At 38.3% G+C, this 117,183-nt stretch overlaps 3 protein-coding genes across 4 annotated transcripts; 2 read left to right on the forward strand and 1 right to left on the reverse strand.

Annotated features, from left to right (window-relative positions):
* The first annotated feature begins 1,602 nt into the window (after positions 1-1,602).
* LOC121960789 lies at positions 1,603-7,769 on the forward strand. Of its 2 annotated transcripts, none has more exons than XM_042510653.1 (5): positions 1,603-1,798; positions 3,091-3,477; positions 4,797-5,080; positions 6,736-6,863; positions 7,191-7,769. In XM_042510653.1, exons 1-5 carry the CDS (start codon positions 1,699-1,701, stop codon positions 7,390-7,392), a joined length of 1,101 nt encoding a protein of 366 aa, XP_042366587.1. In that variant the 5' UTR covers positions 1,603-1,698; the 3' UTR covers positions 7,393-7,769. The 2 variants fall into 2 exon arrangements, with proteins under 2 accessions (XP_042366587.1, XP_042366594.1); XM_042510660.1 differs by having other exon boundaries at positions 6,736-6,867; positions 7,191-7,343.
* A 5,982-nt stretch (positions 7,770-13,751) lies between these two features.
* Positions 13,752-28,308, reverse strand: dennd6aa (DENN/MADD domain containing 6Aa). Its single transcript, XM_042510925.1, has 19 exons — positions 27,939-28,308; positions 26,596-26,634; positions 26,325-26,367; positions 22,764-22,876; positions 22,507-22,587; positions 21,871-21,976; positions 21,142-21,221; positions 19,812-19,871; positions 19,631-19,686; positions 19,120-19,242; positions 18,716-18,811; positions 18,335-18,429; positions 18,100-18,165; positions 17,814-17,878; positions 17,012-17,101; positions 16,663-16,826; positions 16,095-16,197; positions 14,799-14,873; positions 13,752-14,651 (listed from the first exon to the last, which is right to left on the reverse strand). Exons 1-19 carry the CDS (start codon positions 28,167-28,169, stop codon positions 14,520-14,522), a joined length of 1,818 nt encoding a protein of 605 aa, XP_042366859.1. The 5' UTR covers positions 28,170-28,308; the 3' UTR covers positions 13,752-14,519.
* Positions 28,309-33,342: 5,034 nt separating this feature from the next.
* slmapa (sarcolemma associated protein a) lies at positions 33,343-111,922 on the forward strand. The gene is made up of 25 exons (XM_042494201.1): positions 33,343-35,071; positions 63,318-63,465; positions 65,787-65,859; positions 78,808-78,844; positions 82,191-82,253; positions 83,000-83,095; positions 84,371-84,442; positions 84,530-84,670; positions 85,757-85,894; positions 86,344-86,512; positions 86,738-86,788; positions 88,578-88,727; positions 91,541-91,606; positions 94,636-94,695; positions 94,964-95,038; positions 96,127-96,207; positions 97,614-97,673; positions 97,869-97,994; positions 99,116-99,190; positions 99,343-99,443; positions 100,007-100,211; positions 100,327-100,544; positions 103,495-103,614; positions 103,889-104,023; positions 110,683-111,922. Exons 1-25 carry the CDS (start codon positions 34,874-34,876, stop codon positions 110,776-110,778), a joined length of 2,754 nt encoding a protein of 917 aa, XP_042350135.1. The 5' UTR covers positions 33,343-34,873; the 3' UTR covers positions 110,779-111,922.
* The last annotated feature ends 5,261 nt before the right edge of the window (positions 111,923-117,183 follow it).

Genomic DNA, 117,183 nt, shown 5'->3' on the forward strand with positions numbered 1-117,183 from the left:
TAAATACGTTTTATTATATTTTGTATCTACTCTTAATAACTTTGTTGGAGTCTTTGTTATAGACCAACCAACTACAACTATCAATCTATCAATGTAAAAAGTCTACCCATAAGGAAGGAAAATAGTAAGTATTTCAAGTTCGCTAAAAATGCAGAAAAATAAATGTAAAAAAGGATAACACTATGAATAAAATGATCAGCAATATGATTATTTCTTTTCAGTTTTAATGATTATTTCTTTTCTGGTGAAATTAATCAAAACAATGTAACATCAGACTTTGACTAGACCTTTAAAATTGTTTAATCCCAAAATACTTACATGACCAGTTTTCACGAGTAATAAATGTCAATAAATTTTTCAATATACTTGTGTTCTCAGTCTGCACTTAAAGAAATGCATTTTGTTTGTGGTGCTACTTACAGAGAAAAGGTCCACACCTGAGTTGACATTCACACTCCACCATGTAAAGCATATACAAACACAATTAATAATACTTCTGAAAAAAGAAATCTCATCTGAATAATGTAATTCTTCTTCAAATATGATTTGTTATTATGTTTTTGTAACAGAATATAAAGACTCAGCTTTAGTGGATGGCTTAATATTTTTATGGCTTGGGAGTGTATTATTGCATAACTATGCCCATCTCTAAAATACACATATTATTTCTATGGTCTGAAACACTCTAAAAATATGAGTTTAACCCTCCTATATCCAAAAACTGGAGTGCTTTTGATGTCATGGGGTATGAAGTGTAGAGCTGCTCCAGTGATGATGAATGATGAAAGATGTGCTGGATGAGCCAGGGCAATGTTATGAGTATATGGGAACATTTTCTGTTACAGAACTGAGGACATTTTAATATATAAAGTTCATTTGGGAGTTAAAAAGACAACAAACTTTCTGTTGGTCCACAAAATCAGCTTCAGACTTTATACTTCATGACATCACAAGTTTGAGACCTCTTTCTGTGGTTTGTATGTTATTGTGTGGAGGATACAATTAAAACCTTCACTTTTCTCAATAATGCTTTGGTTAATGTGTGATTTAGGCACAATAAAACACGTTTTTATACACAATCAAATTTAGTGGCACAAAAGCTGTTATAAAAGCAGGGACGTTTCTGAAAAACACCCAGGTTTGGTCCCTCAAATGCAGCTGGGAAACACCACAAACAGTTACTAAAAAACAACCGTCAATCTAATCAAACATGAGTTTGCAGCTTGGCAGAGGTGTTATGATATTAAATGTGCAAATATAATGTATTTGTAGTTTGCAGAAATGTTAAATGCTAACATTTTCCTTTGGTGAATGGACCTAACGGATATTAAATAAATGTAATGGAGTAAAAGTTACACTATTGGCTTCAAAAATGTAGTGGAGTCGAAGTATAAAGTAGCAGAAAATGCTAAATACAAGCACCTAAAGTGCTTGAGTAAATGTGATTGAGCTTTGTGGTTTCAAATGTGGAACGACCGGTGAGAAAGAAGAGGAGGGGGAGACTGAATCAAGGGGAGGATGTTTTTACAGAAACAAAACTTACAGAGGCTGCTGACGTCTGAACCAGGAAATGAAAGTACAGGAGCTGCAGTCTGTTCAGAGGGAGACAGACGCACAGCGAGGACACACAGACGCTGCACAGCGAGGACACACAGACGCTGCACAGCAGAGACTCTGGTCAGCCAGGTGAAGACGAAGATGAAGAGTGAGCTGATTTATGTTTCCATGCTGACAGTGATGTCAGCATTGCTGGTCACAAATTCAGCTAAACCTGAAAAAGCATGGAGATGGACAACAGGTATGCACACACATGCACACACACACACACACACACACACATATCTCATGTAAGGTCCTGGTTAAATGCAGGTTATGTAAACAAAACCGAGATCATTCTCTGAATAAATTTTACTCAGAGGAACTCACACTGTGCAACAACATTAAAATAATAGAAAAATACTTCAACACTCAGATACAAGAAGTGGAAAGTGAGTACGTTTACTATGGAACTCCCAGCAGTATTATTAAAAACAACTTAAATGATTAATTAATTAATTGGTTAGTTACAATTAATCTGCTAAGTCATTTTTCTGCATTGGGTGCTTTACTTTAAGTCTCTATGATTATACTTAAATACATTTACTGAAGAAACATTTTCAATAAGAACTTTTCCTTGTAACAGAGTATTTTTACTGTGTGATACTACAGCTTTTAGTGAAAGCGGTGTTCACATGGAATCAGGTGAAACGAAACAGTTTCTGAATAGCACGGGAAAAAATAAACAAAAAAAGTCAGACGGAATAGCAGGACGCTAAAACGAAACATGCATTATGATATGTAGTGACGGTGATGCTCTCCTCTCCACAAAGAATAGAACTAAAACTGTCATTTTTTTTGCAATATTTTTCTAGTTATGTCCAGTAATTTTCCTGATTGCCCGTGTTTCAAACTCATGTACAGAAGCTATGTCACATTCAGATATAAATTCTGTCACAACAAACAGCAAAAAGTTTAAATATTTTCACTCTTAATGGCAATGATGTCTACAGTTACTGCCGACCACAGTTATTGTTACTGTCCGGCTCTTGACAACTAAAATGATATCTGGTTTGCCATCTAACGTCTCCTAGATTCCATGTGATGCAGCATTAGTTCATACTTCTTTGACCACTTTGAATGCATAGGCATGTGTGTGTGTGTGTGTGTGTGTGTGTGTGTGTGTGTGTGAGTGTGTAGTAGGAAAACACAGGAAACAAACAATGGCTTAGGTCAGGGGTCAAATTAACTGCATTCAGGTGTCAAAGTGCAAACTTCTTTTTTAGGCTATTATGTAATGTTAAAAAACAGTATTTGACATCGCGATTATTTGAGTCCAGGTACTAAGTAGAGCACCAAATGTGGATTAATCCGCCGCTGAATATAGTCCTCTCACAACTGCACTCTAATTAACACAGTATGCTGTTTGGGTTGGTATAAATGTGAGAATCATACCATTAATAAAAACCTGCAGAGGATGCATGAGTTAAAGGAAGATTTATTATTATGCTGAGAACTTGTTTGAGTGGTTTCTTTTCCTCTTTCTTTCTCCAGCATCACCCAGAACAAATTTACAGGGGAAGATGTTCACTTTGTCTGCGAACAGAGGAGGAATATCCTTCTATCCACCCTATTTTTCTCCTTCCCCTTCCTCTTGGCCTGCTACTTGGTCTTACCCATCACCCACCACCCGAGCCCTCTACCCCACCAGCAATACACCTTACTACCCCACCAAACCCACCACCACCCGAGCCTACTACCCCACCAGCAATACACCTTACTACCCCACCAAACCCACCACCACCCGAGCCTACTACCCCACCAGCAATACACCTTACTACCACACCAAACCCACCACCACCCGAGCCTACTACCCCACCAGGAAACCACCTTACTACACCACCACCAACTATCCCTGGACCACACCTCCTCCTACTAGAAGTGAGTACATTTACAAACTACATAACCAAACATAAACACAGTATATCCACATAGGGACAAGTTGATATAAATGGCTCAATAGAAGCTAATAAAAACACATCAAATCTTAATATTAGGGGATTATACACAAAGGAAACTCCCCTCTTATATTATATTGCATTTCTTCCAATATATCCCCCGAAATCCTACACACTGGACCTTTATATCTGTAACTTGAAGCCCATTTATTGTGCATTTTAGGCTGTTCTTTTTATCTATTTATTCATTTATTTTTGAGTATTGCATATCGTCATGACATTGACAGTTTTTTTTTTGGTTTGGACTACAAGGTTAAGTTATAGTAACACAGTCTTGATACGCCAGAAAAATCTGTTGTAAATGATCTTACATCAATATTCTTTTTGTTGTTGTTTTCTCCTTTTTAAACCAGAAAAAATATATCTAGAAAAGTAAATGACCTCAATTTATAAAGTAATAGTACATATAAAATCTCTCTCTAGATTTATATTTCCCAATTTCTCAGTTTTGAGATCAATAAAGTATATCTATCGATCTATCTATCTATCTATCTATCTATCTATCTATCTATCTATCTATCTATCTCTATTAATATAGGTATGTAAAATATATATATATATATATATATATATATATATATATATATATATATATATATATATATATATATATATAAATGATAAAAAATATTTAAAAAAAAAAAATTGAAACTTAAAAGTAGGATAACATAACCTGCTTTTATTGAACCATAGAACAGGGATGTATGGAACAATGGTATATGTAGAATGAGAGAAAATAAATCAAAATAATGATAATAAAAATGTATTACCTTAGGATAATGCAATTAAACCAACATCATATTCGGATCATATTTTTTTTTATCATACAGTAATAAGGGGGACAATCAGTCATATCTTGGGGTTTTTTGTTTTAGTGTGCTAGATATCTAAAACATGAGTGTCTTTTTCATAAAGGTGACCATTGTGACCATATCTTCTTGAATTTCTGAATGAGGGTGATTTTTTTTTCACTACGCATTTGTCAGTCATCGTGTCTACGCAGTCTTCTGCTGTGTGACAGACGGGGTGCAACTGATGTCTTGTGATGTTTTGGGGTTTTTTTAGCTGCAGTGACCATTATTCTAAATAAGTATTTATTAGTATTTCCCACAAAAAAGCCTGCTTTGCCCTTAAAAAATACCTTGAAATGTACCCTGCTCAACAACAACCAAACAAGTGTGAATGTGTTTGTTTTTTTCTGAACTTTGTCCATCAACACTCTCACCTGTGTGGCTCTTGCAGGTGTGTCTGTGTGTCTGCGTTACTTGGTCGACTACACTTACTCACTCTTCACGCTCAGTCCAGCCAGCAGAAACGCTCTGCAGGTGGGACTCAGTGGTGGTGGGTATCAGTTGAACACTAAATACAGTTACCAAAACCTGTACCTGCGACCTAACATAAAGATCTGGTCAAACATTGGACCGGACTTCTGGACCAGAGTCTGCTTCATCGTGGACTCCGTGAATAATGTGGCCCAGGTCTTCAACGGATCCAACATGAGCATCAGAAAGATGCTGCCTTTTCAGGTGAGGACAGAGTGGGACATACTATAGCAAATTGTACTTGTTTGACATTTTTTGGATTGACTGAATTTTATGTGAACAGGTGAATAAATGCAGATGTGAGAATTGGTTCTGCGGTCTGAACTAGTGACTGACAGACCTGCATATAAAAACGAAGCCCTGTCATTCATTTGAATGGCGCTGTCAAGACCTGATGCGATCTCTACGTGACACGAGGAGTATATAGCGAGAATAAAGATGACAACATGACAGCTCCCCCAAAGTATGACTATTAAGTCTGGATCGCCCCCTGGTGTCTGACTGCAGTATAGGTCATTAAGCCCACCCCTCCATGTTAGTGAATGGACATAGTCCAAACTAAAAACTCAAAGTAGACGCCAAATAAATTTTTCCCAAAGATGGTTTCTGTCACTGAAGGCTGTTCAAGTGTTTGTTTAAGGATAAGTTCAGTTTTAATGATAGATTATACAAAAAAAGAGGGCTTTTTCGCCATGATTGACAGCTGTGACAGCCAATCCCTGCGCTCCCATTCAATGGAGCTGCTCATGATTGGTCAGATGGGTGTTTTGGCAGAAACGCCCCCACTGAGGTTTTCGCCACTGCACAGAGTGGGCTCTCAATGACATCACCCTTGCAAAACAGCAACGCCCATATTTTGGATATTTTAACCTCCCTTCAGCATAGCGGGGGTAGGTAGGGGCGTGTCATCCATCTTCACATACTGTCTTTGGACACGAGGCAAAATACAAAGTGTACGTGAGATGCAAACTTCACAAAAAAATTGACTTGAACACTTTTAATTCTGAACCGAGTCCCATGAAATTTGGTTAGTTATAAATGTAGAAAATTGAATGTGATACTGTTGAATTAAATTCCATTACAGGCGGATCTAATCAGCTCTACGGAGACAGAGTTTAACTATAAACACAATTTTGCAACGAACACATGAGGGACTCAAGAACACAGACTCCACTCAGGAAATATCAGCAAAAAACAGGCCCTTAATGGGGCAGAGGGTCGGTACACATTAGATCTGTCCATTCAATCTGAATACAAAGTCCAAAAGATAAGGACTAGGTCAAAAATCCAAAACAGGTAAAAAAAAAAACAAAACTACAAAGACTTACTGGGAAACACTCGAGGAGAAGCTGGTGAAATGACATGAAGGAAAGACTTGCAGGAAAGGGAGGAGGACAAACAGACTAAATACTCAGGGGAAGGTGAGACAACGAGGCACGGCTGCGGCACATAAGGGCGAGGCAGGTAATTAAACACAAGAGGACAGGAAGTGAAGAGACCTGGAAGGACACAATATGAGTATCAAAATAAAACAGGAAACGCAAGACTTGAAACACACAAAAACAAAAAAATAACCACCAGGACAGGATTTGACAAATTTACCCAGTTTTATAATGACTATATTTACTTTAGGGTTATCTTTTCAGTACATAAATAAAAGTAATTGATTAAAAAGTGCAAAGAAAGATTGTAATCACGTCTGCAATGCAACGTTTAGTAGTCTATGTCTAAAAAGGGCTTTATTTTTACTTTTATTACAGAACTACAAACTCTTGAACAACTTATTGGATTTTATATAGTTAATTATCATCATGTCTAATATGATCTGTGTGTGTGTGTGTGTGTGTGTGTGTGTTCAGTATGCCTGGTCAGGTGAGCCTGTGATTGAGTTTTCAGGTTTTGATGGTCAGGTGACGGACATCCAGGTGTGGGATTATCCTCTCCGCTACAGAGAAGTGTTCAGCTATATGACCGGCGGTGTTTACACGTATGTGTGTTTGTGTTTATCCAGTTTTAAAATACGTTCGCTTCCTCTTGGACTGACGCTGTCTTTTTTATTTTTTATTTGGTTTAGGGAAGGGGCGTACAACTTTTAATGGGTGTATTTTATGTTTACTTTATTGCCAATTTATGTTTTCTTTGTAAATCAGCAAAATTACACCATTTATCATAGCCATAAACTGTAAAAACAGAAATTATCGTTGGACTTTCACATTTCCAGGGGTCCGTGCACGCATCATTTTAAATGAAATTATATTACTTAGAATCTTTTTGGACTTCTTTTAAATCCACTACTCAAAATTATGATTTTTAGGCCGTACCATGGCTCCGTCCTCACCTGGTCCTACCTCAGCTACACCTCCAGAGGAAAAGTACTGTTGGAGGACGCCTATGAGCAGCAGGCAAGACAGCCAATCAGCAGCAGCGAGGAGAGGAGAAGGTATCGACCCAAGGGAGAGAAGAAGAAGACGAAGAAGTACATGAGTATCTCTGAGAGTAAGACAGAGCAGCTTTAATGAAACACGCAGGGGCATGTGTATGAAAAGCTGCATCCTCTCCAGAATACTTCATACAGCAACTATTAATCAGAAATATAAAATTCAAACTACTGCTGCTTACTGGTTTGATGAAAATATATAACTACCATTTATGTGCAAGATTGTAATGCTAACAGAATAAAACGCAATAAGATCATTCTTTAAATTTTTACTGATATTTTTGACTTTATATTGTTTTATATGTGTTTTGCTTTCTGAATTTTGTATGTTTTAAAAAAAAATAAAGAGTTCTTATTTGTATCGTATCTGAGAGAAATGAGAAGATGGATATCTGTTTCATTAGAGGTTGATGACATCACACTTGACTTTCCGAGTAAAAAAACCTTTCAACTCAACTTGGATTCCTGACTTGTGACTTCACTTGGGCTTGAGCCTTTTGATTTTAAAATACTTGATAGCTTTCTTAGTACCTATTATGTAACTGAGCATCATTTGGAAAATATTATACAAAAGATCATTTTGTTCCCATCAAAAAAAAAAAAAAGGAGCAAAACATTCTTAGTCTTAACAACGTCCAACAAACTTATGCTGACAAAATACACACCAATTAAAAAAAACAACAATCTTGATTTTTGTATATTTAATATATTGCTCTGCTGTTTAGATGGCATTTCATTTGGCAAAGACAGCAAAAAAATCTTGAGTGACCAGATTTGGGACTTATCTTGTCTTATCTTGACTTGCAAAACAATAAGGCTGCACCACCTCTGCCAAGTTTTTTTATTCAGCTAGTAGCCTATTACACTAAACTAGTGCATTACAATTCTTAAAAAAGTGATTTGTATGCACCCTGATTTGACTCTGAATGCATTTTAAATACACGGTAATACATTTTAGAGTAGCTATTATGGACCAAAGCTGCTGTATAAATAATATATTAATTCTAAAATGTTCAAAATATCGACTTGAAAGTAGATGCGAAGTCAACGTTTTAAAACTTAAATTCCACTGCCTCCAAATGGTCCAAAACATCTGTTTTTGTAGGTTTAAAGCATACAGATTATAAATTAAATTAATATTATTTCTATAACACAAAATCACAATAACGTTTTCTCACGACATCATGATACTTTTAATGTAGGCTAAACTGTAGCAGGTCTATACTGTGTAATTATACTCGTATATATCGGTGAACAGGGGTTCAATTAAATAATCCCTCAGTGATCTTCATAAAAACAGGCAAGAGAACCACTCAAAACTGAAGCTGTATGTTTAATGACAAAAATATCCACCACTGTCAAAAATGTCTGCTGTAGCTATCAGTGCAGCACAACTGAAAATAAAAATTACAAAAATGCAATCGATGACAGACCCAGAACCTGAAGTGTGGCATTAAAAATCGTGTTACTCTGTTCTCACAGCAGCCTTTTTGAAAATTTGGTCAGAAATCTAGACTGGACGTACAAAACAGAAGAAAACAGTTATTTCAGCACACATGAAGCTACTGTAACAGATAGCACAAAAGCTAATTAGCTTACTACAGTACAAGAAATGAGCTAATGTTAGCTAATGCAAGCTAACACTTGGTTAACATTAGCTAGGCCTATGGGACTAAATTTCAAAATGTGAACTATAATCCTCTGAATTCTTTGAGTCAATTTGTTATGTTTTTCACTCTAAAATAAACATTTACTTTTAAACACAAGAAGCTTCTTTAACCATTAGCTGGGATGCTAACTAGCTAACTATACTTCAAGAACTTGCCTAATGTTGCTAATCTTGCTAAGCTAAGATAAGATAAGCTGATTTTAGCTACAGGCCAAAAGAAAGTATACATATGTACCCTAACCCCATGGATTTTTTATTGTTTGTAACATGTTTTCCACTTAAAACTGTTATTTTAACACATAAGAAGCTACTGTAACTGCTAGCTGTAATGCAAACTAGCTCATTACAGTACAGCAAATGTTAGCAAACTTTAGCTATGGGCCAAAATTAAGTACTTTGTAGGCTAACTATATCCCTCTGGATTTTTATTGTTTGTAACATGTTTCTCAATTGAAAAACTGTGACACAATTATGTGCGTTTTATCTTTGTTAGCATGAGTTGTGAGGTGCAGAGCGAGCTAGTCTTCTAGATACAACTTCCCAAATGTTCAAAACGGCTGCTGTTATGTTTTTTTTTTTTGTCAAATATAACACTGTATCAAGAAAAAGCAAACAAGAGATGTCGTGAAAGACACTCAGCAGTGAGTTTCAAGATTCAAGTTACAATAATGTTACAATAAAACTGATAAACATTTTTAAATTTGATTACAAAAATACAACTGTAGGCCATCGTGTGAAAACAAGACCAATTCGATGACGTAACGCTTATTATCAATACTTTAATGAAAACTGTAGTCCTTTAGGCCCTCAGAGTGGTTTAATGTAGTGGTTATATGGCTTTAATGAAAAACAAAAACAGTGACAGTGTAAATGGAGCGAAATTATGTGTAGCTAGACAACAAATCCTACTTGTATTACATTGACATTTTGAATTTATACTTTTTATTTTTGATGTAACGATAGGTCTAAATATTGTTACAGAAAAATGCCTTAAAAGTATTGCTAGCATTAAATGTTAAAGATAGTGAGTATCAAACTGGTATTCTACACTCTGCTTGATACTTGAATTTAAAGGTCCCATATTGTAAAAAGTCAAATTTCCAAGTAATTTCTATATAAAGCAGGTATAGGTGCTATAGTGTGACAATACTGAAATGCTCAATCCACACAGAAATGCATTCTAAAAACATGTGCCTTTAAATGAGCTGTCAGGATTTCCATGAATCTGTGATGTCACAAATTTACTATATAATCTGTTTTTAAACTTGAAACTGAAACATTTTAAATGGGTATTTATGTATTTCTTAAAGAGACAAACACTAAAATGGAGTGTTTCAGACAGAGTGTATGTTCAGGCACACAGTATGAGAAATAATGTTTTTTGAACATTAAAGCAACCTAAAAATGAGAATGATATGGGACCTTTAAGTTAAGTATCCAAGTACTTCTTCAACCACCTTCTTCAATCTGAAATCTGTCATTATATTAAGTTAATATCATAGCCATAGATTTCATAAATATAAATGTTTTTGACCTTACATATACATTTAGAAAACACTATTTAAAAGTAATCTGGGGTTTTGCTTAATCATTCATTATCTTAGGCAGTAATATTATGCTCACATTTTATGAGAATGCATTCATGGCCAAATACAAATACCAATAAATTTGTGAACCTCAGCAAACAGATTTTCATTAAAACCAGTGACTGACAAATGAAGACCTTAGGAAGATATATTCAGGATTACTCTCATGTGTCTCTTACCAAACAAACTACAAATTCAAAATGTCAAGTTTTCTCAAAGAAATAGTGTACGAAATTAGTCATTTGTCTACGAAAGGTAAATCAACATTATATGGATGAATTCTTATTTATATTTCTGTATTTAGTAAAACATCTGTTGTAATATCAAAATAATTATTGTACATCATCATATATGGGCCACCGTTTCACTTTACACCAATATGTACAAAACTCTATAGACTTAATTCTCTACAGAGTGGAATATTAGAATAGCCCTCCATACAAAAATTCAAAATTGTTAAAATATTTTTTTGTACAAATATAAAACTTACATGGTTGCCCAACAACCAGGTGTTACAGGTTTCTACAACCAGCAAATATTTTTGTTATATTTCTTTACAATTTTATGCTTGACAAAGCACATATACGTGTGTTACATGATGGCTTAAAAAAAACAAAAATACAATCCATACATTTGACAAGGTCCATTTAACAGTTTCAAACAAGTGATATTTTGAAATCCACACATCAAATAACTGTATGTGCAGTTATATGTAACCATAAACTACACTTTTAGAAATTGCTAGTAAGTCATTTACACTCTGAAAATACAATTTACCATGATACATTCTGTTATTGCTTTCATGGTTTTGTTAATTTTTCTTACATTGTTAAGTTTCCAGGCAATTCAGATAGATATGAATTTATTTAATTTTTCAATTTCAAGGGTCATACTGATGATTTTATATGTTTTGGTGCTTTAACTTTAAAATTTTAGGTGGTTGCAAGAACAGATTTTTTTTAAAAAAACAATTTTAACAAATGACCAAAGTCATTCTTTCTCATTGTCCCCATTTAATTTGTGTTTTGTTTTCTCTTTTAGGGGCTTTGATTTTGTAGCTGAAAATCGTCTGAGACACCAATGGCAGCTTGAAAAGGAGAAAACATAATCAAAAACATGTAAACCTCCCCAAAAGACAGATACAATCTGCAGTTGATTAATGTGAATCAAACACAATTGGTAGTGCAGCAAAATGATGCTTTGATAGACTCAGCAGTGCCCATTATCCCTTTATCAGAGCAGAGTTTGTTTGGATTCTTATTTTCTCTGACTTTGTCAATTTCTGTTTGTGTCGTCTTTCTGTTTTTTGTTTGAAGGCAACACAGAGGATGATGAACAGGATGTTCATCAGAGTTCAGTGTTTGTCAGACGTGGCCCTTCAGAGGAGTTAATTTAATTTAACAAATGTTGAGCTGCGGCTAAAGACGCACTGCTCTTATTATCTTCATTCATTCAGATTGAGACTAACTCATCCAATCTTTGGTTCTGCCATCAATCCTGCAAGGCACCAGCATCATTTCATCCCAAATCCAAATGTTCAGTTAAAACAAAGCTAGATGTAGTGTTTGTTTCTGTTTTCAGCTCCGACAGTTTGTACTTTGTTATTTATTCTAATTTTTATTTCTATTTTTTTTTTATCCCCCCCAGCAGAAATGTGGCTTCCATACTTCCTTTTTGTGTCTTTATTCGTCAGTGTTTAAAAGCTATCAGGAACGTTCTGTAAGTGTCTCATTACAAATTAAAAACAAGGAAAAGATCATTAAGTCTTCTGATGGACTTTAAGGCTTTTTTAAACTTGGTAAAAAAAAAAATAAAGTTGCGTCAGGCGTCAGAATTACATATTTTTCTTTTTTACATTCAAGCAAATATAAATAAATACCAACACGAGACACATTTTGTCAATCTATGTTTTGTCCCCAGGTTTTCTGTAGCGGATGCTCAAATTTTGTGTATTCAAAGTTCCAGCTGTTGACTTTGCATCGTTAACTTTTGTTTTACTGTCCCAAATTTACATATCAGCCGAGAGTGAAAGAGCAGCCTGTGACGTGTGAGTGCAGTTTCATCTGTGTTCATAAAGTTTAGACAGCAGGAGCCTCTCTGATACCCATCTTTCTCTATTTGAAACAAAACTTAAAAGTAACTTTTAAAGTTATATTAAATGACTCCAGACCTTATGATCTATGCATCTATGCACAGAGGATTTGCCTGATTTAGTCATTTTAAAGATGAACTTCCCCTCAAAGAGCATCTCTTGTGTCACTGATGAGGAAAGCAGAATTGCACTGACCTCAAGTTCAAAGTTTCAAATAGTTTATCAATAAAAGGAAATCTCAGCCAGAAAAAGAAGAAAAAAAGACCAAAGATGGAAATGACAAAATAAAAGCATTCATTTAAAGAGAAAATTATTAAACAAAAGTCAACACTATTAGATTTTAAGTTAAAATCTTGTCTTACTATCTCATATTTTGACTTGATTAAAATTACAAATTGATGTAATTTTGACTTTTTTAATGTCAACAGTTCTTTACTAAAACTTTTTAATTAAAAGGGTAAAATATTTGGAATTGCTATCTCATAGATCAAAATATCCAACTTAATTTAGAAGATTTTAAGTAAACTGACTTAGAGTCTCATAATGGAAGACAACATTTTGGGTTCATTTTGACTTTATATCTCATAATTGTGTTTCAGGGTAATTATTTTTCAACATTTCTAACTTTTAATTTTTCTTTTTTTCTTTTTTTTCATTTGGCGGACTCGGCTATCCGTAGTTCCAAAGTCCGACAAATCAAGACTGCATTTGACCGTCAGATGAGCTCAGAATCAGGTTTTGTTTTAGATTCAGTCTTCAACAAAACATAAATCTAATGACAACCCACACCGAGATTTCGGAACAATTTTGGATATTTTCCTCCAACTGTTATGACGGGCTACACACAGATCATGTGACATGGATACAGGGATGTGATTGGCTCCTGAGCACACGAGACTAGAGTCATTTTACTGCATTGACAGTTATTACAAGGTCGCTGGTGCTTAATGCTCTCTGTGTGTGTGTTTGTGTTTTAATGGATAAAACTGTAGAAGATTTAATTATAAAGCACTGCTTGGCTCTGCTCGGCTCAGTTTGTTTGCATAAAAGTAAGAGTGTGTGTGTGTGTGTGTGTGTGTGTGTGTGTGTGTGTGTGTGTGTGTGTGTGTGTGTGTGTGTGTGTGTGTGTGTGAGAGAGAGAGAGAGAGAAGGGCACACTGGTCCAGTTAGGGATGAAGTGCACTTCATTTAAAATCTTTTAAAAATGGATGAAAAACTCCAGTCAGTTCTGCTGGACTGCAGCAGTTCGTTGTCAAAGTTTTAAAAAAAAAAAAAAAAGGTAAAAAATTAAAAACAGTTAGAGGTAAAAATGCTGAGGGTCAAAGGTCAGCTCGGTTCTTCTTCCTGCTCTTACCGTCAAGGTGATGGCAAATCCTTCAGCACACAGGCCACCAAAGGCTCAAATGAAGCTCTGGTTCTGAGCCACACGCTGGGAGAGCAAAGCTGCGACGAATGAAGCGCTCCTTTCTTTATCTGATGGCGTCTCTGTGATGAAAAACCTCCTCAGAATTTTTAAAGGCTGTTTCACCTCCTGAAACCTCGTTGGAGGTGTTAACGTCAGGCAGCTGCCGCCTCCTCCGGCTTGTCGTTTGAACATCACATGATCACTGAGGCGTGAGCGACACGTTTGGTGATAATCCCACTGCAGCGATTTAGGAAAAATAAAAGAAGTAAATACAACTGGATGAATATTTTGGGAGACAAGAATGCGCTGTGTGCTTTCATCCTCAAACTGGGGCCCAGTCTGAGTAAACTGGGGGTCCCCCCACCTGGGAGTCGACTGGGAGGAGACCCCCCCCCCACAAACTTTGAAACAAGCTCCACCTGGGGTTACAGTAACAAGTCCGAGGGGTTAAAGGTCAAGGCGTGGAGGGCTTGTGGAGGATGCCCTGCAGGTCCTCCGGTAAGGACAGGATGACGGCCTCTATGTGGGCCCTCAGTTTGGACAGAGTCCCCGGACGCACCGGGAGCTGCTCCCTCTCCGCCTGACTCTGCAGCAGAGAGAAAATTCATCAATACATTTTATTAATTTATTAATCAATACATTTTATTAATTTATTAATCAATACACTTTATTAGTACATGAGCTGTTATTGATAGTGCTGATGTTTGTGAGCCTTAAATGAGTTTGTACTGACCAGTTTATCTTTCAGCTTCAGAACCAGATCAACTGTCTCCACCTCCGAGTGTTTCTGGACTCTCTGCTGCAGGTCCTACACACACACACACACACACACACACACACACGCACAGACACAGACACAGACACACAGACACACAGACAGACACACAGACACACACACACACACACACACACACACAGACACAGACACAGACACACAGACACACACACACAGACATAAAGAAAAGGCATGATTTCCCAGTCCATATGAAAAGCCAACCCCACTGAAGAAAGTCCTGAATATGGATCTTAGATTTTCACCTTCACAGCACTTGTCGGAGATTACTCTGACCTCCAGTTTAACTCGGTACATTCAGACAGTTTCCTGGGGCTGGTCACGACAGCCGCAAAAAAAATATTTTGTCCAAATGGATTACTGAGGATGCTCCGAGCTACTCACAGTGGATAACTGAACATAACTTCTGCGTGCCCTTAAAAAAGATTACATGTAACGTAAGAGGTACACCAAGAGATTTTTTAAAACACGGCAAGCTTGGATTGACTTTCTGGGAAAATAATTGGACAAACCTGTGCACCACCACCTTTTATTTTATTTTGTTTATTCATTCATTTATTTTTCAGTTTTATTTATCCTTTTATGTTATTTTATTTTTTTGTTTATTTTTTTACCTATTTTTTTAATGTATAGGTTTTTAATTAATCCCATTTTAATTCCTCGTTATTTTACTTGTGATTATTGTACTGTTTGTCAAACCTGCAAAGTTTAATAAAAATAATGACACATTTTCTAAAAAAAGCCAACCCCAGATTCACTTTTGTTTGGCATTTTGTCTCGCTATTTTTGCTTTTTTTCCTCCCAGCTCTGTTTGTCTTGAATGCTTGGTCGCTACCTTTTTATAGCGCATGACCTCACCTGAGCACTGTGGGGATACACGCCCATGAATGTCATAAACACAGAAAAAAAGAAAAAAACAGCAAAATGTAGGCAGAGGGCAGAGTCTCTGCAGAAAAATACACCGCCACACACCTCCAGTGGGTCGTAAATGACGACTGGGAGGCATTGCTTCTGTTTGAGTCCATGCATTGTTTTTTAGACAAATCCTGCATCGTATATCTGTAACTTCCAGTCTTTGTCCTACAGAACAGTTTAAGGCAAAATGTGTACAGCTGATTTGGTGACTCAACAACTTGTAGGAAGTGAAGTTGTGTGAAAGGCTGAAAAAGTCTTTAATAACAGTTGATATTTCAGGTTTACAGAATCAATCTCTCCCTCCCTGCTGCCCCTCCTCACCTCCTCACACAGCGCCTCCAGGTGCAGAGCCTCCAGTTTCTGAGTCATCTCTCTCCTCCTGTTACGGAACCAGCCGTCAAAGTTGGGAGACTTGAGGAAATGCCTTCAGACACAGAAATAAAAACAATACACACATTATGAGTCCACATGATGCTCAGGATTGTGTGAATTTCACCTCCACGTTGTTGTTCAGTGCTCAACACTCCCGCTGATGTTTCATATTCAAAAACTACCCGGAAAGGGAGGAAATTTACAGTTTTACGCCTGCTGATTTACTAAATCATACCAATATTTGATTATTAAATCAAATATTGGTAAAAAAAAAAAACAAAAAACAAAACAGGCCTGTCTCTAATACAAGCCTGTTTAAAATAAAGGCCTCGATCTCCGACCAACTTTTCAAAAGTTATGGCATCTCTTTATTGTGTACAAGAGTTTCGTAACACATCCAGAGACACAAATTTTCAACAGACCTGCAACATGAAGCTGGATTTGTTTGTGTGTGTGTGTGTGTGTGTGTGTGTGTGTGTGTGTGTGTGTGTGTGTGTGTGTGTGTGAGTGTGTGTACCTGTAGAGTCCTATCCAGTCTCCTTTCAGCCTGGATGTGAGCTGAGGTCCAGCTTTCTCCAGAGTCTTCATGAAGTCCTGCTGGATGAACGGCCGTAGTTGAGGAGGACTCTTCCAGGGACTGATGGACTTCTGGAGAGGCATCAAACTGGCCACGTACCGCTCCTGTAACACACACACAGACACAAACAAACACACACACACACACACACACACAGAAAATAAAACCGTGACTATAAAGGTGACATAAAGGTACACGAAAACCCCCAAAACTAAACAACACCAAGTTACTATAAGACAAAACCATTATGAGAAACATAAAGACAAAATAAAAAATGTCTCATCATTACCAGAGGAATGATGAAGCTCTGTGTCAGTTCTAGGAAATACCGTCGAAGAATTGCATTTTGGGCCGCTGAGGGTCGCTTCTGCTGAACACCCTAAAAAACAAACACAAAAAGAAACAAAAAAAAAATCAGATTTGTAGATCTCACATTTGTGGAAACATACTGTAGAAATCAACCAGCGATGTAACTGATGCAACTTATTTCGGTATATTTCTCACTAATACTCTGATAACACAGCTACTTTCAAAACAACTTATTCTATATGTACCACACACCCTAAAATCTGTTGAATAAAAATATAGTTGGTTTTTTTTAATAAAAAAATTAATGTGTCCTTTAACTCTTTAAGACATAGACTGAAATCAGTTTTCCTGTGCTGCATTCATTTACAAGCATTTAAACAACTGAAACCTGAGAAAATTGGTTTGTTGGTTTTGTTTTGAAACTTGGCAAGATATGTCACATAAATTGCAAAAAATGTCCAGAAAACAGCATTAATAACTCTTAGAATGATGTTATATATATTTAACACCTTTTAAAGGGCATTGCCTTGTTTGCTTTTGTTTTTTTACTTTTTTTTAGCTTGTCCTCAGTTCTTATTTTTAGGTAATTTTCTCGTACTTTTTGGCTAATTTCTTGCCAATTTTTGGGTAATTATTTCTTAAACTGCTTGTTGCCTTCTTCAAATGTTTTAAATAATATCAAGCCAGTTTACTGAGGTTTAAAAGGGTTAAAGTAATGTGGACTGGAGGGCTGAAGTGCAATAAAACAATGAAAAAATACAGATTTCGAGACCCTGTCTTACCTTCTGAAGCTGTTTGATGATTTCCTCATCTTTGTTGAGATACGGCTTATATGCTGTGTAAACACCTGCAACACACACACACACACACACACACACACACACACACACACACACACACACACACACACACACACACGCCAAGAAACTGACAATGTACACTTGGACTGATGGTGGAGAATCTGCTGCCTCATAACGTTTGTGTGTGAGTTTCGGGTCATTTTCTGTGAGGTGCTTCACATTACAAAAAAACAATTACAATGAAAAATAAATACGGAGAAGCATTTACCAGGTTTAGAGTCCAGAGTTTTGAGATTTTTCAGTTTCTTGACTTTCATCTGCTTGGCCATCTCTCCTGAGAGGAGCAGACAAATTGAAAGATCAGACAGGTGTTTAATGTGTTACCTGAAAGCTGCTCGAGCAGCTGCAGCAGCTGAAGCAGCAGCAGTGGCAGCAGCAGCAGCAGCAGCAGCAGCAGCGGCAGCAGCAGCAGCAGCAGCAGCGGCGGCAGAAGCAACATCTACCTGCTTGCTTCATGTCTCCGATGCGGATGATGTGCGGCCAGTGTTGGAGGGTTTTCGCAAAGAAGGGATTGGTCACTCCCAGAATGACTGACGGCCTGTTAAAAGAGAAAAAACAGATAACTTTATAATAATAAACCGAGTCAAAGACCAACCACTCTTCATGCACAACTACATAAACAAATAGTCAGATTCAAACAAACAACCACCTTCAACCTTTGAGGTGGTGGAGATCACTTATGAGCGATAGAGCAGATTTTTACAGAGTTTTAATTCTTAATTAAGTTTAATTTATGATTCTTCAGGCACTTTAACACTCCAACGCACAAGAAGGGTTCCTAGCTGAATAATAAGTACAAGCATTGCTGGTTCATCTTTACTCACGGCGCCTGCGTCCTGGTGGTGTACTCCTTAAACTCGCTGTCGTGGATGGTGAAGTACGGCCGGAAGTCACTGCAGTAACGCAGAGGAGAGATGCAGCTGCAGCGGGAGAGAGAGAGACAACAACAGAGAAACGTTACTGAATAACCTCAGTAATCACTGAAAGAAAAATCCAACAAGACAGTTCACCAAAAGACATTCAAAACTGAATTCAAAATGTGAAATTCTCCCTTTTACTGTCATAAAGACATGAAGACATATTCTGGTGCGATTTATGTCTTTCCAAAAGAGTTAAGGACACACATTCAGAATACAAATCTGATCAAAATTAACCTCAAATTAACTTTAAACTTCAAGCTATCAAACACAAGTTCACCAAATGATTCCATACTTCTGCCCCGACTCACCTGACTAACGCCAGCACGGTATCCGACGACTCTGCTGGCGATGGCGCCATGACAACCAATGCCTCCCCTAGCAACACCAGCTCCCACAGCATCTGGATGTGGAAGAAGACCGGGTAGAAACACCTGGAGAGAGAGATTTAGAGTGCATAATAAAGGTTTAGAAAATATTTTGTTTCCTTCTGTGTATTTACACATTGCCTTCTCTGCATGTTTTTGAAAGAAATCAAACAAATTTGCTCAGGTGTCAGAGGGTTAATCACCATGGCTACCATGCTGGTCACAGTGAGTCTGTGAGTGTGAAATAGGACATTAAGTGTAAAAGTGAATAAGCAAACACAATAGTAAGATCAGTCTTTATTTTGTATCATATAAACTAATTTCTGCAGGTAATTTTTAGGTGAGAAGGTGGTTTTGTTGGCAGGTGCATCAGTAAAGTTTGAGGAAAACAGCTGCAGTAAGACCAGCGAACAGCAGGCGGCGACAGAGTGTTACACAAGCATGTCACGCTCACCTGAAGAGGTCGACCTCGTGGATGGTCGGGAGCACGATGGACACCTGACTGTCGCTCTGAAACACAGACGCACTCTTTCAGCTGAAGTAATCACACGCTTCCTTTATGTTCACACACTTAATGATACTTTTGTGTGTGTGTGTGTGTGAGCGTGTGTGTGTGTGTGTGTGTGTGAGATCACCTGGGCGGACTGGACCAGCTGTGAGGTTCCAGGTTTGTCGTAACAGGTCGGGATTCGAACCTGCAGCCGCACACAGATTGAACACAGTCACAGTTTGAACACTCAATATTAAGTCGACACGTTTTCAGTCTAACGCTGCACGATGGTGAACACGTCATAATTGATTTTTGTCCACATGATTGTTTGTCATATCAATTTACTTTATCGACACTTTTAAATATTCGGGTTATTTCTATTGTCATGTGCGCACTTTACTGTGGAGCAGTCAATGTCAATACATCGATCTCGAGCTCCTGTTTGTTAAAGAAAAATCATGTGAGGAAAAATCATGTAAGTGGAACAAAATTTAAATAGAATCTAGTTCTGCAATAATGCAGCAGCAGCAAAAATATATAATAAATAAAATTAAATGAAAAATTTTAAAAAATGAAATAAATCAGGGTTCCTGCAGCTTAAGGAAAGGATTTAAGGTGTTTTAAATGCCACTAAAAATTATTGTATTAAGTGCATTAATGGTCAAAATAGCAAAATTGAAGATGGACTATTTTATTTATCCAAAATGGTTATTGTGACAAAATATAACTTTTGCGATATGACTTTGTCAGTGAAAAAGTTAGATTGACACATGGAAGACGACGAACATATTATATCATCGTAAAATTATCTATCTGGTTTAACAGCAGACGTGGGATATATTTGGCGATTTTGTGTTTCTCTATCTGCACGTGATATTCCACTAAAAAGATTCTCATCACGATGAGTTTAACGAAAAGGAATTCATTCAATTATTTAACAAAAATATAAATAGATGTTACAGATTGATTTGAGACTTTATGATGCAACGTCAGGAAAGAAATATTCATAAAATCCTTCTTTTCATGTTTGAGCACTCAGGCCTTATTTTTAGATTAATTAATTCAATGCCTTTTAAGACTTTTTAAGGATCCACGGGAACCCTGATGAAAGATGAAGTTAAAACAAAACTAAATAAGAAAAATGCAAAGTTGAGAAGAAGCTTAAGACAAGCTGTGGACACGGGACACTGTACTACGATGTTGGTGGCTTTGTTAGCCACGTTCTCGTAGTCTAATGGATAAAAACAAACTTTACACATAAAGAACTAAAGCTGGAGAAAGTCTGCAAAGTTTGTTATGAAAGAAGAAACACAATAAGCTTCTCTAATCAAACACAGATGTCACTTTTTTGCATTAATAATGTGTTTCCTGAGTCCTGCTGCACCACGAGCGCTTGACCTGCTGTGACAAGTCACACCGAGCGTCTCCACCCTCTGCGTTTGCGTTTGCGTTTGCGTTTGCGTGTGCGTGCGTACCTTGATGACCACACCCATGATGGGAAGTGTGAGGATTCGACCAGGATGGGGCGTCGGCCAGCGGTCGATGTCATTACAAGCTGTCAATCAAATACACAAACAACAGATTTGAATCAGAATCAACTTAAACAGATTAAAATGTAAAAGTTTCATTGAGAATCCGTACACACATTTTATCTGATGCATTATGATACAACTGACCTGCAATAAATTCTTTGTTATTATTGAGTTTATTTAAGTGGCACATTACAGATTCAGTTTCTGCTGTTTGTATTTAAGAGCTGTTTGAAAATAATTTCTCAAAACTGAAGTTACAAAGTCGTTTGATAGACGAGAGAGAAGAAAAGATGGTGTTTGATTAAAAAATAACTTTAACAGACAGACGGGTAGAGACAGACGGGTGAAGACAGACGGGTGAAGACAGACGGGTAGAGACAGACAGGTAGAGACAGACAGGTAGAGACGGGTAGAGACAGATGGGTAGAGACACACGGGTAGAGAAACACGGGTAGAGACACACGTGTAGAGACAGACGGGTAGAGACAGACAGATGGGTAGAGACAGACGGGTAGAGACACAGGTACAGACAGAGGGGTATAGACACACAGGTAGAGACACACATGTAGAGACAGACGGGCAGAGACATAAGGGGTAGAGACAGACAGGTAGGGACAGACAGGTAGGTAGGGACAGACAGACGGGTAGAGACAGACGGGTCATCAGACTGACCAGCCTCCAGACAGGGCTCCTGTTTCTCGAAGTATTCGGGAGCCATGATTTTCAGCAGGGAGTGGAAGAAGGTCACATACGGCAGCTTACTGATCAGGACCAGAGACTGATGATACAGAGACACACCCAAAATTAATATGAGTACATTATTATCTATATTATTATCTATGACTTTAATACTATCATTTCATATGATCACCTTAACTTTTTATGTTAATCCATTATCTATTATATAAGTTTGACTGACTTTCAGACACATTTTAATTTTATTTTGTTGGGAAGATTCTGCTGATTGGGCTGAAATTGATTATTATATTTCATAACTTATTCATGATTTGAGCAATTATCCATTGAGTTTATAAAATGTCAGAAAACAGCGACAAAATTAATCTACAAATCACAATCTTCAAATGTTTTTTTCGTCCGAAAATCAAAAACATTCATTTTACAGTCATATAAAAGAGAGAAAAGTAGAAAAACTGCACACTTGCAGTTTTACATGATGACTGACTTAAATGATTACATGATTATGATTATGACTTGACATAAACAAGTAAGTAAATAAATAAATAAATAAAATATTATAATGATTCTTCTTTTTGGTGCATTTAATCTGAACTTGGGTCTGACACTGACCTTCTGGAAGTATCCTCTCTTCAGGGATTTGTCTCGCACCTGACGGAAGTACACGTAACCATAGTAATGACCCTGTTCCCTCTAAAACACACATACACACACACGCACACACACACACACACAGAAAAAAAATCACAATTCAGTTTTACATCACTAAATTAAATAATCTTTATGTAAACATTACTTTATGTTTCTGTTGTTGTTTGTGTGTTTGTGTGTGTGTGTGTGTGTGTGTGTGCGCGCGGACGCGACCCGACCTTCAGACAGGGAGGTGCATCTCGGTCGGTGGTTTCCAGGAAGCAGCCGAGCGATGACTTCCTGTTGGAGCCCTGACGAAAGCGGAAGCAGAATTGCGTGTCGCCAAGGCAACCTGGGAACACAGCAGAGTGATGTGGTGTGGTTACCATGGGAACACACTTTCGGAATTTCTTGTCAGTTACATCATCTATGTATTTCGAATGCAATTTCTTATTCATATGTATTTGATTTCTTTTGCTTCGTGTTAAATTAGTTCTATTTTCTAGAGTTAAAATCATAATCTATATTTGTGTATTATTTTAGCTTCTTATATGTGACACTGAGACAATAAAAGCATTAAATCACACAACCACAAAAGGCAGAAACTTCATTCTGAGTGATTTTAAATAAGCACCGGTCAGCTCTTGTCAGTGTCTTCCTGGTTTCCTCCTGATTTTTGGACAAACAGGAAGAGGAAGCAGAAAAAAAAGAGGAATTAGGAAGTGCCCAATAAGTCACAGACCGGCCTTTAACCCCTGCATGACCTCGGCACATCCTCCAGCAGACACGTCAGAGTAGAGTGAGAGAAAATGTTTTTGAGTGTAAAATATTCCAAATACCACACACACACACACACACACACACACACACACACACACACAAACACACACACACACACACACACACACACACACACACACACACACACACACTTCCCAGCATTCTGCCAAGACTCCATGACGTTATGCAGTCGGGCTGCGTTTGAGACCACCCAGCATGAAGCACGCCATCTGCAGCTTAACCACAGCTCTGAAGATCGAACACTCTGCGTTTTATTTGTGCGTTTCTACTCACTCTTTACGTTTTCTTACTTAAAGGGGAACTGCGCCCATTTTCAAAATTCCTCCATGTCATTACTGGTCTAAGACTGGTGGTGTTCCTGTAGGTGCTGTGCCTCAGTACCTCAGTGGCAAATGTGTATTTGCAATTTAAGTGCAATTTTGTCAAAAGAGCCTGAAAGGCAATTTTATGTAATGTTTTGGGGTTTTTATTATGTTTTATTTATTTAGGATAATTTCATATCATTCATTTTTCTCTGAATATTCTTCAAAATTAAAAATTCATTTCTCTTTGAAGGACTGTATTATTATCATGCTATTATGTTATTATATCAGTGGAATGAAATAGTCCTGAAATGACAATGATATCGCTTATCAGAAATATGTCTGGGATGCTAAATTAGTGCATTTGAATTTGGCATTTTGCCGATTTTCTGTGTCGGCATTTTATTTTAATGATTGCTGATGAAATTGGATAAATTAAATAAATAAATAAATAAATTGGATAGATTTAAAATTAATTGACAGAAAGATTTTCAATTATGTTGTAAATGTGTATCGGTTCCAAAAATCTCATGAACTATAAAATAAATAAATTTACTGTTAAAAAAACAACTGAGAACCTCTAGCTTTCCATTTTAAGTCTGTCACTATTTTGTTTGTAATGAAACCTCTGACTCAGGTGTTCCAACACTCTCCATCTGATGCGGATGTAAACATGCTCAGTAACAAGAGTCAAAAGTGGACTGAAGACACATGATGCCAGCTCTGATCAAGATGTGAGACTGAATTTGCGGAGACACAGAGAGCTGCAGCGTGATGTCTCTCTCTCTGACAAACACCTCCAGTTTATATATAGCAGCCCTGGAAGCATTTGTCCTAATCCTGCCGTCATCCTGAGGCCAGGAGGCTCGTCAGCTCTGCCGCCTGCTGACTCACAGCAAAAGAGCACACACCTGCACGCACACGCATGCACGCACGCACACACACACACACACACATACACATACACATACACACACACACACACACACCTGCATGCACGCACGCACACACACGCACGCACGCACACACACGCAATACCACAGAGGTGTTTATGCACACACATGTGCGTGTCAACCAATCCCTAAGCCACTTTATCTCCACTCTACTGTTTCACTCATGACAATTTTCAAAATGCTCCCTGGCTGTAGCTGCATGGCCAAACAGGTATTATCTGGGGGACTTATTGTGCTTTTCTGTATTTTCTGTCCGAAAATATCACATTGAAGGATGTTCCTGTTAAATGAGGCCAACATGTTAAATATTGAGGTAAACAAATTACCTCAAAGTTAGATTATCTATATCATATGTGGGAATAATAAGTCTTTTATGAGTGGAGCACATGGAAGACAATAAAGATATTAAATTTGCATGAAGGTTTCTATTTAGTTTACCAACAGAAGTGGGATAAATAATATGTATAATATCTTGCATTTGTCTCTGTTTCATATCTGTTCTCAGTTCTGCACATTACTATGTTTGCACATCCATCTTCACTTTTTGCACACTTATTTGCACATTTTTTTTTTTATTTCTCTTTTTAATCTTTTTGGCTTTTTTCTTTGTTTTCTGTATAATGTACATATCTTTATAATTATTATTGCTATTTTCTTTCATTCTATTCTATTTTATTCTATGTTAAGTGCCTTCTTTTGTATTATTTATTTGCATTATTTTGCCTTTTTAACAAATATTTTATTCAGTTGCTGCTCTCTTATTTGCTGTAACAAAACAATTTTCCTCACGGGATTAATAAAGTATTTCTGTTCTATTCTACTGTATTTCTGGCCTGTTTTCTGGACGATTTTATGATTTTCAATCTGCATGTGAGATTCTGATGCTTGGATTCCGATTATAATGACTTTATTCAATTATTTACCAAAAAACAAACAAACAAAAAAAATACAAGATGTTACCAATTATTTCGACATGTTACTATGCAACATCAGAAAAAAATATTCATAAAACCCCACTTCCCATGTCTGTGCATTTTTAAGACTTTTGAAAGATTAATTTCAGTCAATTTAATATTAATTAAGGCATTACTTTTAGATAATGAATTCAATGCCTTTTAAGACTTTTTAGGGATCTGCGGGAACCCGGGGTTATGTTACACAAGCCATTCTCATTCAGAATCACATTTGTATTATTGTTAAAAATCCAGCTCTTAATCTTGGTCAACAGTGTGTTGTGTGGTTTGCTTTATCTGTCTGGACAGGTGCTGTCAAGGGTTAAAGATCACCAGCATGACATCTGAAACCACCTTAAAGTCGGTGAGAGGGTGATGGTGAATGAGGGGCTCCGTCTAACAACTTCTGTAACTTTCTGAAACCAACGACGCCACATTTACACCTGCTGAGAAAGTACGCACAGCTTAAACTTCTCTCTCAAGGTCTCTATTTTAATAAAACAACTATTTCGGTCACTTTTGACGTGGATATCTATTTGCAATCTAAGAATATCTAAGAAAACGTGCACCATTAACCACATATTTAAATAATTAACACATCTCCTTCATCTCTGTGACAGCTGGCGTTTCACTCCCCCTTCATCAGTGGCTCTTTTGAACAGCTGTCGCAGAACGTTCAGTTCTTTGAGCGTAAAGCCAAACCCTAATCTGACACATCACCATAAAGTTAAGTCAAAGTCTCCACAGTGGTCTGATCGATCTGCTGCGGCTAAAGAAAAACAGGAACTCACCTGAGTTGGAGTCAGGAAAGGACAGGTAACAGATGCTTGTTTTCTGAAAAAGAATATATGTAGTTTGTTTTCGCCCTCTTCATCAGGTTGATTCAGTCGTTCGAACACAAATCAAAAATGAGATGTAACACATAGCAAACAGCGGCACATTAACGAGCATGAAAATATTACAAATTATCTTTAGGATTTAGTGTACATTTATTTACGAAAAGCATGTTGAATATCTTAAAAATTAACCCATTTAAAACCACACCTGGTCAGTCTGACTCACCTCTTTCTCCGACAGTTTGGAATGATGAGGGTAAATAACCTGCAAGACAGAAGAGCAGCGTTACCTCGCAGCAGGAGCTCATCGCCACACGTCTAAACACAGCTTCTGTGACACAAAACAGCACCTTTTATCACAGTTTTTTTTTTGAAACGTGGACATCTTTACCAACATTTATTTATCTCTCTAATTCTTATTGCTATGCGGGTGCGCAACTGGACTTGCTTGAGTCTCTTGACGACGTTTCACGTCTCATCCAAGCGGCTTCTTCAGTTATCTCTCTAATGTTACCGAGTAAAATACTTTCTGTAACTGATATCTTCCATTTTGCTGTACTTGATTTTATAAGAGGTTATCATATTGCAGTTCACATTGAGCAGCAACAATTTTGATAACTGTGTCAAGAGAAAGTCTTTGGGTTTTTGACCCAAGACAAAGTTCCCATCGCCTCTGAGAACTTGTGATGGGCTTTCATTTCCTATTTTGCTGACATTTTTGAAGTCTTAAATAATAAAAGGTAATGGTTCATACATATACATAAACACTACACCACCACTTCACTGTCTCCTAAATTATGAGTATGTTTTTTTCATTTTTTTAAGTAACATATGCTGCATGTTTATTGATCTAGGTTTTTTTTGCACTGTATGTTGAGTCACGTCAACTGAGTTTCTGAATCTGAATAAACACAAAATGATCTGCCTGCAAATTATATGCAGGGAGTCACGTATTTACAACAGAACTACAAACAAATTTAATAATGATAAAAAACAAATAAATAAGCAAGCTTTGCTGTCTTTATGTTACTCAGTTTTTAGAGACAGTGAAACATAATAACTGAACCCACATCACTGTATATAACCTCAACAACAAGTGCAGTGTATTGCCATTATCTTCTGTTGGATTCAAACCCTCAATGCCGGAGATGCCTTGCTCAACTTCCCAAGTTTAATGCCTGAAAAAGTCAAATGCGTGTGTCTGATAGGGGGACATTTTCAACAAAACACCTCCATGTGAGATGGTAGCTGAGCTGGTGCTGTTGGGACAGACTATCTACAGGGAAAACAGCACACAGTCCACATTAGCTGCGATAAACTTTATCAGAGGGTAATAAGATCGGATTCCCACAGTGGAAATATTCTTCTACATTATCTACATTTGCGTGTACACGTGTCAGCACTGTTAACCCAAAGAATAACTACAAAAAGAGACAGCTCCATGGAGAGGTTTGTGTGCTCCCTTCCAGGAAATAGCCTGATCCCTCAATAACCGCTAACTTAGGCATTTTAGCCTCGCTGTGGAGGAGTTTCATGACCCGGCTGTCCCCGGCGGACCCCCTGCCTCACCTCCACCGCCTGCCCCAGCTCCAAGTCGAAGCCGACCACACAGATGCAGTGCAGCCAGGCGGAGAAGCGGTCCCAGGGCAGCAGGAGAGCCTCCTCCGGCTCGTCGTCGCCTCCGGGCCCGGGAGGCAGAGTTATTTCCTCGGCCGGGGAGATGCTACTAGCGTCCTGGTCGTCCAGATCCTCCGGCTCCTCGACCTGCTCCCCCAGCTCCTCCGGGCCTTGCAGAGCCATCGCGACGGCCCCGACACGGACTCTCAGACGATCCGGATAATGTTAACGGTTTTCTAAACTAGTTGACTGGTATTTCTAGTCCAGGTCCCCGCGGGTGACAACAGAAGGTAGAGCTGCAGAAAGTACACACTCAGCTAGCAGTTAGCATAGCAGCAGGAGCGTACGGTACGTATACGTCCTGGATGAAACGTGCAACGTCATCACGTACGGTCGTCCCTGGCACTGAGTTGTATTCAAGTAAAGTGTGTGAAGAACAGCTCCGCCAATATCCGCCACTACACGCAGACATTAAAAAAGACAAAATCAAACCGCTCCTTCCGTGAAAAACTATTCAGAAACAGTTTATAACTATTCAGCATTGTTCTCACACTATGAATGACCTGACCTTGAAGATTTGTAATTGATATCTTTAAAGACTTAACATAAACTTAGTAATGATGGTGGAATTTGTTTTATTCATAAGTTTCAGGTATAGCATTTTAAAAAAGGTGCGTTTGCGTTTGTTGTGTCTGGGAGGATGTTGATCAACACGTGAAACTCCTGCCTAATTAAAAAAAAAAAGATAACAACAACAACAACAACAACAACAACAACAACAATAATAATAATAATAATATGGGTCTATTTTATAATTTTTTTGTTTAGTGTAATATACCCGGCAGGTTCTTTTGTTATTGTATACTATCCCCTGTGTGCTAAATCTGAATTACATTCTTTTGTTTAATTAACAATTTTTGTTTTTTAAAGTATAGTGTGCTAGTTTCACCAGGAAATGAAAAGAGAGAGAAAAGTTAATAATGAGAAACCTAAAAATATTCAAGATCAATTAAAGTTATCAGATTGCAAAGCATTTGTTTTAATTTTACAGTAAATATTACAAGACAAAAAGTTAAACTTTTGATTTTCTAAATCAAATAAAATAACTTTATTGATCGATCTATAAATGGGGAAAGTCGGTTGCTGCAGCAGCACAATAAGTACAGATTAATACATTACGTCAAAGAATAATAAGAAGAGTTATACAAAACACTAAATAAAGATAGAATAAAAAGAGAAAATTGTTCATATGAAGACAAAAAAAATTGCAACATAAGTGAGACAGTAGTGTGATTAATGACAGCAGAGTCACCAGTCAGCAGGTTTAAGTTAACATTACTTAACATTAAACAGTGTTTATCTCTATTAATATAAACATGTATTATAGATAAGAAAAAAATATTATAGATGGCAAAATATTATATAATATTATTTGTAAATAAATTATGATACAGTATGGGGTATGATATGAGATGTAAGTTATGGTGAAAGGTAGTATAACACTATATATAGTATAGTGCGAAGGATAGAGCAGAATGGAATAGAATTTTTTTTTTAAAGTATGAAAACCATATAATATGGGTATAAAATAAATATAGTACAATATAATACAATATAATACATATAGTAATACAATAAAATTCAGCAAAAAAACAAAAAAGAAAAAAGACAAGTCAAACAATTATAAGACAGTAGGTTACATTATTGAGTTTTTAAGTCAACATTGTAGATTAAATTAAATTAGGATTTGTTTATCATATTCAGCGAGAAGCACTGGAAAATGCTAACAAGTGGAGTTTTTGTCCAACTACTAAGAAACAGAAACCAGAATTGATGAGAAATTGTAAAACCTTTACTGACATATGTGCTGCACTTTTTAAGTGATGTTATTTTGAAATTTATATTCATTGTAAAGTCCCTCATCTTTCCTCACTGACCTTTTGGGCCAAAATAATTAAATGAATTACTTCTTCAATTACAGGCAGACCCTCAAGTCAGTAAATCAGCTTTATCTAAATCCTTTAATAGCTCCATCACCGAGCAAACAGATGGATGAAACAGAGTGGGGGTGCTCACAGAGGGACGGGGTGCATCGCCTCTTCACCCAGGTTGAGACTTAAATCCACCTCATTATAGGTAATCAGATTATCTTACAGTACACTAATGGAAAAAAATATAGCACTTACTAATACTAAACAATTTCTGCTTTTATATATTGATGTTTTGTTGTTTTTTTATACCCTGGTTCTGGGTAAACTTTATTTTATTTATGGTTGAAAAAAAAATAAACTTGAGCATTCAGTGTCAAAACAAATAAAATAAATGCACATTTTAATGCATTTTACACAAATAAGTAAGAAAGATAATATGTAAATGATGAATTAACATAAAATTCAGCAATAAATATGTTGATAAAAGAGAAAACAATTCCACATCAAGGTCTATATAACATCTAATATAACAACATAACACAATGGTTCATTGCATTTTGGAAATGTAAAATGCAAATTAACTGAATTAATAATAGTAATAATACACTCAAAATCAATGTAACAAAATGCTTCACATGGAGCTGAAGTTGATGATTAAACAATAGGCACGCAAAATAAAGCAAACCACAGCATTTATTATTGCACATATTTGCTCTACTGTGAACTTTTGCACAATATTTTTGCACGTCCTGCACCAAAATGCACAGTTTTGTTATTGTGAAACAACTATATTGTACATATTTGTTATGTCATAGCACATCTTATGTTAGATATATCGCATATATAGTTTTTATATAGAACTTATATAGTACTTTTCCTTATTTTTTATTCCTCTTAATATATTTATTGTATAATGCAACAAAAATCCAGAGCACTCATTGTAAGTAAAAACACTTTGTGATACATCTTATTGTGATTCTGATCTAAAAATGTGTCTTGATAAAGTATTTAATGATATTTGTGGTGTAGTGATGTGTTGTTACCAGCACACAGCCTCTATAACTGGACACTGTGATGTATAAAGGGGCTAAGAAGATAAACAGTAAGATGCGGTTAAATCTTAAATAATAGTCAGACCGTTGGTGCAGTGACAGCTGGTCCCCTGCTCGCCCTGCAGGAGGGCTGGGCATCGCTGCAGGGACTATAGGACCAGAATCTATACCATGACCCTGACATGACCATCACCTGGACCAGGACCAGGAAAACTGCAAGACTTGTGATCCTGACACAAAGGGAGCCGACCAACACCCTGAGGCTGTCATGGTTGATGTTGGCAGTCTGTGTTAGTCTCTCAGTCCTTGTCCCGTCCTTCACTCTGGTATATTTGGAACAGACTGATAATCAGTCTGATCCCCTGCGTCGACCCTCAGGCCTCTCAGACTTGCACAGACCTACTGAAGGAGTACACTCATATGTACAACCTCAGATGTTAAATTTGGCGCATACATTGTGATTATATATCACACCAAAAATCTGCGACACATGGATGTTAATAATACAGAAGCGACATCACAAAAAAGAGGGAATATAGTAGATTTAAAAAAGATTTGAAAGAAAAAGAGAAACAAGAGAAACTGTGTTTTGCCCACTTCTTTAACCCTTTAAGACCTGGCTCAAAATCAGTTTTCTTGTGTTGCATTCAGATGCCTTTCACAAGTATTATAATTACAGAAAAAAAGAAGTTAGCACTCTTAGGATCTTTTTTTATTCTTTTTTTGGCTTTTTTTCTTGCTCACAAGGGGAACTCACATTTTGAACTTTGGTTCACATGTGCCATAAAAGCTTATTTAAATTAATTCTGATTTTCTTTTCTTGTTTTATCTCCTCTTAAGTAATGATTGAATTCAACAGTCATGAGCAGCAGTGATGTCTTCGGATGTTTTATCCTTCCTAAACTTCCCTACTGTCTCATCCAGCATTGATTTGGTCTCAGCTGTCAGTTCACCAGAACACAGCAGGACGTTTCTGGAGCCATAAGCAGAATTTGATCTCCTCACACGCCCCCTCTCCCACCCACCCTGCTGTCCCACACCGTAAATCAAGTCACCTGGACAAACTTTATGATGAAACAGTGAAATACTGTCATTTGGTGTACTTATTTATATACTGTATGTTGGAAGGTTACAGAGGTATGCAAATGAAAAAGTTCTGTCTGTAATACAAACATCATGTGTTTTAAATGTAAAACATGTTAAAGGTATATCTACATTTATGTATTTATTTAATTACATATTCATCCGCCCCAGTGACGGCATCGGAATAAGTACACCAAATGACAGTATTTCACTGTTTCATCATAAAGTTTGTCCAGGTGACTTGAAAAGTGCATTTTGCGTGCAGAGCAGTGTGAGTGTGAGTATTTGACATGTTGCTGCCAATCACTGACATATTCTAGGCTGTGATTTAAAAAAAAAATCTACTTAGCATGTAGTATACTGAAAGTAATGTAGAGCAAAATGAATGTGAGTTTTTGACACTGCCCAAAAAATAATGTATAAATATGAATGTTGCTGCTAATCATTGGCTGTGATAATAAAAATATATACTTAGCATGTTGTATATTGGAAGTAATTATTTTTTGTGTGTTTTTCCTCTAAAAACATAGTGACTTAATGAGAAAAAAATGTCATTTAAATGGTTATAAATAATGTTTATTTGATATATATAATTAGGACTGATATTGGTTAAAAAAATAACTAAATGAGTTTAGAAAACAATATAAATGTATAATATTTTTTAAAGCTGAAATCTGAAAAGTACATTTTGTGTGCAGAGCAGTGTGAGTGTGAGTATTTGACATGTTGCTGCCAATCACTGACATATTCTAGGCTGTGATTTAAAAAAAAATCTACTTAGCATGTAGTATACTGAAAGTAATGTAGAGCAAAATGAATGTGAGTTTTTGACACTGCCCAAAAAATAATGTATAAATATGAATGTTGCTGCTAATCATTGGCTGTGATAATAAAAATATATACTTAGCATGTTGTATATTGAAAGTAATTCTTTTTTATGTGTTTTTCCTCTAAAAAATAGTGACTTCATGAGAAAAAATGTAATTTAAATGGTTATAAATAATGTTTATTTGATATATATATATAATTAGGACTGATATTGGTTAAAAAAATAACTAAATTAATGTAGAAAACAATATAAATGTATAATATTTTTTAAAGCTTGAGTTTGAAAAATGCATTTTGTGCATATGTGTGTGCGTGATATTAAAGATACGGGTTAAATACATATATTTAAGGTGAGATTCAGACTCGGTTTATGGAGTTAACTGCTGTAATGAGCTGAGCGGTGAGTGGAGTTGAAGTGACTCGGGCCGTGAACGCACCCCGCCTGTCTGCTCTCTAGTTACAGTATGGCGGCTGGGACTTGCGGAGGAGGACAACTTCTTCTAGATTCCTTCCAGAAAACTGAAGGAAGGCGACGGCTTTAACTCAAACTCGCCTCGGCAAACGCCGCCGGGACTAAGACAGACGACGGCAGCGGAACTTGTGGCTTCACGGAGGTTTTTTCCGGGAAGATAATCGGGCTGGTGTGATGCGTGAGGACCCGCAGTCAGAAGAAACTCCCCTGATTTTTCCGCGTCTGACTGTCAGTTAGCCCGGCTAGCTGCTCGGTAGCTCTCCACCTCCATGCTAACGTTCGCTTGCGGGGCTCCGTAGTGCCCAAAAGGCGGGCTGGCTTGCTGCTTTTATTTTGCTCCAGGAGACAGGGATGGCATTTCGCCTCCACCCGGTAAGCGAACTGGTTGAGCGGGGTGGGGAGAAAACATTTGAGGACCTGGCTGATAAGTTTGTCATTAGCCTAGCCTAGCCTAGCTTTGCTGGTACAACGCCAGAAAACGTTGGCCGAGAGTTAGCGCTCTGCCTGGCCACTAGCGAGCTAGCCAATTAGCATTTTAGTTGCACAAGAAGACCTGCTAATCCCCCGTTCATCCCGGTTGAGTGTTATGAAGCCTGTGCACTAATTCAGACCAAGAGTGGAACCGCTTTAGTTGGCCTAATCGATTAATGTTAATAACTCAGGGGTGTTTTTTCAGTCTTGCTAGGTGTCGTTAGCTACCTTTATAGGTGTTGTGTGGAGGGAGTGGTAACGTTAGGTAGCTAGCTAAGGTTCCCTGTATCAGGGCAACAATCAGATTATGACTGTAAATCAAGAATAGATTACAGATAACGCATGTATTTAACGCCAAACGTGTGTAAACCGACTAGCGTGTTGCACATTGGGGTGTGTGCCCGTTGTTAGCTTTCTGCAAGTCAAGACTAAACACTGCAAGAAAGCGCGCAATAACATTGTTAACTGTTCGTGATATACATTAGATATTTACTTTTCTGGATTGTTAGCTCAATCAGTAATAGTCACAGGTGTGAGCTTGTTGCTATCTTGGGGGGGGGACTAACCATCCAGACTGGTGGCTGACTGGCTTCCCTCGCCTGCACCAGTGCCGGAATAGTTTGATGGACGTGGGAGGCTGTTTTCCAGGCTGTCAGTGCTATACTCAGTCATGTATGTCTTGACACATGGCACCCTGGTCTGTACATAGTGCCTGCTGTCAGATATAGGTATGTAGCTTTGGTGGACAGTCAGTGAGGGGAATGTCTTGTCTTTTTTATACCTGTTGGTTTGTTTTTTATTTTCGTTTGTTTCAAACACAGGAGAGTCTTGTTGATTCCAAGTGGGAAAGCGGTGCAGCTTGGGCTGTGCACAGTGGACAATGTTTATTAGCTAGTGCCTAGGAGCCTTAGAGGACTTACAGTTCTGCCTAAATTTAGGCCACAGATATTGTAGATTATTCATTGGGGATTGCAACAGAAGACTGCCACTCTGGATCAAGAAAACCTGTCCCTTGTCTCTGGTTGGAGTAACACTCTTAAGCCAAAATCAATGCCTTCAGCGCTGGCTGTGTTCGCCTGCCGACCCAACTCGCACCCATTCCAGGAGCGGCATGTGTACCTGGATGAGCCAGTCAAGATCGGCAGGTCAGTGGCTCGGTGTCGGCCGGCCCAGAACAACGCCACCTTCGACTGCAAGGTGCTGTCCAGGAATCATGCCCTGGTTTGGTTCGACCACAAGACCGGCAAGGTAAGAGAAGATGATGACATTTAATATAGCATTTTCCCCGCAGGACAGCCTTTTGTCTGACATTTCAGAAGAATCTGGTGTAAATCCTCACATACTATCCAAATATATTTTTTATTTTGATCAAAAGTCATACTTGAATAGTTGAGACACCACCATCTGTAATTTTCCAATAGTCTCACTGGCTACGGTTACATGCACACCAATATTCTCCCATTATTCCAAATATGACATTTTTTCTGATATATTATTAGATTATTCTGATTTTGATGTGGGTCATGTGAACAGTTGTTTTATAAATTTTGCGTTTTCCAATGAAGACATGTAGAGTGTGCTGGTATTATTCAGGTTTCAGGAGCATTATTTGGACATTTATCCAACCGATTCAGAATATGCGCCTGTTGTCCGTTTGTGGTCGGCTGTGTGCATTGTTATTGATATGTTGCAAACAGTCTGCAAGGCTGTGATACAGATGCATACAGTAAAGCACCTCATTTCTGGTTGCAAGAAGTAACACACCTACTTCGAAACTTAATGAAAATCTTGGATATCAGCAGGTTTTTTGATATGCACAAATATCGCAGCATTGACCTTTTCAAGAAAAAGCTCCTGTTCTTTTCCATATTTTGACGTAACAAATAACATGTTAGGGCATGTTAATTGGAGTATGCATGGCTGCATGTAAACGGGAGTGTTAGTGGAATATTCATTTTCATTTGACATGTGAAAAGCTTTGTAGAAATTCTGTATTTTTTAGAATAAGGGCAAAATCTGAAATATTTTGTGCCTGTAAACATACTCACTGACCGTATCTTCACAGATGACCACTTCAAAATGATTTCAGTCATATTTATATAGCCACAAGCACAAATGTGCTCATTTTTCTTTTTTTTACATAATACCCTGAGGCAAGATCCTCTCCCGACTGTGAACTCTGCTCAGGCCTGAACAGATTCAGTTTGTTTAAGGGTGCGTTCACATCACAGGGAAACCTCAAACTCTGGAGCGTTTCCTCCTGTTGACGTATTCAACCCCGTACTTGGAGGGTAACACATAATCCCAATTGAGCACAGGAAATGTTCCCAAAACTCAAGGGATTAGGGGTAGAAAGACACAGATGCTTTTCGTCATGCTAGGAAAGCTGGGGGGAAAAAAGCAGAGCAAAACAAAGTCTGGATCGATTCTAGATATGTATTCCAATCTCTGCAAACATATCTGTCATACTTGAAGATGGTCTACAGAAACACTGTCCACTTGACAAGCAAACTGATAGACTCCTGTGTGCAAACTCTGTGTGCGAATGCGCAGTATGAACCAGAATGACTGAAATACAACAAATACTCGACTCCTCTTAACTATGTCAAGGTAAACTGGAACTTTCCATACCTGGAGCCTTTCAGAACCTGTTTAGGTTATGATCCTGGCTGATGTTTTCTGTTGTCACTTGACTTCAGCAACCCTGAAAGTTAGTGTGCATGTCATAGTATATAGGAGCTAAAGTCAATGTGTAGTGTGGTAAGGCTCTTTTATTGCACATTACACAAAAAATATGGCACATTTTATGTTGGACAATTAGTTTCAATTAGTTTCAAATACAGGTTTGTTTAACCATTTTATTTTACAAATAACTTAAAAATAGAGTAGCCTTTTTTGGGAAATCAGGCAAAAAATGTTTCTCTAAAGCTGTTTCTTTTGGATTGAAGACAGCTGTAACATGAAAGGGAGAGAGAGAGGGAATGGAAAAATACAGCAAAGGGCCAAAGCCAGAATCGAACCAGAATCGAACCTACGGCTGTTGCAGCGAGGACGCAGCCTCTGTACATGGGGCACCCGCTCTACCAACTGAGCAACTGGGCGCCTCAACAGGCAAAATCTTAAGGTCACTCCTAACAAGCTCTTAAGAAGATAAAACAATAAAACCAAAATATATCAAAGAGAAAGTTGGTTATTTTTGGTTCATAAATTACTAAAACTATTCATTTACTTTGAAAATAGTTGATCAATTTTCTGTAAATCCAATAATTGTCTCTCTTTATCTCATTTCTATCATTAGGAAAAGTGAGTGAGTGTTGAAGATGAAACTGTTTTTTTCTTGTTGGTATTTCTTATGCATACGAATAAATAAAACAAAAAGTGTCAGTAAACAGCTGCAGAGTTTATTTTCCAGACAGGGCTAAACTTAGTCCTAGACTAAACAATATTTAACACAGATATCCATTGAGGAATGCGTTCAATAATCAATTTAGGACTAGACTTAATTCTTGTCTGTAATTTCTTTAAAATCCACAGATTTTAAATCTAAAGCAGATAGATCAGATCTGCATGTTGTAGCATCTGTCATTGTGTGGCCTCAGTGTGTGTGTAGTTTCTCTGTGGAACAGGTTGAACAGGCTGAGACAGCCACGGGATTATCCAACTATGTGGCATGCAGGGACTTTGAAATACCCTCTGTGTGTGTGTGTGTGTGTGTGTGTGTGTGTGTGTGTGTGTGTGTGAAGCTATTTATACTGACACCAGTAGCGTCATCCTTTCCTCTCTTCAGGGATAAATGCACACAAAGATTGACCAGCATACACTGATTTTATCGGCACTAAGGATTCTATTATCACCTGAGGCCATGCTGGTACTTTTGTGTACTTTGTATAATGAACCTGGTCACGGACTGATTCTGAATTACTTGCAGTGCTGAGGGCTGGTGATAAAAGAAAGACTTTGCAAGAGTTGAGCCATTACACAATAGGAACTTTATTACCCCAAATTCAGGAGGACCATCTTCTGTAACACCTGTTTTTGGATAAAGTTTTTTGTAAAAGGTAAAAGCCATATTTAACATCTTTTAAATTCATGGTCACATAAGGGTTTCCCACACATTCACTTATTCGTGATTTTGTATTTTTGGAACTGGACCGTTCACCTCTTTGCAGCAGCTGCTGCTCTCATCTATCATTTTAATCGGCTCTGATTGGATCGACAGATCAATCATCACCACCACAAACTCCTTAAACTGCTGCCGAAGAAACAAAACACTTAAGTTCCACTTGTGCTGTGTTCAAGTTCCCGAAAAAACTGCTGAATTTAGAGAATGAGAGGCTGGTACTGGTACACATACATTCTATTTCTGTGTGACACACTGCACATGTAAAGCAATGTTATGCAACTTGTAAGTGACCGGCGCTTTGGGTTGATGCTTTGGTCCGACCAAACCCGTCAGTATTTGACGACCTGGGCCTGAGACTCTATAATCTACCAAAAGTGGCATAATGTTGTTTTGAATGAGGATAAAGTAAATCTGAGATTCCTGTTACTGAGGGGTTAAAGACTTGGTGTGTAGGATTTAGGGGCATCTAGCAGTCAGATGCCAGATTGCGTGCAACTGAAACTTCTCTTGTGTGCCAAGCGTGTAGGAGAACTATGGAGACTGATGTGGTAACACAGTTGGCCCTGTCTAGAGCCAGTTTTTTGGTTTGTCCATTCTGGACATCTGTAGAAGCAACATGGCAGCATCAGATAGAACAGCCTATTTTGGGGTAATGAAAACACAACAGTTCTTCTGGTGATTTTACACCAATGAAAACATAGTCATAAATATTATATTCGATTTATGCCAATATATCAGCCTAAATTATACACACTGGATCTTTAAGTTGCCAGACAGGAAGTTTACGTGCATGTCATACCCACATTAATCTTTTGTTGTATTTAATCACACTTAATGATAGTTAAGTAAAGGTAGAATGAATCATTAAAAAAATGACAAAATGACAACAATCACATTTCAACTGGAGATGAAAAAATAAGAACATTACTATATGGAAACATGCAATTAAATCAGGTCTGTAACCTTTTAAATGTTTTCAATTTGCTTGGAAAGATTGTTAGTTGCTTAAATTTGAGCTGTGCTCCAATTACATACTAATCTAAATATGTCACTTATGTTGTCTTTTCTTTGCAGTAAGTCAGTGGGGAAGAAAAGTTGAACTTACTTCAATCATACTTATTTTTGGCAGCTTTTTGCTACATCATACATTAGACCAGAAATGTCAATCAAACTTTAGACTTTGGACATTTTTGATTTTTATCAGGTTTTTGATATATTACTTTCACAGATATGGATCGACTGTAAACTGGCAATGGCTCAGTATTCTCTTTCTTGCAAACTCTCACTCGCAGAGGAATTAAGCAGCACAGACACCTGGCTTGCCTAACCATAATCTCATAACCGTAGGTTCCTCTTGTAGCAAGAATGTTGTCACATGAGTCTGCAGTTTGTTCAAAATGCAGCCGACAGTTTCACTTTGCTCGGATCTCGTGTTAAACAGTGTTGCTCTCACCTGGTTTATTCTGTGTTGTGACTGAGAGCGTGGTGATCTGAATACCATGCAGGGACCAAAATAAAAGACAAACACTAATTGTCAATGAACACTATAGTAACGTATGTTTACTGCAGATATTGACACTTTCTGATGGTTTCTGTCCTCAGCCGTTTTCACCTCCGTCTTGTCTTTCTGTGATAAGTGTGCGCTGGAGAGAAACAGGTGTGATCGGTCGCATCCTGTGATTGATGAACCAATCAGTTGGCTCAGTGATGCAGCAGATTGCTTTATTATTGATGTTATCATTCTGTACATCAGTGCAGGGGCTACTCCCACTGTAAGACTGGAAGAAATCCCACAAAGATCCCTTATTCTTAGATCACTGAGACATGCTCACTTCTCAGACTCCTCGGGAGCTGCTGCAGATAATGTTTTTTATGTTTGGTCAGCTTTATTGTGTTGCAGCCGGAGTGAAATGTGATTAAAGATTGAGACCTGTAACACTGTGATTACATGTTATGCACTGTAGCCTGCTGATTTCACGGCCCCCCTCTGGGACTGTTGCCTTGACACCGACTACTGTGAAGGAAGGATGAACTAATTGACACGAGCGCAGCTGGTGGGATGAATATCTGAAGGGCTCTTAGAGGGGATAATGAAGTGTGTTCTTATTCAGGCAGCAGCTATCATGGGAAGGTCAGATCAGACCCAGCTGCTTCTCTTTTAACCCTGGAGGTCCTGGGACCTCCGTCTGGGAACTACTTCGCTTCTTAGTCAGACAGTTAGATGAGATGTCAGTGCTGTGTCATTTATGGTCTCTTACTTCTTCCTTCCCCCGTGACTTTGAAACTGTCACCAGATTAAGATGTGATAATCGATGGTATACATAATAGTTTTTGTTGATAAGACTCCAGGACCTCAGCAGTTCCTGCAGACAAGAGTCCATCACTCCATACTTTTCATTTATAGTTCTTCTGTTTTATCATTACAGCTACATAAACTATATGTCAAGCCAAGTTAAAATTTGTTTACATTCCATGGAAACAAGATAAAACATGTGACCATGCTAATGGCCCAAAATGTTATATTCACGTTGTTTTTCACTGTCCTACGTTTGCATTAAACGTCTCAGTGTTCAGAAAGACAAAGATCTTTAGTGTTGCTAAATTTGTATTAAAACACTGCTGGAAGAAGCTCTGAACAAATGTACTCCTCCCTCCTGTTTGAGTAATGAAAACTAGAGTGAAAACTAACAGCTGTTTTAAGATAATTACTGTACTTATTAAATATATGAAACCATTAATATAAAATGTTTTTGAGCTGTTTTTAAAGATTTACTTTTCAGTAGGAATTGATGGAATTTGAGCTTAGATCCAAAGACAGAGTAGGGAAGTCAGAAAACACTGAGAGACAGGCTGGTTTTGTGCATCTATTGACAATAAGAAAATGATGTAAATTTATTGATACATATTAAAAATTCAGGATATTTGAAATTGTTTCAGTACACCTTTCTACTTGGCCCAGCTCTGCTCTTTGCTCTCTCTTATTGTTAATATTTACTACGGATCTGCTGTTCTAAACTAACCAAGAAGCGAAAAGACGTTGTCATCTTGTAATCTTGTTATATTTATCTTTTAATTAAAGAAAAATACATTTTTATGCCCTCAATTTCCCCTTTTGATTCAAAAATGGTATTAAGTAGTTATATTTTTCAAGTTATTATTGCAGTTAGAAATTCCAGTATTGAGTCAACACAAGTATAGAAGGAAACCAGACACTAACTTTTTTACATTTTTAATTTTAAAGCTTTGGCTTCTTTCCTAAAGGAAAATAAAGGATTTAGGAAACATGCCTCTCAAAGGAAAGTGTTTCTATCAGTGCAGTAACTGCTGTAGTATTGAAATGTTTTATACAATACTTAACCCTAACAAGACATTTTTGATTTCGACGTATAATTGTGGGAAAACAACAGGGGGATTTAATAACACCAATAAAGCTGCAATCTATGCAGGTTTATGAGTTTCAAGGCTGTGAAGTTTTGCTTAACAATTCGCTGGCAGCACTCATAGGCACCTTTAATGGATCTGAGCCATCATTTATGTTTACATTGGTGCTTTTCCTGTAATAACCAGTTTGTTAACAAGGTAACGATTACTCTTATTGTCTCTCGCAGAAAAAAAACTGTATTTGATTGAGGGCATTTCTGCATAAAAAACACAAAAAATCTGATAGAATAGGAACTTTCATGCAAACAATTGTGAAATGCTCCCTAAGAGGCATCCTTCGTGCATCATGCATGAGATGGGGGAGTTGTGTAGCTGTCAGTAACTGTCATTGAACCAACCAGCCTGTCAGTAAGACCACTCCGAAACCCCTTAACAGCCTGTCAGTCACTCAGTCACTGTGTGTTTTGCTCAGGCAGATACGTAGCAGATTAAACCAGATTTATAACTCGCTGTGGAGATTTCTGTAATACAGCTCTATACTTACAGCTCTATACTTACAGTCATCCAGTCATTCATTCATCCATACAGTGAGTGCATACTCTGATTCCTAACATTTGTTTTGTCCTGGAGGACAATGCTCGTTGTAATGTCAGACCTATGAAGCCATGACACTGATCTGTTTCCACGCTGCAACCAGGGTTTAGCGAAAGTTACAAGAAAAAGTGAACAGAAAATATTCAAGATACTAGTCAAATTCTGGTTTGGTGAAGCATGAAACTGATGTGTTTGTTCACACTAGCAGGTTTACATATGATAGTTTAAAGGTAAAATGTATCGTTCTGCTTCCTGCTTCAGTAATACCTTGCAAGCGAGTGTACATTCTGCTGCATCAGTGTTGCAGCTCTGTGTGAAACGATGTTGGAGCTAAATTTGTCTTCTGTTGTCCTGCTTGTTTCCCTGCTGGCGTCCTACATGCCCAGTGCAATATTTTGCATCAGGGTCTGCGGCACTGTTCTGCCAGGCCAGCGTTACGTTTGGTCAGCCCTCGGTGGAGGATTTGGAGATGAGAAGTGAAAGGAATGCAGGGGAAATCCAGACTTTAATTATAGTATGAATGAATGGTCTGGGGAGCCTTATCAGCTTGAAGCTGCTTGGTTTGAACAGGTGTAAATACCAGGCAGCGAGTAGAAGCCTGTGCCGGGCTCCATGAAGGAAATATTCCTTCTGACAGGTGAAAAAAGAAACCATATCATTTTATATTTCTAGTATTTTTCAACCTTACTTAAGGGTCCCTGGTCAGTTTTGTTTTTTGCTTAGCTTTATTGCTGTTGCTCATTTCTGTTTTTAATCTGATCTTTATTAATTTGAATTAATTTGATAAATAGTTTGGCCATCAACAAGAACATCATCGGCTGTCTGCTTATACTGCGATGCAAGTGAAACTGTGGTTCAATCATACATTTATATTTTAGTTTAAGTTTTAAATTTCATCAAGGTAGCAAAACGTAAAAGCAGTGTAAAGGATGTTCACGTGATTCAAGCTAAATGGAGATGAAATCCTGGAAAGTTAATCTTTCAACTCTTGGTCAGTTTTGCTACATTTGTCAAGTTTTATTTGAATTTCCAACTATTATTTGATCTTTCAGGGGAAAAGAATAAATATTGGATCTATAGTGATTTTTATTTACTTAAAATTCATTGTTTAAGAGCAACAGGCCATGGCTTGTACTCTTGTAGGATGGGAGTGTTTGTGAAATGTCACTTTGATCTATTGCATGCCCTGTTTCCCTGAGCAAAGTAGGTAAAATATAACTGCTTTACTGTAGAGTTGTCACAGCAAGAAGTATGAAGTAACCTTTATTTGTAAAGCACTTGGAGAACAGGGTTGCCACGAATTAAAGTAAATTATTATATTGTACACTATAATATAGAATTAGTCTACATGGATTGCTTTTAAAATAATTTGTACAAATTATGTTTTGATTTTCAGACTCGATTTGTTGAAAGAATTACATTACTATAGCTGATAAGCAAACACGGCATCTTTTATAATCCTTAACCTTTCTTTAATTTCCCTCTCTCGTGTGTTTAACTGGTGTTGTAGGCTCTGGGGACAGGGATATATGGCTGTATCTGTTGTTCTGCAAAATGCTTACAAACATTTGAAACCCTTAGTGCTAAAAGTTATCATGTTAACATGCTAATGCTTGAATTTTGAAGGATTAATATTGTGATTTTGACATGTACTTCATTCAGGAAACACTTAAAAAGAATACCTTAATCAAGACATTTTCAATTTTTTTGTTCTTTGAACAATTTCTGTAATGTACTTTGCAGCCTTACTTATCTAGTAGCATGGCTTTATAATTGGGTGGTGTTGATTCAAGGTAGTAAAGTAAACAGATTTAAGGACGTGAATGGTGATTCATGCAGCTATTAGACCTGGGTGTTATAATATCCTCAACAGCAATTATTTTTCCAGGATGTTTCGTCATATAGATGCTCATCTGGTGTTTGCGGTGGGTGAAAGATTATGTTATTGCCAACGTAGTTGTTCAGTTATAATGAGAACACACACAGTCCCTACAGTAGATGAGTCATTAGTTTGCTGTAGCTCTCAGGTGCATTGCATAACTCTTCAAAGGTTGAGCAGATCATCAGATGTTTTGAATCCACAATTCCTCTGTGAAATCCAGGACCATCACCTCCCATAAATCCCTCATACGTGGCTGCTCCCATTTATGAGGGGCTTTCCTTTCCATTATTGCTTCAATTATATGCTACGTCACCTTCTATTGGAAATAATGGTGGCTAGTGCGGTGGCTGCAATAGAAATAAACCTGCTAATATTTTAACATCCATTACCATGCTTCTTTGAACGTTATTGTGAAAGGAGAAGTCGCATAACATCGCTCAGTGGAAATGCAGTCATCTTGCAATTGTGTTTTATTGACATATCACAAATATCGCCAAATTTTTTGTGCAAATCTGTAATGGGAATCCACCTAGTTAAAGGGGGTAGTTTGTTTAGGAAATGTAATTCCATCCTAAATTGCTGCAAAACATACATTCTCACTTTGCTAACACCACTGTGGGACACAGGCCACATTCAGGGAGTTCATCTGTTAGTCAGGGCAGAGTTTTAATACTGCATCATTCACCATTCACAGGATCCAAATTTAGCCACTACTTAAGCGTCTTGTTTTAAATTGACTTTGCACACCAGTGGTGGCACGCCACCTACAGCTGCCCATAACTGTGTCGCAATTCTTTGATTAACCATTGCTATTAATCGCTACTACTGTTGATGCTTACTTAATCTAGCTTGTTTACCAGTACTAGTACAGCAATCAACAGGGGAGAATTTCATGCTACCTGCAAAGAGAATCTGTAAGAGTGTGGCAGCACATAGTCGGAGTAAATCAGTGGCCCTTCACAGATAAGTAGCTGAGGAGAGAAATTGGCTTTTTTTATCACCTCAACGCCAGTACAACGAGCTAGTGTTTGCTGCAGGTACTGGACAAATGGAGCCTGCTTGTTCTTTTTAAAAGCATTGTATTTTTGCAGTTTTACAGCTTGTTGAAAAATTTCATACCCCGTCATTTTTTTTCAGTTCACCAACCATTGGCAGTTAACCAATATGATAATTTGGGACCCTGATCAATCAATGGCCCCTTGATCCTGTTTTTGCACGAGTGTAGCTGATTTGTGATAACCAGAGAGCTGATCAGTCAGTCAACCAGGCAGCCAGTGGAGAGCAGTGCTGACAGCAGAGCAGAGCTGTTGTCTGGTATCAGTATTCCACGGCATGGTAATGGCCACCATCTGAATACCAACACAGCACAGGAACGCTGCTACGCACAGACAGGACACAGCTCTGTAACTCTCTTTATATCCGTGTGAGTGTGAAGGAATAAGACACTGTTGGCAGGAGAAGGCACCCTGGCAAACTCGGCTCTGGCATTGTGCACGTGTGTGTTCAGTGATAGGAACGCTGCTTCCAGGACTGCAGCAGGACACGATGATGAAGCTTTGAAAGAATCTTTGGGAATCTAATGATTCGATTCTTCGTGTCAATTTTCAATATCAAAACTATTTATTTATTCAACAAATGTCAAGGATAGCACTATTTTATGCTCTTACTCTAGTACGCTGTGTGCCAAACCATTCACTTGTCCTTTGTCCACTGAAATGCAATATTAAACAAAACTGATAGGTCTACTGGCATTGATGAATCGCACTGTCTGACAAACAGAAAAAAATTGGATCAAAGTTAGTTAGAATACGCAGTTTTTTTTAACACATCACAATAAAAGCTATTTTTGGCATTGCAAGTCTTGTGTTGATGAATTCATGTGCTCCTTGGATGGTCCCATTTAGGGAATTGGGAAGTCATTCTTCTGATATTATGTGTTCATGAGCTTTAATATAGAATCAACATGGTTGCAATTAAGAAAATGTGTTGTATTTTATTGCTGTGAGCATTTAAACAACACATTAATAACAGTTTGAAACTTTTTATTACAAAGTGATTTTGTCCCAGACTTGTTGCTGCACCAGTGTAATCTCTTAAACTACTGAAATATTGCTTTACCAGACTCAAAGATAATTTCCGCAATTAATTTAGGTCCATGAGGACAGCAACTAATAGTTACAACCTAACATTATATTACAAATTACATGTGAGCAAAAACATTACATACAATATATGAAATAAAAAAACAACGATGTTCACCCTTAATGTTTCTGCATGTATGACTTCTTCCAAAATTTCTGCCTACTTTCCAAGTTGTTTCAATTTGAGGAGGCATTCACTATTTTTCACATTATTCTGACACCTTAGAAATGCAGGTTGAATCAATTTTTGTCTATTGCCCTCCCAGCCAAAACTAGATTTAAAAGTAGCACAGATGACCAATTTCTGTTTGTTTATTCTCTCAGCTAATTGTGCTCTTTCTTCTGTCACTTGCAGTGAAATCTCTATTACGCTTCAGTTCCTATAAGCAGCCATTGATAATGATGTCATGGGTCAGAGGTTACAGTGTGTGGATAATAGTTGAAGTTGGAGTATATCAATCATTTTATGTTATTGAGATTCAAAACCCAGCCCCATGGATGACGAAAGGGAAAGAATTAGAGCAGGTCTGATTTTTGAGGTTGATACAATATTAATATGTGTTTGAAATAATTTAGTTTACATGCCTGTCCTCCAGAGGGAACCTTTTACCTCAGGTCACCATAAATCCTCGCTCATGTGGTGTGAAAAATCCTGTCAAATTTTCTTCCTTTTCTGTTTTTTCCTTTCCACCACCTTTTCTTTACTTTGGAGTTGTGAGTAACATGTGACACTAACTTTTACTATCTTGAACTTGACACTTGAACGTGCTGAGCAACAGGCAGGTTTCATAACTTGTTCATACATGATGCAAGCCTTTAGAGGCAATGTTTTTTTTGGTGAGAGCGCAAGGATGTCAAAACATATTTACTATTTGCATGTCTGTTACATCAGTCTATTTTACACCAACCTTTATGTGGAGCTCTTTTTCTTAAAAATTTGTTGGCTGCTATATCAGTGAAAGTATCTTGTGAACCTTAGGAAAGATTAACATACCAGCCAGAGCTGAACATTATCCAGGCTGGTAGGAGGGCTGTCGTCAAAAAGCCAGAAGAACATTTTGGCCAGAATAAACTCCTGTAGAGCTGCAAGGATTAATGGATAAGCTGTCATCTATTGCATTAATCGCCAACTAATTTGATAACTGAATAATCAGATTGAGTCATTTTTTTTCCAGAAAAAAAGTCAAAATGCTCTGATTCTAGCTTCTTGAACTTGAATGTGTCCTGGGTTCGTTACTCCTCTATGACTGTAAACTGATTATCTTTTGACAAAACAAGACGTGAAGATGTCATCTTGGGCTTTGAGAAACACTGTGACATTTATACTGTTCTCTGACAGCTAATAGACCAAACAACTAATCGATGAATTCAGAAAATAATAGAAAGATGAATCCGCAGTGAAAATAATCGTCAGTTGCAGCCGTAGTCAGCAGGTGAACCCGTTTGTGTTGGTGAAGCAACTCATTCTGAGTCTTCAACTTGTCGACACTTCCTCAGACAGGAAGGAGGATGCTGTTGACACAATCTGCCACTGTTAGATTATCGTTAGAAGTCACCACCAGAACACATGATGCTAAATCCTGTTATGTGGCTATAAGTTTAGGTTCACTAGTTGAATTACATCAAAAGTTAGTTTTTCAGATACTGCAGCAGTTTATAAAAAGCTATTAAGAAATAAATCTTGGGTTGAATTAACTCCATTATAACAAAACTGCATCAAATGCATTTTTAACAAATAAAACTGATAGGAGATAATAGAGATAATTTATGATCAAATATTTAAGTCTCAAATAACACTGTTGTGTATGAAGTGATTGATCTGGTTGGCATCAAGACTGTTGCTATTAAATAGATCTAATGGTTTATAAAGCATCATTTAAAGAAGTACCTATGAGCCAGTGAGGACCACAGAGGCCATTAAGTGAATGCAATAACTTGTTTAAGAATAAGTCTATTAAAAATGAGCAGAACTCGAAATTACTGTAAGCTGGTGCTGCTACGGTAAATAAACTTCCCTCTGTCTCGTAATCTCAGGTTTGTGAGGACAAATATTTTATTTATAGAGTATACAAATTTTATTTAGTTTCAAAATTCAGATTATGTTAAAATTTATGCCAAGATTTGAGACATAGTAGCAGAGTAAAATGTCCTAGAAAAATAAATTTTGTCTTTTTTAAAAAAAATATTAATTTAAAGAGAAAGTAACATTATGCATGTGTTGAATGATTTATTGATTTAAGCATTTTAATCTAAATCTTAATGTGTAATGTCAAAAAATACTTAAAAATTGCTCATCAGAAGTTTAAAAAGCTTGACTGGATGTCCTCAGATGTCTTGTTATGTACAACTTACAAACATATTCACTTTGTATTGATATAAAAAACACAAAATCCTCACATTTCAGAAACTGGAACTAAATGTTTCACATCTTTGCGTAATCACTTCAATCGGTAGGCTAATCAATTATTAAAAGTATTCATTAAATTTCTATCTATTGACTGAGTTTATCAGTAATTTTTTATCTCTGATATTATATGACTCTAAAATTAATGATTTTGTAGACATGTTTGTTTTGCAAGCTGTTAGTTCAGATAATAAATAATAGACACTGGAAGGGGAGAGCTACTGTCTGTCGTGCACTCTCTGTCTTCCATATACACCACTACAGAGCCGGAGCTGAAAATAGGCAGCTGAAAATAGGCGGCTGAAATCTGTAGCCGAAACACACGCTCCTCACCAACACTCACCTTTCAAGGAAACGCTCACACTGTTCTGCAGGAATATGCTCACACGCTGACTGATAAAACCCTCTTTCTGTTTGCCAGTAGCAGCAAACCTCTTTTGGAAATGGTGGCAGGAGTCCAGGCTTTAGTCGGCTGGCTCTCTGCTTCGACACACACCGGGATCGACGCACGCTCCCTGCTCTCTCTCCATCTACTGACTCTTTCAGACATGCACTGTAACCTCGAAATGCCCTGCCAGATTTACTTGCCAAATCACCCCAAGTTAACTTTGAGTAAAAAAATCAAATACCCGCTCTCACTCCACTCCACCGATGATGATGAGATAACAAGACAGCTTAACCTCACCACGTGCATTATATATAACGTCCTGCTCTGGCTCAGCTCATGTGGAAGTTGCCACATATCTCGTGAGCACTGCAACACTGCAAAGTGGTTCCAGTATTATTCGAACTGGATATGTCCTGAGCCAGTCTGTATCGGTGCTGATTTAGGCATATTTTAATGAAGCGGTATCGACTAAAATAAGGCCTATCAAAGTATGATCCTGTTTTTATTCAACTGTCTTCTGTCCACCTCAGTCTGCTGTTGCTGTCATTTCAATGTCAGATACATGTGTCAGTATATTCAAAAGGTTGTAATCTGTTTAATTATATTAATAATGGCTATTTTAACAGAGATAAAAACCAGTACAGTTCAGACACCTAGTGTTCTGTCTATATTTGAAATAGTCTTGGCTCCAAAATAAGAAGAATTAAATGATTTAAACTTCTATTTATTGATGCCCCCACAGTGTTGCATGACAGAGAGGAACCCTCAATTTTGATTTTTTTTTTCTCATGTAGAAAAACGCAAGCAACCCTCAGCTATTATAGAGAACCCCAGGAATAAGTCCTAAAATCCAGAAATTAGTTAGCATTTCAGCACTCCTGGTTCCCTCGTAGTGAAGTCGAGATGTTTTTTGAATGGGTGTTTGATGAGAAGACTGAAATAAAGTCTGTGGTTAAGCTTAAGAGACTTTCACATTTTGTTCTGTGACATGAAATACATCCGTAAATACTCTGCTCGTGAACTTTGAAACTTTCATGTGTCTTTAGGCGGTTGCTTATTATTGGCTAAAGGAAACTATAACAAGTTCTGCGACTGTGATGTTGTTTCTTTATAGCCTAACATTAGGTTTTTACTTTCTGCGACTGCATTTAGGCTTCAAAAGTGATAGACGTGATGTTAATTTGTGAAGATTAAACATGTAAGCATCATAAAAATGTGTTTGCCACAGAGTTTATTTTTTTAAATAATCCAAATCAAATGGAAAAATCCCATAGGCTTTTTGTCCAGGAAACCAGGGCGACGCCAACTTATGCATCGTCCTACAGAAAAATGTCATCCCCGGGACGCTGTGTTGGACCACAATAGTGCAATTGTGCTCTAAAGATTTCTAGAAAGCTGTTTTTTTTGGCCCCTCCGTAGCCTGCTTAGTGGTGGATTGAACAGGTTTTAAGTGTAATTTGTCAGTCCATATTAAAGCTTGGTATTGTTTAAAAAACTATGATACCAGTACCAATACCAGTTCCTTTAGTGATTGTAATACCAGTCGAGTACTTCATTTGATTCCTTTTTTTCCTATTCAGTACACATCATATGAATGAAAGCATTCAGTTGTATAAAGGTCACCAGATGCCAAGGCGTATAGTATAGTCATACTTTTTAACGTTTTTATGGCGTCTTACTGAACTGCCAGCTTGATCTTAAGCAGCTTGCTTGACTTCATCACACTACGGACTGTCTGGTCATAGCTGCCATGGTGGTGGGCCAATTGCATGTCACATTAAATCGAAGAACACCTGCAGTGATAGGCTGTGAGCTAAAACGGAAAAATAGGCGTTTTTCTAGATCTGGGTACAAAAATGATTAAATGCAGGCATTGTTTGACTGGAGAAGTTTCAGTACCACTTGATGCTTTATAGATATGTTATTTTAGTTGATGCCCAGCCCTAGTCTGCAGTATGCTGAGCTTATATATATATATATAAAACTGTAAATAACTGATATAACCCTATTTCTATTGTGAAGTTTGAAGAATAGATTTGCTAAATCAACATGGTGCCTGTTAATAACAGCTTTCTATAGGTGTTATTGTGCACTTGACACTGAAACACGAACAAGTTCCTATTGAAATCTTCACACATTTTGATTTTAAGTTTCCAGTTTCCTTTCCCAATGCCTGATGATTTCTTATTGAACTTTTGCTCAGAGGGATCTTTGTCTCTTTCTGCCCTTTCAGTCGTCAGTCGGGTTGGACAGTTGCACAGCATTTTGTTCTCCATGTGCAAAACAAACCCTTCATACAAAATAGCATCCATTTGTAAAGAGGACTTTTTACACCCAAACGCATGAAAGACCATTTAAGAATATAAAGTAGTCCTATGAGACATTTGACTGAACCCAATCACGCTTTTGTGGCAGGCGTTCCAAACTTACAGTAATGGATTAAATCAACATTTATGTAAATGTAAGTATTAAACCGGATTTAATTTGGGCAGATTCCCAATGTTAAAGGAAGCGGATCGGGACATCCCTGGTTTAAACAATCAACATGGAAATTTTCCAGAACAGAGGCCTATGTGTGAATGCTAAAAATACATTGTTTAAACAGATGGAGGAACCCAGCAGAGTGACAGGGTCCATGTCTGAAAGGCGCTCACTGCTGGTTTTCTCTCTCTCTGTCCCTCCTTTCTCTGCTCAAAGACGGTTAATATAACAGGTTTATTGTACCAGTCATGACTCGCTTCCTTCAGTATGACAGATTCATTTATTTAATAAAACATGGAGAAAATCTCACGCCTCAGTTCCAGTCCTGTGATGTGACCAATCCTTTGACATACAGCTTTACAAAGGAGCCTCTTCATACTTTTACTGCCAGTAATTATTAACACAACTTTCATTGCCTCTTCTTTGTTTAACTGTTTGACCTTCAACTTGACTTCTGGGGCTTTGGCTTCTGATCTAATGCTCTTTGATCTGTACAGTAATACATCATAATGACATTACACTACGTTACTTCAAATACTCCCACATAATAATATCTGTGTTGCATCAGTACTTACCCTGCAGCCTGCACATAAGTGTTTACAGTATTCCCCAAATCCTGCTATCCTTTATTTTTTATTAGTTATTTTGCTGCTGTGGTTATATATGGCTTGCTTTTTGTAGTAATGTGACCATGTTAACCTGCATACATGTATTTTTGGCCAAAAGAATAATCTCATATTCAAATCAATCTAATAGGCCCTATCATATTTCCATATCACTGGTTTTTATTTTGAAAATTTCATAATTCCAAATGTTACAATCACATCTGTAAGGCACACAGTAAACACATGACAAAAAAAGAACTAAAAAAATACTTATCTGCTCTTCAGAAAAAGAAGACTTTTCCCCCACATTTGTGAAATTATCAATAGTTTTCTGAATCTCAGTTTCATCTGAGAATTGAATCAAAACAATGTTAATGGGACTCATAAACCAACTATTTACTATTACTATTTAGGAAATATGGATTGATATTGAGGTTGATATTTTTGGATTTAAGTTGTTAATAGACAGTTGCTTGTGCTTATATTCACCTACTTTAACTCTATATGAGTCTCTGTGGGTGGTTTTTTACAATTCTGCTTAGCGGCCTGGCCTCTGTTTTTTTTTTTTTTTATGTGGACAATGAGAGTTCAGGGAACATGTACATCAAGCTTCTCAGAGCAGGAAATCTGTCCTGACTGGCCCAAGATTCTCATTGTGAAAGATGTTTGGTCCAACTGTTGGTAAAAGTATTTTCGGATTTCGTATCTAAGGGGAAAGTCATCCTAATTTGTGTATGCAGGAGGGCTGCAGAGCTGTTCGGACCTGTTAGGATTTCGCAGAGAAAAAAATCTTTGTCTTAGATGATGAAGAAATACAGGATGTAGAATTTTCTTTTAAGATAATAATCATTTCTTCATAGATATAAAGTGAATTGATGCATCAGTCCGTATTAAAAAAAACAAAAAAAACATGACCAATGTTTAATTAAAACAGGTTTTGCTTTCTTTAATTATTCCACTTGTACATACTGGCATTAAAATATTCCTAACTAAAATGCCTCCAATGTAAGAAGTGAGTTTATCCGAGCTCATGATGCATGAGGAGTTGCCATTGAAATCAAGTGGGCATTTTTAAAAATTATATTTTTGTAGGAAATTCCCTCTCTGTGTTTCCCTGGATAGTTTTTACACGCTGAGCTGTGGTGGAGGGGTCGTAACATAAAAAGGGAAAGTTTTTCAGTTGTCAAACGGTTACAGCTTCACATGAAGTGTGTAAACTTTGTATTTTTTCCAGAACAAGGTGTGTGGACTTTGTCCCTTTTCACCTGCATTGGGAAAAATCAAGCACTGGAATACTTATATTGTCTCGTTTAGGTTATTGTAATGGCATTTTTACCTGTTTAAATCAAACTTCTTTGAACTGTCTACAAACTGACCAAAATGCCGCTGCTCTGCTTTTAACAAGAAACAACAAGAAATCTCACATTACACCAATTTCATCCTCTCTTCACTGGCTTACCGTTAAATTCCATATACATTTTAAAATCTCGTGCTCACTTTTAGAGCCTTGATCACCTCGGTACATCACTGACCTCCGACTGTATTCGCCTTATCAGCCCAACAGTTACTGGCTGTCCCTCAGACCCGCTATATAACCTGAGGTGACGGCGCTTTTCAAGCTGCAAATTATAAAATGCTCCCCCCTTATTGCTGCAATCCCTCAATTCATGTCATAACTTTATGAAGCAGCTGAAAACATTTTTATTTAGACAGGCTTTTTGTTAGAATGCATCATCCATGTTATTATTATTATTATTATTAACTTTTATATGTTTTATTCCTTTGTTATCTATGTGTGTCTCTGCCCTCATCTGGCTTGTTGTTGCTGTGATTTTTCTCGTCAGCTCTGTGCTGGTTATCGCTGCTCTTTTATTATTTAATTTTGCTTTATTGTGTATGTTTTTAATGTAAAGCACTTTTTGATTTTTATCTGTGATAAGTGCTATGTAAATAAACTGTACTTACTTACTAAAGTCAGTTTTGAACATAGAGCTCAAAACGTCCCTGAAATTCAAACATATTATATTTTGACCAAAGTTTTGTTCATCATTTCGTCATAATTGAATTGTTCATAATCTGAAATCACTCAGCTTTTGCTTTTTAACAAATACTTTGACACATCAGCATCTCACAGTGCGCTCTCCCTCTCCTCCACAGCTTGATGATCTTCCTTTTGACATAGTAGTTTGTTTTTATTTCCCCTCATTCTTAAAACTCATAAAGCCAGTCACCGTATATTAACTGGACTTAACATAATTTATATCAATGAGCTGGCTTTTCACTGTGATTTCCACCGAAAAAACGAACGTGAAACTTAAGTCTCAGCTGGCATTGTGTCATTGTAACCCTTCACTGAAAACCGAGACGGTGATCACATCATTTATTTATGTTTAATAACAATTTGCATTTGACAATGAATTATTTGGTTTGAGTGAAGTTTGTAAAAATTAGACACATGGTGCATGAAAACTGATCTTCGTTTGAATCCTGTGAGTGATTCTGAGAGACTTAATGAATACAGGCCCAGAGTTTATCCGTCAGCTGACCCGTACTATCTGTTTATTTACCTCTGTGTGTGTGTGTGTGTGTGTGTGTGTGTGTGTGTGTGTGTGTATGTGTCTTTGTGTGTGTCTTTGTGTGCAGTGTCTAACCAAACTGGTGTCATGTGTCGACCTGCTGACTGGTTAAGTGGTTGTTGTACCTGTTGTTTGCCAGCTGATGGTTTGTGCTGTTTTTGGAGTCTGAGGTCAAATTAAAATCCAAACACAATTACGTGGCATTGGTTTAGCTGACACTAATGAGGGAGGAGAGATGGAGAGAAAGGGAAGAGGAGGACAGAGAGGGATAAAGGGATGCAGTGTTCCCCAAAGAAATGTTCTGTTGGTGGGTGGGAGTTGTGCAGGAATGTCAGTGGTGGTGAAAATCAGTCACAAGTGCAGATTAGTTTGAAAAGTGGTGCATTTGTGTGACATGGAGCCTCATGCAGCAGCAGTCTCTTAAATTGCTTATATTTTCTCTTAATTTTCTGGTTAGAGAAAATATGACAGAAGTCAACTCCACATGCACCAAACACTCTTAACCACCAAAATCTGCTCTGACCTAGGTGTGCTCAATGACGAATCCCACTTGATCATAAGTCACCTATTAGCGTAGGTAACACTCCCTAAACTCTATATAAGGGCAGGTTTTGTGCAAAGACTCTTGACACGTGGCCAAGACTGGAGACATGACGCCAAAAAAGGCTGGAAGAAGAAAAAGAACTTCTGCAATAGTAAAATTGACGTAGGCCTACAGTTAAAAAACTTCAACAAAGTATATGTGATTTTAGGAAGATGCATTTAAATATTAAAAGCAAAAGAACACATGCAAAAGGTTTAAATAAACTTCATAAATCAAAATAATTAGAAGAAAAAGCAGCAAGTCCTCATACATAGTATATGTGAGATCTGAAACGATTACATTTTTTTCTTTTGCATTAAAAATGACTTACACGAAAAAAGAATTGGTCGCCAATTAATTTCGATTAATTATTTCAGCTGCACTTGTATATTTTCCTATTTTTTGTTTGTGTTAAAAAAGTAGCTATCTAGTAACAGTAGTGAAGTAAAAAGTCCAATATTTCCATCTGAAGTGTAGTGGAGTAGAAGAAGAGAGTGGCATTAGATAATTAAGTAATGTAAAAGTAACCTCAGATTTGTGTTTGAGTACAATATTTGATTAAATGTACTTAATTTGTAGAAAAACCATGAGAGCATTTTTAATACAAGACGCTTACAAAATATCCTCAACATTTCTTTTCAAGATGCTTTTCGTGTGTTGTCCTTGAGGGTAACAACAAACACTCCAGTCTTGTACTTCAGAGCTTTTCAGCAGCACTTGAACTCTCTCAACAGACTTTTTAAATTAATGCACATTGCCATGAAGACAGTGCAACGTGTACAACAGAATGTGTTTTGTACAATTCTGAATTTAATTGAAACAAATGTTCTGTGGGGCCGTTAGCAAAATTGTGCCTCTTGTTGCATAACAGTTAATGGGGATGGAGATTAATCACTAATGGATGTAGTAGAGGAAGAGTGGGATGAATGTGGAGGCAGAAACACTGATGGTTTGGAGAGAAGAACAGGAAAGCAAAACAGATGGACAGCAAACACGCAGACAGACTTGTAAATATGTGGAGCTGCAACGATCAGTCGAAAGAAAATTAACTGGCAACTCTTTTGATCATTGATTAATTGTTCAGCTGATTCATCAATCAGAAATGCTGCAGTTTGATGGCTCCAGCTTCTCACATGTGAGAATTTGAATTTGTGATGGCCATTTTTCGAAAAAAAAATTGAAAATATTCAGTAGATTAATTATAAGTTATAACAGTAAGTTGCATCCCTTAATATTGTATGTGCACAGCCACTTTAAGCATGAACTTTGTCCCATAGTGTTCTCTTACACGTTAAAGAGGCAGCTGTTTTGACCACATACATTTTCTGGTTGACATACAAAACAACCAGCCACAGACTGTTGCCGTGACATTTTACAGCGGCCAGTTTGAAATGAAGCAACTGAGCCTTCAAAGTAGTTGAATTTTTTCTGCTTAAAATAGTTGAAATTTTCCTGCTCATACCCGAGACATCATTTGGTGCAGTGGGGTTGGGTAGGCTCCTGTTATAATGCTACAGGTGTCAGATATGTGAGAATGTTTAATACCAATAGAGCCAAGCAGGAGAAAATGTGTTTTTGAGGTGAGAGGATGAGCGTGAACCGTGCAGGGAAAAAGTGCATGTAATGACGTGCTTCTCTGTATTTTGGTCTGGTCGCGTTGACCACATCTTGAACACGGTCTAATCACCCTTAGGTCTATTCTGATGGATGGCTGGACCCAAATATTCGGCTATTTGGGTAGGTATTCGGTTCTGGATCTGTGTCTGTGGGGATTGACTTGCTCTTGGAGCCAGCCTCCAATTAAGGCACTGCAGTTTTTGGCTTTATTTTTCAGCCTTGGAGGCTGCTGCTTGATTAAAAGCCTCTACTGTAACCTTAACCTGTGTAGGACCACAGTAACCCTCTAACACCATTATAAACCCATCTTTAAGGATAATTCCTGTTCATTTCAACTTGGGTCTTATTTTGTTGCTTTGGCTCTCATTCTAATTATGATATAATCATTAATAGGGATGCACGATAATATCAGCGCATCATTGATACCGGCAGATATTGGCTTTAAAATGAATCAGAATTAGCCAACATGCTGATTTCAGCCAATATCTTAAACCAGTATTTTTTTTTTAAATCGATAAAGTGAATATGTATAACACTTTTCCATATTTTGCACAATAAATGGATATTACATACAGTAAAAGCATTGTATTTAATGTCTCCATCTGCTGGTGGGCCATCACGATAAGAGTATGTATAATATGATGTTAATTCCACTACAGAAGAGACTTGATGGTCACTAAAATTAAGTGGGGAAAAAACTGGATATATTGGTATCGGTTAATCTGCTAAATTAGTTGTTATATATTGGCATATTATTTATCGGCAAAAAATTGACTCAGTAATATCACAAAAAAGGCAAAAAACTTGGTCAGACAGGTTGCAAACTAACTTCCAGCTTAGAAAAACTAATTTAGCAGTGAAAATGAAGGCCGACAGTAAAGTTATGACCCCAAACTGTCTGCTATCATCATCTGTCACAGTTTACAGAGCCACTTCCTGATTCAACTTTGACCTACTGTACTTACAGTAGTTTTGAGCACACAGTGTCCTTGTGCAGCAGAAATTAAGCTGTAATAAACCCGAATTGTTCTTCGTCTTTTCCCTTTACAATCCTCTCTTCAGAGACCGAAGCTAGCAGTGAGAAGATGGTATGTGGCAGTCGAGTTTACCAGCTGACTGAACAGGGAAAGATTTTTCCCTCTCACCCTCTGTCTGTCACTCTCACGCACACACAGGAAATCTCAGCCAACATTCGTGGTTAGTGTGTCAGTAAGTCAACCAATCAGTGAGGCAGTCTGTGATCTGCTTTGTTGTGCCTACTGTTCAGAGGGGGAGATCAGATAAACGGTCCCAGATCAACACACCTGAACTCAGCATTCAGTAAGCATTCATGTTGGTTCAGATACGAGTCAGCCGCTTTCCCTGTTAATCAATGAATCTGTAACACATGCTTTGAGTCAGTAATCAGCAGTCATTTTGGAGAGTGTAATGTCTTCAAAACACTTCAAACTGAAGTGTGTGTGTGTGTGTGTTTGTGCTGCTGCACTGCTGGTGTGTCCCTGCTTCATAGTCAGCTGCAGAGTGAGAAAATGACTGTCTGCTGATGAATGATGTTGCCTCAAAGCTCATATTTAGCTAGCCCCCTTACTCTGGGTTTATGCTGAATCACAGTTACTTAATTTCCCCATTTACCACAGTTTGTTTGGGGGAAATGAAAAGGACTTCCTGTATGATTCATACTGTGAGGTAGGGGTTTTTATTTTGGGAGATTAAATGCTGTCGGCAGATCAGATAACAATGTATAACCGACAGAAAGGTACTGGGAGATCCTCTGAAGACACAGTGGAAAGAACAGAAGCTTTTTATCTTTTTCTGAATTAAAGTATGGGACACGGAGAGATGTCGTAGCAACTAGGGGTCGACAGATTATTGGCCTGGCTGATTATTGGGGCAGATATTTGAGATTTTGCCAATTGTCTGTATTGGCGTTTTATTTTAATGATGACCGCTAAAATACATTTATTAAAGTGCAAAGAAAGTGTCAGCATGGAACGAACTATTACTTTATAAAACCTCAGCAAGCTATATAAATAAATATAAATTTTCACTTGACTTATAAAAAAGAAGTTGTTGGGAACTTTCTGTATATGTTGATTGTCTGAGTTTTGATTAAACATTTGATAAAGGCATTTTAACAAAGTTTTGTGTTGGAGTTTGTTGTATTCCCAATTCTAAATATTGACAAAAAAATTCAATTTTATTGTAAATGCATATTGGCTCAACCTATTGGTTATTAATAAGGCTGCACCTAACAATTTTTTTTAAATTTATTAATCTATTGATTCTTTTTTCAATTAATCTATCAATTTTTTTTTATTAGTCTAACTATTATTTTTTTATTACTCGATTAATATAACAACGAATTTAACAAAAATAACATTTTAAAACTTGTCATACACTGCAGGGCATTATTCCCCATTATTAATGCAATTAATTAATGCAAGAGCTTCTTCCATTCAAGTAAAAGGAATGTAGCGCAATCTACATTTAGCAAACAAACAGCAAAATAAAAAACCATGTAAAATATAAGTCACTTAACAAAACAGTTACTCTTTGTTACAGTAACAAACCTTAAATCTAGCAGTTCAACAAAACATCTTACAGTAAAATTAGTGCAATATGAATAACACTATAACTTTTCTCTAACGGAAATAATTATAACTAGTACAATCTTTCTGCATCAAAATAGTCCAGCCACTTTACCGACTGTTGCCTTTATTTGAAAGGACTGTGCCATTGTTAATTTTACATTTATACTGCCATTTTAATGTAATGCAATTGTTGGGATGGCCTGTGAGTGCAGCACCTTTGCCTGATGACATTGTGTTGCAAAAACAGATGACTGCATTTCCACTGAGTGATGTTATGCAACTTCTCCTCTCACAATAACATTACAACAAGCATGCTGATGGATGTTCAAAACATTAGCACATTTCTTTTTATTGCAGCCACCGTGCTAGCTGTCATTACTTACAATCGAAGGTGACGTGGGCGTGTTATGTGAGCAATAATGTAAGGACAAGCCCCTTTTATGTGGGAGCGGCCACGTATGAGGGATTTCTTGGAGGTGATAGTTCATGATTTCTCAGAGGAATTGTGGATTCAAAACTTTTGGATGAACCACTCAACTTTTGAAGAGTTGTGTGAAACAAAAACACCTCTTGCAGCGGCTGCTTTATCATGCCCGGGGGAGCCAGTTCCTTCTGACAAGCACATAGCCATAGCATCATGTGACCTATAGAAGCCGAAAAAGTGTTTCCATTACAGTTTTGCACAATATGGCTTTTTCGTATAGCCGGAAAGGCCACCTCATGCAACTGTAAAAACTTTTTGACGACAGATGGGAGTTTTTTTCAAATTGACATGTTTCCATTAGGAGTATTTTATATCCACAATTTCAGTTTGCGCAATCTGAGGCTAAAAAAACCCTCCTCCAGACACTTTGAAGAAAATAAAGCCATTTTTAATCACTGAAGCTTGTAAACATGTTTAAGTTATAATCCAAAATACAAGTCTGAACCTGAAAATGAGCATTAATAGGTCCTCTTTAAAAAATACAGACAGAGCTGAGACTAAACCTGCAGTCTGTTGCTCATAGGTCGATGATGTAATGTTTTGTGTGTGAGTGTGTATTTGAGACGTACTAGATTTTAGTGTGTGAGAGCCATATGTGAGGTATGTGACGCATACTGTGTGTGTGTGTTGTTGCTGGGTGAAAAGCTCTATAGTTAGGTCCCTCCTTCGCTGTCTCCAGGTTACCATGGGGACAGGAGGTAACTCTGTGTGTGTGTGTGTGTGTTCGTGTGCGTGTGCGTGCGTATAGCTATCATGATCTGTGAATTGGTAGCTTTTCGTAGCACACTGCAGTCGGATAAGCAGCGAAGTCGGCCAGTTTGTCTCAGCTCTCTCTCTCTCTGTCTCTCCTCCTCTTCCTCCCTCAGTCCCTCCTTCCTCTCCTCAGTGTTCAGTCGTTGTGTCTCTCTCTCTCTGGTAGATCGACAGTGGTTTTCAGTCGTGACGGAGAGCTGAGAGCTGATGAATGAAACTCCGGGAACGACAGACAGACAGATAGGCCGCAGGCATCCAGATCAGATCGCTTACTGTGTGTGTGTCTCTCTGTGTGTGTACTGTAATTCAAGCCTTGCTTTATCTGTGTGTGTTCTTGTTTTAGGTTTGTGTGTTACATTTTTTTGTTTCGATGTTGGCTCTTAATCCTTGTTTGTCTGTGCATTTGCAGCCTTTTGCCTTACTTATGTATGTTCAGTTTCCTGTCCGACATCTGTGTGTGTGCGTTTGTGTGTGTTTGTGTTCACTTCATTGCTTTGTCTTTGAATATATCATCGGTGTCAGCATGTTTGTTTTCTGAATGAAACAGTTGATTCTTGCTGTTTGTTTATGTTTCACTGCCATGGTGGTTGTTGTTCTCGTGGATTTGTGCTATATGACTGTCTCAGTGTTTTTAAATGACGTGAACTGTTGCTTTATTGTCAGTATCACTCTATATTTCTGGTCTGTGGAACGGCAGCATAGCCTCAAGATTTAAACAACTAGCCACACAGTCCTAAGTACTGACAGGAGGAGAGAAGTGATGAGTTCATTGTAAATCAAGTGCAGCACTGCACAAAAGAACATGTGCAGCCCAGAAAGCATTTTCTTTATAGACTGCAATTATTAAAGATTTGTTTTGAAAGGATGATGTTGACAGGGTAGACGTTCAAGGTCAATTATTGCTGCCTTTTTTAAAAATGATTTAATGTTTCAAAAACTTCTGCAGGGCCCAGAGGAGTTATTTCTTTCTTCTCAGTATTTAGTCTATGTAAAGCCCAGGGGTTTGGGGATATACACATTAATGAACATGTTTTGTGTGTGGATTATTAGGAAGGCAAACTAGGAAGAAAAAGGATATTTTGGCTTTTATGTGCTGTGTAGGCTCGCTGGTAGATGGTAATATCGGTGTTACACTATGTTATGTGGTGTTATGCGGTTTTATGTGGTGTTACATGGTATTCAGATATATATAGATCACATAACGTGCCCATCACTCCCAATATTGTTTTGATTTTATTTTTTTTCAGTACTTTTTGTCAATATGTAGTCGGACAGTGGACGCTACAATTAAAAACTGAAAGTGTCTGTTCTGTACAGCAACACAGAGTAACAGGAGTCAGGTTTCACGTATCAAGTGATTAGAGTAAGAAGGGTTTACCAGCACGACAATGGCAGAGAATTAGGTTCCAAAGCAAAAAGCATCTTTTGGCAATATTTTGGATTGAAACCTGATTGTGTTAAACAGTGGAAACGAAGTTGGTTGTGTTGCTAAGAAGTTGGAGGTGCGCACCTTGTCTCTTGCAGCTCTTTATGTAACTGTGGCCGCTCCTTCTTGTTTCATTGCTCCTTGCAATGTTTCAAACTGACAAACAAATTGCATTCCTGTGACTACTTCATAATACTGCTTTTAACATGAAACTGCAGCAGTAGTAAATTTTCAGTTTGCACTCAGTAACTTACTACATCACTCTGCAGGTATTAAGTGTCATCAATGAATATCTTTTCATGTAAAATGTTAGGTGTAGTCCGTAACACTGGTGTTGTTGTCATAAGTTTGTTAACCGATGGGAAAATTTACCTCACCATGGCATCCCTAGTGGTGTGTAATAAAACACCTTTTGTGCCAGATCTAAGGACCATCAATATGACATCAAAATGTAGAGGTGCTCTTTGTCTCCCAGACTGGCAATGTGGGTCCGTGCACCACTTTGTTCCAGACTGTACTTGTTCAACAACTACGTTACTGCCAGGCTACTTTGGTACAGACTCAGGTGATCCTTTTATTATCCATCGAGCACCAGTATCATGTCAAAATTTCAGCGAATTTAAACTTTGGTTAATGGTCAAATACCTGCAAACTAATGACATTCCCATCACCTAAGCAGCTTTAAATTTTATGAGAACTTGTGTGGTAAACTAAGATGGTGAACATAGTACATGTTATATGTGCTGAGCATCAGCACGTTACATTGTCACTGTGAGCATTTAGCTCAAGTACAGCCTCGCAGAGCTGCTTGCACGGCTGCAGACTCTTAAGCTGTGTTTGGAATTGTTTACTCATTCACTCACTTGTTATTCTATATCTAGTGTGTATTAAATAGTGAAAAATAAAAGAATAACCAAACAGGATTTCGGACACTACGCTGGAATTTTCTTCCTCTGGACATGCATGACTGCATTGCATTGTGGTGTATGGGAGTAAAATTTAGGGAATACCATATGTACACTCAAATCTGCTGCGCATTTTAGGTATTTTACAGTATACTGTACACAGTACACAACAGTTTACAGTACACAACTTACTATAAAAGGCACTATTTCCATGATAGGGAACGGTTTCGACACAGCTTTAGTCACGCTGAACCATGTTAGTTTTTTTTAGGTTCGACAACAAAACAGGACGAAGGTATTTACTTTGGGAGTTCAGCCTCTTAAAGTGACTGTTACCTGTTCATCTGTATATAATACAATGCATTACATTCATTATGAGCTTCAGCTGAATGTTAACTGCTACCCTGTATCTTTTTTTCTCTTCAGGCAGTGTCCTTAATGCCTTTAAACTGGACTCTACTTCATTGTAACGATCATTACAGTCCGTCCATGTCTGTTGTTTTTGGCACATTGTTCTTTCTTTACATGGTTCTCACCTGCTGTGTTTGTGTGTCTTTCAGTTCTACCTGCAAGACACTAAAAGCAGCAACGGGACGTTCATCAACAGCCAGAGGTTGAGTCGCGGCTCGGAGGAGAGTCCGCCCTGCGAGGTTCTCTCCGGCGACATCATTCAGTTTGGCGTCGATGTCACTGAGAACACACGCAAAGGTACATGCGCACACATAACATATTTATACAGGGTATTATATTCAAACTCAAGTCATTTTAGTCCACATTTACATGGTTTATATTGAATAAATTGTGTGATACGCCGAGAGTGATTCAAAATAAAGATGTTACAGTTAGGTACAACAGAGAAAGGTTTTTCCCTCCTCTACCAGCCTTATAGTTCATGATGCACACATGTACATCCCTGATATGATTACGCTTGACTGACCCTGAAGCGTACCTTGGGGCTCATTTTGCTAAGGTCGTAGACGACATACTGTTTGCATACAAAGAGCAGAGCAGATATTGAGGTCAAATTTTCAGCTCCACTAATACCATTCTGCAGACCTAATGCACATTCAGCCTGCATTTATATGAGTCTACTAATATTACATAGAATTATATGAGAAGAAATAAGCACTAAATAAGTGTAAGTTGCTCTTTTTCTAAAAGTCATCTATGAATTCATGCCATACAGCTTTTAAAAAATATATTTTAGTTGCATTTTTCCTACTGTTCTGGGCAGCCGTTGGTCTCTCTTTATTTTTAGTATGAAAATGTCTTGTCAGGCTCTTGAAATGGTTTATTTTTATGACTTTATGCACATGTTGTTTTTATTTCAAAGTTATGTTGTTTAGAGGTCATGCAGTGTAAACTTTTCATATCAATCATCTATTGGAGTTGCATTCCCACTAAAAGATAAGTTAGATAAATGTTAGATAAACATAGAAAAAGAGGTAATATTAACTATGATAGATTGTACAACTCATGCATGTTGCTAGAAATAGTTGATAGTAGGGTTGCAACAGTACACAGAAGCCACAATTCAGTAAAAGTTTGGTACAGCAGGGGCGAAAATGCCTTCTGATCGATTTCTTTTCATTTGTTTTGAACAATGTCCAAAATCCTCTTGCTCATGTAGTATTATGCCCACTGAAAAACAATCAGAGATAATTTAAAGATTCTTTATTGTACCTCCAGCAATGCAAATACATAAAAAATTAAATGTAGTTCTTTGGTCTGGGTAATCATTAAGTAATGAACATTATCATAAAACACAGAGTCAACAAATAAGTAATTAAATAAATAAATGGATAGATAAAGTGAGCAGTGCAGTTTTTAGTTAACAATAAAATAAAATAAATCTTAAAAACTGAGAAACATTTTTGCAGCATGTTCTTAGGAACATAAAATATAATTAAAATTGAAGCGTTTGTAGTTGTAGCAGCTATGAGACTTTCATGAGACGGAGGATGATAAAGTGGATGTAATTTGGGTGTTAGAGCGCGTCGGCCATTACTTTTAGGTGTAAAGGATCTAAATTGCTGATTCCTCGTTTACATGTAGAAGCATCCTTGAATGAGACTTTAAACCAGGATCCCAGTGTGTGTTTATATGTGGGAAAAAATGTATGTTTCTTTGAGCAAAAGTGTTTTTCAAATGCAGGTAACATGAAAAGGGCATCAAGAAGCAACAACATACTCAGACAGTGATTGTTCTGTTGAATACAGCAATGATCGGCATAGTCTTGCAATCAGAGCACCTTGTGTGGGATCAGTTGTGTATGTTTTACACCCCACATCAACATGACAGTAATCTGGGTCAGGGCAGTGATATCAGGACTGTACTCTGAGATTTTGAAAGTCACAGAGGTACAAAGAGCGTTATCATGGAAGCCGCAGTCAACAAACTTTTTTCAAAGGCTGTCCTGAAAACATTTTCTGAGCTCTGACTCCGACTGTTGTGACTCTTTCAAGTTAAAAAACACAAATTTGGAATTTGGGAATCTGTCTGAAATAGTGAGGGAGGGATGATTGTTCCTGTGACTGTATGTGTGACAGCGCAGCAGCAGTATTATGATAAACAGAGAGAAAGATAAGGGCTGAGTGGACTCAAACTCCTGAGGTGTTGGGTTCAGTGACCTTTCTATGCACTTTTTGTGAGATTACATCATTTTTATATTCATGGACAAATTATCATAGACCTACCTACAAACTACTCAAAGCCCTGTTAAACAGAAGCAGAGCGAACTAACTCCTACAAATCTGAGATTTCACATGGATTTATTTTTTTCTCACAAACATTAAAATGGCATTCTTCTTCTGCAAAAAAAAGAATATCAGAATCCTCAAATGAATAGCTGCTCAATTAAAGAATATTCAAATGGCCGATGTTGATGTTGTGGTGATAGTGTTGTACAGGACTTCTCTCCGAAATTCTATTTTTTCTGATGATGTGACGACAACATGAAGATGTTGAGAACTGGCAAGCTGCACTGAAGTGTCGTGCATTAACACGGTGTTTGTCTTTTTGTGTTCCAGTCACTCATGGCTGCATCGTGTCAACAATCAAACTCTTCCTACCTGATGGGATGGAGGCACGCCGGCGAAGCGAGTAAGCATTCTCATTGGCTATCACCGATCAATGAATCTGTCATATTTATCACTCACAAACTGTAACCAAAAAAAACCTTGTTCGTGGTCAGTTGTGGTCAGAACGAAAGATTTGTTTTTGCTCGGTAATGCAACATTATGACTGGGTCAGGATGAACCAGTTACGGATGGTTTTTATAGGTCTCTGGTTACTGTAAATGTTGTTACTGACTGTCTGGCTGCTTTTACATTGGCTTACACACACACACACACACACACACACACACACACACACACACACACACTAAGTTTCTGCTTGTATAGTGATGCGATTAGTGTCAGTCTAGTTGTTGATGAGGACAGCCATTTCCCTAACAAGCAGCAAAGGAAATGGTTCATGTTTTTGATATTAGTAATTCACTGTTTGAAAACAAATCATTTAGTGCTGGTCAAGCGGTCACTTAATGTTTATGTGAATTCATGCTGAGTGTTGAAGAACGAAAGATATTGTCTTCAGAAATTCTAGTACAACAAAAGTGTGTGTGGAGTTAAATGGGCCGTAGCAGACCAGCAGCTAAACCAGCATGGAGCTTCCTACTGTACTGGGAGTCCCCACCTGTGTGTGTGTCTGTGTGTGTGTTTGTGTGAGAGAGAGAGATGCGGGGGCACAGTGCCATGGTGGGCAGTGCCATCTGCTGCCCTGCTCGAGCTTTCAGTCTGGAAAACACAGACCAGCATCCTGACCTGCACGAGTACAGACTAAAATAAGGAGTTCAGGGTCTGCTCTGCTCCTGCTGTCTTTGTTGGCACATAAAGAATCAGACACTTAGCCCGAGTCCACACACACACACACACACACACACACACACACACACAGTGATATTGTTGAAACTATATTTTTTTAACCTTGCTCATTCTCAAAAAAGATCCACCACAGAAGTTATAACAAAAAAATAAAAAAGAAAAAGCAAAAACACAACTGAAGCTTCAAGCTAACAGTCGGTGAAATAACCCTATCACGCCAAAAAAGAAAGAAAATCATGTTGGCAAATCGGAGGGCTAAAAAAATACTATAAGCGGAAGGGTACTAAGTAGCAGCGATCTCCATAATGAGCTCTGACGCCTCATTTTCACAAAGTGTAAGAGCTACAGCTGAAATACATGGGGCACAGCAAAACGCTTCACGTGGTAGCTTCAGTGTGTCTACTGAGTTTAGCCAAGTGATAATGCAGTTGTTTATGGAGACTTCGAGAGCGTGTATTTAGGGCTGGGCGATAAAACCATAGCGATATCAATCGTGATATAACTTTTCCTCTATTGAAATATGAGACGTAGTCGATAGAGTGTCGATTGAACGCATTTCAGTCAGGTTTTGACAGACAACACGAACAGCTCAGTGTCTCATCCAGCTGCTTGCGCTGAGCTCTCTTATCATTACCAGGGGCAGATGTCATGTTTTGGGGGTGTCGGACCACAGGAACATGACCTTATTTTCACCCTTTCTCTGACTGGGAATGTTGGCAGCTATAGGAGAAGTAGGCCTACTCAGAAGTTTTTAATTCCCAAGTAAAATGATTAACAGCACAGAAGTTTGATGAAGTTGAAGTCAGAGTCCTGCAGTCAGGAGAGGTTGGCCTATTATCAGCACAATGTGCTTAAATTTACATGAAGTTTGTTTAAGATGGAGCTTTTAATTTTTTGTATAATACCACAATTATAGATCATCACACCAATTATTGATGATTAATTAACAGCTCTCACATTTAAACAGACTTTTCAAATAACTGCACAATTCAGGATAAAATAAAAAGATTGTGAACAGGGAAATAATGGCTTAAATGTAAAGTGAATTAAAATTATGATATTAACATATTTTCATTATGATATTACATGTCCGACAGCCTGCTTCGACTGGAGCAGTTTGCTCCTGCTAGGATTTCCAACAAAACTACCTGTCATTGAGTGCGACCAATACGCAAGAAGGTGGCTATTAATAGCGCCCATACCACTGATTCATCACATGTACCTGTAAGGTCTCACCAACTGGCAGACTGCGGTCCAGATCCAAGCCAAAACTATGTCCTATCCGGACCCGTGGCCAAGTTGTAATAAAATGTAAGAATGAGACTAATATTTCAGCGTGCACATGTCCGACAGCCGGTTCCAGCGCGGACATGTCCGACATCCTGCTCCAGTGCGGAAATGTGCGACAGCGCAGACATGTGCGACAGCCCGCAACAGCAGGGAAATGTCCGACAGCCCGCTCTAGCGTGGACATGTCCAACAGCCCGCTCCAAAAACACCCATAAGGTTGTTCTACTGTGTCACATTGCTTTTTGTTCATCTGATTAATTTTTAAACAGTTTCTCGCAAAGTTCTAAGTAGGTTTTACTTGTTGGAGAACCACAAAACTGTGCACAGAGGGGAAAAATAAAAAGTCCAGACTTCGTAAAAATAGAGAAGTGCGGCCTCCGTGATCAGTGTAGCAGCTTCAGTTTATTACAGTGCGCTGTTGCGGGCAGTCATATCGCACTACGTCCTTGTCCCTTATATTTTGGTTATTGCTTTTATGTGTAAACGTGTAAAAAGTTGTGTAAGCAAGGTTACAGCCAGTACTAATTTGGCCATGTTTGCCATTGCATGAAATGTCGTCTCATTTGTGATGCCTTTCAAAGGAGATAATGGTGCGCACTCTGACGTCATAAGCCAAACACTCAGCTTGCCAAGTTTACACGTCAACATTGAAATGGAGTTTATGATGATCCTAACTGGGGTGGCGGTTTACAGAATTTCCATTTTTAATGACCTTCAGCACCGCTTGTAGACAAAAGGCCAAAACGCATAACAAAAAAGCTATGTAAGAAAAAAACCCGTGAACGTGTGCACCAGGCCAGAAACCATGTTATTATGCCTCCACGCTGACAACTGCTGCGACTGAAGGCATTATGTTTTTTGGGTTGTCCATCAGTCTATACATCCACTTCTTGTGAATGCAATATCTCAGACAAATTTGGCACAAATCTCCGCTTGGGCTCAAGGATTTACTGATTAGAATTAGGGAGTCAGAGGTGCCTCTATAGACTGCAGAGAGAGTGGAAGTGATGTGGAGCTAAATCAGACAGACTTATTAATAGCTGAAGAATGTTTCCGCAGCTCTGTGTGTTAGCATTAGCCACCTGGAAGTCTGCCAACCACAGCATACACACATACATCAGACCAAATCTGTGTCCTTTTGAACATTTTGTGTTAACCTAAACACTCAAAAGTAAAGTTTGATTCATTCACTTTTGAGCTGTGTAGTTAAAACAATCAGAGAAACACAACAAGAATTTTTTTTTTCTGAGAAGTTTAAATTGTCCAAACATCTGAGCGCCCTGCTCGGCCAAAAACAAAAGAGAGGATACAGTGTCTATTAAATAGCTGCAGTTGGAGCTCCCTGTGGCCTCGCTCATTATATTTATGTTAAAGAAAAAGTTTGTGAACACACCCATATTATTGTGTTTTTGCTCTAATGCGAAACACCTGCTGTGACATCACTGACTGGGGTGTGACCAGAGAAAAACGTGCCGCAGCAGCTTTCTGCCTCAGTGTGATTCAGTGTGATTCAGTGTGGAGTCAGATTATTATTAATGTGCTGACACACAGAGAGGAAAACATGGAGAGCAGCACCAAAAGATCCAATTCACAAGTTAGCTGTAGATTAGAAAGCTCATGGAAATGGCAAGATCTGGGCCTGAAAAGGTTTTGGAAAACTAAATGTACCCTGAAAGCTTATTGAAATTATTGTATTTTGTTTCCAAAACCTGTGTAGTAACACATGATGCGTTCACATTGAAAATCCAACAATAATTTCTGTTTTTAATTTTTCTGTTTTTTACAGTTTCTGGCTATGGTAAATGGTGTAATTTGGGGTGATTTTTTAATAAAACAGTTTTCTTTAAAAAAGAAAAAAATCACTGAATGTTTTTAAGAAAAATAATCCCAAAATGTTTAAAGAAAAATATAAGGCTAATTAAAAAGAGGAAAACATGTCTTCTTTAGAAATGGGCAGTAAAATTAATACAACAATACAGAAATTTAAAGTTGGATGCCCACCCCTAAAGACACCCCCTTCCCCAGTGCTTAAAAATATATACGTCTCCCTCTCTTTGTACACCCCCCATAAATAATCAACAGCTCCTAAATTATATTTAAATTTTCATTTCTAATCCTGTTCTGAATTCTTTATTTTTTAGAATAATATACATATGAAAAAGCTATTATATAACATTGAAAAAAATTGATAAGGAATATCGATGGTTGTTTTAGAGAATGTATGGTCTTCAAATTTGCCTCAAGGTCATGGAAATTTATTCATATAAAATATGCATGAACTCTGCTCTATGCTTTCTGTAAAAATGTGTCTCAGCTCCGGTTTCTGCACAGGAAACGTGACTTCCATCTGGTGAAAAATATTTCTACCTGTTTAAAATAGGACTGAAATAATGAAGTCAAACCTGCAAAGTGTTTCAGGTTTAACCGCTGTTATGTTCATGACAATAGCTCTCTTTTGTTTTCATTATCAGCCTGTTATCACCTGCCATATTTCCTTAAAACGCCCACGCATTCACACACACACTCATGGTCAAGTGGCGAGAGAGGATGTTTAATTTTCGGCGCTCTCCCAGGTGAGCGGAGCTTTGAATGCCTGCTTATTAACCGATAAACTCCACCCCCCTGTGCAGTGCCAGGTTAGTCATCCAGCACACCTTTAGCCTCCTGCAGACCATAAAGTCAGTGAAGAACCACAGCTGCAGCAGAGAGGGGGGTTTGTTTCCCTGCAGTGAGTGCCAGAAGGGGGTGGAGCTACAGTAAGTTGCACAAGTTAAAGGAAGAAAATCAGCTGTATTGCCCAGAGGAGGAGGAGGAGGAGCAAGGAGTAGAAAGAAAGAAAGTTTGTGTTATGAGATGACTTCACTTGAGCTGTGGAAAAGTAGAGAGGAATCAGCTGCTCGGTCTGAAACTAGAAGAGAAAATGAAGTAAGAAGAATCCATTTTCTCACAGGAGTAGCTGAGTCAGACTGAGATAGAGGCCGAACGGTGAACTTTGTCCTGTGACAAATCATCACCTGACACAAACACAGGAAGAAGACCTAACAGGTAACGTCTCTGTCGTCCAGAATCTCAACCAGGATTTTTAGGCTCCAGCGGTCCTGATCAGGCTGCTGGTTGTGTTTTTTAGTGTGAGGTGTGAAGTGTTAATTATGTTTGTTAAAGGGGCACTGTGGGATCAACACACTGTCATAAAATGAAGCGGGAAGTCTGAAGTGGTTGACACTGAGAGAATATACAACACAGAACTTGTTTCTTGTGGTGTGTTGAGGTGACCGCTGGGTTTGTTATTCATTCTTTCTGCAGATGAAAACACGAAGCAGCAGCTGCATTGAAAGCATCTTTTACTATTTTGTACTTTCTTATAAACAGTAGTTATTGCTTTATAAACAGATTGGTTTTGTCTTCACGAGTCTGTGGTGAATAGGGAGGTCCCTCTGGATTTATCCTCTAGCAGAAGTGCTAGGCATCTTTTGAAATATTTGTTTTCATATTACTTGAGCCCATAGGCTAAAAAAATCCAGAAAATGGTGAAAAATTTGCATCACAATTTCCCAGATCGCAGGGTGATGTCTTCAGTTGGATTTAGCTGTTGGCTTGAAAAGAATATGCAAAAAAAATATTAAATAAAAAGAATAGACATTTTAGAATTATTAAGATGATTGAAAGTGTAAAAATTGTTTCTGTTTTTTTAAAAAGGGTTCCCTTACTGCAGGCATGTTCAAATTGTGGCCCAGGGGCCAATTGTGACCCGCAGACCATTTTTAAACAGCCCTCGTCTAGACTTTGTAAATATACTATATGTGATCTGCCATACAATACTGGTTTATCAAGAAAGATCACTTTTTTCCCTTCACCTCACAATGGCAGGATTATCATACAGTTTGTAGACATGCATCAGGTAGCAACTAATCTGATGCTAAATAAGCAAATGAATGGAACAGCAGACATTTCCTGCAAGGCAGCGGAAATGGCCACAGCAAAGAAGCATAAAGGCGACAGTGAGGATCGCTGCTTTCAGGAGCTGTGGAAAGTTCAATATTCTCAGAAAGATGAAACAGTTGAGTTTGCTTGCTTGTGCCCTTTTATTAAATAACCCATTTGATGAGGGAAGCAGGTTAGGCCTCCAGGTATCTTCAAATTATCTATTTGAAAAAATCGCCCCAATCAAAAAGGTTTTGAAACCTCTGCCTCTGCAGAGGAGCACTTTATATTTACACCTCACCTGCCACATTCATCACAGTATTTAATCCTTAATTCTCCACATAATAGAGAAAAGGACCCCCTTTTTTTTTGCCAAAGAGCAATTGTGGGCCTTTTGATAAAGTTAGTGTTTATGGACAGTTATTTAATCCCATTAATGAGCTTTGGTGTCCTGGTCTTCTTCCAAGAGATTTTCAAGATTTTCAATTTACCGTGAGAAAAACAGAGAAAAGCACCATATCCTCGTATTTTGAGAAGCTGAAAATAGGAATTGCATTTTTCTTTTTTAGTAATTTAGTAGTTATTAATCAAAAGTAAAAATAAGTTGATAGCTTTTCTGTTGATTGACTGATCAGCCGATGGTTTCAGCACGAGTGTTGGTACCAAAATGATACATTTTTTTATTTAAAACGTCAAAAAATAGTGTTTAACACAAGAAGCCAAAAACCTGGTCTCAACAAAATTGGTAAGATTTTTATATCATAAACTATTACATAAAAGAGTCAATGAAGAAAGAAGGAATCTGACAATAAGTAGATGCCAGCTTTTGTTAAAACTACCATTTCTTCACACTCGGTGCTACAGACATAATTCAATCGATGCCAGATACGTGGGGCAGGTCAAAATGTTCCTCCAGGGCAGCTTGGTGAGTCCTTTGCGACAGGTCTGAGCTGTGGTGTGATTGTAAAGGGTAGAAATGTCTGAGCAGGGCACAGATGGAAACTACTGCCAGTGTTTTCCATCATCAGTCTCCACTGGACCGCATGCAAAACACTCAGCTAGATCTGATGTGGATGACTGATTCCTGTGGAGCGGCTGCATTGTGTGTGTGCCTGCGTGTGTGTGCGTGTGTGTGTAGGCAGACTTGATGTTCTTGTGAGCCTTAGTTGAAGGGTTGTGAATTTAGGTCATGATATGCTGTGTTTTTAAAAAATGTATTATTTTGGAGCAGTGCTGTTCTGGTCTTTGCAGGGACAGAAAAGTGACTTGCATAATGCAGATAGAGTCTGTAAACACCTGCTGTGGAGCCGCAACTTGAGTTTTAACTCTGGGCCTCTGTGCAACAAAGGTCTAGAACAGGAGATGTTGTTGTTCCTCCAAAATCCGTTGAAAGCTAGTGTGACTGTGTTGTGAATGAAAGCAGTAACATTGTAGTGACAAGCACATAAAGGGTTACGTACATGTGACTGAAGATGCTTTTATGTGGAGCAAAGGAGCCAGTCACAAGACTCTGCTAATGATGTATTTTAATCCATAGTGGATCATGAACAAACATTACTTGTCTTGCAAACCTGTTGAATATTAAATACAATAAAAAAACAATTCCATAAAAAAAGCTGCTCGCCGGCCATGTAATAAGAGAAGTCTTCCACCACGCACATCTGGCCGCCCCCGATCTTCATCTTCCTGTGTTGAGTCCCTTGCTCCATGCATTTTGGCATTACCATAACGTGTAAAAAAGCACAAGCCTAATGTTTCTCTAGTGAATGTGTAAATTCCTTAAATCCACCAGCAGTGCCTGAAATTTATCAGTCATTCAGCTGTAATACGTGTGAAAGAGGTATAACTGTCTACAGTCACGCTAGCAGATCTGCGAGGCTGTACCGGGTCACAGCGGTGCTTTGAGCTAAAGGTTAACGTCAGCGTTACGATGCTAACATACTGATATTTAGTGGGTATAATGTTTTACATGCCCTCTATCTTATTTTACTGTCCTAACATTTGGTAATCTGCACTAATCACATGTACAGCATAGGCTGAATATCATAATTAAAGGTTATGAACCAAAAACTGAAGAAGAATGAAGCATTTCATTAAAACCTCAGATGTGGGAACATCATGGTTATGAAATGAGACAATCTCCAAAATCACACGGAAAAATTGTCTGGGACTTGTGACTGTCTGTGCAAATTTTAATGGCAATCCATCCAACAGTTGTTGAGATACTTGGACCAAAGTGGTCGACAGACAGATCTACATTGCCGCCGCTATGGCTAGCACGGATAAAAAAATATGAGACTGGTTCCACGGCCTGATTTAATGGCGTATATCTGAAATATCTCTGTTTGTAAAATACAGTGGAAATGCAAGTAAAAGCTAGCAATAAGTTAAACATCATGAGGGAAGCCCCGGGTTACATGTTGTCATATTCCTACTGTGGAAAAGGGATGTTTGATTTATGAACCGGCAGAAAAAAAATCTCATTACGAACACCAGGCCCCCTGCTGTAATGATGCTGCTGGTGTGACAGCAGTGCTGCAGGCAGCAGAGATAAATAAGACAACATTATGCATAGTGATTGCAGCCGTGATGAAAATTAAAGCGTGGCAGACTGCTGTGACTGAATGAATAGAGCAGAAACACATAGTCGGTGCCACGCAGTACTGTGGAGACATTGAGGATATGAGTCCAATTTAGGAAGTCCCACCACCAGTGTGACAGCAATCAGACAGATGCTGTGACAACATAAATGCGTAATTGCTGATATGTAGTTTGAATTTAAAATTCTATATTGTCCCATTAAAAACAGAACAAAATGTGACTTAAATCTTATTATCTTATCAGAATCGGATGTAGATTTTGTTAGTACCTACAAAAAAATCGGTACTACTAACATGTTAACGAGTGCCAGAAAACGCATCAATTTCATCCTGCGAACACTTTACCCACATTTGGTTCTGCTCACATGAATTAGACCTGCCGTTTGGTTTGTCCGTTCTGGGCTACTGTAGAAAAACATGGCGAACTCTGTCGACAAAGAACTCCCTACGTAGCTATAAACAGCTCATTCTAAGGTAACGAAAACTTAAACGTATTTTTTTGAGGTGATTATACTGTAATGAAAACATAGTTGTGATTATTACACACTGGACCTCTAAAGAGGACTATATCAAAGATAAAATGGAGTATCTTATGAGACACAGAAGTTTGTAAGGCGACATGTTTAGGAGGATTATTTCCTGGAGGATACTTGTAATTCGTCCCGAGTGTCGTGTGATGGACAGGCGACAGGGCTCGATGTAATGCAGCTCTGAAAACACTTAACTCAGCACGGTGGAATCAGTCTCTGGTGTTTACTGTGATGGATGATGTTGCACTGTGGAAGTCGTTTGTTACAAGGAGAACAGCCGCAGCAGAAACCCTGATCTCTGCAGAGAACCTGCACTGTTGGTGCTAAATGTACAAAAGTCATTTTAAGTTATTGGCTTAGTCTGTGAGGTGTCTTTTATCCAATTCACTTACCTAAGCTTTGGCCTTGAGGACAAATCAGCAATCACTAAAAAAAGTACTCTTCCCAGACCCCACCCTTTATTTACTGTCTGTGTCTCTGCCTTTTTATTAGACTAAAAAAAACAACCAGGACTTTAGTACTAGCAAAGTGTTTTATTTTCTTTGCTTTACTCTCACTAGTTAAGTTTAGTTGATTTAATCTCACTTAAGCTGCTTAGTCCCTTTCTGGGTCTCTGATGTTCTGTTTCTCAAGTAGAAACAATACATGAGATTCTCTCTCTTTCTCTTTCCTCTTTGTCATTACTGTAGTTTCATTATTTATGACATCTATTGCACGCTTGTCCATCCTAGAAGAGGGATCCCTCCTCAGTGGCTCTTCCTGAGGGGTCTCCCATTTTTCCCCCCATTACAGGTTTTTTTGGGGAGTTTTCCTTAGATGATGTGAGCGTCTAAGGGCAGAGGGATGTCATATACTGTAACTGCTTTTCTGAACTAATTGTATTATTTGGCCTAATATTAGTTATAATAATAATTATTAGTTATACTATTAGTTAATATTAGTTTAGAAGCACAGCTTAAAATACCTTGTTGTGTTTTTTTCATTATTGTCAGATCCTCTTTTAGGCTCTTTATGATCAGTCTGTCCTCCTTATTTCAGTTGCTTTGCAGTGTGGCCATTTATTGCCAATGCTGGAATATGAACTTCTCTGTAGGATTCACAGCCTTTGAATCAGGCTTTCACCACAGGGATGTGCACACACGTCTCCATTTGTAAAACTGCCAGTAGGAACACCCTCTGTCTGAAATGCCCTGTGATTGGCCAAAATCTCCCGTCACAGATTCTCTATAACCTGAAAACAAAGTCAAGAGGAGGTGCAGAAGAATAGTTTTCTGTCAGTTTTGAATTGCAATATTGAGATTTTTGGAATGTTGCACAATGGCAATTAAAAAAAAGTACTTTTAAATAGTGAAGATTTTTGTACGTACATATACCCATTTCTTTAAATGGTACTCATGCACTGCAATCAGCAGCACACTCTTCCATCACATGTGAATCACATGCACAGCATCATAATAGGAATTCCCTCTGCATGCACAGCGAATTCTCCCATCACATGTTGAGTCCACTACCAACACACTGCCAGTGCTACTGCTCTGTCTGAGCCAAAGACGAGTACATGCTTTCATGTTTTGATTACTGAAGTGAATACATTTTAAATTTCTATGAAATTTCAGTTCTTTCTAGGAAAGACTAGCCGTTACCATGCAGGATGTAGTTTTAATTAATCTGTTTCTATTCATTCATTGTTGTAAAACATTAAATTTGTAACTTTCCTTGCTAGTTAACTTGAGAGGTAGTTAACTCACCATATGGCATATTGGCAAATAAATTTATTTATCTGGCAAATTAGTGGATTATGTCTGCTTATGATAGAGGAACAGGTTAGTTTCTATATGCATATGACATAATCCTGATATTTCCATTTTGATTCTGTAAATTTTCCATTAATTCCTGTTAATTTTCATAGACAATTTCCACCCTAAGTATTCCCAGAATTGTGCAACCTTAAATATGAACTTTCTCCTGTAGAGTAACACTTAAAATTCAACATACCGCACTCATATTATGAGTTTCCTGAGTTATGTCCACATAGTTGTTGTAGGAGCTGCTGCCGCCTCTACCTCTATCGCTGGTTGGTAGTTACACATTAACAGAGTCGGTTTATATTTTCCCAGAGTCTCCTTCACCTTCATTCCTGAACTCTGACTGTTTCCAGGTAAACTCTGGATTATCTTCAGCCCCACTTAAACAAACCTGTGTGACCTCGTGTTGCTGTAAGATACAATACTTTGAATAAATATTTTCACACAGCAGGGCAGAAACTGAAAGTGGCAAATTCACACCACATAAGACTCTGTGTTGGTTTGTTGTTCTGATGTGTTAAATCAAAATATATTTATTTTTTTAAATCACCACTACTGTCATAATGTTTGACTGTGTCCGTTTGATTTATAGAGGATGATACAAACATCTCTCACTCTGACCACATTAATACACTTCACAAAAGAGGACGATTTGTGTATGAAGTTTACAACGTTTGGTCTGTGTTACAGAACAGTGTCTGATGATACAAGAACATTTTATATTGCATCAGTTTGTGATGAATTTTGTTCAGATCTGTGATTTTGTAAAATGGATATAAGATGAAGGCAAATATGACTTTTCAGGGCTTGAATACTTTTATTGTAAGTACATGCACTAGTGCATGTAGGGAAACTTTATAAATTTGGTGCACCATTTTTTTTCATTACCTGCACTATCCATATTTTTTTACTGCACCATTTGGTGTACTTGTCCTCCTTTCTCAGCACTTTATCTTCGGCCGTGGCTACATCCAGTGGAAATAAATCTAAAATCTTTGTTTTTTTCCGGGGTTAGAGACAGAAGCTAGAAGTGGAGAGCCGGCAAGTTTGACCGCCTGATACCACTTCTGTGGCATAATTTAGGCTTCACATTTTTACCCAGATTTCACAAAATATAAACACGCTGACAGCATTAAGTAACAATTTCTTATGTTTTGAATTACTTTTTATTGGTAATAATGTGCTGTAGGAAACATTTTCTGTACCAAGTTACATGCACCAGTGCATGTAAAGCTGAGAATTACACGCACAACTCAAAGTTTTCGTGCACTACCCTGCATGTGCACGTCGCATTTTAAATCTTGCTTGTCATTCTTATAACTGACAACAGGCTCATTCTGCATTTATGAAAACTGGCCTCGGGCTGCTCTGTGTGAGTGAACTTGAATAGCACTTTAAGTACATTACTTTTTCTGTCCGGCTTAATGCCTGACTGACGTTGATGTTCAGTCACTTTCACACAACGATCACACACTGATCTAACACACACAACAGCCGCTGCAGTGTTAATCTGCTGGACTGACCCCTAAAGCCAGAAGCTTGTTTAGTCTGTGTTATTTTTGTGCTTTCACTGCAGCATCCCTTTTTGAAATTATACACACGGTGGATAAACAGTTCATAATGTTTAGTTTGGTTGTGAGCATTGCAGGCGTTGATTGAACCCCATGGTCTTTTTTAGGCTGTAGTTTTAACTGTTGCTAATTATTCTCCAGGCTCTAATTGAAGCTTATATTAAGTCTGCAAGTTGAACTTGTACATCAATAAATAATCGCACGATAATGGAGTATGATCTTTTTAAACCAAAGAAAATTCAACAGCTATATAAAAAGTCCCCAAACTAACGTGGAGTCGACACTTGGATGTGCTGAGAAGAAGTTTTTATTTAACGAGGAGGTGAGAACACGAGTGTCACAAGACCTTCAGCAGCCAATTTTTTTCCCTCTGTCGCCGTGGTTACTACATGTGTCTTCCCTCCTTGGTGTTTCCATGGTGACTAACTGTTTTCTCCTCTCTCTTTCAGTGTCATTCAGGCTCCGTTACCACTACCTGTAGACAAGGTAAGAGCTGAAATGTGTGTGTTGTCGTCGTCCTGTCCCGTGTGCAAGTTGTTTGTCTGTGTCTCAGATTTACATGTATGCACGCTCCTCAGTAACGGATCAGTTTGCGCGTGTGTGTTGGGTAGTTTTCACACATGTAAGTAGTCTTTGCACACGCGCAAACACACACACACAGAGTGGAGTAGTCAGCTGATAGAGGAATGCAGGAATTGCTGCCAGTTTCTGCCGCCGCACTACAGAAGTCTTTCATGTGGATCGGGGGGAGTTTTTCCCCCCACTGATCACTCTGAGGGCTTTCTGTCTTATGTGTTTTTAAAACTATTTAAAGTACAACTGAAATTAAATAGCTTTTTGTCTTCTATATTATATATCTGCTCTGTAATTCACTGTGTTCGCCTAGCATAATTACAGAGATTTCTTTTTTTGGCTGCTACTGCTTTTGCATGATATTAGTGGAATAATGTACCAGTATACATCTACTAGGGATGTTCCTAACAACTTATTTTCTTGACATTTAGCTGGAAATTTTAACTTGGACAAGTCTACTATTCTAACAGTAAGAAAACTTTCAGAAAACAGTCAAAATTGAACACAATTTAATCTATAAGGTTAAATATTATCTGGAAAGCTACTGCAAGGATTATAAAAGTCATTTGAAATTGTTAATCACATTTTCCAGTCACTAAATTGTTTCTCGAATGCTGCTGAAATGTGTGACACTTTGCACCGTGCATTATGAACGCACATTATGGTAGAAAATGTGACTGCTCACTTAATAAAAGTTAATGAATACCATATATTCATGATATAATAATGTATTTAATCTGCATTTAACATCTCCATTCAGAAACACACAAGCTAACTCCCGTGTTAACTCTCACATGCACTCATAGACCCAGCTTCTCCGGCAGAATAACTGCAGTTAGCACGCACTGGCTCACAGGGCTAATTTGACTTGTTAACTATACTACATGAGCGTTGCTGTTACCTTTAACATCACGCTGAACCCCGAACAACTCTGTATGGACAAAAAGGAACGAGTAGTCAAACATTTGTATTGATTAAATTTGACTTACACAATTCTGAGTCGGGTACAGTCCCTCGTGTTTGCTGCCCAGCTGCTGCACATTAAACAGCATGCAAACATACCCGTAGAAAAAAGTTTTTTTTTTTTACTATAGATATTGTTATTAGATTTTTATCACTTTGAAAGCTGAGCAAATTGGCTTAATTTTAAAAAAAAAAAACAAAAAACGGAAGAATAATTTACCCTGAATTAGCAAGAAATTAGTAAAAGTACAAGAAAATTACCTGGGGAAACAAAACAAAACTAAAAAAAAAAAAAGTTAAAAAGACAGCAACAAAGAATTGACCTGAAAAAGGGTAGTAATGATATGATGATAAGCATAAATATAGTTTTTTTCCCTACCTTTTTTTCCTGACTTTTTAAAATAATTTAACTTAATCTACTAATTTATAGCAATTTGTGGAACATTTTCACCGAGCTGTTGAAAGAAATGGCACCAGTTTGCTCAAGGTTGAGAGGTGTAACCCTTTGAAACCTGGATCAACATCACTTTTCTTGTGTTGCGTTCAGGCACCTTCACAAATAACCTTCAAAAGTGAACTGATTGGTTTGATTTAATTTGAAAACACGAGAAAAAGGGAATTGAGTAACAAGACAAGAACTGTTCTGCAGTTTGCATGAAATTAATAGATTGGAAAATAGTTTTTTAAACAGCCATGGAAAAATCAAAAAAATATACTTTTATTATTATTATAATTATATATGCTAAATGATGAAACAGAATTATTATTTTTTTAAGCACTTTTTTGGGGGTAACTTCTTTCTTTCTTTTTTTTTACTTTTTCCCTCGATTCTTCAGGGAACTTTTACAGTGTTTTGTTAATTTTTGGTTCATTTCTTTATAGGTTGCTCATTGCCTTTTACCCTTTATGTTTTAGAAAGACATCAAGCTAATTTTTTTTGGTTTCAAAGGGTTAAATACTTGCAAAAGGCATCTAAAAGCAGCACAAGAAGAGTGATGTCACTCTAGGTGTCAAGGGGTTAAACTCCTAAATCTTCAAGATGCCTCCTATCAGTCAGGCTGTAGTTGTTTTTATTTAAATGTGACATGTGCGGCTTCACAGTGAGTTGAGCCAATCAGCTCACAGCTTCTGGCTTTCAGTGTGTAAAGAGGACTTCATCATACCACCACCCCGGACTGAAGCAGTGAATCTGTCATGTCATCATAACTCATGAGTCCTAACAGGACATGGCACACAGAGCTAGACTATACTATGGTGTTTCAGATGACTCCTGCAGTGCAAAACCCTAAAATGGTCCCATAACATAACACACACACACATGTTGTGTTGTATGATACGCTGTATGAACCATGTTAGCTTTCTGTTAGCTGCCTCGCCCTGCTCTCTGTGTTTCCCTCCAACAGTGAGAACTGTGTGTGTGTGTGTGTGTGTGTGTGTGTGTGTGTGTGTGTGTGTGTGTGTGTGTGTGTGTGTGTGTGTGTGTGTGTGTGTGTGTGTGTGTGTGTGTGTGCGCGCGCGCTGTGTGTCAGGAGAAGCTGTGATTAGATTTGAACCACTTCTGTAATATAATTAAGTGTCCTGAAGCAGGATCCTAGCACCTCCCGGGTCTCAAAAGGCACACACACACACACACTCAAACACGCCTTCTGCGAAACACACACACACACACACACACACACACACACACACACACACACACAGGCTGTCACAGTGACTCAGGGTGGAAATATATGTAACACTACATGTCGGAGTGGCTTTGACCGAAATCGGCCATGATGCCCCTGCTTTTATCAACATCATTTTGTGTAAAATGTCACCTTCAAGATGGACACATAAGTGGGACACATGACTGCTGAGTGGTCATGTGTGACTGACTCACTGGTCCACCAGCTTAACCATTGGTTCTGCTGTGACCCTTTAGCAGGGTTTTTTTAAGGCCTCTGACTCCACTGCAGCAGATTTAGGGCTCATTCCCAACGCTACTGAGTTATGATCAGAATACATAAACAGTGAGTGTGAGATTTAGATGCACCCATGCTCCTGTAATTGTGTGTGTGTGCGTGTGTGCATGTGTGTGTGTGTGTGTGTGTGTGTGTGTGTGTGTGTGTGTGTGTGTGTGTGTGTGTGTGTGTTTGTGTGTGTTTTCTGTGTTTACAGCACATGCTTTGGACCTCTGTAGGTTTTCATCTGTTTGTCCACCTTCAGTTTAAACACAAGGAGTGAACTCCAGAAAACTGTTAATATGTGACCATGGTGTGTGTGTGTGTGTGCGCGCGTGTGTGTGTGTGTTGTCTAGGTTGCAGCCAACACTCCCAGTATGTATTCTCAGGAACTGTTCCAGCTCTCCCAGTATCTACAGGTAACACATTGACACCTACTGGTCATTTTTTGGAATTACACTAAAAATATTAAGGCGGGAAATCTGAGTTACACAGACAAGTTGGTTCGTATTAAAACACGTTTTAAATGTCAGATATTGAATCATGCAATCTCAACTGCTGCGAACATTTTCCATGAGGACGACAGGAGCTGAAGCATTTTTTGTTTTTGAGAACTGACTTAATTATATAGTGCATAGCATAACTGAGCATAGCTTAGCTTTAATGTGTTGACAGATTCTTTGTTTGTTTGTTTATCTTCAATTTTCCGTAGATCCTTGAACTCATCATTGTGTATGCTGAAATTACACTTAAAAGTCATGGAAAGTTTTGAAATTTCTTCCATAAAAATATGCCGGAAACCTATTGAAATTAAAAAAGACAAAGAGGAGCCGGTTATAAGTACCCAGCAGGGATCTGACAGCCTTAACCCATGAGCAAGTTTACAGATGCTGCTCATTGATGTGCAACTAATATCACTAAATCAAGTCAGCCAGCACATAAATGTTGCACCAGCTCATGAAATGGATATTGAGTGGGCTGAACATTAAAATGTTCTTCTAATTAAATATTTACAGAAGAACATTTAAAACAGAACTTAATACATTGTTCTCTTTGCTATAATATATTTTTTTCCATGTGTCTTATTTATTTTTCTTGTTTGAGTCACTGATAACCCTCCTCTCTCTCTCACCTCCTGTTTCCCCCGTCTCTCTCTGTTTGCCAGGAGGCCTTACACAGAGAGCAGATGTTGGAGCAGAAGCTCGCCACTCTGCAGCGTCTGTTGGCCAACACTCAGGAGGCCTCAGAGAGCAGCTGGCAGGTAGGAAACACCAAAATCACACTTTGTGCCCAAATGTCATGACACATCCTCTGAGATGTAACTCCAGGTGTTTTGTCCAGTTTATCTGTTTAGTAAGGTAATAGCAGCATGGCACCTGTGTAAACGCTGCTGTGTGTGTCAGACACTCAATGTGTTAATCACTGAATGAGCATAATAAATGACTAATTTCTCTTAAATTAGATTTTGGTATTTCGGGGCTGGTGTTTCCTGTGTTGTTACACAGATAACATAATCTTAGATGTATTATAATGATAGTATTTCCTAAGTCTACAGCATGTTGTGGTTGTATTATTGTATTCTAGGTGTGACACATTTACGGTACACAGAAGTCACAGTTTAAGTTCAGTACAGCGGTAAGCAACAAATGCACAAGGATCCATTTGTTTTCATATATTTTGATTAAATGGTAATGCAAGTGTTAGACAGACAAAACCCTCCTGTTGGGTACTGAGGCAGCATTTTGCCCACTGGCAACTTTGGTAAACTGATTTTTATTATTAAAACAAGGAACAATTCAAACACTCTACAAACACTGAACTAACACTTTGCCAAAAGGCAAAAGTGATGGCAGGCTTCAAGACTGAAATGTTTCTGTTACATTGTGACGTTGCCTTTTCTTCGTCCCTGTGATCGTCACATCTGGGTGATGCAGTCGCATGAGTGCCAGCGTGTTCTATGTGTTTTTATTCAGATTCATAAAACTTAATTGTCTGTCTTAACAGAAAGTCATCTTAGACGTGGCTCAACATACAGTGCAAAAGAAGACAATAAATATACAGCATGTGTTCCTAAAACAAACAAACAAACAGAATAAATACCTAATACAATAATAAAAATTATAATATACAAAGTGACAGTGTTTATGTAGACGTGGACATACTTTACAACGTTGAAGCAACACCAACACACCATCCTTGTCTACACAACTCTCTCCCCGTTGTTGCTGTTGCTGTTGCTGTTGCTGTTGCTGTTGTTGTTCCAGGTGGGACAAGCAGTTTTGAATTTTGGTTCCACGTTACGCACATAAATCTATATAATGAATTCTGCATGAGGCTGCGTGCACTGGACTGTGACAATAGTACTGTGACCGTTTGGTACAAATATGCAAATTACCATCATGTAAGATTATATTGACCATGCACAATGTAATTCTGTGTAATCTGCAAGAGAGGTTTTCCCATCATTCCCTCTTACCTCACGATATGAACAAACGTGTCCAAGGCTTTCTCTAAAGTGAGTGTGTGTCCTCGCCAGGCTCTGATTGATGAAGACCGTCTGCTCTCCAGACTGGAGGTGATGGGCAGTCAGCTACAGGCGTACTCTAAGGTAGTAGTGTGGCTCTCTCAGAGTATTTCATGATAGAAATTCTGCAATAAATAGATCAAAATTTTAAATCCTCTTCTCTTCTGACAGTCCCAGACGGAGGAGGGGATCCGGAAGGAGCTCTTGGCTCTTCAGGAGGACAAACACAACTATGAGACGACGGCGAAGGAGTCTCTGAGGAGAGTCCTTCAGGAGAAGATCGAGGTAGTCAGGAAGCTGTCAGAGGTGGAGGTAGGACACCACACACACATGCACACAAGGATCATAATGTATCATTTTAGGCTCATTTTTAAATGGCTTGCAAAGGCGAGGTCAAACCTATAAAGGTGAAAGTCTGCTCATGACTGAGTGTTTGATGAAGTTACACCATTGGTCGGAGTGACTGATGACATGAGTGTTGGTGTGTCCTTATTGGCCGTTGCTCTTTCAGATAAATAGGCGCTGATAGAGCCGTGGACGCTGACAGTCCTGTATTATTGTATTGTGTTTGTAGCTCCATCTTTTAGTACCAGATCTTTGGGTTAAGTACTCCAAGCAGAAGGGTGACAAAAAATGGGGATGGATCCAAAGGCACCATCCACAACTTTTCACAGTTGCAATGTAAAAAAAAAAGTCTACTGAACTGAACCAAACTAACCTGCTGGTGTAAATGCACCATAACTAGCCAGCCACTGTCGAAATGGCAGTTTTGAGCGGAGGAAAGAGAAGATAACCTTATCGGTTTGTCTGAGGAACCGCCGTGTCTGTAAACACAGGCTTAAATATATATTGAAATGTTATTGATTTATGTGTTACAATGTCAGGATGGGTGCTGCCATTGTCATTTGGGGAAAGTGAAAATAAGGCACTGATTGAAATTGAAGCGAATGTTAAGTGTAAAAATGTAATGCCGCCCATCAACGCCATATCAGCTGAACCTGGCTCCAGACGTGGCTGAAGGCTGCGCAGCCTCCACCTGTTACGCAGGGATGTTCATCACCGAGCAGAGCTGGAGAGAGGAGGGTTGTGTTCAATCGAGCAAAAGTGGGCTGATCAGTGGGTACAGCTCCAAAAAAAGCAGCTCCCCTCTGCTGTGTGACTGTCTCTAAGTGTAATGTTCGTCTTTATATTAATTCTGACCTGAACTGCAACAACAAGGCCAGCGCTGTAAACTGAAGTCAACAGGAATGAAAGTCCCTCACAGCGTACATGCCAGCTGCTTCCTGCCTTAACTTAAAAGTCCTTGTTTTAAATTACAAGCCTTCTACAGTTTCAAACACGGTCCAGCTGTATACTAGGTTTTGACCTAGTCTTTTTAATGTTTCTGCTTTCCTGCAGCGCTCGCTCAGTAACACAGAGGACGAGTGCACTCACCTGAAGGAGATGTCTGAGAGGGGCCAGGAGGAGCTGAGGGAGCTCGCCAACAAGTACAACGCCGCAGTCAACGAGATCAAAGAGCTCACCGACAAAATTAAGGTACCTGCACAGACACTGGAATACAAATTAGGTGTGTGATGTTGCTCTAAATGATGTGACACCTAATTCTCTGCAATAATATTTGATTTAATACTGTGAATAAAGTAAAGCTGTCAGACTGTTTGCAGCAGGTTGTGTTTTGTACACTGTGTGTTGCATCTTCTCTTATATTGTTTCATTTTCTCCCTCTCCGTCTTTGTCTACCCCTTTGTCTGTCCTGCTCCTGTTTCCCTCCTTCTGACATTGAATTCTGTCCTCCTTTCTCTTTTCTTCCCCTCCGTTCTCTCCTCTCTTGTCTCCTGTTTTCTCTTCGTCTCTTCTCCCCTCAATCTTTGTCTGTTTACTTGCTTCTTATTCCTCTTTCTCCTCCCTGTCCTCTGCCTTATTCCCCATCCTGGTTTGTCTTCCTTACTCCCCTCCCTCCATGTCTCGCTCTCCTTCTCCTCCAGGCGGCGGAGGGACGGCAGGAGGAGCTGACACAGCGGGGAGCGACAGAGAAGAGGGAGTTGGAGCTGCGGATCGAGGAGATGGAGGAGAAGGAGCAGGTTCTCCAGGCTCGCATCGAAGCTCTGCAGGCCGACAACGACTTCACCAACGAGAGGCTCGCCGCCCTGCAGGGTACACACACACACACACACACACACACACACACACACACACACACTGCTGCCCTAACTTTTAACACGCTGACGTACTGCACCTTGCAAGCCAATCACTTTACCTTTAACACAAGAGTTGCCATAGCAACCAGTGGCCGGGTCAGACCAATCATGGGGGCTCAGCTGGGGCTTCCTGTCAGTCAACGCTTCTCTCTGCTGTTGTTGTTGTTGTTGTTGTTTACAGTGCGGTTAGAACAGCTACAAGAGAAAAGCATTAAAGAAAACAACAGCCTGGGTGAGTGCACATGTCTCTGGTCTGCTCTGGGACACTCGTCCTCTCCGCCGCCATTTGTCTCTCTGTTGCCGCTCACTTCACTTCCTCATCTCCTGCACTAATGATGCATGACAACTTCCTGCATGATGTCCACATAACTTCCTGCTCGCTGCTGTCTTCGCTCTTCTTTGTTCATCCGTCTCTCTGTCACAGTGGAAGTCCGGCTCTTCTTCTTCTGCCGTTTTGGTCTTGTTTATGGTAGCTTGATCTCTAGCCCTCAGGTGTCCTCTGGTAGTTTGAGGTGACGTGATATTCACGTTCAGTCAAGATATTCTTCTGATGAGCGGTCCACACTCGTCCTCAGTACATTTCTGTCAAGGTCTTAAATCATTCAGGGTGAATCAACTGTCACTTTTTTCTGATTTACATTCAGAAACTTCAGCTTAGCTGATTATTACAGTAGATCTGTTACTGTTGGTAAGATAGATCTTCAGTCCACCATAAATAAGCAACAAATGTTTTTGAGTCCGAATAGCAAGCTACAAAATGTATGTGAAATTTTTGTGAAAAATATAAAAAATATAATCAAAAAGACAGACTGAATGGCTGATTCACATCATTGGATGATGGAAGTATAGATATTGCAGTTAAGCATATCCTGATATTGCACCTGAGTGGTGATTGTAAACAGTAAAAATAAGTAATGAATTAAACATTTACAGCTAAAGTAAATTTGTTTAATGCATTACCAGATATGGTAGGTTTATTGCAAAGCAGCGCAGGAATTTGTGAATCCAATAAAATCTGTTTGGTGTTAAGTGTTCACATGTGCACAGTGTGCAGGGGCACAGGGAATGGGAAGAGATTTAGAGTAGTGCAGTGGATAATTTGGATAAACTTTATATAATTTGCCAAAGTGCAGTCATTCTGTACAGGTGTTGTCATTGAGATGCATGCAATGCATCTTAATCTTTCTACTGTTTTCAATGAGCACCTCTGGCTCCAGTTAAGCTAAAGTGTTCCTGCTGTGTAATGACGCACACGGCGTACAGATGTCTTGTCAAACTTGTTCCAAAATTGGCATCCCATTCATTCCAATAAAAATTGCTCATTGGGTGCATATGCAGAAAAAGTTCTTGGCCTTGCAGTGTACAATGATTAAAATAATTCTTGAATTGAAAATACTCTTTTGATATAACTTGTTGAGATTATTTATTGTGTTATTATTCAATTTAATGGCACAAATTGTAATAAAAAATGAAAGAAAATTCCTTGTTTAATATTCAAAACACTTAAAAAAAACCATAATTGCTTACAGCCATTTTTTTATAATGGCTGTGAATGAGAAAAGTCTTTTAAGTGTCACGTGACCTGCGATGTCAGCTGTGGCCACACTATTTCAAAGCTGCCAGGATGAACAGCAGCCTGTACGAGGATTCAAACACGTGATTTTTGAATGACAGGCCGGCTGTGGCTATTTCCGGGAAGGCACATTGTCTCGGTGGCACTCTGTCGAGCCTGACCAGAGATTGTTGGGGTTTCTGGATAATCTGGGTTGTTTCCATGGTTTCCAAACTGTCCACTGCTTTGTTTTTCTTCTTCTGGGGGAAAAAGAGCTTGTGGTCACTGATTGACTTCTTGGTAATTGAATGTCAACACTGAATATGAATGCTGGAGGTGACTGTCTCACTGCTCACTTTGCCACAGTAGCCACATTGTGAAGGAACCTTCCATCATTATGAACATGTGTTTCGCTGGTTAAGTTTCGAAAACATCGTGTATATATATATTTGATCTGGTCACATGACAGATGTCGACATTGTCTCCCACGGACCCGTAGAGGACAAACCTGTTGAAGACAAACAGAGCCTGCAGACACCTGAGAGCCAGGACGAAGACGAGGATGAGGAGGATACAGACACCGATGATGGTGCATTTGGGGAAGATGAAGATTATGATGGTAGTCAGTTTAATTATCATATTAATAGACCGCTTAATTTATATAGACCTCTGTTCTATAGCAGATTTTACTTTACAGAATAGAGAAATAAAATAAAAACAGTTATATGTAATGCAAAACAACGAGGAAAGAATACATCGAAAACATTACAGGCAAAAAGCCACTAAATTAATAGGTGTAATAGCAATATCAAACCTATAAAATGAGATTTTGACTTTGTTTACCTGGTCCTGTAATTTCGAAAACTGTATTGTCCACAAATGTGAAAATTTGCCTTCAATTTCACCATAGAATATATTACAAAAACACCCTAAAAACATAAAAAAAAACCTACAACAACATTCCATTTATTCATTCATTACATTCCATATAAACAATATAAAAATAGGTATCAGTCTCACTGTAAGATTATTCCAAACATTCATATATCTGTATCCAATTATCCTGTTAAGGGTCACTGAGGCGCTGCAGCCCGTCCCAGCTGACGTCGGGTGAGAGGCGGACTGCACCCTGAACAGGTCGCCCGACTATCACATGGCTGAAACATAGAGACCATTCACAGCAAGGGGCAATTTAGAGTCACAAAATAACCTGAACTGCATGTCTGAGGACTGTAGGAGGAATTGGGAAATCCAGTCAAAAACCCACGCTAACACGGAAGAACGTGCAAACTCTGCACGTCAGGGCCCAAACCGGCCGATAGGTTCGAACCTGAAACCCTGTTACTGCAACAGTGCTAATCACTGCACCACCATAACGCCCTGATTCCAGACATTATTGTTGTTGTTATTATTATAAATAATAATAATAATAATAGTAATAATTAAACTGGAGCATTTCTGCACTCAATGCCAATCTTTTTTTCTAGTTTTCCTCATTTTCAAAGTAAAGTTTTTCAGAAATGCTCAATTAAATGAATAGTTCACCTGCAAAATAACCATTTGTAAATCAAAAAGTCATGCCGTGTAAGCTTTAATTTATGAGGAAGCCTTTTTCTCCCATGCACCCATGGAAAACAGGGAATATATTTTTGATTATTATTATTTTTCAATTATTTTTGATTGATTATGGACTGTGTTTACAACAGCAAAACTACACCAGAACATCTGTTTACACACTGTCGCACAACTCGTGCAGCATAATCCAAGTCTCACTTATTCAGTCTTGTGCTCAGTGCTTCTAAAACATCAAAACAAAAACAACAATAACATTTAAGCTGAGGATTTTTAGCAAAAATACACATTTTTGGATTATTCTGCAGGAGTTGTGAGAGTTTGTTAACTGATGTTTTGGTGTAGTTTTGTTGTCTATAAATGTGCGCCCCAAGCAATCAACTAATCAATATGTTCACTGTTTTTCAGTAGAGAAATGCAAGAAAATTCACAGATTCAGGGTAACACTAGATGATCGATTCACAAATAGTTATTTTGTGGGTGAAGTATTCCTTTAACTTTTTGTCAAGGGAAATGCTTTTGTAGCCTCATTTTCAGTTCACGTAAAGACACTGTTTTTAGTTTTAGTTGAATGTGCATCAGACCGTACGATATGACAGTACCGGAACATGCTTATAAGATTATTTACTTACTGCTGCGTGTCATTACTACTTACGGGCCAATCAAAAAAGTTTTGCTTAAATGAGCCTAATGGGGAATACATGTAATCCCACTTGTCAGAAGTGATTTTATTCTAGATTTTGTCTCTCGGCATGTTGTGGAGTCGATGTTGAGCCTTTGGTTGATGCAGAAATCCAGCTCATTTTCTGCAGAGATGAAGTTAGGTGACTGCACTTTTGTGGAAATGTTGAGCTCACTTGTTTTTTGTCGTTGTTGTTTGTGAGAAGACACTTTGAGGATTTCACTCTTTGTTTGGTGACAACTGGAGTCATCAGTTTAGGCTCTGATGTAGAAACTCCTCTTGATTTAGAAAAATTAGATGATTGGATTTATGTTATGAAGTTGTTGTGTTTAATCTGTTGGGCTGGTGAATTCCTCATTTTGTTGGCGCTATAAACAGTATGTTGAACTGAGAATTTACTGAGAGACGGAAGAGTACGCTTTAGCTGTCTGTCTGCCTGTCCACATCCTGTCTGCTGTTACAGTGTTGTGGTATCTGTCCAGAAACACTGTGATGAACCTTTATTTGTCTGAAAAGCCCTGCCATGTACGGCTTCGACTTCTGCTCTGCCCGTTTGTTTATCGAGCATCTGTCTGTCCGTGTAGTTTTGATCTCTGTAACTCGATAGTTCTGTCATGCTCTCTACCTGCTTGTCTCTGTCATGATTTCTGTCTTCGGCTCTTTCTGTCTCGTCCTCTCTAATACAGGGTTTGGTATTGAGAGGAGCCGAGTGTTCATCAAGAAAGATGTTTTTTTGATTCTGCTCATCGATTCCAGAAAAACAAAACTGACCTTCTGTTCTTCAGTTCATAGCTAACTATACACGCATCAAAATGTGTGTATTGATTAAATATAGCAGTCCAAATATTACATTGAAATACAGTGAAGAAGAAACATGATGCAGACATTATGATTTTTCTGTAGTTTTATGTCATAATCATTTAAAATCAGGTAATAATTGGATCATAATGAGAACAAGTGAGTTTACTACTACTTTTATTTAATCTTTTACTGAAAATAATAATAATAAAAAAAGGATTGGCAACCTCAATCTGCTTCAGAAACAGGATATGTTTTCATTAGATCAGATTAAATCAGATGCAGAATTGATGAGCAGAATTAATGAAATCTACAATAAATAAAGCAACTCCACTCTTGAGAGTCATCTTAGTAATGTCAGTGCTCTGTGTTTCTATCAGACAACTGTCATGTTAACAACAGCGGAGGAGACTCGACTAGAATCCAACAGTTGATTGAGTGTCCGCGTGAGTACAAACATCCATTCCTGCTGAATGCTGATACACACACACACACACACACACACACACACACACACACACACACACACACACACACACACACACAAATAGAGACGGAAACACACACGGAGGCATAGACGCCCATCTCTGCCAGGAAAAGGAAAAAAGACCAAAAAAAAACCATGCTCTATTAGAATTTTAAAATGGTAAGTCAAACTATTTTACTTTAAAAGATGAATCAAAAAAGAGACTTTTTAATATATCAAGTTAGAATTTTTAGAATGTAAAAATTATTCTACATTTTGAGTTGATGTCTTAATGATTTTGTTTCAGTACCTTATTGTTGGACACATTTATTTCTTTTCCTGGAGGAAATGTGCTTCCATAGTTTTGTCTTGTTTCCTCTCAGAGGAACTTTGTTTGAGGGAGCAGGTTGTGGATTAGTTGCTGCTATTAAAATGCAAGACTGCTTAAAACTCAAAATCATGTATGTCACGTTTCTGGATACCAAAAAACTTAAGCTTATTTTCTTTTTTTCCCTTTAAATGAGGTTTTATATGGAAGGATAAATGCAAATCATACAATGTTACAATTGAAATAATATTTGCCCCTTTTTTTAATGTTTATCTTATTTTTGAAGTTGCAGTCCTGGCAGATTTAATTGAATTAATTAAATTTAATAAATTAGCACTAAAGATCTGATAAAAACAAGCAGATAATAACAAACAAGAATTGTGCAGGAGAGGTTAAGAAAGCCGAAGAGGCTTATAGTAAAAACCTCCCCTAGACATTACAATCTGTTCAAATTCGAACAGTAATTCTCAATATAACACACAAACGAGAGGAGGATCAACTTTTTTTTTCTTGTTATGCAGGAAAAGAGATTCCAGTCAGATGATGCTTTAAAAATAACATTTTCAGCTTTTGGTCTGAATAAGTAAAGTTTATAGTTTTGTCTGAACAATTTGTTTCAGCAGATGTAAAGAAAGTCTAAAGGTGAAGGAGGGTCAAGAATTTTTATTTGAGTTGGATAGCTTAGTATGTCACATGACTAAAAGATACCACCAAATTACATCATTGTAATGTCCTCTATCTCCAGTATTTTCTATCCATTCAATTTTGATTTTATTCATGTAGGTTTTGAGTTTTCTGCCTCCAGCTTAACACAATCAACGTAAATGAAATTATTTCAAAACATCAAAAAAAATTACATCTGAAAATATCATGAGCTGCATCTCTCTGGAAATAATGTCCCCATTATACAGAACGACTCACAGACACAGTCAACAGTTTGCAATGGAAAGTGAAAATTTTTGGTTCTTCGTGACTGACCAAGACATCGTTTATGAAAAGACTTTCCTAGATGCGTCTTTCTTTTTCTTTTTGTGTACATTGGTGTCTCACTGCTGGCTGAAACTGTTTTGCTGGAGCTCATTGAACTTGTCTGGTAGTTTTGGGTTTTACTGGCTTTGGTGGTTTTAGTGGTATGTTGTGGTTCTGACGGTTCCTCCGACTGACGTGTTGGTCGTGCATTCTTCATTTTGTCTTCCTCAGAAGTTGTTGACGTGTTTTGTTTCTGCATGCTGCCTCTGTAGCTGGATTAGCTCACTAACCTGGAGCCTCTCTCCTTGTGATTCAGATGTCGTCCTCTTTTAGTTGTTTCTTTTCCTCTGGTCGCCTCAGAGACAATTTGTTCAGCAGCGCTTCTAATAAACAATTCAAACTCTAACCGTGTGTTCATACCTGAAGCAGTTCAAGTATCAAGTGTGTGGAAACTTTCCTTGACTGCCCACATTTCTGATATCAGGAAAACATCATACCCATTTTGAATCACTTTTTTTTCGTTTGTGGGCTGCAGTGACGTTTGTTACAAACTACCAGTGACATAAAAGTGTTTCTAGTCTCTTTTGCTGCTGTTTGGGCTGCTTACAGTAGACGTTGTAGGAGTCCTCTGTCTACCTTTATTTAAATATGGATATTATTAAAACCAGTTTTTTGGCTGGGATGTGTGTTGTGCTCTTCAATGACTGTTATTTCTGTGGTGATAAAGTCGAACTGAAGGCAGTTTCACAGACTGAAAACAGTGAAACAGAATTCTTCTCTTTGCAACCAGGAAAAATGGAGTTTATGGCTTGAGACGGATCAGGAGGATTTTATAGAGATGAATCAAACTGAATCAAAGTTTGTGGATTTTAATGTTTGTTGTGGAAGCAGCTGATGACAGCAGAGCCGGTTATGTGTGGTTTTTACCAATGATTTAACTGAGCTAAATTAAATTAAATTACTATCCTTGGAGCCAGATGTATCTGTGTACTCAGTTTTATTTTGGCGATGCCAGGCTGCTAGGTTACATATGTTTATTAAAAACATTTTAACAACTTTATTTAAGTTTTACAGGTTACTCTGCTCTTGTTTCTTGCTTGAAAAATGTGCCCATGAAAGGAAAATCCTTTATATAAATCCTAATTTTATTTCACAGATATACAAGTGAGATACCACTGAAGTGATGATGGCGTGTTTATTTCCATCTGTAACCTGAATTAATCTTTATTTAACTTGTTTTAGATATCAATCTGATGCCGCTGTCCAGAGCAACAACACTACCTAACTGTACTACAAACAAATACTTCATGTGATACCTGAAACTTGTCCTTTCAGTATTTTAATCACAGACCTCAGCTGACTTGACACTGATTCCTTTAATGTGAAATCTCTAAAAAATACTAGCACAGCCTCACTTCTTGAGAAACTTCAGTAGCTGAAGTGAAACTTTAGTTCAGTCAGATTTTACTTTTAACATCGGATCTACTAACCAGCCACTAATCCAGCTGATAACTCACTGTGTCAGAGTAAATGGCTGTATGATTACTGGTTGTCGTATTAACAGGATGGTAAATTGGCCTATTGGACATTTGCAGAGTTTGGGGAAAAATAATGAATAAAATTCAGATTCAGTGTATTTTTAAAGGTATTTTAAACTGGCTTTCTTCACTGATTCTCCTGGTATTTTTTCCTCTTGTTTTCTCTCCTTGCAGCGGTCAAACAGTTGAAGGAGACTGTAAGTTCTTCAATCCACAAACTGGCCAACTTTGATGGTAAGAGCTCAACCAAGCTCCAATTCAGGAGTTGTTATCAATAATTTAATGATCAATGAGTCCTGGAGCAGTTTAGTCTGTGTGCAAACTAACACCAGAACAGAAAGAAAACAAGCTTTTAAATCTTATGAGACAGATGTAAAATAATAAAAGGTTAATGAGTGGGTGACTTTATAAAGCTTTAATATTTAAATTGAACTACATTTTATCATTACTGATGAAGTATGAACTGAAAATTAACTCGTCTTTTTTAAATGTGTGTTTCTAGAAGTGATGGATGCCCACCTACAGAACAACCAGACAGCAGAAGACGACATCCTGGCCAGCCCTGACAGACTCAAAGGTAGAGGACACACACACAAACACTGGACTTACACTTGTTGACACAAAGGGTTAACAGGACTCCCGCTGTTTATACCCACTGTGCAGGAGTACTGCGAAAGCTCTTAACACAAAACAGGGGTGTAGTAGCAAGGCCCAAGCCGATACTCTGTATTGTATTGCACTGTATTTTTAATCTTTCTAGCCCTATGAATTAAAGGCCTTTTATTCTTTTCACACCATCCTTAGTGCCTGGACCCAGATCTTTTACGCCACTGTTTTTTTTGTTATAAATCCCCCCCTTTTTTTTTTTTTTAAAATATTATAATTATATATGGTTTGAACTGTGTTTAGAGTGCATGGTGCGATCACGGTGTAACAACAATTAACAGAAATGTCTTTGTCTCATAATTAAGCATTTTTTAAAAATATTTGGAATATTTCTGTTGTTTCCAATCAGCTAGGGATCACTATACTGTTTTGTTTTTTTGTGAAGTCACAAAGGGTTAAACCTGCTGACAAGGACACATCCTACTATAGCTACCTCTGACCTTTGACCTCTGTCTCTGCTGTTCTGAAACTCTCATGTTTTGGATTCTCTGAGCACACATACAATGCTCAGGCTTACCGGCAGCCATGTGTGGAGGCTTTGACACAATTACTCTGGCTGCACACACACTTTTTTTATATTTCTGCACTTTTCGGGACCTTAACGCTGTGATGCGTTTCCAAGCTCTAACTTTAACAGCTACATGTCAAACACATCAAACAGTCTAACACACAGAGACGGTGAACGGTACAAAAACTGCTCTCAGCAGCCGCTTTGTTGTTTTCTGAAGCCTGCTGTGCCTCACGTACTATATTCTGAGTTCACATACACACGTTTCTGAGGACCTGTTTTATTTTTTCTATCCCCTGCTATTTTGAAGTTAGTTTTATTTTCCTTCCTTCATTTTGTTTGCTGGGTTTGTTATCACTTGTGATAGCTTTCGACGCCCATTCTGTCCCCTCCTGACTTACCTGTGTGTGTGTGTGTGTGTGTGTGTGTGTGTGTGTGTGTGTGTGTGTGTGTGTGTGTGTGTGTGTCTGTGTCTGTGTCTGTGTCCACAGGGAATCAGATGGATGCCAAAGAGTCCGACATGTCAGACACTCTGAGTCCCAGCAAAGACCGCAGCAGTGACGACACGTCAGGTCAGTAAAACGCACATGGATTCACGTTGTATCAGAATTTCTTTAAGTCTGTTTGATCCTTTAAAAACCTTGACAAACTGGCATGATTTCTCCCAAAAAACATTTGAAGAAGGCAATGATCAACTTAACAAGGCAAAAAAAAAATGCACACAAAAATAAGCAAAACAAAAAGAAAAACAAAAATAACCTAAAAGTGCTGGAAAATTACTTTCATAATTATAATTTTTATACATTTTTTTTCTGTGATATAATTTTGAATATTAAATAATTGTGACGATAGCTTTTGGGAAGTTTTTCACTGTTTTTTGAGTAATTGTGCATTTATACAACCTTAAATTTTATGTTATTGTCACCTTTTATGAATTTCTTGCAAATTGTAGGACATTTCTTTCTAAGTTGGTTATTGACTTGGTCTCCCGTTTATTTTAATAAATCAAACCAGTTTCATCAGGCTCCAAAGGGTCAAATACTTCATGAAAGGTGTCAGCACCAGAAATGTCATGTTGATCTAGTCTTCAAAAAGTTATGTATAATTTTTGTGATTTTATAACTAATTTAGTATTTTTCTCATATTTAGCCTCTGGTCAGTTTTTCTTTCGGGCTTTTCTGCTGTTGAAGTCTGTTCTCTGTTACATGTAGAGCATCTAGTGTGTAATGAATTCATCATGTATCATGTAATAGTTTTAAATAACCTACTGAGAGCTAAATAATATATTTATATATTATCTAATATTTTTAATGATTATTTACTGTATTCAAGTCATCTTTGTAGGATTAGGCAACATTGGCTGAAATTAAAATGCATTTTTGTGTATTAGTTTGTGTATGCGTTTACTTATTTGAGCTTGAACCCCTTAACACCTGCATCGGCTTCAGTTTTCTTGTGCTGCATTCAGATGCCTTTTACTAGCATTTATACCTCTGAAATCTGAGAAAATTTGTTTGAATTATTTCAAAAACATGAGGAAAATACATAATGAGCAACCTGGCAAGAAATGTCCTGCAAACTGCAAAAAATACTAAAAGCTGGCTATGAACTGATTATTAGGTATGATAAAAAAAGGGAAAAATGTCCAGAAATCTATATTCACAGTTCTGTTAATTTTATGCCTAAAATTATGTTACAAAAATATTTATTCTTTAGTACTTTATTGGGGTAATTTTCTCATCTTTTGTTTGTCCTCCTCCCCCTTTTTTTCTTATTTTCAGGTAATTGTCTTGTTTGTTTGTTTTTTTTTCAACTAATTTCTCGCAGATTTTTGGGCCATTTCTTGTTAAGTTGCTTGTTGCACTCTTCCCACGTTTCTGAAAGCCAGTTTGTTCAGGTTTAATTTGTGCTTTTTAAGTTCTTTTTAAATGTAGCCTTCAGTAAAAACACATAATAAAAATCTGTGTTTGTGCTGCAGACGGCAACATGGACGACCAGGAGCTGAACGAACCACAGAACAGAGTAGCTCTGCTCAAAGGTAACGTTGGCGGCTCATCTCTGCTTTTCAGTTTTCTCCGTGATGCAGTGAACTGTCCATAAGGGGGAGCTGCTCAGTCGTGTTTGTGGCTCCAGCTCCTTTAAAAGTCTCTAAACTTTTAGTGTGTGACATGGCCGTGACATGTGTTAAGGCATTTTCTGAACTTGTCTCTTTGTGTGTGGTTTGTGTGTGTAGCGGAGTTGCATCGGGCCGGTCTCGAGCCTGGAGACACGGAGCAGGTCATCCATCACCTCCACAGAGAGCTTCTGGACGCGCAGGAATTAGCCAACACTGGCAAACAGAGATGTCTGGAGCTACAAGGTAACCAACAGCATAAAACAGGAGTCTGAAACATTTTTCAGGCCAAGCTGAAAGAGAGAGGAGGCAGGGACCCCCTACGACATGAATAAACACTGAATATATATGAAATTGCTTTGCATGTTAGACCGGTCAGATAGACGTTTTCAGGCCATATAAGCAGCAGTCTGCGGTTTCGACCTGTTTTCAGGTAGCGTAGGTGAAGGAGTGAAGGAGGAAACTCCACTTTTACTAAGATAAGGCAAAATCTGTTGAATTCATGTGATGGGGTATTTTCAGATATATTTCAATTATTAAAAAGAAAAAACCAAAAGAAATTCTCGGAGAAGGATTCTGCAGTAACTCTGAAGAGCTCCATGAATCCTGGACTCCCTGTTAAAGACTGAGAGTACAAAATAATCCAACTACAGTTAACAGACAGATATTATTTGAGCTGGGACTACATCCTGGCTCCTAGATGCACACACCTATTTATTTGCTATTTATTCTTTTTCATAGTAATTTACAAGACGGAAATATGCAGTTTGCTTATAAGTACAGGGAAAATAAATACACTGTAATTTGCACACTCTCTATTGTATTAACTTCAGTTTCACTTCACTTTCACGTTGTTTCCCTGTCATTATACGTGACAAGAAAACATACAGTTCAAACAAAACTGAAGAGTTCAGTTTGCAAAATAATGATTTAAATCTATTTAAATTAATATTTTTGTTTTTTTTTCTGAAGAAAATGTTGCTTTTTTCTCAAAGAAAATTCACTTAAAAACCAACTGCTGCTTGGAGACTACACCATGTTAATCTTTTATTTTTTAATTCCCTTTTTTCGTGGTTTATGTAAATGTACAAAAACAAAAGAACATCAAGATCTTTCAATCATGTAAAAAGGGAAAATAGATAAATAACGATCAAGAAAAAAAATTAAATTAAAATAGAACAAACAAATAAATAGGTGGGAAAAAAAGAAAGGTGGGGTGGGACAGTCCAGAGATTCTCCCATTTCTTCCCATTTCACTTAATAATCTACAACTCAAATTTAACTAAATTCAATAATTGCTCTCATTTTACATCATATGACATCATACCAGACTGAGATGACCTCATGACCTCTGTGTCTGTCTGTAGCTCTGCTGGAGGAGGAGAGGAGGAGTAACTCTCAGCAGACTGAAGAGTCGACTAAACAGATCCAGTACCTGCAGAGTAAGAGCACACACACACACACACACACACGCACACACTAAACAGTGATATTATAAACCTGTATGTGTCATCATCTATATTCGCCCACACCTCACTTCCTCTGTGTGTGTGTGTGTGTGTGTGTGTGTGTGTGTGTGTGTGTGTGTGTTTAGCTCAGCTTGGGAAGCTGCAGGCCGACATGGAGGCACTGAGGGAGCAGAGGGAGAGCACCATCTGCACCACCAGAGAGGAGCTCTACTCTGCCCAGGAGGAGGTACAACTCCTTATCATTACCTCTCCTGCGTACTACCCTCTGACTCCTCACAGCTCCTCCTAAAACCCCGGTTACTCCCTTATCTTGACTCCAGTTCTTCCTGACAGCTCTCTGATTCCTCCCAACCTCCCTCTGACTCCCTTTATACCTCCTTGTTGTTTTCTTACTCCTCCTGACACCTCTTGGACTCCTCATCAGTCTTTTATTGCCCTCTGTTTCCTTCTGACTCCAGTTTGACTCTTTGTTATCCCTCTGATTCCTCCTCGCCCCTTTTTACTCCCCTCTGACTCCTCCAGACTCCTCTCGGATTACATCCAGCATCTTCTTTCTTGCATTACTCTCCCTGTCTCCTACTGACTCCCTTCTGACTCTTCTTGATTTTTAGCTGATTCTTCCTCACTCCTTTCTACTCCTCTTTTACTCCTTCTGACTCCTCCTGACTCCCTTTCACATGAAGAAACCACACCTCCTCTTGTATGAAACAGATTTGCAGTTTGTCAGTTTTATTAAATCCAATTATACAACGTCACTCACTGATTCATGGATTGTGTTTCCGCCGTCAGATTATCGTCCTGCGGCACGCCATGGAGGCAGCCACGGCGGAGCGGGAGCGTGAGATCGCCACCCTGCAGGCCGACCTCGGCAGCGTGCGATCTGAGCTGGAGCACTGGAGGGAAACGGCTGCCAAGTATGAGGGGGAGATCAGCCGGCTGCAGGAGGCCTTCACACAGCAGCAACAGCAGCAGAGCAACACCAGCCAGCTGCAGGGTGAGCAGAGAGTGCAAACGCCAACGACAGTCTGCTCATCAAGATTAAAAACATGTCGTCAAACACACAGATCTTAACTACTACATTAACTATATTTCCTCTTCTTCTCTCGCAGCGGAGTGTGTTACGTTGCAGCAGCGGTGTGCGTGTTTGCAGCAGGACTGTGACGGCCTGAGAGGCGAACGGAAAATTCTTACAGACAAACTGCACCGCCTGGAGAGTGAGCTGAGCAGGTACAGACACACTCTACACACTTTTTTTTGTATTTTTGTTTTTGTAACATGTCTTCTAAACTTACTAAACAAGAGGTCAAATACTCCCATCCCACCCTCACTCCCATCATAAAAGAAAGCAAGAAATACATACATCGAACAAAAAAAATATATATATATATTTTTTTGAATGAATAAAAAATAAAATGAAATGAAATAAAAGAAGCAAGAGAATGAAAGTAAAATAGAAATGTGTCAAATTTGTTGCACAAACCATACATAGTTATAGTGTCACATCCAGTTTACAGTTATCAACATGTGAGTACGCACTTTATTATAATATAGGATTTCACAGGATTATTTACATATTTTGACACTTGAGTTAGATCTTTATTTTGAACATGCCAATTAAAATAGAACAAACACCAGGATGCCCATAGTACATATTCACTCAACAAGTGTTTCATGTCCAAAAAGGAGTAGGAGGAAGTGAATACTTATGAAATCATTCCCCCTTTTATCAGCTTTATAAATAAAAAGACATATATTCAGCATACACACCTTGTCTAATCAAACAGGAATTCAGACAAAAACCAGAACAGATCACTCTGAATGAACAAATGCATACACATCACAGAACAAGAACCACATTATACAGAAAAGAAAGTCACACTATCAAACACACTCACGGTCTGCAACAGGTTTACTGTTACAACTGAAATGGATCAGATTCTACATAATGTCCTGTTTGTTTTCAGTTTGTGAAAACTCCCAAATGTCAGTGTCACTAACCTACGTCTTTGCTCAGTAATATTTGCAAGCAGAAACTGATATTGATCCACTTCAGAAATATCTTCGTATATGTCCAGGCTAAAAACACAGACCATCAAAGCTTCATCTACAGAAACACCGTCAGTGTGTAAGAGACGGTGTTAGAGATGTTATGGATCAGACCATAAGAGATATTAAACCATTGTGGCATCACACAAGAGTGTTTGTACAAAATGACATCATTTGGTAACACCTCTCTGACACAGGCCTCAAGAGATGGTAAATCAAATGTCCCCTAAATTCTAACTTTATGGTCAAAAGGTTGGGAGAATTTTCTGAAGCCCCAAACATCAAAAGGACATGGCTGCTCATAAGATCAACCATAAATAAATGCAGCATTCCTTAATGATTTAAACACCCCTTTCTGTTTGATTTTAAGCACGGCATGCATTTAACATTAACATTACATTTCCAAAGGATGTAAGCAGCCAAGCAAACATAATCTAAACTGAGCTCCAGCTGACAGGCTTGAAAAGGAAAGAGGAACAAACGTACCATAATAAATATTTTGACAGGGGCTGTACACGAATCAGAATTTTGCCAGTTGGTTGTTCAATACAAATAGTCGACAATTCGTTTTGTTTTCCATACAAAGTTTTAAAAGATCTATGGGACATTCAATGTGACAGCTGCATTGACTTAATAAACAGGCTAACTACACTAACGACACATCGCAAATGTTCAACAACATTTTTTCTAACACAAGATATCAAAAAAATCGTGAAACTTTATCATATTAAGTTGCTGTGTGAGCTGCAGATTCACTTTTTCTTCACCTTATGTTGCGGTTGTATAAGTTCCTGTAAGTACAATGCATAGAAAAACCAACTACCCAATTTAAAGCAATCTCAGTCGACTGAGGGTCTCCGACTGATGATTTGAGCCTCCGACTTTCAAGGTGCAGCCCTTTAAAAGACAATAACTGAGTTTTATTTCACTTTAATCTAAAACTGAATGTAAAGCTGAGGATCAACCCGAAACATATCAGGAATGCGTGTCAAACTGTGCAAAGGTGTACTTTAAACCTGGACATAAAGGTCTCAGTGTCAGCTGTGATGGAGCTGATGAATTCTGGCTCAGGACAGCTGACAGGATGTCCACAGGTCCTGACAGGTTCAGAGTTTGGATTCAGCATTAAAGGGAGCACATGAAGGACGGGAGGAAACATGGTGTCCAGCTGACTCAGGCTGGACGGGACGAGCGGGCGACAGCTGACTGACGGCTGCCTGAAGCAGACCGAGCAGTCAGCAGGTGAATGCTCCGTCTGTTGGAGAGAAAAAATCGCTCCATGTTCTCATCGGAAATCAAGAGCTCAGCATCCGAGCTTCAGCTGTGTTTAGTTTCCAATAGACCGAAGGCGCCTTTGGCAGCACTTCTCATGAATATCTGAAATGCACCTCTCCAGTAAAACCAGAGATAAAACCAGGAGAATTTAGTGCAAAGATTTACCTTCAGCAGATCATAATGAAGAGAGAAGAGGGTGTCCCAGCTGCTCCCACACAAACATGTTGCAGTGTTACCTGATACATGCATTTAATACAAATAATGTTAAATAAACAGCAGGATTTCACACAGCGTACACCACTTTACCTTAAATAAAGACCCCTGGCCCTAATGTACAAAGAATGAGTATTCTTTTATGAAACATAACTTTGACTTTCAGGGTGAAATAGAGGTTTATCACACAGTAAAAGCCACAAATTTAATGAGGCAACTACTCATGCAGTTATGTAATTTATCAATCACAAGGTTTACCAGGATCCGTGGGCGCCCAGTAGCTCAGTCGGCCCCACGTACAGAGGCTATGTCCTCGCTGCAGCAGCTGCGAGTTCGATTCCAACCTCGGCCCTTTGCTGCATGTCTCTCGCCTTTCACACTTAAGCTGCTCTCCTATCTAATAAAGGCCAAAAAGCCAAAAAAGAAAACAACTTTTATCAGGATCCGTCTGATTCAGCTCAGAAAGTAACACTGACTGATTATTGTTTGATCATCGTTCATTTGCATATTGGTAATAAATCAGCACAGCATGATGCAATATTGGGAGAAGTAGCTTTCAGTCACAATCAGGTGATGATGTGTGTGTGTGTGTGTGTGTGTGTGTGTGTGTGTGTGTGTGTGTGTGTGTGTGTGTGTGTGTGTGTGTGTGTGTGTGTGTGGAGGAGGGGGGGGACGGATGAGAGGCAGACTGTGGCAGGAGCGAGGGAGAGAGGTAGGGGAGGTGAGGATGGATGGTGGAGAAGAGGGAGGAGGTTCTGCAGGACAAACTGGGTTCTCTGGAGAATCAACACCTGCAGGATGCAAGCAAGCTGAGGAACCAGCTGGACCAGGCCCAGGCCCACACACACACACTGCAGAAAGAGGTATACACACACACAAACTCACACACAGGAACACAAACTCATTAAAACGAGGAACTGAAGAAACACTGCTATATGTGAGGAAACACTAAAGGCAGAATAAAATGCATAAATAGAGGTAAAAATAAATAAGGAAATAAATAATAATTATAATAACAATAATAAAACAATAACAAAGTAAAATGATAAGCAAATGTGTTAAAAAAGGAAATAGAATAAAAATGGTGTTATAGTGGTCCGTGTGTTTGTGTGTGTGTGTTTGTGTGTGTATGTGCAGTATGAAGACACACAGTCGCAGCTGTTGGACCTCCGTCAGCGCTATGAGAGAACAGAGAAGGAGAAGCTGAACATCCACCAGGAGCTGGAGCAGTGCAGGAGCAACCTGAAGCTGCTGCAGGACAAGACCAGCTCTGTGAGTGCACACACACACACACACACACACACACACACACACACACACACACACACACACACACACACACAACACAAAAACAAAAACACACACTTCTTTTTTTAATCATACCAAAGACCATGAACAGTTTGTGTTGCAACTTTTATTCTTGTGTTTGCTCAGCTTTAAATCCAGATGTTTTCATGATGTTTTTTTCCCACAGTTATGTTTTGTTTTGGCTGAAAGATTAAAGCAGGAGAAGCACCAGACTTGCTCGTGGACACTGTGGCAGTCTTGGACTTGCTAAGCAGTAACATCCACCCATCACCACTAGTTTACAGCGTCCCTCCTCACTGCTTACTCTCTAACTCTGAACACATAAAAAACTTCTCACCAATCAGCTTTCTTTAATCTACAAATGAATCCTGAATCACATTTTTAGTCCTGTTAACTAACAACGAGGACTGAATCAGCTGCTGTGGAGCTAAAAGCAAATGGACTAAATAATGTAAAGCTAATGTTATAGAGATAGATGATAAAAAATCATCACAAATCATCGTCTCTCCTGCCGTCCACCCTGAGCTGATCAATAACAGCTTTTAGCGTCTGAAAAACTCCAGGAAACACAAATCAGGAGACGACAGCGAGGCGGAGCAGCCTCCTCCTCCTCCTCTCCCTCTGTCTCCTCTTCTCTCTCATCTGCCTGTCTTCAGCTCTTCCTCCTCTTCGGTCTTTTGTTGACGTGACAGTCCATGTTTGTCTTGTTCCTCAGGTTTTGTGTCCACAGAGCTTTTCGAAATAAAAGTCCTGATCCAGATTCACAGGATCAACAAACTTTGTTTTAACTGACATTTAGAAGTGATAATTCCCGTTTATTTCAATGTATGAGTGTTATTTTCAGAGTGTTTGTCCAATCATTTCTAACAGTGTGTGATGACGCCAGAAACAGAGAGAGGGGAGAGAAAAGCACAGCAACGACAATAACAATTAACAATAACAATAACAGCTATCACAACAATAATAATTATTATAACAATAAGAAATGAAAGTGTTTGGTAGTTTATACGTATGTTAATGTTAATATGTGATCATGTAGTGTAGTGTAGTAGCATCAGGCATCACCACAGCAGCAGCGCAGCCTTGATGCATGTGGGCCTGCAAATTTAGGGCCGAGTTAGTAACTTGCATTAATGCGACATGAAAGTTTGCAAATGGTGAGAAAGAGAAGTTCACTCCTTAGCTACCGTGTTTTATTCGTTTTCAACGTTTGTCCACTGATAGTGAGTTGCTAGATTTATTATCCCAACGTGGGATTTTTCCTGCTCGGGGCAGTTTGGTAATCCTTAATTTTAAACCCCGAGCAGTATTGAGGGGCGGGTCGATCCACAGTCCGCGGGTCAAGCGGTTTGGGTGAGCTTGTTAGAAAATATTGCGGGTTTTGGGTTATAATGTGACAAAGCAGCATTTTAACTAAGTTGTTACAATTGACAGAAACCTTGTGCAATAATCAGATTTACACCTTCTCTCTTCCTCTTTGTCTCTCTGTTACACAACAAGCAGTTTTCTTTCCCCTTCGACTGAGGTGATCCCAAAAAAATGACCAGGTACCATCCGCAACTTCTGCTAAAAAAGAAAAAAAAAGTCGAGTCGAGAGTTGAGTCGTCATGTTGCATGATGAAATGGAGATAAGGCGTCTGACGTGTAAATTATTGAAGTGATGGACCAAACTATGAAAATAAAATTCCGGTTGAAAAAGCAGAATTATCCTTCAGGTCCATTATTTATCTTCACCAGGCACAACATGTTTAAGACACAATGTTTAGCATTCACTCCTTTTTTTTGAAATCAGAGATCAGATTTCAGACATTTGCTCTGGCCTCCAGCCAGCAGCTGATACACAAACTTCGGTCTCTGAGCGCTGATGAGGCATCCTGGTGCAGAAAGTTAATGAGCTGAAATCCAGCGGGAAAGTGTTGCTGTTTTAAAAGAGCCTGGTGACGGATTGCACTTCTTCTGTGGTGTTTGGTGAACGTGGCTGTTTAATCTGTCGAAACGGCCGACTCGATACAAACCTGCCGCCCGACGAACTACCTCCCTCTCTCTCTCTGTCTCTCTCTCTCCCCCTCCTCCTCCCCCTCGCTGTAGCTGCTCCATCCTCCATGTTGGTTTTGGTTGATTTGCCGGCTGATATCTTCTTATCCCTCTCCTCCTCCTCCTCCCCCCTCCTCCCTCCCTCCCCTCTAGCCATCCATACTGCAGCCTGTCCAAGCCATATTCATTGGCCTTGTCCTGGCTCTGCTGTACTGGTGTTTCGGCCAGTTGTGGTAGAAAGGTACACACCGACATGACATCAGTCTGTCTCTCTTTTCCATCTGTCCGTCATCTGTGGAGGGAAAGATGACGGAGGTGAAACTGTCGTCCTGCTCTGAGATGAATTCAGGGTCCTGTGTTGAGAAAAGTACCAGTACACTGGAGTTATTCGAGTCAGACAGTGATGTTTTGACCCCACGCAGTTTTTCCTCTGTTTGAATTTTAAAGTTTAATATCTGTTGGTACAGACTGCTGTTTTATATCAGCTTTTGTGTTGAACCCTGAATTCTGATCAGCGGGACGTTCTTCTCACCTCCTAATCTTTCCTTTACGACTGAGTCTCATCATCATCATCATCATCATCATCATCATCATCATCATCATCATCATCATCATGATGGACTGTCTTTGTCCTCTGCTGTAGGCAGGAGCTCTAACTGCATGGCTGCCAGTCACACGTCTTCTGCTTCTGCTCTGCCGCAGCTAACACTGAACTCTTTAAAGGGACGGGCTCACTGCGACCACAGAGCCTCCGTTTAAAGGCATACCTCTGTCTCTGAGTGTGCTGACAGTTTTAGGAAACATTAGTCTGCAGGCGCCAACAAGACAAAACTCTCCGGTGCTGATAATTTTTGACGTTATAGACTATAATCTGTCTATATAACGTAATCTATATTTTTCCGATTGTCACAAAATGTGTTCGTCCATCTCTCTGTACTTTGACCTCCATACAGATGGTCACTGTGCTTTTTATCAAATGTTTCTCAAACAGAAGGAAGTGGTGCATTAGTTGGGGACTATTTTCAGCGGCGGATTAATCCACATTTGGTGCTCTAGTGAGTATTTGTGGCAGCAGGCTGGTGTAACTACAGTGTGCGTTCATGGTCAAGATAAGACGTCACAGTTTACAGGCCATGACACATGGGAGGCGTTTATTTTATTTTATTTTAGTTTTTGTTCAATTAATCTGCACATCAATATATTTTTGCCAACAGTACTTTTTACACGTTTTATAAATATTACGCTGCAAAAGCGACCTAATTTTTTCGCATTGCGTTGCAAAAAAAACCAAACCATCAACCAGTCAAGTTGTGCAGAACAGACATCACGTCATAACAACGGCAACCAGGGATGTATGTTTAAAACAGCTCACCCTTTATGCAACTGTCGCAAGTTCATCTCACTGTCAGTCATTTTTGATGCAGTCGAGCATTTTGGATTTTGTGTGGTTCACTTAGGTTTTGCGCAAATTTTGGGTAATGGAAACTCGCCCATTGATGGGTTTTTAATAGTTTCTAAAATAACATCAGATTTGATATAAAGACACTTGTCAGTAGATACATTAATTTTTGACTTGTGTCTGCGCATCAGATTTGTTGACAATGAGAAGAATATTAGAGCATCACCAGATTAACTTTTTTACTTAACTTTAACTTAACTTTACTTAACAGTGGGAGGTTAGGGCTATGTTTTGTCTCGTTTGGATAAAGTTGATTAGTATTGTTACCAGACAAATAAAAGCCTTGGACTTCTGTGTGTATATTTAGTGTGAGCTCCATGTTGTGTAATTTATAATTTACAGTGGTCCTAAATTTGCTAAATTCATGTGGAAAGATCGGAGAGTTTGTAAAAATTCTTCTAATTTGAATTTTATATATTTTTTAATTTAAACCAGCAGCTCCGTCGCCTCCTCTGTGGTTGTTCGGCTTGTCGGTCACAAAAAAATTGGCAGCGTTTGGCAGCTACAGTTTTAGGCAGTATTAGATATAATTGCAAGCTCTCGCAAATTTATATGAATTAAAGCTAAATTCTGGGATGATCTGAGCAGTATTAACACCATCGTCTCTGTACGGGATTCAGGACGAGCCCATTACTTTCAAAAATCTCTTACAGTAAACAAGCAGTTAGCATGAAGCTAAGTGAGTCTTTATTCTGGACTCGGTTTCCGTCTGACTCGTCACGTGACGATAAAGGTTTCCCTTTAAAGAGTCGAGGTTTCACTTTCACATCTGACCACCTCTGTATGAAAGTCCGTTACTAACACGTTACTCACCTCCGTCATTCATTCATCCTCACAGCTCCCTCTCACTTTCAGGGTGTTGGTGCTTCTTTTTTTATTCTTTTATACATAATTTCTCTCCACCTCAGAGTTTGTGGTTATTTTTCTTATTAATTTTCTTCCATTTCTTGCATCCAGTCTGCTGCAGTTGTTTTTCCATTTTATTCAGTCTTTATGCTGCTTACAGGTTTGTGTTGTTTACACTGACTCATCCATCTTTTTTTTTTGCCTTCAAGTCTTTCTTTGGACTCACTGCGGTTTCTTCATTTTTAAAACATCCATCATCGAGTCCATCGTGTCTGTCCCGTGTTGTTGTCGTGCTGCTTGTTTGTTTATTTGGGAATGTCTGACCAGTGTTTCCAGTCGTTTGCTGTGAGGGAAAACTGGTTCGTAACTTTTCTGTTTTTTCTACTCAGGTAACCTCCTCGGCCTCGTTTACTTTGCTGCTTCCTCCTGTGTATTTATTTTATTTTATCTTCTTTTTTTTTATTTCCTCTTTCCTCTACTCCTCCTAAAACCCAGAAAGATGATTTTTTTTTTTAATATTCAGTATTCAAGTCATTATCTTTTATGCACAAATTTGGGAAACAGGATTATTTTCCTTTGCTGCATGTCGCCCCCTCTCGCTCTCTCTCCCACTTTAACGCTTAAACTGTCCTGTCCATTAAAGACAATAAAAGCCCAAAAAATAATTTTTAAAAAAAAAGAGTCACATAAGCTACACTGGAACTTGTACTTACAACTACATTTACATGTACAAAGAATTTGATTCATATATATATAGTATATATATATATTATTATTATTAGATATGATCAAAAAATGAGAGAAAAATGTCCAATAAACTGTATTTATAATTCGCTTAGTTATGTTACAGATTTAAAAAAAGAGATTAAACAGTATAAAACTGTGTCACAAAATTTTGCGCAAATTTTTCGTAAACCTCCAGGGAAACAAGTTCAGCGGTCACGACTCTTTTACTTCTTTCAGGTGGAGCAAAATTCAGCAATTTCTATGCAAGAGCAACAAACGTCCGAGTACTAGTAGAAATGAGGAACGTCTGTCTGAAAATCACTTTAAATAAAACATAAAACTTCAAATATGTAACTCAGATAAGTCAGTAATCTGTGTTTTATACACATTTTATTGTATAAGCTTTTTAAGTGCGGTGATACATTTCATTTATTTTCCCCTTCATATTTTATTTGCATGTGTAATTTTTTTGTTTAATTTGTTTAATTTTTTTGTTAATTTAATCTTTTTATTCAGTTAACCCTTAAATTCTTACACTAAAAAAGTCTTGAAAGGCACTGAATTCATTAATTCATTCAAAATAATTGGTATTAAAATGTCTTAAGTTTATCTTAAAAAGTCAAAAAATTACATGGGGAGTAGGATTTAATAAGTATTTTCTGACTTAACATTTTAAAATCCTTATCCTCCAAATAATTGCTAACTTAAACAAAAACTTAATGCTTCTTGTGTTAAAGTCACAGAAAAAAAATGTTTCATATTACAATAAACATTCAGGCAAATTTTACCAAAGCCTCAGTAACTGATGCCAGTTCATTTTTTTTGTTTCTTTTATTTTGTTGTTTGCACCCTGAGCAAATTGGAGAGATTTCTTTCAAAAAAAAACGTGAAGAAAGCTTATGAGCAACTCGGGAAGAAATATTCCACAAATTGGAAAAAAAAAAGTGGATTTAAAAAATACTTTTGAAAAAGCTAGGGGAAAAACTATACTTGTGATTATCTCAGTTACATCTTTATTTTTATGTTATAGAATTCGTATACATTTATAAGAGCTTTTTTCAATTTGTTTGCCCGTTTATACCCTTTCTTTTTCTTGCTCTTTTGGTTGTTTTTTTTTTGGTTGCTTTCTCCCACAAATTTGTAGGAAATTTTCTACTTTTGACTAATCTCTTGCTAATTTTAGGGTCATTTATTCTCTCATTGCCTCCTATTTTTTTAAAAAAAGAAATAAAGAAAAATGTTTCAGGTTTCAAAGGGTTAAAAAAAAGTCCCAGAGTCTTAAATCCCACAACTATATAAACACTTTAAGATAACCTGTGCTTAAATAAAAATCTTAGAAAAATCCATCTTTTGGTGGTTTTGGGGGCTTCGGAGGCTCGACTCTTTATTATTTTAATCTTTTTCTCTTTTCTTGTGTGTCCCTCTGCTCTTCTTCTTCTTCTTTCTCCTCTTCCTGTATTTGTTCTTTCTTACTGGTTTGAGTCTTTGCACCAGTTTGTATCAGAAAGTTCGGACACGACGGTTCAGGCTAACTGGATCTTCTTTGTCTCTCGGACAGAGCGGCTGGAGCCCCTGGATGCCGGTCATCGCAGTGATGGTCGCCGTGACGGCAGCCGTCCTCTACCCGAACCTCTCCAAGAGCAGCTCCACTTAGGACACACACACACACACACACACACACACACACAGAGCGCTGTGAGGAGAGCATCACTGCTTTACTTGTATAAAGTCTAATTGTACATAATTGTAGAGGGAATATAAAGGTTGTGGTTTCTACAGAGGATTCAGAAGCTTCTCGGTTTATTTTGTTTTTTTTGTCGTTTTTTCTGCGGCGAAGAGTTCTGTTGTCGTTTTTATTCTCGGCTCTCTCTCAGCTGTGGTGGGGGCTCATTTTGGTTTTCGTCTCTCTGCTGATTTCTGGGTTAACGAAGCGTTCTCCAGCAGGCCGAGCTTCCAAAAAAAACACCTGCCACAGGTGACGTTCACACCCGTCCCTCCGCTAGCGAGCGTGATGGAGGCGAACGCAACACTTTTCCAGCAGTCAGCATGATCCACATTCTGCAGGTCTGCATTTACTAAAGGATCTGAACACCTTTTGATAGATTTCATTGGCTAGTGGAGTCTGTTTGCAGGTGTAAGCTCCGTCAGAACTGGTTTGAACTGGGCGCACTGGGCTGCAGCGTTCAGGACTGGGAATACTTCTCTGACAGGAATGACTCATTTTCATAATCTTTACCTTAAAAAGTCCCTTGAACCATTTTCATTTTCAGAGTTAACTTTAAATTCTTTAAACCAGTTCAGTCCTTTCACCTGCTTCCTAAAAATGTCTCTAACGTCTTCAGTATGACTCATCTGTGTTGCTTTTTTTAGAGTAACACACGTGTGTATGATTACTATGATTTTAGCTTCAGGTATTTGGTGCCAGTGCACCCTAAATCTTTAAATTTGGCCATTTTTAAGTCCAAAAACATCATTTCAGAGCAAAAATTGATTAAAAAATAAATAAATAAATAAATTACCACTGAGTTGAGCAGATTGTAGTTTCATTAAATGCTAATTTGTTTGGTTATATGTGCCGCTAAAGGTCAGTAAATAGTTAAAGCTCTAATGTTTTTTTAAATTATGTTGAGCGTGGGCTCTTTTGTTGTGTTGTGTGTTCACACAGAACGTGAAGCAAATTTTCATGTTTTGTTACTCGCACAAATACGGCCGCTGGGTTGTTTTTGGAGTATTTAGCAACTGTCACGTTAGCCCTTAACAGCTGTGCTAACGGTTGTGCTAACAAACTGGGGAAGGCAACTAACGGCTAACTGCAGTAAAAAACAGCTAATAATCAAGTGATGTGATGAATGAACACGGAGGCTTTGAGTACGCACAGCGGCAGAGCATCCTTCTGTGGTTTACCTTCCACAATAAAAGACCAACTTAAATTACTCACAGCGTTTTGCTAAGAAGCAACTCAACAAAACAGCTTACACGAGTCACAAAAACATATTTCCAGAACTTACGGAGTCCTACGACCTCGCTCGCTTTTCTGCGAGCCCGTTCCTTTTTTCCTCCGTCTCTGTGCAGTGCTGACGTTAATATGGAGAGCTGTAGGTTGTCACGGCGACAATAAGTCTGTTCTCCGTTTCTGATTCTTGTTGACATCAGAAGAATCTGAACTAGATCACAACACTGATCAGCTTTTGGGAAACAGGAGTCGAAACATTTCAGCAAAAAAGCATGAATTTTGCATCTTCCGTGTCGCCCATTCTCATTACCAACTCTTCAAATGCAGCCGCGCGGTCGTTGGTTTCAGCCTCAGACACCGACGTTTCATGGACGTGATACACTGCCGGGTGGCGTCAGTTTGAAACTCAGGCGTTAAAAACGTAATGTAAGGTGCTGAAAACCCCCCATAGGCTCGACAGGAGGAGAGGAGAATGTTTCTAACAAACCCTGGACTTTCACCCTGGAGCCTGCTGTTCACTTCCTGTCCGAATGTTGAGCCAAACCATAACGGGGTGTTTTTCTCCTGCTTTTGTTGCCTAACCATGTGCGTTTGTTGCACAAGGAAATAAACATAAATACAGGATGTTTTACCAGCCTAAGTTTATTTTGAAGAAGATTTTTGTCTTCGTAGAAGCTGCAAATTTCCTGTGAAAACGGAAGTCAGCTTTGAAAAGAAACAATGCACGTAACTGGCATAAATTGATGCGCCATTCTGGAACGACATTTGCGTCAGCGATATTTGACGAGTTGGGATGAGAATGTGCAGGTCGACGTGATTGCATCATGGGAAACGCTCACTTCGCGTTCATTGTAAACTCAACTTTGAGCGGCTGTCTGTCTTTTTTAATACGTTAAATATTTCAGTCGACCTTCGTGGTCAAAATTCCGAAATGTGCATTGAGTCAAATCATCACTCTTTACGGGTCCGCTGCTCATTTTTTTCGGCGTCCTCTTGTTGTTTTAATTATCTCACTGTAAAAAAAGACAAATCAGCTCCAGATGTCAGTAAAACAAAAAGTAAATCCACTTCAGTAAAGTGTCCTTCGTAGTAAAAGTACGTCTGCGCTGTTCGAAGGAAACCAAGAGTGCGTCAGTTCACCTGAATTTCGTTTCCTGTCGACCTGATGTGATCTGTCGCTCTGCTGGAAAGTGTTCACGTCGAGGTGTTTTTTAACGGAGTCCTGCTCTGCTCCGGTTTTAGTCGGCCATGTTGGATGTCTAACATGCCGTTTTTCTCTGTTTGTTTTGTTTTTTCGGGGGAGTTTTGGGGACGGGGGTTAAAACTTGAAGCCAAATTATTAAAATAAAAAATCTGATTTATTTTCTGTTATTTTCATTTATTGGGGGGCACATTAAAGGGGGTCAAAGTGCCTCTGATGTAACTAACTAACACCACAGTTTGTGTACGTGTGCCGACGAACAAGCACACAGCAACACACTTTCTCTTTTGAACACACACAAACACACACATCATTATGTGACTGTCAGAGGTCGGTCTGTGTTCGGAGTGCGGAGAGAAGCTGAGCGTTGGTGATCCACGATGTCTTAGTGGCTTTTTCCGGAGCTTTCAGACGCTGCTCGTGGCCTTCACAACCGAGCTGCTGCTGCTGATGAAGCCTGTGAGTTTGGGGTTAAAAGCTCAGAAAACAGCCAGTAAGTGGACCTTGATTTGAGATTATCGTCAAATTATTATCGTGGCTTCACCACGATTCTTTAAAACGAGAAAAAAAATCAGCTTCTCTCCGATCTTAAACGCTTGAGTCCTCTGCTGAAATGTTTTTAACAGACATTAAATTATTTTGAGATGTGTGTGTTTGTGTGTGTGTCTGTGTGTGTGTTGGTAAACGGGGGGAGTGTGTGTCAGTTCACACTCTGATCTCTTTGTCATCGTTCGTGTACTCTGTCTCGTCTTCGTGTTTAAAAAAAAAAATCTAAATAAAAGACAACGAACAAATATTCCTGATGTTTAAAGAGAAAAACACTACAGTACAGAGAGAGAATTGTAAAATAAAATGTTATTGAATGATGTGCTACTAGACTTATTTTGTTAAAATTGTTTAGAGATATGAGAGGGAGCTGTGTGTAGAGGATATGATGATGATGATGTAATGAATATGCAGAGCGATGTTTGGATTAAAGTTGTAGCAAGCTGACCCACCAAACCTGCTTCTGTTGAATTCATTCATTCATAAACCAAATAACTGGTTTCACCATTGCAGATTAACTATCAAGCCAAAAATTATCCTGTTTATTTTCAGATAACTTCACTTTTCAAAGGCTTTAAAAAAAATGGCGACGGCCAAAATGCCGAATTCAAAGCCTCAAAACAAAGACAGCACGTTATTACCGGGTCACTTTGCCGTGTCCCCTCTGGGAGGGGGACTGCCGATGGAAGTTAGCCTTTTGGCTACAATGGGGTGCATTTACATTTTATTTTTAAAATGTTCATAAAATAAATAAAGGTAAATAAATAAAAATAACGCTTCCGTAACGTCACACATTCATTTATAGACTCCTGTTTTGATAGATCGAGTTTGGTATTTTGGCCGATCACCGTCTTGGTTTTGTGGAGCCGGAAGTAACTATATTTCGGCGAGAGGGTGGATCTAACGGTGAAACTTATTATGGGCAAGCAACCTGTCACTCAAAGTGGCCACAACTTTAACTGTGTGTAACTTCAAGCCTCAATAAAATGCAAACAGGTGAGTTAAATTAAAATTCACCCACATACACTTGAATGTTGTACCAGACTGTAAACATGTTTATTTCTGCTGTAAATTTGGGCATTTTAACATGGATTTACTCTGTTTTGGAGCCAGCCTCAGGAGGACATCAAACCGTCCTCAGACAGGACAAAGTACAGAGACACGCCCCAGAAGTCCCATGAATGTGTCACCTGACAGGTCATGTGATACCAAGAAGTTTCCAACTTCTACAATACAACAAAAGTGTCATAAGACAAGACAAAAACATTTAAAGGCTCAAACACTAATCAAACAAAGATTAAACTAAAATACTAAAAAAGAAAAGGGAAATAAATTAGTAAATACAAAAATACATAATAATTCTGAGAGAAAAAAGAAATAAGTGAGTAAATAATTAAGAATAACTAAAAGATACTGAGAAAAAATATATTAAAAAATATATATATATACACATACACATACATATATGTATATATGCTTACACACATATACATATGCACATAAAAATATGAGAAAAAATAACTAAAAGGGAAAAAAAGTGTTCTTTCACATCTATTTTGCTTGGTCCAGCACCTGTTTTCTCTCACTTTTGGATGTTCGCCACATTCACACTATACCTGTCATATCAAACAGCAAAAAAAAAGCTACATCCATTGTTTGTAGCCTACAGTTTATGGAAAAATTAAAAAAAAGCAAAGTGTTGATACAAAAATGCAAATTTATTTTCTGGGCTTTTCTCTGATCTTCTGAAATATTGAATAGTTTTACTTCTTTGAATCTCAATCATTGAAATGACACCAGAGTTTCCCCGACGATTTTATTGCCCAGCGGCAGTAAAAAGTAAAATATTTGCCTCTGAGATGTATGAAGATACAGACTCAGTAATAAGTAAAATACAGAAACCTCAAAATTATACTTAAGTAAAGGACTTGAGCAAATGTTCTTTCCAACAATGACTAAAAGACGTGTGTGATGTCATACAGACACGAACCAACAACTGCGTCATTAAACAGGACTGGACCTGTGTGTGTGTGTGTGTGTGTACTCTAACATTATATGTGAATGAGTGTTCACACGACAAACATGCATCAATCACCCAGCAGGAGCATGATGTCATCTTTATGAGATGAGACGGTTTGGACATGCAGAAGGAATCGAGTCTGCACACACATCTCTCACTCTGCCTCCAATCACAAAACTGCACAGAAAAAATAATTAAAATCTGCAGGAGGGTTTTTTATTCTGTTTGATGCTGAAAAAATCAACATAATTTCATTTCAATTTTTTTGTTCACCCTTTAAAACCTGGGCAGTTGGCTTGATTTGTTTGAAAAACATGGCAATAAGCAAAAAATGACCTGAAAATTTGCAAGAAATTGATAAAACTCACAGAATAATTACCCAAAAATTAGCGCACACACCAAAACATCAGCAAAGTAAAATAAACAAAAAAGAAGAAAGTGACCTGAAAGTGACCTTAAAGGTGCTTAAAAATTATAATAATTAACTAAAACAATTTTAAATAAGCCATTATGTTAATTATAAATATCCTGTAGAGGCAAAAATAATTTTCCAAATTACTAATTTCTTGCAAATTGCGGGACATTCCTTCCCAATCTGCTGATTGACTTTTTTCCGATGTTTTCAAAAGAAATCAAACCAATATGCTCAGGGATAAAGGGTTAAATACTTGTGAACGGTTTTTGAAAACAGCACAAGAAAAGTGATGCTGATCCTGTTTTTTAAGGGTTAACATTCTTGAGAGTTTGACATTACACGTTTAAATCAAAACTACATAATGTAACCGATATCTTTGAAGTGATGGTGTGATAATCTTTACAGTCTGTTCGCAGCAGAGAGGAAGTGACACAGACGGCTGAAGGTGACGCGGACACATCAGCAGACATCAAAGTGTGATTCACCAGTTTAAACCAGTTTAGGAAACAGGAGAAGACAAGAAGACACTGGTGTCTGAACACGTGTGTGTCTCATTCTTCCTGCAGTGTGTTGTGTATCACAGAAATGTGAGTTATTTATCATCCTCTGTTTACCCCGAAACACTGAAGGTGTGTGTGTGTGTGTGTGTGTGTGTGTGTATGGGGGGGGTTGTTCTTGTCTGAACAGCAGATTTAAAAGCTCACACGCTCGTTCTTTTTGCTGTTGCAATCTGAAAGTGTGAACATGATAAACAGATACAAATATAAGGTTTATTGATAACTGATTGATTTCTGATTGAATATAAAAACAACAGACTTGGGACACCCGGTGGCTGGCGCTCCATATACAGAGGCTGTGTCCTGCTGCAGCTGCCACAGGTTCGATTCCAGCTTTAGCCCTTTGCTGCATGTCATTCCCTCTCAC

Source organism: Plectropomus leopardus, chromosome 2 (assembly GCF_008729295.1).
Source record: "Plectropomus leopardus isolate mb chromosome 2, YSFRI_Pleo_2.0, whole genome shotgun sequence".
Classification (NCBI taxonomy): Eukaryota; Metazoa; Chordata; class Actinopteri; order Perciformes; family Serranidae; genus Plectropomus; species Plectropomus leopardus.

Bases quoted from the DNA above. Each gene is read 5' to 3' on its own strand.
- LOC121960789 (XM_042510653.1), top strand. From the start codon at position 1,699: ATGAAGAGTGAGCTGATTTATGTTTCCATGCTGACAGTGATGTCAGCA. The intron at 1,799-3,090 runs GTATGCACACAC...TTCTTTCTCCAG, and splicing joins AGCATGGAGATGGACAACAG to CATCACCCAGAACAAATTTA. The intron at 5,081-6,735 runs GTGAGGACAGAG...GTGTGTGTTCAG, and splicing joins GAAAGATGCTGCCTTTTCAG to TATGCCTGGTCAGGTGAGCC.
- dennd6aa (XM_042510925.1), bottom strand. From the start codon at position 28,169: ATGGCTCTGCAAGGCCCGGAGGAGCTGGGGGAGCAGGTCGAGGAGCCG. The intron at 22,877-26,324 runs GTGAGTTCCTGT...CTGTGTTCCCAG, and splicing joins CTTTCCTGACTCCAACTCAG to GTTGCCTTGGCGACACGCAA. The intron at 16,827-17,011 runs GTAATGATGAGA...TGTGTGTTACAG, and splicing joins AGAGCTTCATCATTCCTCTG to GAGCGGTACGTGGCCAGTTT.
- slmapa (XM_042494201.1), top strand. From the start codon at position 34,874: ATGCCTTCAGCGCTGGCTGTGTTCGCCTGCCGACCCAACTCGCACCCA. The intron at 63,466-65,786 runs GTACATGCGCAC...TTTGTGTTCCAG, and splicing joins CACTGAGAACACACGCAAAG to TCACTCATGGCTGCATCGTG. The intron at 84,671-85,756 runs GTAGGACACCAC...GCTTTCCTGCAG, and splicing joins GGAAGCTGTCAGAGGTGGAG to CGCTCGCTCAGTAACACAGA.